Here is a 144,179-nt window from a genome sequence, read left to right as displayed (position 1 = left end):
TTCCATGGGACAACTAGAGGAATAAAATAGGTGGAAATTGTTACCTCTGCATTTCAAATAGAGAAGTCAAGGCCTGGCCTGAAGAGATCTGCCAAAAATGATAACAGAGATCCAAGGCCAGATGGGAATTAGGAGTTTTCATCTCCTATTTCTGTGTTTATTCTTCTTAACCAAGCTTCTCATCATTATTCATATATTGTCTTTTATTTTTCAGCACTAGTACTCATCCTTGATGGAGAGCTTGACAGAGGCATTTTGCAATCAGCTGGAATCAGTCAGGCACAAATAATTGCCTTGTGAATCTGTGGCATTTTCGTGCCCCATTCAGTTCAGTACTGTGAGTCAGAGCTTCTGCACAGTGACTTGCACTGTATTATTGTGGGCCAGGTCAAAATGCTGCATTGCCAGTGTGGTTTTCTGCAGCTCTGTTTGCTAGTGCACTTTTTCAACTGGCTATGCAAAGAAATTAAAACCTACTTTAGCAAGCAATCATGAAAGATGCACTTTCAATAGAAATGAAATATTTTTTAAATGCAAGTATTTTCCCTTGGCATAAAAGAGAAGGAAAAACCATCTCAGATCAACCCAAAAATGCAAACTTCAGCAGTAATCCAAACATAACTTCCAGGAGAAAATCCCAATTACTTTGAAGTGAAGGGTGTAACTTTGGTTGCATTTGATAGACAGAATTCTACCGCTAATATCTACATTTATGCAAAGAATCTATTGGGAAGCTTGCCTGGAGTAGGGAAAAGGGAACAGCAAATTGTGGCAGGTGAACATGAGAAATTGCTTCAGAACAGTTTGTTTTGTTACAGCTCAAAACACCTTACTTGCTGCAGTGACTGTTGAAGACCCACTTTAACTTTAACATTGCATAAATTCTCATCATGATGAATTATTTAATGATCTTAGGCCAGTCTAACTTATTACAGATGAAGCAGAAAAAATGCATTTCTTTTTTCCTTTCTCTGACCCAACATTGCACTTTTACATCCTCTGAAGGCTGAAGAATCACCGGTTACTTACATTTTACTTGCTTTTGACAGATGTTAGAAGCCAGCTGTACTTTCTAAGCATCCCTGGATCTGCATTATATTTTCTCAGGGAAATTTCCACTTCCCTTTGTTTTTGGTTTGTTTTTTTTTCAATGCTCAGTGAGACACAGCAATCAATAATCTCATGGAAATTGCTCAGGAGATTAAAATGCTAAACAATTTTTCATACACATTCTCCTCCTGGAACAAACATCCTAAACCACAAAATTATCTCTCTGAAGCACCATGCCAGCAGGCTCAGATGGCTTCTCCTAGCATTTACATTTTTTAAAGTCTGCAATACCTCCAGGGAAATCGGAAGAGGCACTTTGTAGTGAGTGGGATTTTACACACTGAAGGTACACAGGAAGTTCTGGTACCCAGATAGACTCTTTGGTAGTGTGCACCCAGACAGGTTCAGCCAGGGGAAGCTCCCACCAGCCAGGTTTTCCATTGGCAATGGCAAGTTTTTCTTTGGAAACCTGTGTCCAGTTCTTCTTGCATTCCCTTGCAGTGAGCGAGCTCAACCAAAAAGTTGTTTGGAGGGAAATTGCAGTGGCACATGTTTGTTAAATATTTTTTTATCACCTTTATGTGTCCCATATGTCTTCTACAACTGAGTCATTTGATTCTGCCATTGCTGGCTAATCAATAATTTTCATATCACTCCTTACCAGTCTCTTAATTCCTGGGAAGAAAAGAGAGACATGGGTATCCATCATCCTGGAAGTGTTAGATTTCCTAAAGAATATTCAAAACAGTTCCTCCAAATAGGCATTGATACCTTGCCAGCAGCAATCACTTCAAAAAAACCACAAACAAACCAGGACCACCCCAAACCCACTGAATCACATGCTTTATTATTTATCAAATCCATTTTTCTCAAACCACAGATCAGAAATCACATGGCAGATTGTGATGTACAAGACCTAATACATGGACAGTAGAGAGGTAATGTCATATTTTCTAAGTTTGAAGGGATGGATCAAGTGTGTTTTTCTCAGTCTTTAGGCCTGGGCCTTTTCACACTTTCTGCTAAAACTTCATTCCTCTAGAGAGAAATTTCCTCTTGTGGCCAATTAATATTTTAAATAACTGGCCAAAAGGAGAGGGTTGTTTTTTCCCAAATGTGGATTTTACAGCTAGCAGGAAACTCTGTGGACTTGTAGGTCCACAGCTCCTTGGCAGGATGCCTGGGAGCCCTGGCATTGCTGGTTATCCTGGTGCCAAAGACCCTGGAAATTCTCTTTCTTTTCCCATAAGGTCCAGCTGTGGGGTACCTGCATAATACGATGACTTTCATTAGTGTTTTCCTAGAAGGAGATCTTTAAAAGTGAGGTCAAATGAATATTCTATGCACAAACACACAAGTGGCTTTTGGTATTGGTAAATTGATCTGTGTAGTAAAGTGACTGCTCAAAGTGATAATAACTAAAATTGTTCCAAACAGATAAAAATCAATTTACATTATGGGTGAGCTTGCAAACCAGAAAAGGTCCAAAACTTTATTTTTTGGCAACTCTCCATCCAATTTTTCAATCTGTATATAGCCTTTTTAGCATAGTGAGCATTTTCCTTTTTTTAATGTACTTATGTAAATATAACCCCAAACCCGTTTAAAATTGTAATATCAATGTCCAAAATGGGGTAGACATCAGTTCAAGAACTTGGAGCAAAATTGCTTACAAATCTTTTTCTCTGTTTTTTGCAAAGAGATATTTGGCTCCAATTCAGACAGTGAGATTCTGTACTGTTTATTCTGTTAATATTGATTAACATTTTTCTAGTAATTGATATTTTCAAGTGAAAAGAATTATGGGAAAGTAATATGATGTGAAAGTATGATGCAAAAGCAAATATTTATTAATAGCATTTTCCTACTTTAATATTTTTAAAAATCCCAGCAGAGTCAAATTATTGTAGGCTTTTAAATCCTTTAAACAGAAAAGTCTGTTACTTTTCAGTCAAACAAAATCTTAGCTCAGAGGACCTCTATGGCACTGTTAAAAGCTGATCCAATCTCCTCTGCAGTCAGTGAAAGAACATCAAATGCCTTCATCCACTCTGGATCAATCTCTGAAAACTTTTACTTGGAAAAATATTGAATGCTAAATTCCTCTCTTGCACCTTGGATCCTTTCTGTCAGTAGGACATTTCAGAATAAACCTTTCTTACTTTCCAATAGGATTTGAAATCCATCATGGCATATACTATAGAGCAGCACCAATGGTAGTATTGAACAAAGCAGAAGCTCAAATGATTAACCAGAAAGTTACTCATCTTCCTTGACTTTAGTTTAAGGATTATGTAAATTCAAGGATTTTATCCTTAAATTACCCTTGTTTAAGGATTACTTTTAAGGATTACTTCATTATAGGTTTCTGAGATTTTTAATTGCGTACTAGACAGTTTGAATCAGCCATATTCTGTGGTAAACATAATTTCTAGAAACACCTCAGCCCCTTGTTTTTGTTTTCCAATTAATGTTAATTAACCAGTAGAATGCGAAGGATGTGGACAATGCAGACAAAACAACATTGGTTGCCAGATAAAATTTAATACAGAAGTCACTGGAAGATTTCTCTGTTTAGTGGTTGTACATATGACAACGAAAAATTTTAAAAGCCAATATTCTTAATATAGATTTTTTAATCAAAACTGGCATGGACTCCTATGTTTATTGATTCTTTAGACTTTTACATTGAAAAGAATATATTCAGATAAACCAAGTTTAATTATGATATGACATTTTATGACTCTGTGATACCTCACAATCAGTTGAGATTGTGACTCAGAAACTAATGCTTTTGTCTCAAAACTCAAAGTCTGGCATTCAAGGATTCAAGAGTTGTGCACATGGAAATTTAGTTCATCAATGGGAGTGCGAATTCCTTTGATTTAGAATTAATTTTTAACGTGCAATGTCTGGAAATGACAAGCCCACTCTGGATTAGAGATATTTTGAACCCTTCATAATTTTAGAACAGAAGCTCCAGAATTATTTATTGAACTAATAGGTCCTGTAATTTCATTACCTGAAATATTTGTAATTATTGAAAACATGAAAACCTGCCATTTTATAAAAACATCATCAAATAAAACAAACTTCAAGTTGTTCTTCTCATAAATAATTCTAGTTTCTTATTATGCACTGCTTATCATGTAATTTATGGCTGGCTAAAGTGGCCCAGATTCTCCAGGCTTGTATATAATCCAAACAGTTTAAACCTTAGCATATCAGGACTATCTGATTTTAAAGCTTATTCTATCTAAGGCATTGCATGGGCTGTTTGTGTAAATGTCTGCATCTTATTGCTAGAAACCTAACAAAAGTTCTGTTCCTGCTTCACTAGAGAAGGCAAGATGCAGGCTGTGAGCACTCCAGGTAAAGACACAAACTTGCCCTTCATGCCTCCATATTTTCAACTTCTAGCAGCACTGTGCAGGGTCAGTCTCATTCATGTCACCTTTTGTACTATGGTGAGGCAAAGGACTATTTCTCTCTGTAGCTAAGATCATAGCATTTCCTTTTAACTTTTGTTTTTGTGAGTCTTTCCTTTAGGGAGGAAAAAAACGTGTGCTAAACCCAGCAATAAAAATTATAAACCATCATTTCTAAAAAGTACCTACCATTATAATGATTATTAGAGTTGTCTAGTTATGCATCACTAGCAGTAAGTCTTTTTGTGGCTTTCCAGGGCCTTTCTCCTCATGCAAGTTTTTCACCATATGTTTGTGCACCATGCTCAATGATATCTGGAACAATGAAGCATAGTGCAGTACAATAATAATGAGAAGTTCTCTTACAGAGTAACCTCACATTAATTTAAAAAGAAACTTTAACCATTTAGGGACTGCAGACTAAATAGACTAACAATATTTAAATAGCTTTGTTCCAAAGTCTATCCTGATATCATCAGCAATTCTGGTTTAGAGCTGAGGATGAAAATAAATAGAAGGCAAATATTTTCCAGAGCTATTAAAAACAGTAGGTAAGAAGAGAAAATATAGCTGTGGGAAAATAAGGTAATTATTTATCAAAGTATATTTTATCAGATTTTCTCAGCTTTTAGGCTACTGCAGTGAGCATGAAGTTATATAAATACCTTACAATGTCTTTTTGAAAGCTGACTTGACTTCAGTAGTACATTGCTTACCATATATTTTCCTTACTATAAGGCACTACATGGGGTTGATTTGCTGCCGTCCATTGTAATGGACATCACTGCTTACGAATAAAAATATATATTGTAAGTAATTTCAGTTCATTGAAACATAAGCATTAGATAAGATATTCTGGAATACTGTAAATATTGAATTAAGTATATAAAATTACTATCCAATAACTTGGTGGACAATCTGAGAAGTGAGGTTGGGTACTTCATTTATAGAAGTACAAACAATGTGCAAGAAATCATCATTATGTTCTCATAATGTATGTGATGCTGACATTTCTGTGGGGGATGCAGAAGGAATGAATCAAATTTTACAACCCAGTCAGGATATGAGTGCTGGATAAATATAGAGCATGGAAGTGGTGGTATGACATCACTGCCAGTGACATCTTGCGTCATGAAAACCGGTCTAAATAGGAACAGCAATTTCTCATCTTACTTTCAGATGCCATCAAAGGTCCATGGGAAATTTGTTTTCATTAACATGTTCTTCACTGATGGCAGTAGGAAAAACATTTTTTTTTTGTCTGGAGAAAACAAATCAACCTTTTTTTAAAATTAGTGAATATCCATAAGTTTTTTTAATTTGAAACTTCTTCAACATATGCTTTGCATTGTGATGCATTAGAGTCTTCAAAACTGTTACATCACATCTTTTCATGTTTTCATTACAGTGCTGTCACACAGCCTTCCCTCCCTGCCCCTTAAGAAGATTTTTCTGGCATCTAACTGCAGCTGAGACCTTGGCTCCAGCACTAAGCATGAGGCAAAGCCTTCACTGGGACTCTCAATGATCATCAAAGAGTGTAAAAGGCTATCACAAGGTTTTCTTGTGTCCTATGTATGTGAAATAGCTCACACAAAACAGAATCTCAGAAGAGCTGAGGTGGGAAGGGACCTCCAGAAACAATCTAGTTCAACCTCCCTGCTCAGACCAGGGTCAGCTGGAGCAGGGAGCCATGACCAGTTGGATTTTGAGTATCCATAAGGGTGAAAATGCCACAACCTCTCTGAACATCTTCCCATGTTATGACAGCCACACAATAAAACCTAAGATTTTCTTGTATTTCAGTGGATTTTTCTGTATTTCAACTTGAGCCAAAAAAGATCACATGATGACACTATTTGCACTATTGGTCTGAACCTAACAAAGTCATTGTGCATCCTGGGAAGTTAGAGGAGATTGTACCTAAAGACATGAATGCACAGGCAGATATGCTTAGTGTTCAATTCTGAAGTAAGGACATTGTCCATATAGAAGAGCAAATCTGGTTTAAAACACAGCCAGGAAAGCAGCCACTTTCACCTACTCTGGATCGTAAGGATGGAAATCTTAGCTGACCTTGGCAAGGTCATATACTGCACATACAGCTCAACAAACTTTTACTCGTGTAGGATTAATGATCAGGGTATGAAGTCACATGGTGGAACAGTTATTTGAGCACTGAACCACTCACACTTTTGCTTTGATGTCTTGGCTGCCCGGAGAGTTGTCTGGATGTGCTCCCTGACAGGGGTAATGGGTCTAGTGAGTGCTCTAGAGAGACCGACTAAATATTCAAATGTCATAGCAGCTCTGAAATGCAAGGTACAACTGAGTGCCTTAAGGTTGCCTTCAGCTACCTCTGAGCACTTTGTAAATCTCCTCTCAGTCATACCACACGAGAAGTGATAGTGCTCCCTGTGTAACAAAATGCACATGGCCTTGAAAAGACAAAAAATATAGATGTTTTATGGGTTGTGGGTAGAGCAGCTCATTTGTGGCCAAAACAATTTTTGTCCACTACTGTGGATCTCTCCTCGGTGAGACTAACCTCCTTTGGTTTTAGCAATGCCATGGTGAGCATCCTCAGGTCCCAAAGCAGTGGGGTGACCCCCTTTTGGCTAGCAAATTAGAAAGGGAGCATAATGCTGCTCAAAGCCTTGGCCCTAGAAATTATGAGCTTTTTATTGAGACATGATGAACTGTGGAGGGGAATTTCACAGTAAGCTTATGAGTGAGATTTGCTGGTTTTCAAAATTCTTGTATCTGACCAATGCTGGTTCCTCTCACTGTACACAGTAAGCAAACCTCACTGAATCCTTTATACATCGGTCTTCAGAAGGTCTGCAGGCTAAATTTTAAATACAAGATGCTCATAAGAATTTGTAAGTGAAAGACTGAATATTGTCTCAGTTCCCGGATAGTTCCCTGATAGTCCTTCCATTCAGCCCTAGACTGAATTGTGAGGTATCAAGGAGAAAAATTTACTATCAAGACACCAAAAGTTTTTTTTATTGCTTAAACTGACCAAGCAATTATTTTCAATGCTTTTATTCCTATTCCCCTCTCACAAATATTTGTTGAAAAGTGGAAGTTTCATTTCACTCAAGAAAATACCGGATTCCTTTGGGGAAAAGATTGGCTCTAGGCAGATGTTCTGCTTAGCCAACTTCATTTCTTTGGAGGGAAAAGAAAAAGATGTCAACACAAACACAAGTCTGTGATTGATGAGATGTTTTAGGGCATGGGGGAATATTTCCAATTTTAATATGTTCCGCCCTTTAATGATGAAGAAAAGAAGTAGATACTGAAAGCTTATTTAACTTACATAAACTTACTTATTTGCTGGCCAGCTGAAGGCTAGACCTTGGCTAAGGATAAAACTAATAAATAAATAATATTTCTTCTGTTAAGTATGGGATATTTTACTTTTAACTTAGTTTTCAAAAGGCATTATTTTCTTTAGTACACAAATGACCTTATAAATATGAAGAAGTGCGTGGGCAATAAGTCCTTGAACATAGTGCATTTGGGGTTTTTTTGACCAGTTAGTTTAGCACAAAACTGACAACTCCTGTGGGCAATGTCAGCTTGGAGACCAAAAATTCAGTGGTGCCAATGACCAACAGCTTGTTTATTTTCTCAAAAAATCTAATCTCAAAACTAATTTTCTAAAAATAACTGAGCACTTTAACCAATTCGGACAGATTGTTTTAAGGACTGGGTCTCTCCTATTAGACTTGCTTCCTTGTGGTTTATAAGACTCATTAGGAAAATGGATTTGAATCTTGACAGCTGTCACTCATGTCAGTTCAGATTTGAATAGACAAATTTATAACATTGTCACAGAAGAAACACATTTTCCCTTAGAACTCACATGGGTACGGAAGGAAAAAATAAAGGATTTTATGTCATCACAGTACTGGTCTTTTTTATCTAGAAAAGCCAGTGAAGTCTTCCTAAGAGGACTTTCCCAATCCTTAATAAACTACCTCCTTTTCCAGGCATTTGACTGATTTATTTGATTTTATTTGGAAGAAGAAGAAAAACACTTTTTCTTTGCTCTGCATGTCTGGTGGATGATCTTGATTCTACCTTCCTCATTTTTATCTCATTTAAAGACCTGTAAGTTTTTTCTGTTTCATGACAGGAAAGAGTGTCATGAAAGGGCACACAAAGGATGCTGTCTTGGCTCACTGCAGTTACAGGAAGGACGAGGAATGATGAGGGACCAGGTTATGGCAGCACCTGTGACAGGTAGCGCTCCTAGTTTGTGCCATAACTCTTTCAACACTTTGGCCAAGTGGTCCTTCAGCTGCTGAGCCTGTGCTTCACACAGTTTCTTTGAAAACAGGCAAGGTTCAGCTCAAGCCTAAGGATCCCAAAGAGGATGGTTTGTCCAAGTCTGAAAGTGCTTGAAAGAGGAGAATAATTTCCTCATAACCATATGTGGTATCATTGGGAATTGGATTTCCTGTTCTACCAGTAACACCTTGCAGTTCCACATTAGAGAGGATTGGTTTTATATTTTAGTGTCTCTTGCAGTAGAGAGTTACCCCTTTTTTTTACAGAGGGGTGTTCACCAAAGGTGTCAGCAAATTGCAGAAGTCCTGTCTGTGGGCATGGTTTCAGTAAGCCCCTTTGTTAAATATGGTGGTCTCCCTGGACATTTCTCTGCAGCCAAAGATTTAAATATTCAAATAAATATATTTAATGACCTGATGGTTCTCTTATTCATTGGTGTGAATTTTCCTTTACATGCCAGAGAGCTAACAGAAGAGCCAAGTGGCTTGAATCATGTTAGCCATGTTGCCAGTAAAAGGCAAGCTCTATATTTTGATTGGAAAAAGCACTGAGGAATGTACCAGCTGTGAATTATTTCTTCTCCCTGAGTAAAGGGGTTTTCAAGGCAATTAAAAATAAAACCAAATTATTGTGGACTGTGAATGATAAGGAAGTTGAGGAAAGTACTGAAAAGAGCTGAGAAAAGTCCAGAATGAGCTTGCCCGTGTTGTTCAAAATTATGCGCATTTGTCATTTATAGTCAGGCTACGGATTGCTCTCCACATCTCTGAGGAAGAGGGAACAGATGAACCTGAATGAGGACAAAGACTCAGGAAAACCTACATCCTTTCTCCTGACATAGTCAATATTAGATTTTCTAAAGAAGTGTGTGCATGTGGGAGAAAGCTGTGAATTAGAGCTCTTAGTAAACTATGGAAAATCTTAGTTAAGACATGGAAGATGGAGCTGGAAAGATCCTGTTAATCCATCTAATTCAGACTTATCACTCCAGGAGGGCTCTCATGATATTTCCAGTGACTCATCTAGCCTCACTTAAATTCATATCTATGAGGTTATTACTTTCTCTTGCTTTTTAGGAATCATAATCATGGAAAGTGGGAATCCAGGCTTAACTGCTAAGAGATGGAAATTTATTGCATCAGAATGCATAGCTCAGCTCCAGCAGAATGGTCCCTTTTCCTTTGCAATTTAAAAATGAATTGTTTTTTCTCCTGCTCCTCCAATGTCTTCATTTTTTATGTCTTGTACCTTAAATACTCCATAAAACATGCCTAAATCATGTTTTTTTCTGATTAGCTGTTGCAAGATTCCTTCAGTACCCAAGTAGCTGTGAGACACCTATGGGGCAGCACCAGCACCAGACCTTGATGGACACAGACTTTGTTGGCATTATAGAAAATGCTGAGGCTGGAGCAGAAGCATGTATAGATTATATATAGATTTTTAGGGGTGTAATGCTTAAGGATTGACACTGTCTGGTGTACTTTGTAGCCACAAACAAAAACCAATTAGAAGGTCATGAAACCGTTTTTCTCCTGATGCCATGAGGCAGCATGGCAGACACTGGGAGGGGTGCAGAGGTGAAGTGCTGCTGTGCATCACTTGTGGCCAGCTTCTGGCTGGGTGAGGCTGTCTGTGTATCAAGGCTCAGCCTGAAGAAAGGGAGGATCGCAGAGAAAGACATGATGCCTTTTCCTTTCATTGGCAGGAGAATGCCTCATGCATAAATGATGAGAAAGAGTTTGTCAAAGCAGAAAACCCCACATATTTTTCAGGTCAGGCAATCATGCAATCAGTAATAAAATTTCTTGCAGGTGTTTTCATTTCAGGCTTTTGGGTTAATAAGGACAAATTTTACAGATCATCAGGACCAGATATTGATGGTGTCATGAATTCCGAAGAATCTCAAACATAAAATTCCTAAACTGTTGCACTTGGGAATAACATATAGTTTAAATCTTCAATAATGCCAAAGAAAGGAAAGCTGATAAAGATAACTTCAGTCACTGAAGAGTGGTCTTGGAATGTGCAGACAAATGGGTCTAATTTTTCAATCTGGAAAATCAGTAAAAAAGCTTCATAAAGAGTAGAACAAACAGATATTGGACAATACATTACAAAAAAGAACAGGGAATATGGATATTATCAAGGCAGTTATGCCTCACAGAGCTGTTAGAGTCCTTAGTAAGTAAGATGTGTGGATCCATGTAGTATATATGGACTTTCTACAAGCTTTCAGCAAGATCATTAGCCAGAGGTCTTAAAAACCCTAAAAACTCTTAAAACCCCTTCCAACTAGGAAAGAAGCCCCTTTGGGGCAAATAAGTGCTAAAAGATAGAGAATGAAAACTTTTAGCAATGGAATGAGGTTACTAATGCAGGCCCATGAGAGACACATTACTGCAGGCTGTACTGTTAAATATACCCATACACAATTTGTGAGCAAAACAGAGAGGTGGTGAAGCCTGAAGGTGATTTGGGATACTCAGGGGAAAGATGACAGTAAGAAACTGGAGTGTGATATCAGAGTATGGGGCAACAGAGGAATAAAGTTATAGATGAAATGTAATGTAGAGTACTGCTTGGGGGGTGTGCAGGGGAGGGAGGATGCCAGCACTCACTTCAGATATGGCTTGTTTTTTATAATTTTTCCCAAAGTACCTGTACATATTTTCTGTTGGCCAGACAACAGATGGATGAATTTTCAGTCTGAACCAATGTGGCATTTTGTTGTGGTTAGAAATTTTAATGGAAAAATTGGGAAGAGAAGCAGAATTCATGAGTCCACTTTAAATGTTTTCTGTTTTCTTAATTTCTCTGTGATGATGACTTTTATCTTAAAATGTTTGAACCATTGCTACTGTAATACTGGCAGACAGACTAACAGGCCAATTTATATGAATTGTGTCATTCTCACTATGCAATTAAAAAGCAGAGGAAACTCAGATATGTTGCAAAGATAATAAGATTTGGAATATAAGCATATATAAATACTTGAATTCTTCTGTTTTATGTAAGACAAAAAATCCTGTCTTAAATGTGAACTGTGAAACATAGGCAAGATATTATGCTTTGGACAAGAAATTAATTTTAATAACAGCATGGATGATTATATTCTATTTATGAAAATACGAAGTTTTAACCTTTTTGCTTTGTCTTTTTTTTTCCTCACAGTACTCTTATGTGTCCCTCTACAGATGCTGTACTGCACTTGCATTTGTTATATTCTCCTGCTGCTTTAAGAAGTTCCTTTCTGTGCTGTTTGAGAAAGAGCAAGGTTCTCTGCAGGGCAAGAGTGAAAACATCATCATCAGTGCCTTGTTCAAGGCCTTTCAGTCTGATGCTCTCAGTTTTTCATACACCAAAACCCATCTGGTGGTGGCCTTTATGCACCAACACGGATAGTGAAAGGAGAAGGGGTGTGGGAGGAACTGGCCATTCCAGGACCGCATTCCTCACTCAGGGCTGTCTTCTAGAAAAGTCCTAGCTTCCCCTTTCCCCCGTTGTAGTCTGAGCACAGTGTTGGTGGAAAGGTGACATCAAAGAGCAATATCTACCCTCAGAGACAGAGAATTTCTAGGTTCTCCCTAAACCACCCTCTGCACATGAAAAGCCACAGTGGAACAGATACTGTTTGGCTGGCAGTACCATGAAGTGAGGGTCACATTTTCTCCTATTTCTTGATTTTTATTTCTCCTCTGTGCTCTTCCACTAAATATCATCAGTTCTATACTGGAATGTGCTGCACAGGTTTGAAAAGCATTATCATAAGCTCAAGGGTTGCCAGCATTTTGTGATCCTTGTGTGGCAGTGAGTGGAACCTGGTCTATTGCTGAAACAGAACCTCTGGAAAGGGATGAAGAATAAACCAGAAAATTGCTTCTGTCTGGTGAACTAGAAAAAAAAATCCATGGAAAGAATTCCCCTTCATAAACTGTAGATTGTACTTGTAGTCTATTGAGCCCAGATATGCATGTTCTTTCTATTACAGCTCATGAACTCACAATTGGAATTTGCTTTTTATAAAATAATAAAAAGAGAAGGAAAAAAAAAAAAGATGCAGTGAACCAGCCCATAAAGCACTTTTGGACTCTAAAATTACATTATAATTGGAATTTTTAAACTTATGTAGAAACATTACTGTGCTAAAATATCTGAAAAAAGGTATTTTCAACACAGAAGTTGAACAAAAAGAAGCACCAGTAGTTTAGGGCAGGAAATTACAAATTGAAACACTCAGTTTAAAAGGGATTATACCTAATGTAAAATAGGCCTTTCACTTAGCACTTCTTTGCTACTTTGGCAACCAGGCACCAAGAGACATTATTTGTGGCTATAAAATGCTATGAGCAAAGTGGTGTTACAGGACTATTAAGCTGAGAATTCAAACCTTGTGAGGAGTTCTCTTACATCACTTAGGCTTGCTCCTACCCCAACAATGGTGATAGAGAAAGGAAAACAAGAATAAGCTCCCTAAAATGGGGGGAAAGTAGAGTGCCAAGCCCACAAAAATCTGTGACTTTTCAATTTATCTTCAGTTCTTCCCGTCTTGGGTCCGGGTTGGTTTGTTTTCTGAGAGAAGAAGGAATAGGTCTGGATTCCAGCTAGAAAAGAGCACACAGAGCCCTCAAAGCCTGTTGAGAATCAGTGGGTCCAAACAGGTAAGCCCCAAAGGGACTGCAGCTTTCCCAGGCTGAGGTCCAGAACTGTCCTTCTCACTGTGACCTCACGAGTGACCCTGAAAAGACAAGGAGCAAGACGGGCAAGACAACCAAAACCAAGGCAGAATCAGCAGACAGGTAGAAATGGATGTGTTTGCACTCCTAGAACTGTGTTGGCTGCCCCATGTAGATGCACATCAGGTCACTGGAGCCTGTGGGGCTAATTCTAACCTAACCTGATGTGTTCTGGCACTGCTGCTGCCCTGCAATCAGCTGTGGTGTGCTGTTGCAAGACTGGAGCGAGACCCTAAGTTAACTGCTTAAGTTTTTGAGAATGTTTACTCAAAGTGGTTGCAGACACTAAGAGAAGACCCTTTGCAGGGACAAACATTGTAGCATGGAGCTGCATCAGTTATGGTTCAAAGCAAAGGGCCCAGGCTGTCCCAGGGAAAACTCTTTGCTTTGCAACAATTCATATCTTAATTCTTCAGAATTCATTACGGGGCTGGGAAAGAAGCAGGATGAAAGATAAATGAAATGGCAAAAAGATGTATGGGAAGAACCTGTGACTATTAGTTGAAACTGTTCAGCATAGACTCTAATTCCATCAGTGTGACTATGCTGATTTGTGCCAGCTGAAGCTGAGATTGTTTGTTTGCTTGTCTTAATTTAATTTAGAAAGTAAAGTATTCATTTCTAATCCTCATGTTTGCAGAGAAGTGCTTGAAAACGTAAGTGCATCTAATTGTTCAAAGAAGCAGAATGCAATTATAAGACAACCTAGTAGCATTATCATTTAATCTTGTGGTACTTAGAGAAAATTATTCCTATTTTTGATCAGACTATTTTGAGAATTTGATTGGAGTTTTGTATAATGATAGTTTCTCCTCATTTTTTTGTGCATCTTTCAAACAGCATCAAAAGGCAGTAAACATTACTTCAGGTAAGCAACCTTTAGCATAAAAATTAGGCAAGTTTGACAGAAGCAGACCTAGTGAATGTAGTAAGCAAATTATGCTCTTTTTCTCTGGAGAAATTGATTGGTTGCATCCTGTACAAATTCCTAGGAATTTTTGACTCCAGAATTTTCAAATATATTTCTCAGGATTTCACACCAAAATATTTGAAAACTCTTTTGACAGAATGACCAGAAAGAAAAGAATTGAAATGCATGACCACATTGAAATGAGTTGCAAACTTTTAATTCTTTTCAGAAGGATGTTTTTCCAAGCAATTTAATATTATAGAATGTGCTGGTTTGGCCATACCAGAGATTGAATTCTCCATTCACCACTCAGTTACAGAGCAAGAAGCAGCATTTACAGTCAAACAAACCTTTTCTTACTTTTATGGCTTGTCTTAAGTGATGTTCTGCCAACATTCAATGAGTTACTGCTTTTGCTGCTGAGTCAGACTATAACAAATGTCTGTTTCCTAGGGATGTTTTTTCTGGGCTCCTCTCCTGCTTTCAGCAAGGGTAGAGTTAATTTCTTCTCAGTAGCTGTTACAGTGCTGTGTTCTGAATTTGGAATGAAAATGGTGTTGATAAACACTGTTATGGAGGAGAAGCAATTATTTTCTCATCTTTTTCAAAGAATGTGAACCCAAAAGAGGGTTAACTCAATGAAGAGCTCAGATGGGATGTGGGGAGGTGAGGAGTATAGCAGCTTTGTTCTGCACCTCTGTGTACCATGCTTTCATGGGAAACCTGTCTTCTTCACAGAGCAGTCTTCTTGGTATGCTTAAAAGCCCCAGAAATCATGCAAATGGAAGAAAAACTTTCACTGAAGTGACAAAAATTGTTGCAGATGAGCAATAGCATCACAAAGATGTCTAAAACTTCTTATTTGCCTAATAGTCTTAGAGAATAAAAAAGAAAAAAGTCCAAAACTGACTCTGAAGTAGCTATAGGTCCCTTCAATTCCCAGCCAGGTGCTTCAGAACTGGGGGACCTTACAGTTGCAGCTAATCAGGCATTTCTGCTGCAGCTGTTTATTATTCGGTTCCTCCACAGGGATTTCTTTTCCCCCTGTTTTTTCTTGAGGATGTTCCAATTTTTCTGATCCCAACAGTTATCCAACAGGAGGTAGTATCTAGAGGGTTAACTCCCCCCCCATCTCAACACCAAAGAATAGTGCTCCAAGGAATGGTCTACAAGTCAAAAGGTGTTTTGGGGTGACAAGTGTGAAGAGTGACTTGCAGGTCACTCTGCTACAAGAGCCAGGCGGCTTCCCTGCACCTCTAGTGCTGTGTGCTAGTTGGATGCAGGCAGTGGTTTTGTAAATGTGTTGGGAATCAAGTTTTGCTTGTCCAACATGTAACTCTGTCGATACTAGGCAAGATGAAATTCATACATGCAAAGAGCCGTATGAAACCCTATGAAATAGATAAGACTGTTCAGGAAGCTGCCAGAGGGGATGGTAGAAGGTAGAGGCAGCTCTGAGACGGACTACTGCAGCCTTACTTGTCCACTCAAAGAGCAGTAAAACTATTTTTAATTCAGCCATACACTCCAGCCTTAAATGCCCTCAGTTGTTGGATCTCTGCACTGGGTGAGTTCAGAAAAAACTTATACTGGTGCCTTGAGTTATTAGATCCTCTGCTGGAAATTCTCATTTCAATGGATTTTCCCTCTATTAAGCAGGAAAAACTTCCAGAATGGGAAAAATGTGTTATCCTCAGCACTGCTTGCAGTCAGGTGGCACTGCTCAGGCACAGAAGGGCTCCTCTGAACTCAGGAAAGCACAGACTTGAAACCCATGTGGAACAAAAAGTGATTTCTGTCAAAAAAGAAAATGTTTTTTTGGCCACTATTTCCCATAGTGGTTTTCTTTTTAGAAACATGAATACATAAAAGAAAAAAATCTGTCAGTGTCTGCAGTTTTTTTGTATATACAGTTTTTGTTTTAAATTGAAAAAAGATGCAGAAGAATTAAAAATATATAATTTGTTAACATATTCCAGTAAAAATTTTTGAGACCTTTCATTCATTTTCTCTTCCTTCTCTTTAATGTCTTTCTTGCCTTATAGCTTATGCATCAATTTATCTGCATCTTTATCCAGATTTGAAGCCAACTGCACCAGAGAGATGTTTAACATTTAGCATATGACAGATTTCCTAGGAAAAGTTTTGGTCATGAATCTGGGTCTCTTTACCGTCATGGGTGAATCTCAGGGACATTTGCCTTTCCCTGCTTTTCCCTTTGATGTGTGTTTTCATGAACGTCTCCATACAGAAGCTGAACTGGGTTTATTGAGCCAAGCGTGCTGCAACCTTTTCACAGAGAGGAAACAAACCAAAGAAAGATAAAACTCCCACATTTTTATTTCTGACACTACAGAAGAACAACAAGCACAGGCACAGCTACAGCTGCAACCAGCAGTGTGGCTTCTGGTGGCAAAGGCTTCCCACACTGCTTATCACTGCTTACTCCATGGCTGCTTATCACTGATTATTCCTCTACAATTCTAGATAGCATTTTATTTCTGACTGTTTCAGTCCCCCGGGCCTGAGTTAGCTTATTTTTAATCACCGGCTCATGCCTGAGCACTGCCAGCTCTCCCGAAGGCCCGGGGCTGCTCGGTGGGATGGATGGATGGAAGTGCTGTGCCACCTTCCCACGTGTGGCTTTGTGCCCACGGCCACACCTGCCACCGGGCTGCTGGCTAAGAATAGTGCCCTGCTCCCAGGGGAGCGCCGAGCTGCTGCTGGAGGAGCACAGATAGTGAGAGATTTGCACTGCTGAGGGTGACAGAGGAGGCCTGGGGCTGAGATAAAGAGCTCGAGGATCTGAGGGTACCAGTGGGGAGCTTGGAAAGCAGTGCCTCCTTTCTGCTTTCTGTCTACCTCCTGGTGCTCTCAGTGCCAGAGTGCTCACCAGGAGATCTATGGGAAGTTTGAGGACAAGATGACAGTCGGAATAATGATCTTGCAGAAACTGAGCTTTGCTTGGCACTGCTGTCAGGAGGAACGTTTTGTTTCAGTGGCATAACAACCGCAAGATGAAAAGGGCCAGGAATGAGAGAGAAAGGGGAGATGGTGTCTCACCCAGTAATGCAGTTTCCTGCTGGGGGAAATCCTGTGGGGCTCTAGAAAGACTCCCACTGAACAGGTTGAACTGGGCTCAGAGGACTCAGGATCTATTTGTGCTCTATTGCCCTGGTAATGCCGTGAGGCGTGTCTCTTGTCGGGCTCCACTTGGTCTCAGTGCAGAGGGCAGCAGCTCTCCCAGATCCCCAGCAAGGATGTACACAGTCTCCACAAGTCAGGCTACATGCTGAATAGCTCCCTTCTCCCTCACTCCCTGTTTTTCAGGAGAAGGGTGGCTCAGAGGAGTGCCCTGGCAAGTCCCTTCCTCAGAGGTCAGGGCATGTGTCGAGCCCCTCACCTATAGAGATTGTCCCAATGATGCAAGGCTGCTCTCTGCCTTGATTTTTCAGTTTTGGTTCATTCCTGGGTATTAACTACAAATTTAAGCTTTCTGAAGTTTATTGCAATTGTTGCATTGATCAGGACAAGTGGAGGTGGTTGATTTACCTTTCAGTAAGTGTACTTGCAGATGTGTTTTTATCCTCTCTGACAAAAACGTGCAAGATGTGCTGTTCATTTGCTCTCATGCAGGAACTGATCAGATGCAATTCCCTTGTCCTTTACTCAGGACTTTGAAATCTGTTTTCAACTAAAACTCCACTGCTATAAACTTGGGAGCAGCATTCTTTCTGCTGATAAAAGTATGAAAAATCCAGTATGATAAAGGATTTCTTATTTTTTTCTCCTACAAAAAGTCCAGATGTTTTTGAACACCACATATGTGTTGTCCAATGGCCTTGTAAGTTGAATGTTTTTCCTTTTAAAAATTAGAATTTAATTTACATTCAGAGATCATTCAGTTAAAATAGCAAATACTATTTCTTATACCACTAGCAAATACTATTTCTTCATTCATCCACTCTGAAATAATTCGTTCTTGTGACCAAAATCATCTGAAAGACAAACAATTCTTTATCGTTTTTTATACAGCTAGTTACACCCAGATTCACAGGCACAAGAAGAAGCCATCAGTAGCATGTCACTCTTGATAAATCAGTGCATTCAGGTCCTGAGCACAATGCTCTGCTACAGCAATTCAGTGTGCATCAACTGAATGAGGACTGGCAGCAGGGAGCTCAATTCTTAACTTGTCACAACTGAAAGGTAAAACGTTGGAGAGAAAAGGAGGTGGATGAAGAACCTTAACCTTGGCAGTCTTCATGACTCAGGAGGATAGTGCAAACTTTTTAAATGGCAATAACTTTGGAGATCACACGTGGTGAAGCATCTACCCATGGCTTTAAACTTCTGCTACTTCTGTGGTGAAAATATATGCCATATAACTACTCAAACTTAAAAGCTACTGCTGTGCAGCTAAATGAGTCCTAAGAAAATGTCAAAAAGTGGATAGTCCATAGGAATTGTTTGTGCATTTTTGTTGTGATAGATGAGCAAGGTCTGGGGATCCACAGCACTAATGCCCCACTGAAAGGACACCCATGTAGAAACTCCCAAAATATATAGGAAGGCTATGCACAGTACTCGATTCTGGCTGTGTCAGTATTTGGGGAAGGTAGGAGGGCTCTGATCAACCTGGGTGAAGCTGATGGTCCTCATCCTCCTTCATACTGTACCTTAAGAAACAAATCACAAGTGTAGGGCAAAAGAGTTAAAGCATACTGATACTGTTTTAGCTGACACAAAAAACTCTATTTCTGTGAGTTTCCTACCTTATATGTGGGTGTTGGTTTAGTGGACCCTATCCATCCCAAACCGGACAAATTAAATTGTGCAAGACCAACAACCTTTGTTTTCTCAACTCAGGCACTTAGTCATCAGTAATTATTTAGAACAGGTAAATGAGCCAAAACACTTCATAAAGTAATATTTTTTTTGTTTCTCAGCTATTGCATCTGCTGCTTTTCCACAACCACCTCAATATTAAAATGCTTCTCTTGGCATTGTGCCAACCATGGGAGAAACAAGCTGGTTGAAAGTAATTACATGCCAATCACAGTCACAGGATTGCTCTACACTCATTGAAATGTCTGGTTTATGCGGAATAAGCCACTGCAACTCCTATCATCGGGCAGCCACATCCATTGTGATTTGTATATGCCAAGACAATTGAAGGTTTGTGTGCATAAAAACCCTATTAGGCAGAGATTGAGACCTAAGGAGGAAGGACTCTCTGGCAAAGGGACGATTTTTTTTCCTGTGGTATGAAAAATAACAAAAATCAAGTAATTTAATTAAATATCTCAATGTGTAGAGCTGGGTTGATACATTTATTTGCAAATATCCTGGAAAACTATCTGTTAGTTTCTGATCCTTGACTTCGGGACAATTGGACCTAGTGTTTTGCTTTTGTGATGGATGGTGTACACAGTGGTTCAGGAAAAAAAAGCAGAGAACAAACACAAGGCCCATTTTTCAGACCTGTCTGGGATATGTGTATGCGCTGTTTGTGCAGTATGTGTTGTTCCTTACATCTTTCCCATCCCACTGCCTGCTGACTACCTGCTGAAATGGCTGCTTAAACAGGGAGCACTGCAGCAGACTCTGTGCCTGCATGCCCAACAGTTTGAGAAGTTGCTATCCCTGGCAAATGTCAAATTTTGAGTCAACTCAACAGTTCAAGTCAAACTTCTTCATGTGAACATTACCCCTGAAGCTTCTTTCTCACCTTCTTTTTTCAGCCTAACCAAAAGAAAACACTGAAATATCTGTTGCAGCATCTCCAGAAATAGATGTATTTCTTTTAACTGGGAAAAAAGGCTTGTTGATTTTCCTGGCAGAGTCAAAGGAGATGCCAGCTGCCACGCTCACACAGGCAACTGCATAAACTCATTGCAAAGGTTAAAAGTCAAACAAATACCTGAAGCCTTGGCACAGATTTAACCTGGTCCTTAAAGGTGCCAGAGAGAAGCCCTGGTTTCTAGCATAAAGATCCCACATAAGCCTATACTGGACATTAATCTGAAAGAAAATGGAACCAGAAATGTTCTCAGGAGGGTGTCTGATTTTCCTCCCTGTTTAAAATATCTGTCAAAATCAATCCTGAGATACATGCACCTAAAACCCTAACTCAGAGGTTTGCCAAACCACCTCTGAAAGGGACCAGTGCTCAGGGGTGACGTGGCAACGGTGCCTGCACCTGCTCCTCCAGCACATGTGCAGGTCACTGCTGCACCACAGCACTGTGCCAGTGCCAGACTGCTCAAGAGCTGGGAGATGTTTCTGTGGTGGCCATCTCTGCTTTATCCTACAGAAGATGTTTCAGTCTGTAAAGGGACAGGGGCTGTTGCTGCAGTGTGGGTAGGCTGGCAACTGGAATGGTAATTGGTAGTGTGGAAGTGTGATGGCTGTGGGGTCCTTGTTTGGGGGGTGAAGCTATTTGGTGGATGAGGTTGTTGTTATGGGCAAAGGGTTTGCAGCTGAAAAATTGAGGGGGAAGAATAAGATAAACCATGGAGAGAGGGTAGTGATGAACTCATTGTGGGAGCACCTTCTTCCTAAAGCACTGTGCTGTGTTAGTAAAAATAGATACATGTAATCAAAGAGGACCATCACAGGACAGGAGGTTGTCTCTGTGTCACCTGATACTGCTGTCAGTGTTGGTGGCACCCTCATGCGTGGGTTTAGGAAGCCCAGGTTCAGCCTGTTCTTAGCCACCTCCAGTGACAGAGGGCCTACTCTCTCTCCTGAAAGTCTTCCGGTGCTTCATTAGGACACATCCTTCACCTGTGCCTTGTTCAGGAGGCAATTTATAGACTATTCTTGCATTAGTCTCCAAGGGATGTCCAATCTCATTGCAATGAGAAGATCTCTTTGTGTGAATGTGGGAAGCTTCCTATATCACGTGGTAGGATAAAATATGATTGGAGGGTTGCCTATTTGCTGAACCAAAGCATGCTTCAGTTTGGGTGAAAGCAACAGGCAAAGTGGAAAAAGACCCATCTTTGAAAGACACTGAAAAATCAATGAAAATAAAAGAGCGGGATGTGTTAAAATTAGCTGGCTCTAACCCAGCAACTGTATCCAACAGTCACACTCTCAGGGACAGGCTGCTTCTGCCTGTGCTGATCTTTTTCTGGTTGATCTTTTCTGCAATGAAATGTGCATTTGGCTTTTCTGTCAGCTCTGCCCAGCCAGCTCAGGAGTACCACGACAGACTCACAGCACCATACCTCCAGCTGAAACTGGTGCAAAGATCTGGAGGATCTAATCTAGTCAAAATAAATATAAGTTCCTCATCTCTGGTAAAAGCTGCCACCTAACCATAGCAAGGAGTGGGTGCTGCTTTGAATGACTATTTTAAGCCCTGGTCTGCCTGAATAAATCCTGCTAACATGCAAGAAATATCAGCCAGACTGCTTCAAATCTTGTTCCACAGTTACCACCATCTCTAGGCTATACCAAAGAAAGGGTGACAAAGATACCCATGGGTTGAAGTCCTGCAAGGCTGCTGGAGCTGCATCCTCTTGATCTGTCTTTCCCACAGAGCTTAGTCTGAGTCTGTGCAAACACAAAACTTCTCTGAGAGTTCTTTTAGTTGCATTCTGCGTGGAAAACCACAGTATGTCAGCCCCTGACACTCAATGCCCCTGCAAAGCTTTGCAAATGCTGTTTTCCCATGCTTTCCCTCCTTTTTGGAGCATCCTCACTGTCCTGCACCATTGGTTGCAGCTGTATGACCCAGGCAGTGTTGCATAATCCCCAGATCACCCCACACCTTGATTAATTCCAGAAAATGATCCTGTCTGAGGAAGGAGATGTTTGCAGCCAAAGTGAAAGGCATGCAGGCATGTCTGCTTTCCTGGAAAGGGGGCATTGGTTGTAGGAAGGACAGAGGAATTTTGGGGAGCTCAAGCTGGCTCCTGCCTGGTGTAGAGCCATGCCGGTGTGAGGACACCACAAAGCAATGTGCCAGTAACACAGCTGTGCTCTGACTCTGAACTTGTGCTACGCCAACACCACGAGTCTTTGGAGAAGTGATGGTGTCATGACATCTGTCATACTAGTCTTGTGCTCTGCATTGTACACCAAATCCTGACTGTTTGTGGGCCTCCCTTCCCACTGCTCCTTCTTCCCACAGCCGCAGCAGCCATGCTCCAAAAAGAGTAAGTGAGGCTAGAGCAGGCCACGTCCTTCCCTGCTTCTCTCAACCCACCTACCCTAGACCACTTTTCTCCCCTTAGCTTGGTGCTGGCGCAGTGTGGATTCAGAGGTACATGACTGTGAGAGTCCAGGGACAAGCCAGAATTGCAGAGGAGCTATTTTAATTTCATTTTCCAATGGAGCAGCTTTCTGCTCAGTCCTGCCCTATGACAGAATGTCCATGGGGCAACTGTACAGCTGAGTCTGTAGCTGATTGGCACCTTTCTTAAGCTGACTGGGTAATATGTGCCATGGGGAGAGTATGTGGAACAGAGGATCCAGCTGACAGCAGATCTCCTCCTATGCCCTTGATGGAAAAAGTGGTAGGGTGGTATGGATCTGAGTGCCTCTGTCAACAGAGAGCTGATGGGGTTTTTTTTCCTCCCTGGACAATGAATTTCTGAGTCACAGGCTGACATCTCTGCAGATCAAATAATTTGCCCAGTGCTGGAACAAGGCAGTGTACAAGCCTGAAATGGTGAGCTGGTCTTGTTTGCTCAGCTGACAGAAGTGTAGCACTTGCTAATTCCATTGCATCCCCTCAGAGCAAAAAAGGAGAAAATGTAACAACCAGCAAGAGGGAATACAGAGAGCGTCTGTATTGCTCTTTCCACTAAATATGCCCAAATGAAGGCAGACAGCTCTCTCCCCTCACTTCCCTGAGTGCAGAGAGTTTGCTTTATCCGGTGATGTAACCGATTGCTAAATAATAGACAAACCTGGTATGAACTCTCCTACTTATTTCTGTGCGGGTGCACATATGGAGGAATCTTTCTGCATTTTTCACTGGATTTTAACAGCTTTACAACTAGAAATATGCCACTGCCCTCTGCTGGAAAAGCAGGAGCCAGACAAGGAGAAAAGAAAACCAGAGTGGAATTTTGTAAATGTGTAATATTATTGCATTTACTGCACTTGGTGCTGGAGACCTGTTAAATGCAGCAGAACTGGTACAGTGGGAGTCCTCTGCCTACTGGACAGAGCAGGATCCACTCTTCTACCATGGCTGCCTTTCCCCCTCACTTTGGAGGGTTCCCAGGTTAGGAAAAACCTGGCAGTGGAAGAAAACATCAGACCAGAGTTATCAGCATTTGCTCTTTCTCCTACACTTCATGTAATGGGATGCAATTCATATTATTGAGAACCCTTTTCAATCTAAAGCTATGTTTTTTGAGAACCCTTACTAGAATAGTCAGGATAAAAAGCACGCCATTTAGACTATCTGCTACATGCTAAAGAATCAAGCTGGCATTTATTTTGTAAGGGAGATCACTCACCACGAGAAAACTGTGTCACTCAGAGTGCTGTCAGATGGTTGTGGTTATACAATCCATATGGGCAGCACCACAATGTGCATTCCTCAGGAGAAGTAAAACTTCTCTCTAATGAGAACAACAGCAGCATTGGCTTTGAGCGAACAGATGCATCTGGGGAATGGTTTTCCTTCCAGAAAAGGTTTACGTGAGATTTCTTTAGCTATTTCTGGTGTGGTGCTTATCAGACTGGTTTCTCATCATGAGAGGCATTAGCTTCTTCCTGATATATTATTGCTAAGTTAGCCTTCAAGCTTGGAAATGCTAGATCTGTTGCCTCAAAGAACCATGGCAGATTTTCAGTTTAAAGCTGGAGAGTCAGAAATATTAGTTTACATTGACAAATGCACAAATAGCCACAGTGGTGTGCTCCACCTACTCCAGTGGCCTTTTCTCCATTGCTGGTTAGGGTGACACAACCTTGGCAAGGGGCAAGAAATCATGTGAAAAGTATAAGAAGATGCAAAGCAGGCCTTGGAAACTACCTTTTCCCTTCTTTTAGTTTCAGTTTCCCTTTCTCTTCTTTATTTTTCCTTTTTCCTGCCTTGAGCACTACAGTGAATGATTGTCCTGAGGATGGAAGTGTCAGGATGGTGCAAGGAGATCTGAAAATTAAATGGACAGAGTAACCAAAGACTGGCTAAGTGGAGGGTGAAGGGGAAAGCCTCCTTGACATAGCAGCAGCTGGAGTGCTGGGCATGAAATGTCTCCTCCACAGACTAGCTTGCATGATTGACTTCCCTGACATTAACTTCAAAGCCCTTTGCCTAATTTGCTGACCCATAGGTGGGTTTACATCTTTATATATAGTAAATGCATAAAACCTTTTTATAATGATTTCATGAATGACACAATGCTGCCCTGTAACTTGGTAGCTGTCCCTGTAGTTACATAGATGTGTCTGATTATAGATCAGCCTTTCAAAAGTAATAAAATGAAGTGGCATTTTATGTAACTCAATGGGTTACAGTAGGAAGCTGTTAACAGTAGAGGATTAAAATAAAATTGTTCTTGGTATTTAAAAAGTGATGAAACGAGGAGAAAAATAAATCCACCCCCAAACGCTGCAAATCACTCCTTACCAGTTTGGCATCTGCCAAGATCCTACTTGGAAAAAAAAACTGGGCTCCTTCCCTCAGAGGATCCTCCCACACTCTTCAAGGCACAAAGCCCAAGGGTAGTGTTCACTGTCCACAGACACACACAGACAGACTGCACACAGGCGCACCCAGGAGCCTCGTTAATAAAAGACATATTTCCCATGGGTTATTTTTTAATGCTTTCTAAAACATATCATTGCTAAATCCTCGTATTCTGTGCATTTTCTGTGATGAGACTAAAATACAGGGAAGTGGATCTGACATATTTCAGCATATTTTCATGTTCTTTGAAGGTAAGCAAGTAAAGGCAGGCCATTAGTGTGTGACATTTATTGTTTATACATTAGTGTGTATTAATCAAGTGATTGGCTGAATCAAATATTTCAGCAGTGATCAGTCAAAATATGATTTCAAGTTGAATGGAATTATTGATGAGGGACAACACTCAGCTGGAGAAAAACATATAGAAAGAAAAAACTCCTGAGTTTTAGATTACTCATTTGTATTACTTTAAAATATCATCCCAGCATATTGTCTGTTGCCTGGATTTTCCTTTCATTTCTATTACATGACTGCTACCATAAATAAATCAGCTTGCATAACTTCCAGATCATTCACTGAATGTGGCATTGAGTAAATCACAAAAGGGAAAGGCATATTCTGCAAGATGTGTTCCTCTGGTGAAATGGAGTTAGTCTTGCACATTTATTTCCAACATTTTGGCTAGGCGTGTACCTGTCTCAAGTATTTAAAAAACCACAAGATTATTTTCCAGAATTCCACTGTGTAATTTTTGCCATTAAACATTAAAAGGAAAAAAATAAAAGTCAACCATTCACTATTAAAAGGCTTTAATTATTTGGAACACTAACATAAAAAATCTTTACTTGAAAAGGTTTCCATTTTAGTCTGTCTTCAAACCTGTTACACTATATTTCATTGACTAATATTACAAATTACACTGACAAGTTTCCTCAAAGTTGCAAAAGATAGAACTACAGTAAATTGTTTCACAAGTTGTTTAGAAAAAACATATAAGAAATTATTCTTTCCCTCTTCTTCTATGATGAAGCAGAAACTTAGCATTAAAGTAACAAGAACAGTCATTATAGTGCTGAGTATATTTGACATATTTAACCTCACAAATAAATAAATATATACAAGGGAGGTTACAGCATGTCAACTACAAAACAGAAGCTTTACATTGTAGAATTGAGAGTATTCAAGAGCAACTAAGTGACACAGACAGTTTAAGATTACTACATGGTAGTAAAAAAAGAGAAAAAATCTTAATTCAGCAAAAATACAGGTAGATGTACATTAAACTGATGGGTTACAGCTCAGCTTCATTCAGGATACTGTGTTTTCTTCTTATTTATATTTTACTGATCTATTATGTTTTATTGATTCCTCATTTTTTCAGGAATGTTTGGTTTTTCTTCTCTTCACTTTTGAACATCTTAATCAGGTAGAAATCTCACAGTAAGCTGCTATGCGAACACTATTATCTACAGTAGTTAAGCAAATGGGATGATAAAATGTAAGTTCAGTAAATGCTTATACATAATCTCTCCCTAAATTATTTCACCAATTAAAGATACCTGACAACACTCATCCCTGTTATTAATTACATTTTGAGTGAATGGGGCTGACTTCCATTCATACACCACAGAAGTGTTTTCAGTTACAACACTGAGGTTTTGTTCAGGTCCGTGTAGGACAGCAGTGCCCCTGGGTGGAATACCATCAGTACATCCTCCTCCCACCAGGTGTTTGCAGCCGGGGAAAATGTGCCATTTGTGCGGTCACAGCATTAAATGATCTCTGCACACAAAAGCATGTGCAAAGAGCAGGGAAAGCACAAATCCACATCCCTAATCACTGAGCATCCACCTGCTTGGCAACTGAAAAACCTCAGTATAACTTTCTGCTCTCTTTCTGAATTCAAATAATTAAATATTTCACTAAAATATTTGGGTTTGAAAGAAAGGATAATTTTAAAAATGAAAACTTCCATTAGGAGACATTCTTCTCCAAAAGCACTACTTGAAAAAAGCATGTTTTAGCACATGCCTTCAGAAACATGTGCAGCTGCAATTTTTATACAACTTGTCATGGGGTGAAACATGGTTCATGAGAAGAGCTGCCCTTTTGGCACTCAAGGTCACATGCTAATATATCACACATTTATAGAGAGTAAAACAAGTAAGCATTTCATGCTCTTGTCTGTTCTCTGCACACACAGCCCCATCCCTCAGTGTCATTATGGACACAGTATAGCAATGCGAAATTCCCTAATATTGCCTGAACACTAGTTAAACCCTGTGCATCCAACAACCTCAATCATGTCATCCAACAGGAAGGCAAGAGTGGGATACTGATACTGATAACATTATGCCCCTGGAAAGACATTATTCATTTATTTACTATTGGTAAACATATTCCAGGCTATCCTGATGGTGCAATGCCACCTGATGGAGGTGTCTATACTACAGCACATCTGAAGTATAGACTGACAAACTCACGGGTTTACAAAGAATTCATCTTGAATTTAAATATTTAAACTTATGTTTTAGCACCGTCCATTGTTTGTAGATTGTCTGTGGTACACATTGTGGGCTCCTCTGTCATATTTACCACGTACATTATTATAAAAATATGCGTAGAGAGAGTTCTAAGTATATATCTATATATAGTTGAATGTCTGTTTGCTATTTTTTTCGTGAAAGAAGAACATTAAACATAGACTTGAGATGGGACACACTGCATTTCATACATACCAGTCAATAAATGCCGAAACATGGCTTTGTGTAAACTGTGTTTCTATGTATATGGATACAAACTGGCCTGCATTTACAGCACATACTGTATTCGTAAGTAGGATTTGCATGATTAGGTCTGTTTAGGCAAAAATGGTTTAAAATAACCCTTTAACTGGTGTTAGGGTTTTACTCACGAATAAAGAACAGATAGCACTAGACATTCAAGAAGCAAGAATCTAACAAGTGTCATAGGGAAAATCCATATTTTTCAAAAGAAAAAGACCATCAGCAAACTGTTCAATAAAAGCTTGTCTGTACTGCATGATATATCTGCTGTTTTCTCCAGGAGTCAAGGCTTGCTTCTGTTTTGATTATATAAGTTAAAGTTAGGCTTGTGGCTCTTCAGTCTTAAAAGATATTTACACAGGACTACAATTAGCTCTCAAGACATCACGTTGGCTGGCACACATTTAAAAACAGCTCAATATCATGGTGGAAAATTGTTTTTTTCCACAACACTAAAAAGGTGGAGAAATCGGTCCTTAAGTGGAAGCTGTTTACAGGAGAACACTACAGAGTTGGAAAAAATAACTGAACAGATCACTTTCTATGACATCCAATATTCTCAATTCCAGGCAGACCTTTTGTATTCCTTTCATTAAAAAAACCAATAAATCAGAAACCCAGTTAGAACTTTGTGCTGCGACTAAATGTGTCAGACATGATGATATTTTTATAGAAGTTGTCAGAGTGAGGATTGCAGTATCCTTTGACTTTGTCAATAACCTGGTGGACAGGGATGATTGATGTCTGTTCTCCATCCTCTTGGGCAAATTTTGAAGATGGCTTGTCAAGAAAAACATTATCTGAGAGGAGGAAAAAGCAACAAAAAGAAGTTAGGGCCTCTTAAGCAAATTCATAGTTTAAGAGACGTGTCACTCCCACATAGATATGCCTTCAATTGCCACTATCGATGAATTAAATTACTGCCCTAAAAGTCAGCAAAGAACTTTTTGGCTTGGCATTGCTTCTTCTAAATTCTTTCTAGATGTCTGGTTTTGTGGGCAGACGTTTCATGTATCTCTCAAAATTATCCCCTTATTATTTTGCTTTAAGTGATACAGACTCTTATGACCTCTTAATATATTAATTTACCACTGATGCTCTGAATCTTACAAACCAAAAATATTTTGATAGGCACTAGATCTCCATAAACAGCATCTCCACATAATAAAGTAGTGTAAAATGGCAGTAAACAGATTTAATTATTTCAACAGCGGATGTTTTGAAGTATGCACAGAAATAACATAATCTGTGCTGAATGTAGCAGGGGATGTCTTGCATCTTAAAGCAGATAACCAGAGCTGAAACTGGCCTAAACTTTGTGCTTGCCTAGCATCACCTTGTTTTTTCCATAATATGGAGGGTACAGACTGAAAAACTCTATGCAACAAATGGGCATCCCTTGAGAGTCCATGAGTTAGAGGTCAAGGGTGAAGCTGAAGAGATAAAGACGTAAGGCAATTCCCAGCCAGACTGGGAAAGTCTGCTTCAGTGGCTTCCATTAGGTGCTGTTCAGAGAATGGTCAGTAGGTAGAGCTCATGTAGCAAGAAATGAGAAGGAGAGAGCTTGTCTCTCATTCTCTCAAGTATGTTGTGCTAATGAGCTTTCTTTATTATCTTTTCCACAGTAGTGAATAAAGCTGCAATTAATTCTCTGAACCTGGTCAAGATCTGGACCGTTGCAAGGTCTGGACATAAGGTGGAGTACCCTGGGAAGCAATGTTTTCTACAAAGTGACATTTTTGTTTATAAGACCTTGGTGAAATCATCTCCAAAAATTCCTTGTTAAAGGGTCATTCAAGAATTAAGCCCACTACTTGAACTATGATTTCAAGTATTTTCTTGGAAATAAACTAACTAAAAATAAACAGAAAAGTTACCCATCCCAGCAGAAGTCATGATATCAAGCCATAAAAGAGCATAAAGTGTTGCAAAGGAGAAATGGATTGCAGGTGGAGAAATCAAAAGAGTTTCACTCATTAAAACAGAAACAAGCATGTTGAGGCACATCAGGATGACTTTTTCAAAGCACGCAAGAATGTTCATGAATTGCAGTGAATAACTCTACGTCCAATGGCAAATTTCTGAGCACTGAGAGCATTTCAAATGTATGCATTTACTAACCAATAGCGTCACACCTAGGTATAGGGTTAAAATCATGTAGCCTTGAAGTAAGTGGGAGTTGTATAACCAAATTGTCTGCAGAGATTTTCCTAACTTCTAATTCATAGAAGTGTTACAGAGGGTATTTAAGTACTATCTACAATTTGTTTGTTTTGGGTTTGGAGACAGCTAGGGCACAAGATGCCGTAGTGAACCCCTTTGTTCACCCATGAGGGTGCATCCAATATTTGTGCTGGTGCATTCTGTATTCATGCAGCAGCTCACAGGATGGCTTTCAGGCATATATATTTCATCATTCAGAGTAATTTTGGGTGCTGGTGGATATAAAACCCCAATGTCTAGAAATAATAGCCATAGACCAAATATAAATACATTAACTTAAATTTTCTGAAATAACTTTGATAAATACTAAACAATCTTCTGGAATTCAATCAGATTGTTTTTGCATTTTAATGTATGCTTTGTATATGGGTGTTCCAGAATAACCTCCTTTCCTCAGACTAATAATGACTGTCCCCTGACATTAGTGCACACAGGCATTAATGTCAGGACATGGTCTGTTTTCTAAAATGGTATCTTCCAAATGCTTCGTGCAGAGTGCAGATACCCAGAGTTTGAAGTGTGCTTGTCCTTTGATTCAGCATCAGTGGCTCAAGGTGTAACAGTGAGAAATAAGCAGAATTTCTGATCAGCAAAATCCTCTGCATCAATGAGGACATCATGCAAGAAGCATCCCTCTGCCCTGTTCCAGCCATGCATTCAACAAAAGCAATTCTCACTTTACCTGTAATGCTCCACCACTGGTGAGGAAAGGGCCTTAGAAGACATTATCTACACCACAAACACATGAATGCTTGTGTCAATTCCAGGGAACACATTATAACCAAATTAACAAGACTTGCCAAGACATGTAGCTATGACATTATTTGTCTGCAATTTAGCTAAGCTGGGAAACTGAGAAGTTCAGCTGTATAAAAATCAGAATCTGAATGTTATTTTTTATTATTTTTATTCTTATTACACATAAGAAGATGTCAGTATTTAAAAACCTAGTGTTATCAAAAATTCTTATGGAGTATCATAATAAAATGTGTATTTTTAGATATCAAAGTAAAATGTATTATAATTTCAAAAAATAAAAAGAAAACTGTTGTATTCCCTTAATGTCCAATAAACCATCACATTACAAAATTTGATTACATTAAGAACTACAATCCCTTTTAGGAATAATTTATGGATGAGATTAAGCTCATCATTTTTGAAGAAAATATATGAGCAATTTTCTTTTAACTTACTGTTCTTATCTGGAACAGTTTCTTTGTTTTCCTTCAAGAACACCTTGCAAAAACTGCAGCACTAAGTCTTCTTAATTGCTAGCCTGATAAAAAGCCCTGAGTCCAACAAAGCATTTAAGCATATTTTTATCACTTATCCCAAGACCAAGAATCTAAAGACTGATCTGCCACGAGTACAAAAGGGAATTCTCTGTCTGCAGCAGAAAGGGCACAATGCTGTCCTCCCCTACTGTTAAATCAACAATAGCACTGTGATCACTGGTTATTAAAGATGCTGTTTGTGGAAGACTGCTGGCAGAAGTGTTCCTACAGGGAAGAGATGAATGAACAGCTTGATCAGGGCAGCTGGGTGCCCTGCACACCAAACCTGACCTGACAGCAGGGGCAGACAGCCTGGGGAGGCAGGTGCCAGCCCTGTGCTCCCAGTGCAGTTGTGAATAGCAGTCCTGAGAGCAAGCTCAGGTGCTATCAGTTATCAGGCATTTCTAAGATACCTCTCATTTTCACTGTATTCAAAGCAGATGTACATCATGTATGTTCTCAATAGCCAAAAAAGTTTTAAACTCTTAAAATACCTGATGCACAATCCCTCATGCTAGTGGATGCACTGAATATTGGTCAGTGAGAAAACAAGAGTGTAATTCTTAAATAAAAGGGTTGTGTGTAATAAAAAAATAGAAAGTATTTCCTGGAAACTATGCCATGCATCAAGAAAGGAGAGTGTGCCATCATAAATGAGACTTTGGGGGCTTAACAAAAATAATTGATACTTAAGAAAACACATAACTTTCTTTCTAGTGAAATCATCTCCTTTATATCTTAATTTTTTTCCTAATAAATATTTTAAAGCAAGTAAACACACCTTTGAGTTAAATATGTGCGCAGATTTTATTTCCACTATATTTATGAAAGAGTAATGTGTAATAATGCTATGTGACTTTACACAGGACAAAAACATGCACTCACAAAAACAGAGTAACAAAAAAATCTGAACTATATAAGTGAAATTCTGAAATATTATCTCAGACACAATCAAACTTGCAAATCATTCCAGCTGCTCTCTTTCCTTGCTCCCTTAAAATCTTCTTAAAACGAGCACATTTTCATGGTATGAGTGGAATACAGATGATGCCTTTTATTACATATACCATTGACATCTAAATAAATAAGCAGTAGATATGGCTATTTGTAGAAGGGCAAGACAATGCGTGCTCTGGGAACACAGTATCCATTTCCGAGTAGGCTCCATTTGTCGTTTTACCCATAAATGTTTTACACTTAGATGAAAGGAGTTTAACCAAGACAACCAGCTGTGGACTTGGACTCTGAAGACTTGATTCCTATTTCCAGCTGTGCTGCCAGCTTTCATGTTACCTTGGGTGAAGAACGTCATCTCTCTGTGCTTTGGCTACCCTGCGTTTACAATAGGATAAGAAGCAAAATTTGCTTTCATCAAGCCTATTTCATTTAGTATGGGAACATATGGTGATCAGATCTATACACTGGATGTACTGAATGTCAAGTAAGGATTCTTATTAAACAGTAACATATATTTTAAAAACACAGACACTATATGAATTGATGATATTTTCCCACATTAACCTTTGGGTAGAAATGCTTACTGTGCCTTTGACACAAACCTGTGTATTCACAGATGCACTGGGTTGCAGTGCAAGAACTCACCTGTATGGCTGTTCCGTTTGCAATATGTATTTGTTGTAGATTTTGATTTGGATGTTAAGTAGGTTGAATTGGAGCCAATGGAACTAGAGGATAAGGATTTTCCAAGATTATCAGAACTCTTCTTTATAATATTGGTTGCTGTTTTGCTCCAATCTGAAAATGATTGAAAAGCTTTATATAAATATCTACCACAGACACTAAATGCCTAATTTATTTAATTATGTTTATTTAAAATATCTCATGCATTTCTTGGTATTGCTTATAAAAAAAAACCTATCCTTTTCCTGTTAGATATCCTCTTTGGTTCTTAAGAACTCTAAAATTATTCCAACTTGATTTGCTCTACCATAGCAGCTGAAACTGGTGGCTCTAACATTCCAACAATAGTTAGTCTGGCAGAACTGCAAGTAAGACCTGGCTTACCAGAATGCTGGAGAGCAGAGAAGCTCTGTGGCAGTATAAGGATGCCAAACTTTCCTGACCTGAAGAGCAAAACCCAAAGGTGATAGGAGAGGGATAGATAGGATCATTTACAATGATCTTATAAATCTGAGGGCTTGATCTTCTGCTGCTGAGGAATTTACTACATACTAACAACTAACTTGTTGTTTACCATATTGGTGCACTATTTATATAATGAAGTTTATTCACTAGTTCACATTTAAAGAATTTTGTCCAAACCATTAATATAATAGGCTCTTATGCTGGAACAACTTCCAAAATTAAATTAAATAGCTAATACCAATCAACTGAGCAAAGAAAACTAACACTGAAAACTGATAACAAGTATTTCATTACCAATAGAACAGAAGTATCTAACTTATTTTATATCATATAATTGAAGGTAAGTGCAGAAGTTTCAAAATTTAGTCATCTTGCTGTTATTTACTGTACTTCAATGAAATTCACAAAATGGAAGAGAAGTCCAAGCCAAAAACAAGTGGGCTGCTTTGGTCTTGATCTAAATCAAGACAAATACTTCATCATAAATTATTGCTACAGGGTTTAGGTATGCAAGTTCACATTTGACTTATATTTCACTGTTCTGCCTGAAAACAGTGTCAGGTTCATGGAGATTAAAACCAGCCCATGGAGATCAACTGGTTCATGTCAGACTTAATGGCATCACATTAACTACACCACTCACATATTCAAATACTTCATGTTTTTATTTCTATCATATTCATACCCAAAGAGCAGCATTAAAAAAAAAAAACCAAACATGGAAATAATTTGATCCATCTTTGTTTTTCAGTTCAGGAGTTATAGCATAAAACCACATGGAAACTGAACATATGAAACAAATTGGACATCTGATCAGAATTAATATGATTTTCCTAATTTGCATTAACTCTTTGAAATAATGAGTCAAGTTTTCTTACTACAAAATGAAAGCTTACCACAGCAAGCAATACAAGCAATAAGCTTATGCCACCTTACACCCACTGTAGATTTGAACAAAGGTCATTGGACATGAACCATGTGAGAAAGAATTATATGGTCCAAATCACCACATCAGACAGCAAAAGAAGTGCCAGTTGCCTGAACACAGCAGTCTCATGCCATCCAAGATGGCCAAAGGTTCAGGAAACTATAATTGCAGTGGCTCAAGCATTGCCCTTTTCATGTGTCCAAAACAATGTCTCGCCTTTCTCTCTGACTGTTGCAGATGAAGACAAACTTCAGTTCTAGAACCTAATCAGGCTTCTGTTAAAGGAATTTTCTATGTTCCCGAGCCTCTAAAAAATAGTTCCTCTGAATTAAATGGCAAAGGACAGAACAGTTTAAAAAGGCAAAGATGAAAGCAAAAGAAGTCAGAGTATTTCTGTGCAAACTTTAAGAATTGCTCCTACATCATCTTAATAGTCCACACAGTTCAAAGTCAACATACTTTAACATAGGAGAAAATGAGTAAGACCGGCTATTGAATGACACAGTTTGAATCTCTGGATCCTTATTCAATTTTTTTTTTACTTTTAGGGTCTGAAGGGCCTTCCAAAACCATGCCTATAGCACTACAAAATTTACCAGCTGCCTTTAATGGAACACTGAAAGATTGAGAATTTTTATGAAGTGAAATCTGAAAAGTCCCTTGGCAATTATTAGTACTGAAGTGACAGACTATGATTAATCTGGTTTTCCACATCTCTAGCCTACCTTGTGTTATATTAAAAATAACATAGCAAACTGTTTACATGGACGTTTACAGACAACTGCAGCACCCAAGGAGGGGAGCTGTGAACTGCTTTTACCTGAATTGTCTGCCAGTCGGAACCTGCCACAACAGAGATGTCTCCTCCACTGTTTCTGCACATTTTCTTTCATAGCACAATGGAATACAAATATAAACAAACCTGTGATGAAAGCAAATAAACATAAAATAAAGCATGTATGTATAAACAAATAAACAGATAAATTAAAGTTTGTTATCGGAAGACTATGAAATACAAAGAAAAAAGTTATCTTAAGATTTTGTTATTGTCATCTATGCATCATTTAAAAGGTATGGAAATCAGCTAAAGTTTTCCCATTCTCTAGTTGCTATGTAAGTGTCTGGGATATCAGAATACAGAGAATAGGCTGCCTTTTATTGGCACTGTTGATTTAGACTCAGCTCAGTGTTCATCTTTTAATTTTTACTTTTCTTTTTTACTTAGAAGAAAATTATTAAAAGGTCTTGTCTTTGAAAGAAATTACTTAAAGGTCTTGTCTTTGAAAGAAATTACTATTTTGCACACAACAGAGTTGCAAGAGAGAGATTGCAAAGTAAATACCAACAGTACTATGTTAGCAAGGAGTTATTCTATCTCCTGGATATTGTTCCATATCTACAGAACTGTGAGGCTGTATTCTTTTAAAACCAGACATCTTGTAAATCGCACTTAAGGGTGTCCAGAAAAAGCACACTCGGATTTATGAGCATCACATGCATGTACTTGAAACGATTATGAAAATGGTAAAAATATGTTCATAAGTACTAATTATGGGTCCAGCTACTTACTTCCAAAGAAAACTAGCATATTTGTGCATGCAATTGTAATAAATGGGTTTAAGAATGTTCTTGTAGAGTTGATTTTTCTCATGCAATTTTAAAGTCTTTATTTTCAAGACAGGAGATAAGCATCTTCCCATGTTATAAGGTAGGTCTTAACAGAGTGTTTGGTATGATTTCATCACCTACAGATGTACTTTGGAGCTAAATTAAGTAACTGAAAATCTCATGTGCTCCTGATTCTTCTCAGGCAGGCACTGGCTGTGGAATCTTTTGTTGTTCTGTGGCTTAGCCTATTCTTGTTTCACTCATACTCTCTGTGAGAGAGCCAGCCTGAGGATGCAGACCTGATGGCAAAATGCTACGGCCAGATCCCTCACGATTTTACCTTAAATGTGAATAAATGCTACATAATGTGGGCAAATGTGGTCAAGTGGCTTCCTCTAAGACTATTTCCTTTATGATCATCATGAATAGTTCTGTGTACTAATGTCTACTATGTTTCAGCTGGCAGAACACAACGGCAGGGTATAGCTTGGATAATAATGTTCTGGAGAATCAAATTATCTTCTCTCCTCCAAATTGCTGATGTCTAATTTTGCACTAATGCATGTCATTGAACTGGACTTGTATTTGCTTACAGCCATCAGGCCAGGCTGAGACCCCTGAAATCAGTTAATTTTAGGTAGGGGTTGGGTCATGAAACACAATTTTTCCAAAAGTTTTCAAGAGCTGATGGGAAAAGTAAAAGGAAAAGCGCATTTTAAAAAGGGCATACATTAATGCATATCAAATTTAACCTCTCTTGGATTATGGATATTGTATTTGCATTTAGGAAAATATTTTTCTATATGATTTATTTAAAGCACAGAGCAAGTCCAATGCAACTGCTAGCAGCTCTTACAGGCTTAGAAATATGAAGCTGTTTGTGGCCCAAAGTTCCTCTCAGGGCTTCTACACAGCTTACAAACTTAGTAAATTGATGTTTAATTAAATTGCAGTGAAAGATTGGAATATTCTGAACAGTTAAAAAGAAAATGCATATTCCACAGTAATGCAAAACAAATGTACTGCATTAAGTACTTTGCCTTTGCCCTGTCTGGGCTTGGTCTCCAGAATTTTTTTCTCTGTATTTCATTATTCATTAAGTTTACAATGTGCTTTTAGTAGTACAGCTTTGGTTTTGTTTCCCAGAGACAAATCAGACCCTAGGCTTGGCTCTGGCTTGGCTCTGACTTGAAAGTGTTTGGCTTGCCCAGGCATATATATAAAATGAACAGCCAAAAAAGAAATGTTCCCCGATCTTTTACTCTGAGCGTCAAGGAGAGAAAAATAATTTCCTATGTAGATGAAACAGCAAAGTACAGTAACACTAGCAGTTGCTGCAATTTGCTTTCTCATTGCCAGTGCACAGAAAACTGCTGATGGAGGCTGCTGGTATAGCTTGAAATACTCGTGCAGCTCTCAAAAACTTGAGAGAGAGCAAATGTATTTACCAACATCTCTGTAATTAAGCTGCTAATACTGATGGAAGGTTTGCCATATTGAACTGCTTTTTGCTGCTAGGAAATGCTTTCTGATACAGATTCGCCCCATTCCATTCCCTTATTGCTACATGAATGCTGTACCAGTTATATGGGATTTTAAACATCATTTTCCTTTTTTGCTTTAGCGTTGCCTAGCTCTTTCTGACACTTTCAAATAGGACATTATCTCCTATCTCCTGTTCCTTGATATGACATGCCTGAGCATGGACTGCATAATCATTGCTACCACAGTCCATGAAAAGCTCATCACTCTTCTTTTTGCATTTATTTCTCATCTTTTTCAGTTTTATCTTCTGACTTAACTGCCTTCATTTTCCATTAAATAGTGCTAGTAGCCCACAGAGAATTAAGCAGTGGTGGTCACCTTCTATGCACTCTGCACATACAAGCTTAATTGATTGTACTGGAAATTCTGGTAAGAGAGAACTTGTTCAATTTGACCCTTGGCAAGCTTTTCAGAATTTAAATATTTTTCATGTTCTTCCCACACTTCTGATCTCTCTAGGCCCTTCTGAATTTCTAACACAGACACAATGCAGTAAATACTTCATTATACTGCTAGGGGAGTATCAGAATCTGTCCTTGGAAAAAACAGTCACTAGTAAGAACACCACGTCCAAGTATTTTTTGCCATTTTGGTTAGCATTTTAGGTTGAAACCGACTCAAACAAAAACCCACACCATTATTCTCTTTCCACGAAAGCTCAATAAATCTTTCAGCACAGTAAATACATCTCAACTGTATCAGATAAAATCCTCACACCATATTTTTTCCACAAAGAAATGATATTTTGCTGACCCTAAAAAATTTAATTTTTATCTCAATATTTGTGTTGCATAACACTAGCTCATTCAATGACATTCTTGAATTTCATTTTTGTATTTTTTTTTTTTTTTAGGCAGATTTATTTTTTATGTCGATATGTATGTGGTGTAACACGTGCCCTTCCAATGACCTTCTTGGGGTTTTCTCTTCATTATGGTTTTAGCTGTTCTTTATTAGTGGGTAGGGCAAGTGTTGGTAAAGAATTTTATTGCAGTTGAAATGCAAATTTTAGCTCTGAGCTGAGGTTTTTTTTTAAAATGTCAGCTATATAATTCTGTCATTTATAACCATTTGATTACAATTTACAGCATTTTTCAGAAAGTCAAACTAAGCTAGAAAAGTAAAATATTGAAAACTCGAGTAAAGGAAAGAAAAATAAGCTGACTATAACAGTCGTTGGATTTTTCTTAGGCAAACAATGTCCCATATGTCTGTGCTATCTCTCCACACTGAGATAGAACTGAATTTTATTTTATGAGTTTCTCATGCCTGAATAAAACAGTTATGAGTTATACAGATTCCCTACAGGAATAAATTAAGGAAAAAGGCTTCCTATATTTGTTATAATCAGTGAAAGGAAATGCTGAAGGTCATACAGCATGCATCCAAACAGAGAACACTGCAGGCTGTTAGCTAGGAAGAGCTCTATTTATAATATAGGTCACTTTACGGAAAAAGACCTTGAAACTGTAATTAATTTATGTAAGATATTCAACTCACATGTAGTTGGAATCATTATTCCACATCGGGGAAGCTAATGATAGTTTAGTATCAAATGAAATCCTAGAGAGATTGGATATGAGTTCCCTAGTCCAATCACTGGACATAGTATGCCCCAGAACAGCAAGAGATCAAATATTGTTCATTCATAGAACAAAAATTCAGCTTACCTTGCAAAGAATTGAAAATTGAGAAGAGGTACAGGAAAGCAAGAGTTAAGGGACCCCAGGCAAAAAAGGCAAAGCCCCATGTCATGCCCAGGAGGAAGGTCAGGCTGACCACGCTACGGAGGTTCCTCAGGATCTCTTCCTTCAGGCTCCGATTAGTTCTTTTCCCATTCCTCCCACAGATTTGCACCATCACCACAATAAACATGGCAACATTCATTAGAAACATGATTCCAAAGTAGCCAGCACAAGTCACATAAAAGACAACTTCATTCTTGATCCAGCAGCTGAAAAAAAATACAAAAAAATAAAATAAATAAAATAAAATATCATTTTTGGTTAACAGAGACTATCCTCCCATTATTCATATGACTAAAGGAAAATGAGCTGAATTCTGATACCACTGATGCAGAGCTACAGTGTAAAATGAAACCTTTGTCCATTTTCTGTTTGGAAACAGGATGAAGCCCAGAGGCATCTTTAGAGACTATGGCCCATAGTATTATCACATGAGAAATCTGTGGGCTGTACCATATTTTCGTCAAAACTAATTAATAGGAAATCTGACCTCAGATACAAGTTGTGGGAACTGCAACCCCATCATGAAAAAAGTTGAAACTCAGTGAAAAAAATGTCACTGCTGTCATCTGTGTGAAGCACTGAATGCTTTAGTAACAGAATGGGCAAACTTGGATCTTCAGTGTCAAAATCTCAAGTTTCTGCCACTGGAGGTAGAGGAGAATTTAAACATGACTGGAGAAGAGTAGGGCTTTTGAGGTAGCCATTTGACAGTCAGCCATATGAGAGACCTAACTAATTCCTCTTGCAGCAAATGGCCTGAATGCTCAGCATGATACTATAATAAATTTTAAAAAATAAATTTTTATTTATCATGTGCCAAGCAAGGAAAAGAGCACTCATATAAAAATTTTGGCATTTGGAGATTATTATCTGGACATCAAGAGAACACAGAGGACTATTGAACTACACTGGCAAAAGGCTGGTTTATTTACAAAAGAAACTATTTTTATACAACTTCTTTCTTTGCTCTTACCTAGAAAATATAGCTTTCATTTAAGACAAACTAAAACAGGTATTTTCATTTTATTTTCATGACAAAGCCTCTAAATTATTCTTTTGCCAGAGGCATGTTTGTACCTGCCATTGGGTAATGCAGATTTCCCTCCATTTTTTCTTACATTACAGCCTTCCTGACATTACAGATTCTAATAATTCTGAAGACAGTTTTGCCCTTTTTGCTTGTTTAATGCATCATTGACTTTTCCAAAGCAATCTGACTGATGCTATTTTTTTCTTTTCCAGACTATAAATGGTATATTTTAAAGGATCCAAAGAAATACTCACAAGTCATCTCCTCCTTGCCCGTTAGCATCTCTGCCATATAACTCTTTGCCATAAACATGACTTGCATTTGTATTAGCACTTGCTAAAACAATGGCTATCACCAGAGCTGGCAAACCTGTAACACAAGAAAACTAGTGAGCTTTCAAATCTCCTAAACTTTCAAATTCACCGTGCTAAGCCGAATTATTGATATCTCCATCCCTACTGCCTTAGTACAGAGCATCCTGAGAAAACTGCACTGGGAAGGTAGAAGGAAACCATTTTTCAAACAGTATAAGGATATAGAACTATCAAAGCAATTAATGGGCATTAATGAATAAGCCTTGCAATGTTCTGTAAGGTAGAAAAAGTTTAGTATGTGATAAGGAAACTAAAGTAAAATATTATCCCTTAATTACCCAAAGTTAAATTTGCAACTGCAGGCAGGCTCTGATAATGCAGCGAGAAGATTAGCAAATTATAGCAAAAATGAGATCTAGCGGAGGTATGGTATTAGGAGTTTTTTGAAGGATTTTTTTCATGCTAATATGAATTCATTAGGTTGTCTAAACATGAGGAATGTGAACTTAAACTTGTAATTTCTCCACTGCTTCTCTCAACTGCATTATATATATATTATATATATCATGTTATATATCTTCTACATCATTGTACCTATTATATATACTTATATGTGTTCCCCTCGCTTCCATAAAGCAAACTAAGTATTTCTTAAATAAAAGGTAGAGGAGTATTTGGGGAAAATAGACAACTATGCGGAAGAGAACTCTGCAGAAAGGTGCTGCTCACACAAAAGAAATGTGCGTTTCCTGATATGCCTTATTTATATGTCTTATCCTTGCTATAACAGAACAGATTCAAAGGGGAAGAGGTTAATTTGCTTTTCCGACCACTCAGTCCTTGTCCTCTGCTGAGGTTGCCAAAGAGGATGCTAGTTGCCAATGGAAAGACATCAATTATCAGCTGTACTGAGGTCAGTGCTCTAGCCGTAAGGTTAATGGCTTTGTATTGTGTTGTATTATTTCAAACACAATATGTGCATTCAGGGAGAAACCACAGATTCCTGATATAGACAAAAACGAAGAATAAAAGTCTTGCTGCCTGAGCCTTGCAGTTATTTTTCAGTATTACTTTTTCCATTTCAGTCCTGCTGTGTACATTGCTTAGGGCAGCCAGGATCTCTTGGTGGTTTAGACGCTGTCCTGAATCTCAGAAAATTTTAGTTGTTTCTGATTCCACAGTAGGCTTTGTATTTTTTGTCAAGAAAATTTAAGCTGGACTTAAAGTTTTTGAAAGTCAATGCAAAGACCTCTGTAGGCTTTGCAGTAACCACAAGAATTTCTGCATTCATTGTGTAACACAATTCTCCATCTCTGACACAACACTCACATTTCCCCTCTCCCATTCTGGCCTCTTTGGAAAACAAGACCAGTTTATCTGGTCTCTCCACTCATTCTGGGGCTGTGAGCTGCTCTGGGTGGAGAATGAGAGTGTATTTACAGAGTTACACAGGGGAACTTGGTGACAGAGAGGGCTGGCTGAGTGCTGGCACTGCTGAGGGGTGGGGGAAGGAAACGACATGCTGATATTAATTCTACTCTGCATTTCTAATAGAGCGCTTCCATACAGCAGCATTTATAGAGAGCATTTTATTCAGCAGCATACATGCTATGTAAATACTGCATCTATTGAACTCACCCCAGCCAATGATGCAAAACTTCAGTATGTATCGCCGTATATACGTGTTGAACACCTTCACTAGAGCAATGTACATGTGAACAGCTTCTAGTCCCATCCATGTGAAGGTGGCCAGAAGAAAAAAGTGCAAAAGTGCAGCTACAGCTATGCAGAGGCCATCAATATCAAAGGATGCAATCCAGCCATCAAGCAAAAAAATCAAGTTAAGAAAGAGCAGGGCTGTGCTCAAATTCATCAGGATTTTGGACGGATAATCCCTTCGCAGCTTCCTAATGAGAGAAATACAGGTGCACACAATTAACTTGCTGCAATCACAAAAGCCACTTATGGCAGCTGGGTTTACCTGTTCCTAAAGTCAATAAAAACACAGGGATCTCCTTCTAGCTGGGATTGTGCAGTAAGATATAGTGGTAAAATATACTCTGTGTGGGATTGCTGAAGGCTTCTGCTGTGTGTGGTGGGGGTAAGCTACCGTTTCTTTGGGCTCTTAATGAGCTAATTAACTGCTGAAATATTTTAGCAACTTCTTTTTATTAAAAAAAAATCAACCCTTTCAAATGAAATATAAACCAGTATTTTTTATTTTAAATGAAAACAGAAGAAAATGAAAACAAAAAAAATACAAGTGATCAGAAGGTCATCTATGATAATTTTATATGTAAATATTAGCTTAATTTGTGGAATATATTGCCCAGTGCATGTGGTTTTCTCTTTGTTTTTAAATAGGATTTTAGGAAGACTGAAGAACAAGTAATTTTTTTTTAAACTGATCCCTATTGAAATGTATATAGTGAGGGGCAGACAACAATTTCTAACAAATTGGACTGGAACACTATACCATAGGTAATATAATAGGAATGCCATCACTGAAGATATTTAAAACTTGAAAACCCCCTTCTCCAGCCCCCCTGACCCTCCTGCCACAAGAAAATTATCCTTCTTTAGCAGCTACTTGGTCCTGCCCTGTTTGTGGCAGAATGGTTTCTTTGTGTTGACATGACTTCATTTTCTCTTTTCACTGTTCACAGAACTGTATCACTTCAAAATTTTTGCCTTCTCTAAAACCACTTTCACATTTCAACAGGACTTCTGTTGCAATTATTGTAACACTTCACAATTTATTTTCATTTATCTCTCTTCCCACTTCTTTCTGAAGGACTATAGAATGTAATTTCTCTAGTTGGAAATTTCTCTTTTTAAACATAGGCAAGTTTTGTCTCACTTTTATAAAAAGTCTGTTAAAAATTTTTAAAATAATACATATCTGTCCAGAATGTAGAGGATTCTGTATTCCCAAAAGGAACATTTTTACACATATTCACCTTATTCCCAGGTCTGAGCAGCATAATATATTTGAAACTGGAGGAAAGACTCTGAACTTATGTCCCCTTGAAAAAAATTCCACTTTACAACATCGTGACCCTGATTTTGCAGGTTTGACTTTTTCAAACATGGGCTTCCCCTCCCAGGCAAATAAACCACAGTAACCACGTAACTAACTTATTCTGCACATACAGGTACTTCTTTGTGATGTTTTTCAGAGCATTAGTACTTACTCAAATGCAATGTATGTCAGAAGAGTTGCAGCTGAAAATATAGCAGATATTCCACAGCCTATGTAGGTGATAAAGGTCAGGACCTTGGTATTCTGTGGATCGATTTGCGTCACGGTTCTCTGAAGGTCCTGTGAGAGAGGAGGAAGAGACATCAGCTGTAGCCAGCATCTTTTCTAGGAGCACAACACTCTTTCTTGGTAATTAGTCAAGTAAAACTGAAAAGCACTTTGGCAATACCACTCTAACCTTGACATTGGGGCTCATTTTTGCTGCGTGTACTTGGTCTGTAGTTGTTACACCTCTCACTTCCTTCCCACAGCTCTTCAAAACATTGTGCTTTAAGTATTATAACTGCTGGGAACAGCAGATAGAGCCTGATTCTGATCCTTATAATTCAGTGCCAGGAATTCAAATGCCCTTCTCTGGAAAAGTCTCCAGTTTCCAAACTTTTTAATTCTGTTGCTTATATACAACTCTTTCAGAAGATGTAAGATTTAGAAAAATGTAACCTAAAAGTATTCATACTGAAATGTGCAACATTGTAGGGAATTTCTGGCCTTTTTGTTGTTAAAAGTTCATAAGAGTCAATGTAACTAATCATCTACAGGTGAAACCAAGGGCATTGCTGTATTGCTTTTTGGATTTAGGGTCCGTTTTGACATAAGAACTGCACTCTTAAATAGCATTGGTCAGAAAAGTAGTGACAAAGACAACAGAAGAAAATATGGAAATGAAACAGGAACATTCTAAGGATTTTCTTTTTTTCTGTCTAACTGTAACTGCCACATATCAACATCTGAGAATATATGCCAGTGTTATTTCCTTTTTTTAAGGACAAGAAATAAGAGAATGATTGTATTTATATCACCATGGAGAAAATGTGAGCAAACACTAACAGATAATGATGTCCATTCTACAGTCATTGTCACTTTTGTCCCTACCAAAACTAGCTAGCAAAAAGAAACATAAAATGCTACAAAACTTTGCATACTTTGTTGGAAAAGGCAGGAGCAGATTTTTTTACAGTCCATTCCAGCCTTATATGAAAGTTTATTTACACATAAGGAGAGTGTTCTTTGGAAATAATTTAGTATCTAAATGAAAGTCAGAAGAGATTATTAAAATTGAAAAGCAATTAGAATGGTCAAAAATGAGTAAAAATCTATTGGAATGCAGCCCAAATTTGAAGACCTTCTGCCTTATTTCCTACTGTCACTGAAACATTCAGGGAAGAGAAGGGACTCATTGAATATATTCTAAAGAAAGCCTTTTCTTCATCACTTTGGAGATGAAAAGTGGAACAAGACCACAATTTAGCTTGCAAGAAGACGCAAAGTTTGTGGTTTTTTCATATCCACATCTCAGCACGATGTGAAGAGAGCAGTTCTATTAAGAAGGGTCTGGAAGGCCAAAGCTGAAAAATTCAGTGTATGTGGCTCCCTTGTGTGATTAAAGTCCTGTGTGACACTGCCACAAGTTACTTCAAACCTCAAATACTTCCACTTAGGAATTATTCCTGCAGTGACCAGGAGCCAACATTTTTTCTGCAGCTATGTTTTACAGGCCAAAGAATGTTAATTTCAGCTGGGAAAAAAATGTATCAGCCCATTATTGAGCATAAACAAATGCCAAAAGTTAAGAAAAGAGAGCAGTTTTCCATTTTTTTCATGTTGGGATTTTTTTCTCTGAAAAACACTTCACAAGTACAAATTGCTGGAGGCAGCTGAAAGCCGGAGGCTATGCTGCTGAGGCTGAAGTGCACCATATGGTTCCCTCTTTCATCTCCTTGATAGGCATTGCTCTGCCAGCCACCCTCTCTGGAGACTTTGCTGAAGGCACTGACAGAGTATGGGCTACATGTCTTATACCAACGCTCTGTGAGCATCTTTCTGAGAGAAGTCCTGTACTATAAGGCATCCCCAAAACTGATTAAAGCCAAGTAAGAAAACAGCCAGTATGGGTTTGCACATGGTGCAAAAGAAGATGTCACTTCATACTTTATGATATTAGATAAATCTTGTCAGATTTGCAAACTGGGTTTGCAAGGGACAACCCAGCCTTTCGATCTAAGGATGAAAGAGAATTATTGTGCTCCCTTGAATTTTCATTCTCATTACTATTTCTGCTGTATATAGGATGTTTTGCTTTCCCTGTTTTTCCTGACAACAAGTCTCTCTTCTCTCTCTTCTGAAAACAGCACTTGTAACTTTTTCTTGTACTTTTTTTTTCCTGCAAGCAGCTTTCCACTTTCTCAATCTGGAAATTTCAGATATACTTAGGCTTCTTTCTTATTCACTTCCCTCTTGTTACAAACCTCCTGCATCAGCTGCAGGTCACTTTTGTCAGATTATAATGTTAAGGGATGTGTCAGAGATGCCCTGCAACTTAGGACTCATTAGGATCACTTTTTTCCCCCTCTCTCTAGTGGAAATGTTAGTACTAGGCCTTGGTTGTATTAAGTTGGAAGTTACAATATGCTATTTGTATTCTGATACCACTCAGAAGTCTTGGTCTTAGGTCTTTTTTGGCACAATGTTTTCAAAATTCAGAAAAATCTCATGAGCACATTTAAATTTTAAAAAAAATAATATTTAGCCACTTGTAAAGAATGTAATAATGAAAATAAAACCAATATTCTTCCATTGCTAACTTTATTAATTATCTCATTCCTGAATCCTTATCACTAGCTACTTTGTTATGAAAAGAGAACTTTACAGTAATAAGGGGGAAAATAATGTGTTACTATTATCAAAAGTTATAAATAATATATATAATAAAAGTAACAAATATGAGAGTTGTCTTGACATAAGACAAAAACTGTGTTGCTGTTCCTAGGAAAGGTAACTCTGTGATCAGTGAGTTTGCCTACCATGAGGACCCCAAAATGTGTGAGGTGGTTGCACAAGCACACTGTTTCATTTTCATTGGATTCTGCATCCACCTGACAGCCCGCAGGGTTCCAGCCACCATTGCCACCTGTGGAAATGAAACATGAGAAACTGCTGTCCAACAAACACATGTCAACCTGTCTTTTAGCAGGTTCCTCACTTCATCTTGCACAAATGCAGAAGTGCTTTCTCAAATTGAACGAGCCAGCATTAAAATCAACCAGGAGAGAAGCAGGTGTCAGATTGCCTAGTTTCTGCAGAGAATCAGCCCAGATGAGTGCCCCAAGAATGGACTACTCTCCAGAAGCAATAGATGGAGATGTATAATAAAGGCAGGGAGCTTTTTTGTTGAGTAAGACCTATTATGTGTATCACGCATTAAGACACACCTTAGTTTTACCCACTAATAAGATGGTTTTAGAACTCCTTTTTCCCCCACTGCTGTGATGTCTAAACCTGCCTGCCTCCCACTCATATATCCTTGGGCGCATGAAAGCTTTTATGGCCCAGGAGTAGAGGGTCCTGCCCTTCCGCTCTGCAGCATGTAATGCAGGTCAGAGTGGATAATCATAATGATCTCTGGTGACCTTACAAAAAAACATGAAGTGAACTACTCCCAACTCACCCCACCTGAAAAGACCATTCTGAAAAATAAGTGGAAAGATTTTAGTTTTGAAAGTCAAATGTTAAAAGAGTAAAATTTGTTTCTTTTTTCATTTTTTTCCCTGCCAAAATATGAGATAGTTTTGTGAAATAGTTCATATTCTCTGACTCGTAGAGACTTTTATTCACAGCTCATGACAAAAAACAGCATAATTTGCTCCGTAACTTCAAGACAATCAAACACTCAAATTCAAGACATTCTCTCAAAATACTGTGAAGATGTTCCAAAACCACTTAAAACTCTTCTCCACTCAAGCAACCACTGGGAATAGTTTCTTCCCTGTGTGTTTCTCCTTTAATGTGATTCTTAAGTTTGGCTTCCTAACTAGTTTCAATGATTTTTTTGGTCATTTTTATCCTCCCGCATTCTCCTCAGTTGCTCTGTCTGTATTTCCTGCTTTGAAGTACAAATTGAATGGTAAATTTTATTTCTTGCAAGACTCTGTGTACTAAACCTCTCCATCCAATATCCCACAGCTCTATCTGTTTCATTTTAAAGAAGAGTAACATCTCAGCAGTGATCTCTAAAGCACAAAGATCTGGAAAGTCATCCCAGAGAACAATTTTGTGCAAAAGATGAAGAGCCTGAGTAGAACATCACTCCCAGGTTTGGCAGTTACAATGATGAATGGTCTAAAATCCTGCCTTATTAATATGCATCTCCATATGCAACAAAAAAAGCTTAAGGTTTTTAACTGTCACAGTCTCACAGTTAAATAACCCTATATTTAAAAAAATGAGCAGTTGAAAGTGTGGCTAAGAATCATTCATGTGTCTGAGTAACATTATAATTTAATTTGTCCATGGAGACAGATCAATGAAAAACTGCAGATGTGGAAAAAAAGTAGAAAAACTTAATTGAAAAATTTAAAATGGTAAAAACATTTACATTAAAAACAAGCTTTAAAAAGGAGCATTTAACATTTGCTGTTACAAGTAATTATACTAACCAGAAGAAATGATACACTTCATTGGATAGACCTCATTCAATTCTGTAAGGATGAATTCAGAAGCAAAATGGCCAATACTGTAGCAGATTTTAAAACTCAGACACCTTCACTCCCCACACAAAAGAAATTACAGTATTTTTAAACTTACCGTTTTTGTTCATATCCCAGAAGACACAGGTAGGTTTTGGATCTTCCTAAGGACAGATGTAAAAGTAGACTTAGTATATCTCTTCAGACATGAATCTCACCAACATTTACAACTGCTGTTGCAATGCATATATTTTCATTTAATGAGCAGAAGAATCCATATAATTTAGATTGTTGAAAAATTGTCTAATGTCAAATTAGAATTTTTTCTCCTAGAAAGACAGGTTTGTCTAAATTGCAAAATCTAGAGCACTGTTTCTATGTACTGTTCCACTGTTCCTTTTGCACATCCTCAGAACAATGAAGTTTTATTGTATCACCAAACTTATCCATGAATATGATGTCTTTATAGAATCTAAATATTTTTTACTGCTCACTTCTTTAGGGCTTCTCCATGAATCCTCTATGTATGGCTTTAAAAATGTGCAAATGCCTGCTGAACCCAAGTGGAGGTTGTTTTGCCTCACCTTAAAATATTAATTGTAATGCAATGCAAGATAAAGCTAATCTAACCGTGAAAATTACAAACCAGGCTCTCATTGCATAAACAATTTACTTAGGTAATGCATTTTAACATTTACTTCAACGTCTCTAGTGCTATTACCTCTTTTCGATTAGATACTGAGAAGAGAATCAAGCTCACACATTTTCTAACTGAAACAGTATGTGTCAAAAGGTTGCATTTGGTCTGCATTTCCCTAAATTCATTGCAATCATCTTTTAATGATGTGTTTCTGTCCATTTCTCTGCTGAAAACCCCATTACAACAAAATAATTCCAGGAACTATTAGCAAAGCGATTAATGTTTGCTCAAAGAATTTAAGTAATTCTGAAGTTCCAGTGTAATAAATCATGTCCCTGGTCATGAACATGGTCATGAACAAATGTTTCACCTACAGTTATTGGCCCAGAAATTGCCTCTGAGGGGAAGAATAAATGGTCTTTCAGAGAAATGAATGGAGTACGAATGCGTGAGGTTAGGAGAGATTATTTGTATTTACTTTTTGCTTACCTGCTTTTGTTCTAGACTTCTGAATTTCCATTTGAGTTTATGTTCTTACTCAAAATCCATCCCAATAAATCAAGCTGTATGCTTAGCCTTTACCATACACAATCTGCATTCCTGTGTCTCTGAACAATCATTCTTGTTTTACCTGAATTTTAGTATGCTTGATTGTAACCTTCACATAATCCTGAAGATCCTGAATGCTTAAGTTTCCAATACTGCATGCCACCACAAAACTGGTCAAATTGGCAGGATTTTCTGCATCCTTCAAAAGATTAATAAAAATATAATAAATACTTACACAGCATATAACATAAAAAACTGGAGTACACAGTTTCATTTCTGCAGTGTGCCATTGTAAGTAAGTTGTCAGCATTTCTGTACTTTCGACCACACAATATAAGAATATTATGTTTGTAAAATCAAATTAAGGGTTAGCCTCATGAAAGCTTCCCTATTTTCCTTGTAGTCATAAACATACATAGAGAGAGGTTAGAAGGCAAACAAAATTATAACTCAAACAATGTAGCAGATAACAACCCATGATATGATTAGCTCATTTCCCTAAACAAGAATGAACGAGGTCTCTTATCTTATTCTTGACACTGTCATTTAGTAAATGCAAAGTTTTCAGAAAATTACCTGTTTTCTGCACATAGTTGTTAAATCATCCTCCATCTTAAAATGAATGACTATGAGGCAGTAAACAAACTCAAAGCAATGTTACATGTTGAAGGAGATAGCATTTTCTGCAAGGTCCAATTTGATAGGGATTTAAATAGAATTCTGACATTATTACTGAGCAATAGGATTTTTAACCTGCAGCTGATAATTTTCCAGAAGAGAAGTTTTCCTTGGAAACTAATTATTTATTAAAGTAGAAGTGCATTGGAAATGCTATTTTCTTTCTATGAGCTTCTATTGAAACCAGAATATATACATGCCTGTAGGGAGGCTTGGTCACTGCCTGTGGCAGATCTTAGGTCAAATGAAGCCTATTGCCACTCACTTCCCCTCACAAAATCTGGTCTGCCAAACTCCTGAGCCCTTGATTCCTTTCATCTAGGAGTTTTGTTAACCTAACAAGATGTCAGGTTTCAGCTCAGCAATGGGCTTGTGAGACCCCACTGCTCACGAGAGACACAATGGCTTCAGTTATTAAGTGCACATTATCTTGACAAGAATATTTTGTTTTTCAAAACCACACCCAAGAATTTTCAGACACAGTATTTGAGATTATACTGGAGTTTTGTGGCCAAATTTCTTAAAGCCTTGAAAACTGAAGAGGGTAGAAAATGCAAATTTCTAGGCAGTTCTTGAGTATTCAACCAAGAAAAAAATCTCTTTTCTACCACCTAAATTTCAACATCTGACAAAGTCTATGGTAGTCCTTGGACATATTTCTACAGGTTTCAGTGGATTCTGTCTGTAGCACATAAGAAAAACTAGACACAGTTGGTCTCTTTAGGGAAGGCAACTTACTATATTATTATCCTTACAAAGTGATAGAAAAATGTTTTATGCATTAAAGTAAAATACAGATAACCACTTATTTAGCCATAGGCTGTGTTCAGCTAAAGTTCAACAGTTCAGGCATAGATGTGTACACTGAACACAACTGCCTTTGGTGAAGTGAATCCTACCCTGAATAACTTTTATATAGTCCTCTAAGTAATGTAACAATCTATAATCAATTATAAGATAAAACTTACTACAGTTCTCTTAGTTGCAGTAAAACACCTCACCTCCAGTGCAGCAAAGTAGGATGTTTCACTGTTATGCTGAATACTTTTAAGGAATACAGCTCATAGCATTCAGATTTTTGTAATTGCAGGTGGAATAAATATGAAATTAAATAAAAATGAGATACTCTTACACTAATGGATAAAGTTATTTGGTTTGAGATGGCATGTGGATGAGTTTATTAGTAGGCCTTATTTTAATCCCCTTTATCTTCTTTTATTTTTAGACTAACTAAAAATGTGAGGATTGCATGTTTTTAATTCGTTGTGTTAAACCCATCACCCATGAAGAGTTTGAAAAACACACAAAAAATGAAAGGTATTTTAGTTGCAAATTCAGGGGCAATTTTTATGGTTTTTGTTTTTCAATGGCTTATTAAGTACCACTTAGAAACACACTCTAGCACCATTAAGGGACACATTCTGACTTCATATGATTTAACGCCATTATGACCAGTCTCCATCTGTATTCTTCTGGGTTTTTTTTATTAAAGATATCCATGCTGTTTTTCTCAAAAGCAGGCTTAAAATGAATACAATTTGAAATAAAGATACTTTGGGGTGTATTTCAGAAGGCAACTGTGGGTCATGGGTATTTTCTTGCCTCGATTATCTGAAGAATCTGGATACACTGCCAATAGAAACGATAATATAGGGACAATACAATACTACGGAATTCTGCGGATGCACAAGGGCCAAAGGTCATTTGAAATACTGATGTGAAAACAAACTCAAGTCTTCTGAGACACATTCTATGGTTCACCATGAAACAATGTTTCCTTCTTAATTAACTCTTTTTTTTTCTCTCCAAATAAGTGTGGTTTTGGTTTTCTTTTCCAAGCTGCAAACTCTTCCTAATATTTTTGGTATCTAACATACAGGCACTATTTACAGTTACTATTTGATAAGACCCAAAACATAAAACATCAAATCTACCAGAACACATTCAGGTTTCGGGTATAAGTATTGTTATCCTTACTCCTATCAAAATTTGGCGTATTTATGAGAACACAGATATGAAAAGAATAGTGTATATATATAAACAAAAGTTTTCTGGCTGCTAAGCATCAGCCCAGGGTTTCCAACTGGATATATAGTAGTCAGCTAGATATAACTGGTACCCAACTCTTATAAGCAAAAGAGAGTACTTGGCAGTGTTGTATGGCAAACTCCCTCCTGATAGAAAAGAACCTGGCCCCACTGAACATCAAGGACTTATATTAATGCATTTTAACAGAAGTTATGCCCTTTAAGAGGCCTTGCTGCTTTACTCTGATTTTAAGGAGTTGGGTTACCGATTTCCACAGATTACCCTGCGAAAAGGTTTATTTCACATATGACAGGAATTTGCAGTTAAATCCCTGACTTTAATGCAACTTGGGCACTTCAACTGTTTTGCTACTCTGAACATAGGGCTGTCCTTAGTGTCTACATTTGCTGTCATCTGTTAATTCCTGTAACTCATGAAATGCTGTGAATTGATTACACTACAGGAAACTTTTAGCATCTGGCTTTGATTCACCCTATCCAAAAAGACTTCAAGCACACTAATGTTTACCTGGAAAAGACCATTTTTATTGAAGAAAGTAAACTGAGCCCTGGATATAACTTCAAACTCATCTTGACTTAAATTCTTTAGTAAACTCGGTGGCAGAACAACAGAAGCGAAGGCACTTGTCTGATCCTTGTCAAAATCTATCTGTTAAATAAAAAGAACAGAAGAACATGTTCAAACAAAACCCAAACCATCTGTTGTCCCCAGCTCGGTTCACATTCTTACACAGAAGTACATAAATATGGGATTAGAACCAATCAATAGTAATATGAGTTGTGTCTGTGTAAGAGGTGATGTAATAAATAAATTTTGCAAAGGCTGGGGAGGTTTGACAGCTTTCCAGCACGAGATCAGCCTTCTGCTACAAAAAGATATTAGATTAAACCAACAAAGAAACAAACTCCTCCCCTGATACAGTGATGACTTGGAAATAATGAGATGGCAATAATGGCAGTAATAATAATTTCCAATAACATTCAAAATAGTTTTCCTCACAGCAAACAATGTCAAGAACTAAAAATATGCTCTGAATCTTTCTTTCTTACATTGCATTAGTTGGCTTGATCTGCACATCTGAAATAATTCTCTTATGAGGTTTCATAGTTTCTCTATTACAGAAAGGAGATTTAAAAATTATTAGCATAACTTCTCTATACTTATTGTGCCGTGTAGCACAAAAAAAGACACTTCCTGACATCGCACAGATTTAATCTATACTGGCAATGTATCAGACGTATAAAAGCCCTCTGTGGCCCACGGACGTAACAAGTGAGTAGGAAATAAAAGATGATGGAGCCCTGGATGTTATTAGCAATTCTGTGACTGCCCACTTTCCTACCATGGCCTGCTCAAGATGTGCCACCATATCCATTGAAGGCAGGAGAGCAAGCCAGCTCACAGTGGCTCTATAGCAAAGGCATTTAACAATTTTACTGTGGGATATGGGAACTCCCACTACTGACTTCCCCAGAGGCATCCTGGTCATGTATTTACTGTCATGGGCAGATGTAGAATTCTAAAAGCACCATTAGCTAATAGAAATTTAAAAGTCATAGGCTACTGACAGATTATTCACCCCTGGAAATCAGTAAGAAGTACCTTGTAGATATCTCCTGACAGGGATAAATGTAGTTCAAAAACAAGTTTTCAGAAGATAATTTTGCCACAGTAAACAGAAAGTGTGTATATGATAAAGATGTCCCATTAGGCATTGTCCGCAAATAGAGTGGAAGAGGCTTCTCCAAAGAAGCATGGATATATTACAGGAACAATTTAATAATATGAATCACCGAAACCTAACTTAGTCAAAGGTTTGGCAAGAAATATAAAGACACAGGGGACTGAAATAGAATCTTTCCAGATTGCCATGGATAGATTTGCTTGGTATCCGCTTTAAGAAAAATATACAAAAAATAAAACCAAAACTGGAAACATTCTGACATACAGCTTGAAGAGTTTAATGTTCCCCTATGAGCCTAGGATAGATCATCACATCACTGGTGAAAAACCTCTGCTTTCACAAGGGAATCTCCCTTCAACAAGGATAACAAGTATCTCTCTGAGAGGCATGGAAAATATAGACAGTGACCACAGCAGCTGCAACTTTTCTGGTAGGAAGGATGCTAAGAATTCTCAATCAGCTGTTGGAAATGTGGAAGTCTGAGAAAAAACTCCTGTTCCAATAGGAACATTATAAGTAATTTGACGGAGTTTGGATTTTATGATTATTTAGACAGTGCTGTAATAAATGATTCCAGGACGAGAAAATTCCTGGATGTCCTCAAGCCACAGATGGTAATTCTTGTTATACGTGCGATCATCCAAAACCTGGCTTTAGAAATTTTCCTTTCCTCTTTCCATAAATAAAGGATGAAAACTGCAGAAGAAACATTCCTTTGATAACAAAGAACTATTCATCTTCAAAAACAGTATTGAGCTTCATTATAATGAGGGCAAAAATTTCTGATAAAATTGAAGAAATTTTAGTTAAATTATCTAGGAATATAAGTATGTGAAAGCTCAAGTACATTAAATCTATTTTCATCTATTTAAACAAGCATTTGAGTTTTGATCCAAAGTCTATATACATGCAAAAGTCCCTACTACTACTTTTTCTAGAAAATAGACTGTTATTTGTCTTCATTATTGGTTTGATTTTTACAGTATATAGTATCTTATAAAATGATCAGACATTTAGTAGGATTGTTGTGTTGCCAATTTGCAGCAGGAATTAATTTGTTTCCATACAGTACTTATACTCTACTGATTAGTATTTAACTCTTTTTATAATGCCATGTTTTGTTGAATTCAGTTTTAGTTCCTCTGGCCCAAATAATAGCAGATTTTTTTTTTCTTTTTCTGTGTAATATTTTCTTTGTGTTTCTTCAAGTAAGGCTCACTGTACATGAATGGTTAAACACCCAGGAAACTCAGATTACATCGTCTCTGCCATAGACTTCCTATTTAATTGAAAAAAAAAATACATTGCGCTGCATTTTAAAAAGCATTTAGGTGCCAAAAGATGTAGTCAGGCATGAAGTGAAATTTAAAACTTCTTGGCACCTCGTCACTACTGATTTCAAGAGAACCCTAGGAAAATCCTACAGGTGCTCATGTGCATCTCATAAAATATTTCAAACTTTTAAATGTCTGGGTTTTTGTATTTGTGGGAAAAAAGGAAGAATGAATATTTTTGAGGTGATGATAAATATCTTAACTATAGTATCCTGTCTAGATACTGTAGCAGTGGAGACCTTCCTAAATTTTGTGTCATCTCTGCTCATTTTATTTTTAATGTCTAGGCTGGTCAAGCTCCACATAAATGACTCAAACTGCCTCAGATATCCTAAATGGTACAGGCCAATCAACCTACATGTGGACAACTGGATAAGACTTAGGTCTCTTTTAGCAGTAAATGTTTAAACTGTGCTGGAAAGCTGAAGAAATATTGTATCTGCGCAAACATATATGTAGATACCTCTATCTAGGTATCTTATTCTAAAGCTGAAAGACATCAATGGAGTTTTTAGATATTCTACAATGGTAAGTACAGCAGGTTGTTAAAGGTTAATTTCCTTTTTCACTCATAAAAAACCCCACAAAACTAAAAAAGGGTCAAGTGTGTTCTGGATTTATAAGCAAATTACTTTTTATCTGCATGGAATGTGAGTTTATCTGTGTTTCCTGTCACTCAAGGAAATACTACATTAATCTGTTATCTGTTTGGATGATTGTAGGGAAAAGGAAACAGAAAGCAGGGGGGAGAATTGGGAGTTTTAAGTGGATTTATAGGAACCACAGTAAACACACTTGGAACAACAGGCACATTTAATGTTCAAATACAACTGCTTGTTCTGTACCTGGAAATCAGACGCATTATTCTGTGGACTGACACTGAAAGAACCACCTTTGAATGAGGTTGAATTTATAGAAGACACTCCAAGTGCAAGATTTCGTGTTGAAATGCTCATGGATGGTCCAGAAAAATGGATCTTTAAAGCCAAGGCATCAATAGTTTTTAAAGCTCTAAAAACAGAAATAAAAATTATTCTGAAAATTGAATACTGAAAAAACCCCCACCTATGCTCTGTATGCTCCCCACATCACAATAAGATCCTCTTGTTATTGACTGTTTCTATTACCCATCTGGGTATTCATAAGCGGACTGTTAGACTGTAAATTTATTCATCTCTCTTCAAACAAAACTTTTTGATTGACAAAAACAGTCTGACTACGTATCACTGGTCCTGAAATGATTTTCCAGCAATACTTAGATCTATGCTGTGTCATGTATAAGAAGACTTCCATCCAGATACTTTGTCATGCACACTAAAAGAAGAAATATCTGTGTGTCTAATTCTGAAAATTCTTTTTGATGGACATCAGAAAAGTTTGATTTTCTGGTTTGTCTATAGATGGAAGGATGAATCCTTACAGCCTTGCAGGTTGCTCTCAAAAGCTTTTCTCAAATGCAGAAATACTTACTCTGAAGATGAGGCTGCCAATACACTGTCTGAACTGGTTAGAATATTAGAAAAAATTGTCACCACGGTAGAACCCAGAGATTCATCAATTTCTTCATCGTTCACAATTTTTTTGAGCTTCTGCACAACATCATTTACTTTGTCTGAAGTCAGCTGCTGCCCCTCACCAGTGAGATTCAGAAGCTGATTGGCAATATCTGCTGCATTTTCTGTGAGCATACAATCAAGCAAAAAGATAAAGTAATACATTGCAGTCCTGAAGTAATCCAGAAATACAAATTTTTATCATCGCTGTTAAAAGCTAGAGTATGTTCAATGGCACTTGTAATGAACATAGGATTTTATCATTTCGTCAAATTTATAACTTTTTTTAAAGGTATATAGAACCTGCTGATAATATACTGTTCTCATCGGCTGTGTCTTTCTTTTCTTTGTTTTGAGTTTGTAAGTCAGAACTATTATTGAAAGGGATGATTGAATGAAAAAGAGGAATAAAATGAATATTATCTTTTCCTCTCCTAATTCTATCCTTTCTTCACTGGGAAAAAGTTTCACTCTTGAAGTGAAACAAATGCGTCCAAAGTCTCTTCCACTGAAAAAGTATTTACTCTTTTAAGCACTCTGAAGAAAGTCTGACCCCCTGGCAAATGTTTCAGTTTTTTCAGAGGATGGTACTCCAACTCATCAGAGGGCTGGCAAGCACAACACACAAGCACATTTCATTAGAAGAATCTTCCTGGTAAGGAAATTTTGATAGTGTGTCCAGCAGCAAAACATGTTAAACTGTAATTTCAATGTCACCTGGACAGAAAACTAATATAAACACTAGCCTTTTATAACATCAAAATATTTCAGATTTATTGGAATTTCCAAATAAGATTTTGAAAGCCTTCTTTAGTCTGCAGCTGGCTGTGGGTTTTTTTATAATACAGTTTACTGTCTACAGTCTAACACTGTAGGATGTTCATTTTACATGACATGATGTTTTCATATAATCTGACTGCAAGTACTCAGTCGACTGAGTTAGGTAGCCAGGCTCTCTAGGACACCTCTATCAACAAAGAAAATAAAAGAGGCTTCTCCAAAAAAGCAATTCAGAACAAGAGCTTACTGCAGGTGCTCTGAAATACAAATGAGTGTATAATTCTTTTCACTTGCCTGAAGAGCTTGATTTAATTCAGTAATTGCTATCCAGAGCTTTTAATGGGTGAGCTGGATTGAACTTGGGTGCACTTCCCCAGAGTTTAATTATTTACTTTGCACCAACTTTTTAGACAGATTTTTTAACAACTTAGCATGAAGAGAAAAGATATCCTTCCAAAGGCCAACATCAATATACCCACCTGTGCAATTTCTAAGATCAGGCTGACCCCAGTATGACGTATAATTCTGCAGGCCCAAATAGCTAAAGAGGAAAAATGACAAAATTCACATGAAATATAGTAAAAAAATTACATAAATATTTCATAATTCTTATGTAGGCATCACAGTGATGCACTCATCTTAATTCCTAATATTCCAGAAACATAGCCTCTAGCAAAACACAGTATGTATATTGACAGTGAGAGTATATGATTGATTAAATGACAGTGTTGAGAGAAACCCCAGCTCTTCAGTGGAAAATATGGCCTTACATTTCAGGAAAGACTCAAATATTGACACAAACTATTGGGTCTCTATTATGGCTAGTCAAATGCTGTTTCTATAATTTCTTCTTGATATAAATGGCTTTGATCAAGTCAATTGCAAGCCATAAGACCTCTCAGAAGAACACGCACAGGAGCTCTGTGAAGGTATAAACTTATGCCATTAATAAAAACTAGGGTAGGTCACTATCTGATTAAGCTCCAAAGTGGGGGGGCAGATACAAAGATTCCTTTTATTTTTTTAATTTTTAAAGCCCTACTGGAGCAAAATACAGAATCACAGAAAGGGTCAGGTTAGAAGGGACCACAGTGGGTCATCTGGTCCAACCTCGCTGCTCAAGCAGGGTCATCCTAGAGCACATGGCACAGGACTGAGCCCAGACAGTTCTTGAATATCTCCAGTGGGGAAAACTCTACAGCCTCTCTGGGCAATCTGTTCCAGTGCAGTCACCCACACAGTAAAGAAATTCTTCCTCATGTTCAGGTGGAACTTCTTGTGCACCAGTTTCTGTCTGTTGCCTCTTGTCCTATTGGTCAGCAGCTATGAGCAGAGCCAGGATCCAACCCCTTGACACCCTCCCTTAAGATACTCAAAGACATTGATGAGCTTCCCTCCCAGGTGTCTCCTCCCGAGGTTGAACAGGTCCAACTCCCTGAGCCTTTCCTCATGAGATGCTCCAACCCCTTAATCATATTTGTCACCCTGTAACAGTGGCTCCAAAATTAAACACACTTTTTCATCAGTTTTCTCTAAAGACAATCATATTGTCATAGCATGGAAAAAGGCAGGATGGTGAATGGGAAAATGTATCACCTTACTCAGCCCATGATAAAATAACATTATTGCTCAACTGATCATATTAATTATAACAGCACAGGTAATCACACACTGTGGGATGCAGATGACTAGAAGAGACTGTTAGAAGAGCTTCCTCTTCTCTCAAAACACATCCCACAGGTGCCCCATATTGACAAAAGCTAGTGGTGCCAGAGGCAGGGAAGGCAAAGCACAGGGCAGAACACAGTAATTTTTTTTTTTTAATGGGAAGTGCTCTACACAGGCAATGGTATAGTGTAGACCACAAATGAACAATAAAGAGAAGCAATACTGGGACAGCAAAGGCCAGAAACTTTAATTTCCAATGATTCTGAGGCTCTGACATTAAAACAACTTGATTTCTGTACTACTCACAGTACAACAAAAGTTGGTCAGTCAGAATCAGTTTTTGTACAGGATTAGGAGGCTGAGGAAGTGAGTTATTTAAATATAATGCGGGTTCCTTTCCTGTCTGGCACAGAACCTCAAAGCTGATTCATATCCATGTTGCCATTCTGTTTTCAAAAGTAGAAGATCTGGTCTTCTCAGAACATGTTCCAGATGCAATGTGGGTGGATAAGACTAATATATTGCATTTAATGGTAATTATCCTAAATACTGAAGGAATTAATTACTATTGCATCATCATAACCATGTTTAAGGCACTCAAAGGGGATCAAAGCCATCATGTTTTGGTAATATATAAACAGAAATAATAATATTCCCATTTTACAAATGGGAAATAGAACTGCAGAGTCAAAGTCTTTTGTAGATGTTTACAAGAAAAGCCTCCGTTAGGGAAAATTCATTCTAAACCTGAAAAACATAAGCTCAAATCTTTAAGCATAAGATTATCCTCACCTTCAATTATGACTAACTAACTGGCAAAATATTTGCTTCACAATTTCTTTTACTTTCCCCTGATGAGATGAGGTGTTTTGGATTAAACCAAATACACATCTCATCTCCACAGAATTTTATTGTTTCTTACACAAGTCAGATAGTCGTGGCGGAGTGGCAGCAAATCCAGTACTTTGGGCTCAGTAACATAAAGGTCATGGCCAAGTGTGAGGTCCTGCATGTGGGAGGGGGGTTTGGAACTAGATGATCTTTTGGGTCCTTTACAACCCAAACCATTCTGTGATTCCATCACTTGAAAAAACAGCTTCATCCTGTGATGAGGTGGTGGACAAGTCTTTTTTTCCTACCAAAGAAGTACATACTCTTACTGCACCCTCATAACTGCTCACAGTACAGAAATAATCTTCCTGAAATACAATACCAACCAATGGCAACTTATATATAACTATATAACAAGAAATCTGCATCTGAAGCAACCCAGCTTCTCACATATTTGAACACCTACCAGGTTCTTGATGCAGTCTGAACTGAGCTCCCGTGGCAAAATGTGAAGTTGGTCACAGTAGGCCTGGTATCTGGCCAAAAATAGTTTGGAGGGTTTTCTTCAGCTAAACATTTTTCTGTAAAAATGGGTATATCAGTGTTAATAGTAAATTTCTTCACCTAATCATCTTCCCTTTCTTGTCCTCAGCTCATCAGCCAGTCTACAGAACAAATTGTCTTCAAATGAAAGGTCTGGTTGTTTGCTATAGAGTGGCAATAGAGGGGTGCACAACAAGGGATCACATATACTGCTGCTGCTCACGGGAAAGAGTTGAATGTGCATGCTGCATCCATCTGCACTCCAGCAGCCTCCACCTTCTCCCTCCTAAAGGAAGGGCAATCTTTGGTAGAAGTTAAACGGGAAAAGATGAGAGCTAAAAGAAGAATGATTAAGGGCAGCAGCTGTCAGGAACACAAACAACATTGAGAAGTGGGGATGAGGGGCTTTGGAGGTCCAAAACATCTCATTTTAGCTCTGGCTGTAAAACATACTTCTTTATCCTCAAACCACCAGAGGATTTGTCAGGAACTGTCCCAGCCTCTTTGAACCAGACATCAAGACATTGACTAAAGCAATCTGGACAGCTTTGTGTTAAAAGTGGTATTTTGAGCATGGCTCTCTGAGATTAGTGAAACAATGAGGCTTATAGGGACAATTTAAAATCTGAAACATTCATACTGTTTGGAAATATGTGATTATTTTAACACAGAATATGCTTATATATGAACAAGCAAAACAAAATTGTTTGCGTAACAAAGCTGAACACTACTTACCCACTGGATCAACATCCACAGTCTGAAGCTGATATCCTTCTTCCATGGTTCGATTATTACTTATGAGCTTCTGTCGGATGTCTTCCTCTTCTAAATTGATGTTGTTGGTAGAATTATAAACCAGAAGAGCCAAAGCATTAAAACTGCAAGGAAAATTATCCAAGTGTTTCGGTCAGAAGTGCAGAGGCCAAATATGAGTAAATAAAAATATCTGACAAACTCTGGTTTTCTGAGTATGGAACAACATCACCAAAACAGGGACGCTCATTATCTGTAAATTACTGTTTTTGTATATGTAGGGCCTTGACAAGAAAAATGTTTGGGAAATTTAATATTCTAGTTACCATTAAAGAAGCATCTCATCAAAAGAGCTAAGAAATGTTTTCAAAAAAGTTCAGAAGAGGAAACCATTGTGTTGTGAGCTCTAAATGGGCCCTAATTAATTTTAAAAATCTGGTTGCTGATGGCTTAGGAACTTAAGAGCTGATTCATCCCACCTCACAAAACTTGTCAGGGTGGGACAAATCCTCCAGAGGATCCACCTCTACACTGACCACAGAGAAAGACTAGAAGATTAACAAAGAACAGATGCCTAACATTTAATCTCTTAAGTTTTTTATGGAGTGAAAAACACCCTGACATATTTCTGAAGCTTTTAGTCATAATTAGGAAAGTCGAGTTGCTCAGATGAGTAATTGACGTTTGAGCACTAATAGCTGTGCTGTACTGTAACCCACTGCTACTTTCTTGAGCATAAGAAGTAGTTCAAAGTGCCTAAGCCTCTCTCCTGTGAACAAAATAAAACAGTCCCCACCCTTGTCCAAAAACATAGCTTTTCTGGAAGGGAAATCATGAACAGCAAACCAGTTCTAGCAGGACACAGGAAACAAGCCCAGAGTGGAAAGCCCAGAAATTTTCTCCTGGGAAAAAAGAAACGCATATTGGAGATGAGAATATGTCGGTACCCAAGAAAGAGCATTGCTTGGCTCTGGCTAGAAGGAAGTAAGCCACTAAAGCATGGAACATTGGATTACCATGGTAGCCAAAATGTGGAAAAAAGGAAAAAGCAACCCTACTTTGGGCTGTCTTCTTCTTAGCCTTGCCCTTGGATACCCATCAGCCTGAATAAAGACAGACCTTTGTCAAGTGTGAGCTGTTCCTGGCAGCCTGGGGAGCGGCGGCACTGCCAGCACAGATTCAGTGAGTAGGGCACACACCCATCAGAGGTGCTTTCACCTGTGGCCCTCTGTGCAAGAAAGCAATGGTGAGCTAAAGGGACGTGTGGTCTGTAGGAAGAAGAGTAGCAGAAAAAATCTGTAGGGATACTAAAGAGGGCTAGTAGGGTTTCAGGTACTCCTTCCTAGACAGACCAGGACTTCAATTTAAAAAAATCTTTCAGAAAGACATCCCCATGATGACAGCTCAGAACTGCATTTTCCAGACATTCCTAATTTTCTTGACATATTCACTCTCTTACTGGTAACATGTTGCTGGAGAAAAAAGATAAAAATGTGACCACCTGCAAGCTTGGCTTTCTTTTTTCCCAGTGGATGTATTTTAGCAGAGTAATTCCAGCTATCCCTGGCCAGGTTGCTCCTTCCCTGCTCCCAGAGATACTGAGCTCCTCCTAACATTCCTTTGATCCCTGTGGAGTGTTCAACATGTATATGGCAAATAGGCTCGGTAGGGTGGATATGCATTAGCCAGCTTTTGCTATATACCTCAGATACATTACAAGCACAAGTTTATTATGGCACTTATTTTTAGCAGAAGCATGGAAATTGCCTACGGGATTGCCAAGTCCTTCAGCCCTCCAGGACTTCAGCCCCAGAGCCTTCTGGCACTTAACCATCTTTCCTAAAAGATTCTGGCTTCACTCATCTATTCCCTTTACTTCAGAAGAGGAAAGCTTAATATCCCAATGCCACTCCCTACCTCAGCACTCTGGCTGCAGAACAGACATTCTGAACAGTCACCACTACAACTTAGCTGCCTGTTTCAGGATTCCCAACTAACCAAAATGATATTTAGTATCCGTAACTGTGAGGAAGGATAACGCCAACAAAATAGAAGGGATAATGATAGATGAGGTAGAACTGGTTGCAGTTATCTTGAAAAATTATAGAGAAAAGTATTGATTATGAAGCACTGACAAAAATAACCCCTTAAACCAATCTGTTGTTTTCTGAGAAACTCTCAGAGCACAAGTCATGTATACTGTATAATAAGAGCCTACTCCATATTACAATGAAAACAATTTCTACAAACTTTTCACAATGACTCATGCTAGCTTCCCAGAGTAAATAAATACCTTTTAACTTGACAGCTGACGCAATATGAAGTTGAGTGCTTCCTTCCACTTTTGTCACACTCAGATCCCAGAAAGAAAACATTATAATGGTGAAGAGCAAATTCTCAGTTTGGGAAAAAGTAGGCCTGCACTGAAATAAATGGCAACGCTGCCATGCTCTGCTGGTGTCACCGGATTTGCTACACCCAACTTTAAATCTTTTATTGTGTGCCATATAAAGGCAGATAGATTCTCACAGCAGTAATCAATCACAAATTACACATCACCTACAGTAACCTGTACTGCCAGCATTACTGCCATTGATAAAAAAAGAAATGGACTGCGGTATAGGTAAACACAACAGGGATCAGTATGTTTCTCTTTTCTTTGACTGAGATGGTGACAGCTGGAGCAAGCAGAAAAGCATGGGAAGACTGGTGTCTATCCCACTTTGTCCTGGTCTGTTGGGCTAAGCTGGCTCAGGGAGAGGCATTTAGGAAGCTGCATCCTCATCAGAGGCACAGGAGGCGGTGGTGGAGCCTGCGCTGCTGTGGCACAGACCACAAAGCCAGCTTTCTTCTCCGGCAGCGTGACTCAGAGCTATTCCAGGACACTGTGCCTACACACGGGCTGCGGTCTCGCCGCTGCGCCCTGCGAGCAGCCCCAAGGAAGGATTAACAAACCACGCAAACCCTGTGGCACAGGCTGGCCAGCACCTGAAGAGATGGGGCTGATAATTAGCAACGCACATTTCTCCTCTCTGTTCTACCAGACAGGCTGCACTAATACTGAATTACTGTTGTTGTCAAACTGTTTCACAAATCACTATTAATTTCTTTCATAGTTAATATCATTTGATTTAAAGAATACAAGCAACCATTTTAAAAGAATTTAAATACACAGGGAATCTAAATTTCCACTAAAAGTAAATGGGAATTTCATTGCTAACTACCCTGGCATATTTTAAATAGTTTTAAAATGTCCACATTAAATTCTTTACTAATCTTACTGTTATGTTGTCTCTGAAGATCAGCAGTGATGGGTAGCTATAACTGAAGACTGACAGCACAGGTAGGCCCACAGAGTCACCTGTGAACAGTATTAACTACTTCACATTAACTGGACAGACAAAAAAAGAGCTGACTGTTCCATAAGTCACTCAGTGAAGATGCAATACAAAGAGCAGGCAAAATGCTAGAAAACAGAAAGAATAAGACATAAAGAAGTATGAAAGTAGAGGGAAACTAAAAGCATTCAAAAAAAAATCTGAATTGTGATTAATCTTCTACTTGAGGTGATCCTGCCTGCAACACATTAAAATGTTCAGACCAGAGAGAAAAAAATATGACTTGACATAGTAGACACATTCAAAGAAATGCCAAGGATGAAGAGTTTACTTTCTCTGAAGAAGGTGATGTTATAAAAGATAAAATCTGAGATTTCATGACACAAAACTAAAGATTGCAGCTACTTTTTGGACTACTAAAAATAAAAGCATCCTAAGCCTTCCTTTTAAGGCTTAGTAGCAGAACAATTTTGCAAGCAGCATGGTCACACCTCTTGCCTGTTCTTGTGTCTCTGGGTCTTGCTCCTCCTTGCACATCTTGTGTGAGAATACAATCAACTATGGCTTTTCAACAGAAAGCATTTATAATATGTGCTAATTTGGTGTGAAGGCTATTTATTACTAGAAAACATTGCAAAGAGCCAAAACAGAAAGGACTGGAATCCCTCACATTGAACAGCTGGTCTTTGCTGAAATGAGTTTTTGGTTACAATTGCACTGTGTTCTGAAACAACAAGAAAAACCCCATTCCCCAGTACACTGCTTTTCTAAAAATGGCATCTAACAATGTCAGACCTACACTAAATCTAGTTAAAGTCAGTGGAAAGTCAAAAGAAGTCATTGGAAATTGGAAAAGGGCTGGAAGCTTCAGCAGCTGACTAAGAGATCATTCTTCAGTCATTCAAAAGGAAATCCCAAATTCTTCCACCTGTGATGAAGGCTTTCCTTCATCAGATCATGGACACAAGATGCCAGCAGGGCACTGTGGAGGAACCTGAGGATTTTCACTTGGTGCTTTTTTGGTTGATTTTCCAAACAGAAATATTACACATAATGTACACATTATGTGGCATTTTAAAATATTTCTCAGCCCTGGGAAAGGCTGTCCCTTACTGCCTTCAGTAACACTGAAGTTGAAGTTGTGGGGAGTAGAGGTGGGCCAGGACCAAGCCCTTCCTAAAACCTCACCAGTAGAAACCCAGAAAATTTTTGAAATAGCAATAGACATCACAGATATGTTAATTCATAACAAGAATAGCGTAATTATTTCACATCAAATAATTTGAAGTAAACTACAAAGAATGTAAAAAGCCTAATACTTAGGACTAGAAAAGCAAAATTATGCTTCTCTGGTGTTGCTAACTCTTGTCTAAAACTATTACACAATCCAGCTAACATAAGTTTTACCCAAGTGCATTAAACTTTCCATTAAGCAAAACAACACCCAAGAACACAGCATGCAGGAGCCTGAATATGCCTCACTGACACTGGCGGCAAAACTCCCACAGACTTCAAAAAAGCAGGACTAGGCATGGGTAGTTCTGATTTCCTGTTTTCCTCTCTACTTTCGTTCCCAAGACAAGGGATTTCTGTTTATGTTTAGTAGTTTTTGTACAGATGGCTACCACAGTGGCTCTTAATTTGGACGAGATATTTAATAGTACTAACATTAACATTGTTTCCCATAGTAGGAGCAATTGAACACTGGAAATTGGCCAAAATTATGACAGTCAAGCAGTGGAAGTTGGAACAAGCATAAACTTATTGCATGTTAAGTGGAGAAAAAAATCATAAATTAATTGGGGCCTGAATTCTCAAAACTGCTTGCAAAATAAGAGAAGAAAGAAGAAGCAAAGGAGCTGAACTCTTTTTTAAAGACCAATTCCCCTACTGTGAGAAAGCCCTATGTAGTCATCTGACAAAAACTAGGATCAGTAGGACCTAACTGAGAAAAGCAGCAGCAGCAGTCACAGAAAGTTTTGACAAAGCTGCAGTCATAAAAGACAAAGAATTAATGAAACAAACAAACACATTTATAGTTTATCCACAAAATTGGTTCACTTGAATAAAATCCACAAATTGGTTTCACTCTCAAAGGTTTGTGCAAAAATAATGAGGGATAAAAAAGAGCTATATCCATATGCCATGCTGAACTTCTGTCTATTTTGAACAGCTGCCCTCTCATTAAGAGACGGAAACAGCACAACCAGAGGAAAAATTGAACACAGACATAAAATCAAATATAGCTGTGATAAAATTCTGTCTATTAAAGTAGTTAATAATCTACCAAAGTATTAGCTTGATATATACTGCTGTCATCCAGAGATGTCACAGTATTAAAGGTGCTGATAATAATATGCACTTTTGGACTTGGCACTGTGTCTCTCATCACTGGGTACATAAACTCCTAATAAGCAGAGCGTACTTTGGATTTCTGCAGCTCACTGAACACAGAAATGAAAGAGCAACAATCCACTTCAATAATTTTGTTTTGTTTTGCTCTTCTTCAGAACGCAGTACTGTTTAAAATATTTTTTTGGAAAACACCTATTTTTAATGCGACAAAAAAAGCCAGTTTCCTACCTCCCACTTCCAGCTTCTATTTCTTCTCTGAATCATTCTCTCTAACGATTCTTTCTCTTTCACAGGCAAGGAAACTAGGTGGGGAGAGTGACAGCTGAAGTTCCTTGATGAGGTAGCAGTGTGGTAAATAAGGGGGAAGCAAAGCAAAATGCACAGAACAGGCTGGGGAATGTTGTTTTGGTTTTTTTGTTTGGTTTTTTTTTAACTGCTCTGTAAAATACTAATCCAAAAGGAAAGAAAAAAAAAAGTGATCTGAATTATAAGAATATGAATTCATGCAAAGAGAGGAAAAAAACCTTCTCAAAGAGCAATTTTAAGAATTATTATACTGCCTTGGAAATAGGAAAGCTATGATCTTTTGGAAAATTCAGAAAAGAGGAAAAAAGCTTAGTGAGTTAACTGTTAAGACTAATATGTTCACTTCATGTAAAAGATAACATTAGGGCAAATAAACTTCTGTGTAAGGTCTTAAATTTTAACTGTGGAGTGAGTTTCTTTTCAGATGAACATGAAAGTAAATAGAGCAAGAAGCACTTAAAAACTAAGGGTAATGTCTAAGACTGCAACAGATTTATTCCTGACTATCCAAAATGAAGAAGCAAGAAAATATTTGGACAACTGCTCACAGAAAAAAATTTACAGGAACATTTAATTAATAGTAATTGCATGAAATCACACTGTGAACAAGTTACATACAAGAACTCAGCCATAATATTTCAGTGGCTCACCTGGGCAGTAAGGAATTACCACTGCTTCCATCAGGTATTTAGAACTTCTAACATCTAACCTGCTAATTTTTTATATTCTCAAGTGTTACCCTAGCGTCTTGTAGGATTTCCTAGGAATCCTATCCAGGAAAAATCCAAGTAAAGTCCAACAAAGAATCTTGACAGCAATAATTGGGAAACAGTAGGGAAAAAAGCTTGCTTTATGGATCTTCAGAAATTCAACAGAATTCTTCCCCACAAAGTCCAGAAGCAGATGTGTGAACTTCAAAGAACTGGTGACTAAACCCAGGAACACTGAAGGCTACTGGGAAGCTGATCCGGTTTTGGTTTCTGAAGGAAGGGATGTTCAAGCATAGACATACATGCAGAAAACCTAGGACCTAAAGCTGCTTCAACCAATTTTTCTCAAATGTTTTTTCTCTATGAGGTAAATGATGCATGAAAATATATTCAAGACATGAAAGCTATATGAAAAAAAGGCAGAAAATCCTGTGTATATTTATTTCTATACATGTGTATGTACATATACAATGTATAATACGTATATTTTTGTTAGTCACATATCATGTAGCTCACTTACAGTTTTAATTTTCTTTGCATTATCCCATCTGGGTTTCTAGATTGGGCAGAATCTTGACTTGTCTTTCTTTTTGTTATTGTTTCCTTTTCTAAGAGAACATTCACAGCATAATTCTCCTGATTATTTGGAGAACACCAAAATTTTGTGTGACATGATTAGCATTTGTACTAAATTATTCAGAATGATGAAAAAATGTCATTTGATATTGACACGAAGTGCACTAGAGCCCATGAGACTAGCTTCTCATTAGACCAGGCCTCCCTTGAAAAACTTAACATATTATGAACATGTAATTCCACTGACTCTGAAATTACATATAATGAGCAAATGAAATAGAAATGGGATTACTTCCCCATAAGAGTAATACATTATGAGAAGTAATTTAGTGGCATATTCACTGTATATCAAAACGGGATGGAAAGGAAAGGGAAATTACTAGAATAGTTTCTCCCTCTTGGCCTTTTTTCTTTTAATAGACCAGGGGGAAGAAAAAAAATCCAGAGGCCAGGATGGTGGGAAGGTGAGAGGAGAAGAAATCAGGTGTACAGCTCGGTCTCTAGCCTCATAAAAGGTACAGGAATAAGGATGGGGGAAGCTTTACATTCCTCTGCCGTCTTGGATTGTTGGGAAGACCTGAGGCATGGTCTCCACTTGAAAGGCCTTGCTGGCATAACCATAGCATTTAGAAGTGTGAAAAAAAATCCTACCCACATCACTACACCCTACTGTAAATGTAGGTCAAGCAGCAAAATAGCCCATTCAGAGACTGGGCTTAGAGAGTACCAGTTAAATGGTTTTGCCAATAAAAGCTGTCTTTCTGCTGTGGCTATGTGGGAAGGAGATACTACCTTTTTACAGATCTTTTCATGTCTAGGCAAACTCTGCTGAAAACTGGAAGCACCACTAACTACTTCCTGATGGTAAGTTGGAAATATTAGGCTATCCCTGATCTTAAAAAGCCCAAGTTTTACTGTCATTATCATGGCAGTTCTCGAGAGTCAGCAGTCAAAATCTTCTCCTACAGGACTTTTGCCTACATTGCAAACAGATATATCCCATACCCACTTATTGCCCCATCCTCAAGACTAATTATGTTTTGGTTTCCTCTCCTTAATTTGGTCCTAAAATTCCCTCCCTCCCCATACATCCCTCAGAAATCAGCCTGCTGCTTTCAAAGAAGCCTCTGGAGGCCAATTTTTTTTTTTTTTTAGGGGTGTGGGGGGTGATCCATCTAACTTTCTTTGGCTGCCTTTGAGGTCGTTCCAACTCCAGCGCCTCCAAGCCCAGCAGAAGTCAGGAAATGAGAGCATATGGTAAATAGTTTAACTCACACTAGTTTAGCTTTCAATTCTAGCACTATTTTTCACTCTTTTCCATCTAGTAAGATGTCTATTAACTCAAAAGGCTCTGGTTCAAGAGAACAAATGCAGTGACATGGACAGATAGCAGTGTACCAAAGCTTGTGGCTAAAGAAAGCTGGGTGTGTCGTACAACTCAAATATCCTGTATCTATTCAGTTTTGTGACAGATTAAACCTGAGCTCCGAAAAAATCAACTGTTAAAGTTTAAAGCTCAACAGGTTTAAACCAAAACAAACATGATAACCAGTATTAGGTTTCTAAGCACATTCAGAACAATGAGCTTGCCAAGAGTCATATATTTACAGACTTGCAGCATATGCCAAATAATAGACAATGAATCCAATAATAGACAATAAAGCCTGTTGTAACACCACTTGCAATAGTAGCTGTTGCCTCCATTGAGAAAACCTCTTCCAAAGTATTACCTTTGAATACTTCTTTTTTGTCTTGCTCCCTCTCTTACAGAGCCAGGGTGGATGCTATGAAAGAAATAGACATTAATTAGGGTGGACTAATTCTCCAAAGGAATACAGCATAAACATCTTCCTCCTTAATTTACCTGATATTGACCACATACACAGTGTAATTCCAGTTCTGGAAAGTACGGTTCAGCTGAAAAACAGGAAGACATTGATCACATTAGATGTTAAAGGGGCTCTTTGTTGCTTAAGGCAGTGTTAGAATTTCACCCTTCTGCCCTTTCAGAAATCCCCTTCAGTTTTGCAAAGCAAAGAGAACACTCACTTTTCAGTGATGTGATTGTTGTACAACTGGTAGTGAGAGATGTGGCTTTTTTGTGGACAGAGGGAAATCTGTATAAGGTCATGACACAGTGAATAGGTGAGTGCACAGGATGCTGACCTTTTCCTTTTCTCCCTCTCTTCACCATCTTAAATTCTCAGACACACTTTGATTAGGATAGATTTAATGAAAAAGCTACCAGGTAAATTTTCACCTGAAAGTCTTCAAACTTATGATGATCTTCATTTCAGACCTTTGTACCTTTTATTCTGAGTCTTCAACAACTGCTCTGTTTTCCCCCTGAAAAACACTTTTGCATTCTCTGCTAGGGTCAAGTGACACCTTTCCAGATTCTTTGGCTCACACCTTTGCCTGGCTACTGCTGCTAAGGGAACAGCCTTGGCAGGTGTGGATTACCACAGTTCTGGTTTGTAGATTACTATAGATGGTTTCCTTAGCTTATGAGAGCTGAAAGCTCCAGGTTTATTAAAAGGAAAATAAAGAACAGTTGTCGTATTTTATGATGTCATATTTTCACGCAAGTAGTTGGTACAAAGGTTTTACTAACTGTGTGATTGCAACTATGTGAACTGTCAAAAAGGACAGAGAATATCTTTATTCAGACAGGAAGAACTTTCAGAGGCAAGAACTTCAAGAGTCCCTCATCTAGAGGGCTCAGAGAGGAGCTCATGTCTGCTAAAATGGGCTAAAAAGAGGGACCACTAGAAACCACAGCAACTGAACTTTGGCAGAAATCTTCTGAAATAGAGAATGTTAGGATAAATTGGAAAGGTTTATTGCCTCACACGAATCAATACTGCCTGGTTTTTTTTAATCACTTCTATCACACTGTAACTTCAAACCCATATTAGCTTTTGAGGAGAAAAATTCTGTCCTGTATAGAGATGTTGGAACTCAGACATGCACCTCTTTTAGTGGACAATTCTGTTTTCTCCATACTTTCCAAAATCTCATGTACTATCTACATTTCTTAAGAAGCTAACTAGTATAGTGTAGACATTTCAAATTTTTATCTATAGTGCTGAAGAGCCCCAGCTAGACCTGAATTCATTACTGCACAAATCAATAAAAGAAAGATATTTAGAGAATACATGTGAAGTTTTTTGGTAGTCTCTATTTTTTTTTCCTTTTACAACTGATAACAGTGATGGGCCAGATTAATATATGTCATCGCACAGGAAAGAAAACTTAACTTACCCATTCTGCAATGACATCATGTACTTTCGACTCTGAGTTGGGGTTGGAACTAGAGACAGTTATAGATATCCTGTAGAATAGCCCACCTGTCCATTAAAAACAGCATTATAATGTTAGAAATGGAGCAAATTTACCTTTTAAATAATGAGACATTAGCTTCACCATTAATATAAAAATTTTGCTGAATCCCAGATACAAGGCCACCTCAAGCTCTTGTTGGCATTATAAACTCTGAAACGAATAAGCCCTGCAAGTTTGGGCCCATTCTCACTAGTCCTGCTGATTTGGACAGGAACTCCCTCCCCCTCCATATTTTCAGAGACACTTGAAATGTGACATGGAAACTCACAGACAACATACGTAAAAATAGTATTTTGCATACTCCTCTAATATGGTGTGTAAATTCAGGATCATGAAAGTGTAATGAATTTAAAAAATTATTATAATTAATGAAGTCTGTAAACACAGATAAAATCTGCTCCTAGGCACATTGTTATAATCCAGAATTGAACCACTGCAGATTAGACTCTAAACACTGTGAGAGCAGATAAAGCTCATCAATTAAAAGTAATAAGGTAACTGAGGACAGAATTAGGTGTGAGAAGGACTATAGAGCTCTTGTTTCCAAAGCACAGTCTTGCTCTCAGGCCTGGCAACAGCCAGAACGTAGAAGAACCCACATTTGCTTTATAAAACCGGCAGCTGAACAAACCTTCTTTCAGTCACAAAATGTGTAACACTTGACTCGGTGCAATTTTATATTCAGAAAACTGTTTTCAAATGGCACTGGGTAAATATAAATTCTCTTTAAGCTCATGAGTGGGTAGGCAGCATTACAAGATTTCACATCTAATAAATAACATCAAATAATTTCATAGTTATGCTCTGTGTTAAAAGTCTTTACTTTCCACACAAGCCAATTTTTTTTCATTAAGCTACTAAACATTCTGTAAGCTCTAGTTTGGTAAAATTTCCCAGGATGTGGGGGAGGTTTAAGAACTTCTGGATCAATTCACTTGCATGTATGAGTATGTGGGGCACTTCTTGGTTCTGGGCTGTTACCAAGGTTGTGGGTATCTCTATCACATATACATGTATTTATATAATCTTATGTAAATCTTATGGAGACACCGCATAGGACAGAGCAGGACATGACGATAATTATACAGAAATCCCTTTCTATCTCTGACTGGAAAGGAACTGCTCTATCTTTCTGAATCTAAATAAAAGACCTTTTATTCTAAGTGGAGCAAATGTAATAATTTTACAACTTCATAGATAGTTACTGAAATAAAGGCAACTGGAAAAAATTTGAAGTCAGTATTATCCAATTTAAGTGTGCATACGTTGGTTACTATTCATGAAATGGCTGGAGTATTGTTCTTTCTTTTCAATATGGAATTAATTATATGAACATTTAGATTGGTATGAAAACTCTCTATGGTAAAACACTGAAGAAGATGGTTTAATAGTTACCTTTTTTGGTAAGATATGATTAAATTTTAGGTACAAACAGAATGAACTTCTTTTTGATTTACTGTCTTTTTTCCTCTCTTAACTCAGGAGGCATACAAACTTTGTGCATAGTTTCATCTGAAAACGTACTTCAGTTTATTATTACTGTGACAGTTTCAAATTAAAAAAAAAAATAAAACATTAAGTTTTTGGAAGTAGAAATTTGGACTTTGGGCAAATAGAAAATACTTGCAAGACCTGGATCTTCTTTATATGGATGTATCTCTGTATATACCTTCTTTATATGGATGTATCTCTGTATATACACATATTTAATTTTAAATCTATAATGTAACTTTTATATGTGCCATACAGATACACACATACAAAAAGTGTGCATCATATATATTCTCACAAATTAATATTTAATTATATATATAATTATAACCTTGTTTAGATAATTATGCATAGTGAAAAATCACCTTAATATAGGAATATGCAAATCATTTTTAAAATTATACACAGTAACTACAAACTAGGCAATACCTTTAAGATCTTCCCCAGATGGTGACCCAAAGCATATTTTAATGTGTCAAAAAAAAAAGAACAAGAACTAATCTACATTTTAAAATACTCTCAGGAGACTCCAGTGGCAGATAGTAAAAACTACAAATTATTCATCCCTCTTCAAACCAAACAGTGGAAATTCCACCTCAAAATGCTGAATGGAAATTAAAAAAAAAAAAAAAAAAAGAGTATAAAACTGGTGAAAACTAGCCAAAGACAATTTGAAAAAAAAAGAGGAAAAAATAGCCTGGAAAACAATTCTCCCTACACCTACCACCAACTACAAAAATATAATAATCAATGAAATATAGCTATTTTTTAAAATTATATTAGGAAAATTATCCAAACAGTTTTGAAAAATCTTTTCTTTTTAAAAGTGAAATCCTCAAAAACATGTAAGTGAAAAACATTCATACACTTCCAAACAACAAAATGGCATTGAATTATATAAAATACATGGCAACCAGTATATTATCCACACAGTCTCATGAGAGCTGTCGTAGAGAAGTACACAATTATTAGAAATTGCACATTAATGATGTTTTCTACCACTAAGATGTCACACATTCCCTTCTACTGTAATTATATTATTCCAAAACATCTTAATATGCTAAAGGGTCCTATATCTAAAGGATGAAAGACAGCTACTTCTATATTCAGTCTACAAACTGAATATCTAACAGATAATATGATCTGGGGTTTTTTCTACATCTAACTTAATGGCTTGACATACTGTAGTGGACCTCAGGTCGGCACAGGCAGCCCAGCTCAGTGAAGGAGTCACATAAACAAGACAAAAGGACTGCAGCAGAGCTAAAAAGTTGATTCAGCGGTGGGTAAGAGGTGCTATTTTGGCTTGTCCCAGATGGTAAATTGGCCAAGGAATCAACATGGGCTGAAACTGATGACTCGTGGTATGTCACAGAAGAAACTGGTGTTTGGGTCTGCATGAGAGAATGATGGATGGCTGCTGCAGTTGTTGTCAGAGTGCCTGTCAAGATGGTCTCTTTGTGCTGAATAAAAACTCTGCTATACGAAGATGGCAAAGGTTCCATATCATTCACTACTGCAGTTTTCAATGACTCCAAAATAGAAGAGTGATTTGCAAAAGGTCCATAATCAGCATTTTCAAAATCCAAGGCATTAGTAGTAGTGACAGACATTCCTTCTCTGTTCCTGCTAAAGGATCCATACACCTCCCCTTCTGAATTCCACTCAGAAAGCCTCGGTATGTTTGTTGATGTCAGAACAGCAAAATCCCTCATGTCTTCATTATTGGCAATGACTTCTTGTTCTACTGCCCAGAGAGAGTATCTCGGAGTGTCCATTTGATTTTCAATGGAGTTTTGTCCTAAAACAGTTTGGTAAATTCTCAGTGTTTCTGTTGTTGGCAACTTTAACTCTTCTACATCCCACTGAGGGAGCAGGCTTGGAGAAATTGTATCAAGATGGTTCTGAAAACTTTGCGGGAGTGGAGGCGTGGAATAGCTATTAGGAGGTACACTGATTCTCAATTTCGAGTCTGATTGAAGAAGCTGCCTTAATTCCAAGGACATTGGAAAAACGTTAGAACTCATTGAACTGACATTTTTTAAAATAACACCTGCATATTTCTGAATTTTGCCTCTTGCTTTATCAATGGTATTTGTTACAGCATCATTCTCTGGAAGACTTTGAGACTGTGGCGTTCTGTGTGTTCCTGCACTGCTTATCAAACCCTTACCTATCCAAGTAGCCTGAGTCCCAGGTGTATTGATCAAGAAAGGATCTTGGCTATCCCTTGAACAAGAAGTCTGGGTTCCTGAATGTGTTGGAAAGACAGAAACAGGCTGATGCCTATTGTTTAGGAAAGTCATGTCAGTTTGATCACTTACTGTGTCAGTTTGAATTTGTATGTGCAAATGATCTGTGTTGTTTTCAAGTATCTGATCAAAAGGACTTATCTGCACCCATGCAGAGGATCGAGTGAGAGGTGTTTGCAGGGAAGGGAAAGGAAAATCAAAATAAAATTCAGTGTTGGAAGTCACAGTTAGGTTTGCAACGTTCATTGTGGACTGCAATTCTGATATTGTCCTGCCATTACTTCCTGAAATTCTCTTTGAAATGCCTGGAAAAAGTGAACTAAAGATTTGTGTTTCCGAAGTTGATGCATGACTTAAAAAAATAATTTCTTCAGCTCTGTGACCTAATAATCTAATGCCAGATATTTTTTCAGAGATATTGTCAGACTTAGCATATGAACTAATGGACAGCAACCTCTCTGTTGGGGGAGAAAGCAGTTTATTAAATGAGACCCAGAAATTTTCTGATGGCTCCCCAGAAAACACTTGAGATGCTTCTTTCAAATGATGAGAAACAGTCCAGAAACTTGCTCTTAAAGAGGGGAAAATATCTACATATTTTGGTGGAAAATCCAAGTAATCTGAGTCCCAGGAGTCACCAACTGGATTAATGTTCTCTGGCTCTAATGTAGAAAAAGCTGACTCTTCATTTTCATTACTAACATGAAATGCATCTAAATTGTTCTCCAGTGCTCCATTTCTGAGGGTCTCACTTGGCTTTTGAAAGTATAATGAATGCTGTAAATAACGAGACCAGTAATTACCACTAGATATAAATATGCTGTCACTTTTCAAATATGTGTCAGTCAACAGCTGTTGATAAACAGGCAGGGCTGTTATAACAGTCTTAAATGCTGAGCTTGTCCAGCCTGGTCCTACCAGAAATGCTGAAAATGTTAATAGCTCTCTACTGTGTCCTTGGACTGAATTTGTCAGTTGGATGTCAGGCATAAATTCTGTGTACGTTTGTTTCATATTTGGAAGAAAACTTGTTGGGTTTGCATGTGGAATCTCCACAGAGGTTAAATTTGTAATGCCTCCTGAGTGATGTTCCTTAAAGTGCATAGATTTTCTAAATTGAAATGCGCCTTTTGCTGCTAGTGTAGATGAAATTTTCCTATCAGCATTGCCTTCTATTGTTTCCAGGTAAAAATTTTCAGGTGCCAAATCTGGGAAATGTAACCTACTTGTTTGGAATGGTGATTTCTCATCTGTAGATGATATAGACAAGCTAGAAAGAGAATGATATCTGTCTTCTTGAATGTCAGAGGTGATATAATGATGAAACACAGTCTCATTCCACCAGTTTACAGGTTCCAAGACATTGCTTGTATGCATGAAATTGTCTGTGTCGCTGTTGGAGGATGAAATCCACAGAGTTTCTTTTTTGTGTTCGTAAGCTGTGCTGCTGCTGCTAACGGGAGAGAGGAACGCTGGCTCAGGGTCAGAATGACCAAGCCTACTTGCCAAAGTCCATGCTAGCTCTGCACTAGGATTGCTCCTGTGAAGAAGAGGAAATTCTGCATTCACAGGCGGCTCTGTAACTGCATCTGCTGCATCAGAAGTACCACGGAATGGACTTCTAGAATAATTCAAAATATTTTCATTTGGGAACTGATCCATCACAGTATTATTTCGGTTGATGTTTTCTGTAAAAGCAGACAAGCTGTCGCTGCGGGTCTCCTCAGAAGAAGCTGATGTGGACAAGGTTGGAAGGAACAAGCTGTATGGGTTTTTTCTCTCTGGGTTTTCATCTGCTGAATTTTTACTGAAATGCAGAGGCCTTTGTTTCACTGGCCAAATAATTGGAGTTGAGATAATTCCTATAGTTTTGATCCCTTCTATCTTAGATTCTTGCTGCCTTTGCGGTCGTGAATTGGAAAATTGAGGTGAATTTCTCTTCATTCTGAAGATAACTGTAGCAGGAAGTCTGAATTCCTGCAGGTCTGTGTGTAGCAAGCCACATAGTTAATGGATTAAAGAAAATATATGTAACTTAACTCTCTGCTCTTGCCTGTCTGTTCCTGGTCTAAAAATCAACCTACCAAGAGTGGAAAATGATGCCCATTAGCTGAGTGAAAGTTTAATTTGCTTCTACCATAAGCAAATTTGGCTTATTTTCATAGCCTTTCTACTTTTTCTTGTGAGTTTCAAAGCTAGAAAAAGGACTTCATTGTCCAATTTTTATTCGTACTAATATTAATAACATTTCATTCCTTCTGTCATTAAAAAAAACCGAGTTAACTGCTCATGGTGAACATAGAGAGAGTGGCTCCACAAAAAGGAAGCAAACACTTGGAAGAAATCTTTTCTTCTTGCTTCTACAGCTTATTAAAACCAAACAGTCTGGATTCAGATAAATTCTTTCACATTGTGTACTGTACTGCCTGATTGCCAGTGTACAACAAATGATCTGCCAAGAGAAAAAATACTCCAAGAGTTTTAAATCCTACAGTAACAACTGATGGATTGGGGGAAAAAAACACCCATTAAAAATACCGACCTAAAAACCAAGCCACAAACCCCACCCAGATTCTACTTTATTTCTGTGGAGTACACTGAAAAAAATAAATCTTTAAAAAAATATATATTTAAGCCTCAAATGAAATTTGCCAAATCTATCTGTGTGTTTAACAACCATCTTTAACAAACTAATAAATATTTTAGCAGCACTTCACAAAATGATGCTCAGTCTTTAGGAGACAGTGATATCACAGAATTTGAGAAAGCCTCAAAAGAAATCCTGGCTTTATTCCTGCACTAATAATAGGTTCATTTACTACCTAATTTTTTCCCTTAATCTTTCTAAATGAAAAGTAAACGATATCTGATACTGTCAACATTTTCCCTAGTAAAGTCTGATCCAGCTCTTCTTTAAGTCAGTGGAAAGATTTCTGTTGACTCAGTGGAAGTGGCTTTGCTCCATAGGAATGGTTCCACTTGGCTCCTGCGCCTGAGGAATGGTGAGGAACTAGTGAGGAACAGACAATCCAGGCATACTACCACCGTGGCTGCACAAGCAGGAGCTAGACAGTGTCTGACAATCTGCAGCCTTGAAACACTTCGACAGCATGGTAGTTTTAAGTCCCTCTTCAAAAATCCCTCTCCCTTCCCTTGTTCTCTGCATTGTTAAATGCAATGGGTAACACACAAAGTTAGTCCCTTTCATAGGAGAGCCAGGTAAACACGATACAAATAAACACTGGGTTTGGTTCTGTTCTCATTTGCACCATTCTGACATGGTCCAGAGATTTAGTCCTGATTTATCCCGTGTAAATGAGATCAGAACGGAGACATGACCCTTGACATTACGATGGTAGGAAAAACACACCTTAAAATACAACAAATTTTCTTTAGACACAGTACAAGGAAAAATGTAACACAGGATTTCTTACCATTGTTTGGCTTATCGTTTCTATTAGTATCGGGCATGTTAGTGGTGACAGTGGGTGGTGTAGGAGTAGTAGCATTTACAGTAGCTGGTAATAAAGATGAGAAAGAGGTGAACTTGAATGAAATATGAATGTTAATAAGGTAAGACAAAATGGGAACAATGCATGACAATGTAAAATGAAACCATCTACACACAATGCTGCAAATGTTAAATAAACACATTATTTCTTCTGTACAAAGTGATGAATAGATACGAATTGAGGCCCCAATCCTGCAGTCCTCAGTTGCACTGACTTCAGTGGGAATTTTGCCAGTGTAAATTTTGCAGGATCTCTACTGCACTCCTTTCATAAACTCCAAATCCTCTTATGAGAGCCAGAGCTGTGCAAAATTCAGAAAACATATAAGTTCTAAGATACATACACTTAGAATGCTGCTTGTGAAAAGAATCATTGTACCTAGTCAAAGACTGAATATGACAAATAAATGAGAAACTAAAACAGCCGTGTAAGGATCCAATTAACTCCACTGAACTTCAAATAATACAGAAAATTGAAATCAGGCTTGGAACAGGTGAAGTAGAATATCTATTTTGAAAGCTTTATGTAGGAACTCAGCTGTAATGTTTCCACTGACACCAACAGGAGTCACTCCACAAAACCCCGGAGAACCAGCTGAACACTTTTCAGAATTAGAAGGATGAGCCAAAATTGCAAATTTTCCCCATGATGGACTGGGAGGGTATATGTGCTGGAGGAATTCAAAGATCATGCCACTAAATTTTCAGATAAAAATATTGCTTTGGAAAATAATTTAGTTTTGCTCAGTAACTCCTGGGGAATACAGTCACTGATAGATTTTTTTTTTTTTCCCTGAAAACCCTTATTTAAAATCTGAAGGTTGGTATGGTAAAATTTCACGGTGTTACATGGCTTTGGAAGATTTTGACCAAGTATCAGCCTAGCAAGGTTAAGCAGTTGTATTTTGGGCAAGAAATCACATTTTTTATGTTTTGCTAGGTTGGTTTATCTTTTAAGTTCGGAAGTCACAATTTGTCACAGCTTAGGGAGCAAGTTCATGCTCAGTTTTCAGTGAGACAAGAAAATTAGGGAAAGAGAAGGAAAAGTTGAACACGGGAGCAAACACATTCTAACTGGGAAAGTGAGCATATGAAGTGACACCCTGTAATATAAAAAAAGCTCTTTCATGAAACTTCAGAGGTATATTGTCTGAGGAACAAGTTACAAGGCTTCTTAGAGATCGTATCTTCCAGCCAATGCTGTTAAAGGAGGTACCTTCTAAGGAACAAAGATATCTACTGAGCATAATGGAGAAATCAGCTCTTTCATCAGGCATAGCTGACACAACCTGGTATCCACAAACCTTTTTACTGTTGTTATTGCACAACACCCAACAATCAAACAAAGGAATCCTAACTGGCCTCTCATTTTAGACAAAGTCTGTGGTGTTGACAGAAATAGACAGTCAGACATCTTTTTATGATTTTCATTATTATGAAAATAATGATGATGGTGCTGAGCGGGATAAACCTGATCTGGCCTCTTATTCCAAAGTGACAAACTGAACACAAAGAACAGTTTACCAAACACTTTTTAGAGAAGGAAAGAGTATTACCTTTGTGAAAATACTCCTAGTCTTTATTGAGGATGTGATGGTCTAAGAAGTTAAGAATGCAAGTTTAAAAGGCAGCATCTTTTATTAGAGGCAGTATCTACTACTAGACAAGTTAATAAAGCTGGGAAAATGGATGAGGTTTTTAGAAAAGCAGGCTTGTTTTGCTGAAAGTGTGTCAATTTCTGCAGCCATATTAGCTGACGCTATGACAGATATTCTCTCCCTTTCATACCATGCCATTTTAATGGAGGAAAACACTCAAAGATCTTCCAAAAAAATGGAAAATGATATTTATATAGGGTTACCCTTCACATATAAAAATACTAATATTGAATAATTGTGGATGCCTCATTTACCCAAACTGCTAGAGTAGTAGTATTTAGATCATACTGTGCTTTGTGAATATAATGCCTGAAAATTACTGTTTGAAATCTAATTATGGACGTTAATGGCATTTTACTTCCCCTGTGGAGACCAGTACAAGAACCTGAACCAAATTTACCTCAGGAAAATCTGGGAAAAGAACACTGAAAACTGACATAGACCTCTTACTGGCTTTCCAAGCAGAGTGCATTTTCCTTTTTATTTTTAAGCTAAATCTGATTTACTTCTAAATATTGGTTTTGAAAGGGTTCCAAGACTTCTTCTCCTCTTGTTTTATCCTCTCCCATCTCTTTCTTCCATCATTCAGCTGGAAAGGGATTACAAAGCTAGATATTTTTGGTGCAGTTGTTGCTGTAATTAAAGTTTAGTACAGCATGCCAACACATTATAAGGCCTGTGCTCATGAAGGTATTGTGGAAATGGGTTGATGTTGCTCCTGTCAAGCACTTTTTATGGAACTGCAGTATCGAAGCAGAACAGTACAAATAAACTATCCTTGCATGTCCACTGACTCACATGACATGGAAACCTGTAGGGTTCACCCATTCCTTGCATTCAACTGAGCTGACCTTCAAACACACCTAATGAATTTTTATGTGATGATTTTTACACTATTAAACCATCACAAAGTGCTGTAGCATGTGTTTCTTTCTCTAATAGTGGCTCAATTGTGCAGTTTGATGTTAATTAATTTACCTGCCTATCTGAAAGTATCTAGCCTCAAAATACCTTATTGAAAAGAAACCCTGAATAAAAGCAAGCGCGTTTATTTATATCTGCTCATTTTTTTTACAGATTTACCCACTTCATTTACTGGTTAAAATTTTACTGTCAAAATGTGCAGGATGAAAAGAGGTGGAGAAAGAAATGAAAGCAGTCAGTTAATTCAGTTTTGATATAATGGAGACTATTTGGAAAATGTATTATCAAGGGAGTGATCACATTTTTTCCACATATTGTTCGTACAGGACACCCACATACTTGATGAGACTAAAGAATTCCTTTCCTTGCTATTTTTTATTGCCACTCATCCTTTTAGAAACAATAATAAAAAAGAAATGGAATAAAACCCAGAGGAAAATAAAGATTTCCCAAAGATGAAAATTCAAAACGACAGGGGTTTCTTACCTTGGCAAAGGCTTCCTAGGTTTGCACAACTGGTTGGTTCAATTGAAGAAGAGGGAATTAGATATGAGCCTTTAAAAGAAGAAATCAATTAATACAGAAAAGTTTAGCTACTGGGCCTAAATCTATCATGTCTGAAAATATATTATATCATGCAGTGACACATTCCTCTTCCTAACTTCTCTAAGTGGCAAAACTGACACTGCCATTTGCCTATGAGACTCACAAGTTTTCATTTTCTCTTGCAGCTCAGGGATCCTTGAAAACCCTGCTGACTTGCAAGTTAGAATCACTTATGTATCCTCCTGTGGTTTTCTTAGCTTGCACTAAATAACATCACATTAAAGGAATGCAGTCTGTGTGAGCTCTGTGAAATGGGTTTAAGAAAAGGGGTCAGTATGGCCATGGGAATTATGGGATTTATGGGATCTTTGTAACAACGCATGCCTTGGAGGAGCAACTGCACTCTGCCGCTGCAGCACAGGTTACCCGCCACACACTTCTGAGTAATCTGCCTGTGACAGACACCAGCCAGATAAAAGGTGATTAAACTTGTTCCTCTGCCCAGGGCGAGGGTGTGATTAATATTCTGGTATGCATGATTTATAAACAGATAATGTTATAAGTCTGTATCTCTACAGAATTATTCATAACAACAAGCATTACACTTTGATGATCTGGAGACAAAACCAAGGCACATAAGAATGGCTACAGAAAAAGAACTGGTGCAACTGCATTAATTACACTTTGTGTACTCCAGAGGTTCAGCTGCAGATACAGCTGCCTTTGCACACTGTGTTGAAAATAATGGGACCATAGAGCTCTGGTAAAATGTGAACCTACTATGAGTTTTGCCCTTTTGGCTTTTGCTTTACCACTTCAGAATTGTATTTACTCAATGAGGTTCTCTCATGAAACACACTAGCCTTCCATAAAATTAAATAGCCACCACCCACCAGCTTGTAAAGATAGCTAAGAAAATATTTCCTGTGATGCAAGAACAAATGAAGCATGGAGCTTTGACACAGAAACTGTATCATGTCACAGATACCATTACGTTTACTGCTAACAAATATAGGGTGGAATCAAAACAAGTTATCCTCCAGAAATATTAAGTTTCACCGTTCTTTTTAATGGATTAAGAGACAGAGGTAAATTCATTCCTTGGCACACTTCCTGTGAACTCCAGGAAGGATTCTCTACTTGAGTGTGCTATCTCCTGCATGAGGTGGGTTTTTTCCTCCCAGAATAAATTTGCCAATATTAAACAGTCAATATCAAAACCTACTCTAAGTTCCACCCCTGTTCTGTAACATGGAAAGATGACCTGAGAATTGGCTGGAAATACTGTGGATGTTCATATATTCAGTGAGCATTTAAAACAAGATTGTGATTTTATATGGTGAAACTAAAAAAAAATCCAGACCAACTTTACAAAACATTTAAGTCAGAAGACTATTGTGTTGAGTTTGCATGGCAAGGGTTTGACAGCAAGGGGGTTACAGGAACAGGTCTGTGACAAGCTTCGAGAAGCTTTCCTTATGTCCAATGGAGCTAATGCCAGCTGGCTCCAAGACAGATACACTGGACAAGGCTGAGCCCATAAGCAAAAATCCCAGTGCCTCTGGGATAACAGATCTAAAAAAGGGGAAAAGTTACTGCACAGCAGCAATTGCAGCCAGGAGAGGAGTGAGAATGTGTGAGTAAAACTCCCCACACACTAAAGTCAGTGAGGAAGCAGAGGCAGGATGTGCTCCAGGCACCAGAGCAGAGATTCCCCCGCAGCCCCTGGTGCAGACCATGGTGAGACAGCTGTGCCCCTGCAGCCCATGGAGGTCCATGGTGGAGCAGAGATCCACCTGCAGCCCATGGAGGACCCCGTGCCTGAAGGTGGCTGTGACCCCATGGGAAGCTGGCACTGGAGCAGGCTCCTGGCAGGACCTGTGGACCCATGGAGAGAGGAGCCCATGCTGGAGCAGGTTTGCTGGCAGCACCTGTGACCCCATGGACCTGTATTACGGCGACGTTGTGTGATACATCTCACTCCAAATGTCTAAAACTCAGATATCCATATCTGTTTGTTATGCTAGACTTTCCTTTTAGTCAGTGGAGAGGAACAGGCACTCCTACAGCAAAATAATTTTGACTTCACTGAGATCTTCTCCAGCATGAGATGCACTGACCTGTGGAATAGCCTTTTCGATTCAACTATTCATTAACAGCACTGGGGGCAATTAGCTTAGCCTGAAACAGCAGCCAGCTGCCTAAGGCAGACACATCCCACACTGAGTTAAATCTGAGAGTGAAATTAAGAATTCCTTTGGCTTTTGGGAATGAAGGACTCATAAAATGCTCATTAAAAAAAAGCAACTGGAGGCATGGAAAGTTATGCAGCCATGTTACCTTTAAACTGTGTAGTTCATATCCTGCTATAGCTGTAGCCAGTGCAGGCTTTAGAAGCAGAATCAGAAGTTGATTAAATGCTCCTCAGTATGCCTGCACTGAATTCCAAACTGGTGTTCAATAGCAATACACTTCAATCATTACCTAGGCTACTTGTTTTAAAATTAGTCTGTCTACCTAGGCTGTGTATGCATATCTTTAAATGCAATCTGCACAAAGGTATGGCAATAAAAACAGAACTCTGTCAAGTCTTACACAAACACCCCACCATGACTGCACAGCTGTGAAAACATTAGTCTAAGGAATAAACTAATAAAAGGTAAAACTATGAAAAGATTATCTGAAACAATCTGCCAGTCTTTTATGCTCCATAAATCTACTTGTCAAAGCTTTGTCTGAAAAACCGTGAAAATAACACCCCTTGAAAATGTAAGCACTGTTCAGGCAAAGATATGTTGAGATCACTGCTAAATGCTTGGCTTGCTTTTTATAAGTTACATGCCACTTCCTGGTGAACCACTATTGGAGCTGTGTGAAAAACTCTTTTCTGCATAAATCCTTTCACTGATGTTAAATGAAGCCTAATCAGAGTCAGCTCCCCAATGTCAGTGGCTTATTCATGGGTGATAGCCTGACTCATCAACTCTCCTGTTGAAGGCTGGTTTTACAAAGAAGGCTTTTACTTGAGAAGAAGAAGGGAAGACAATTCAAACAATTTCATCTCTGGCATTAGTAATCATCTTTGAAATGGCTCTGCACCCAGAATTTTCTTTTACAAAATACCCTGGCTCAGGGAAGCCTGTATTACAGAGGGTGATTTCACATCAAGGAAAGAAAAAGACTGACTAGTGAGTTAGTTTCTTCAGAGGCTTATTTAGAGGCAACAACAGTGTTTATATGTAAATACATTTTAAGTGACTTGTATAGGTACCTGGGCCTAAAGTACCAGCACTAATATACTTTTTCTAAAATAATGTTGTGCTTCAGGAAAACTACTAATCACTTCCATCCGAAGGAATAAAGCTGTGGAATGAAAACAATTCTATTGTTTGTATGACCACAGCTTTGATATATTTGTGTCATAGGACTGTACAGTCTCTAACAGAAAGAAGAAGAGGGCTCATACTTCAGCCAAAATTAAATGAGACTGCAGTTTTTAGAGAGGTCTTGGTAGGCTGTTTGGTTATGGTAGTCATCACAGTGCAAAAACATAAGAAGAGTAAAATTATCTGCGAAGTTATTCTCTATCAGATCAGCTTGTACTCAGAAAATAGGAACAAATTCCTTTGTATGGTGCACCTTCACTGGTTGTGGTCAGATCAGCCTTTTCTTTGTTCTGGTAGAAGGGGGAAGGCACCTAGTTACTTGTGGTTTTATAGAGTTATTGCTTAATTTCTTTTAGCAGAGGAATGCTGAGATCTCTCTCAGTAGTTCTAGCTGTGAATGCATATCCCATGCTGTGATATGACTGCAATAAAGCAAGCAAGACAACTTTTTTTAGCCACCTTAATCCCTCATGAGCTATTCAATACAGTAACTGGCATACCCCAGTGGTGCCAACTTCTTCTCTAAGCTAAGGATTCTCAGAATGCTGGCAGATGCTCTCTCATATATACAAAAAATACTCCAGGACATTTAAGCAAATCAAGTGTCTGAGCCATGAAATGAGAACAGGTTGGTAAATGGATTGAAATTTATTTTCTGGAGTGATCTACAAGAAAAAGAACCTTCAGTAATTACCAGTTAAAAGGACTAATGTCATCATGAAGAGAAAACCTGATGATTTTGATCTCAACCTCTTCCTTCCTGTCTGCCTCCTCTACTTTAATATTTTGTTCTAGTTTCCTGTCTCATCTGCACTGTTTTTGTCACTGCTTTTGCTGGCTCTGCACACAGAGCCATACACAGCACGAGGCTAGCAAGGGCTCTCCTGTGTAATCAAAGGACCAAAGGGCAGGTAGAACAACATTTACTAATTAATTAGTTAACATACTTTCCTTTCTCCAGAGACCACAGTAATCTTATTTGAGGCTATCAGGTACTTGCCATTATCCCCCTTTCATATGAGCTAATAAAGAGTATTTATGAAAAACTTTGATCAGCAGATCATTTCCAGCAGCAACTCAATACACTTAGGGGACTTGTTCTTTTCCTTTAAGGAAACAAATCTATACCCTTTCAAAGCCTCTGTGTATGGCAAGAGTTAGCTTAAGTCTAAGAAATATAAGAACTAGCTATTTTTCTTTCATGGGAGCGCTCTCATTTTTTTCCATCTTGGTATGTGATATGTTCAGCACAATATAGAAGTGTGGGGGGAAAATAAGCAAAAAAAGTTTTGGCAAGGCATACTCACCACAACTCAAATTGTTTTCTGCTTTCAGTGCTGAAGTTGGAATACTCCAAAATTCATTTTCCCAGTCTACAATGTTTCCTTTCACATCGCAGCTGAGGTTGGCCAGTGTTTGCGCATTCATGGTGAAATTCCAGAGGCGGAAGTTGTAAATGTCCCCATTTAGAGAGCTCACTTCATTGCTGTTAGAGCCCAGCACCAGCCTCCCATTTCCAGGGATTACTTTGTCAAAGACCTCCGGACAGGACACTACATGATAGGTGTTTTTGGCATATACACCTACAGTGCCCGAGAAGCTATCCCATACAAGACACAGCTGTTGAAAGGTTCCTGTGAAAAACTCTGCATTTCGGGGCAATGCATTCTTAAGGATGCACTGTCTGCCTGAGATGGACAGAAAATGGCCTTTTGTGGTCTTCCCGAAGCTGAACAGTTCTGTCAACAATGCATCAGTGTAGGAGAAAACCTTCCAGTCGTCGTTGTCATCGCTGTTGCCCTTGGTTGCTTCAAAGCACAGTGTAAACTGCCTAAGCTCTGGCACTGAGACAGTCTCTGCCACAGACACAGCATCGATGTCAGGAACCTGGGGAATGATGACTTTCTGATTCCTCAGAGACACAGCAACTAGAACCAAGAGCAGACAAGTAAATTAACAAAAAAACCCCCAAAATCAAAACCAAAACCAAACCAAAACCAAACCAAAACCAACACCAATTCATTATATAGAAATAAAGGCACATTGGCTGCAGGGGTATAAGCAACATTCATTAAATCAAACATTCATCAGGTGGTTTTTGTCACTGTAATATAGCAACAGCACACACCAAGGGGAATTTGGGAGTGCACTCAGCTGAAAACACACAAAGATCCTTCCAATGACACAAAGAATGCTGCACGACACCCAGTTAAAAACCCCATAAGTTGCATTAAGAGCAGTATTAGGACATATTACCTACTGACGTCCAACTCTGTTTCAGCTCACTTTATAAAAATTACTACTCATTCATCTAGTAAGGATGCATTAAGCAGTGGAACAAACCAGTTATTTGAAAAACACAGTATAACTTGTTTTTAAGATATATTATTTTAATTACTTGTCTGTATAACTGCACTATACCAATGAAGTTCAGGCCCTCCTTCTTTTAAATATCACAATAGAAGAAAGACCCCATTTAATTCCTTGGCAAACTGAAGCTTTTTGTTTCTGAATTCAGCTAATGGGTATTTCTGCACAGCATTAGGCATCTTCTTATTTTGTCCCCAGCAGCTTTCTGGTCGAATGCTGCAATTGTGCAGCAATTCATAAATTCATAAATATTTATATCCAAGCTGTTCCCTATTTGCTAACAGTTGGGTCAGCAGTCTTGGATTTTGCACAAGTATCAAGAAATTTCTAGTCCTCCTGCAATTTATGTATTGCTGTAAGGGTTTTTAGGCAGAATTGCTCTAATTGTTATTAAGTATTCTCACTTGCATGGGCAAAGTGGCAGCCACCAAATGAGGAAAAAGGTATCACATGGCATATACTTTTTCTCCATTAGAACATTAATGATAATTCTGTGTTTTGAAGAACATTATTTTTCAAAATAAAATGGCAATATGTTCAGTTTTATTAGCACATTTATGGCAGCACAATTCTTCCAGCAAATTTCTCCACAGAAAAGTTTCTGCCTACCAGACATGCAAAGGTGTCTGGTGTAGATTGCAACAGCTCTCAGTTTTACTTTTGGCTCCACAGTTCTGCGAAAGACCCTATCTCCTGCAAATGTCTGCTACCTCTTACACATTTTCACAGTGTCTATGCTGGAAGTGAAACTGCTTCCTGCAGAACCTGAAGAATAACTGCCACAGTAGTTAATTCCGAGTCTCCTCTGGGATTTTTCAGTGATGTCACAACACTCACACTAATTACTACACCTATTCTCTTCTCGGAATGAAATAAAACCCTTTCAAATATGAGAGGGTGGGACATGAGGGAAGGGTGACTGTCACGCCATACTGAGGAAAAGACACAGATATTTGGGGTATAAGGATTCGGTGTTGTCTGTGGTACTGCAAGTTCCCTTTGCCAGCTGCTTGCAAAGACTCTGAGCTCCAAAGTACCATATTTGGATATACACAAGAACACAATTTGACCAATATATTACATAGTAAAATAACATAAAGCATTGCACATTATCCGCCAACCCAGCAACTGCATAATGGGAGGGAAGAGAGAAAAATACTGGGCTTTTATAGTTACTGGATTTACTTCACAGATTTATTTTTCTTCCCAAGGGAAAAAGCATGCTGTAACTATTTTATAGATAGAAAATGCGTTCAACTCTCCATTGAAAACAGGGGCATTTTTAAGCAGGTTAATTATACTGTAAGCTCCTTTATGTAACGTGGAAAGTGTTCCAGAAGAGGCATAAGGATTCAAGACCTGAAAAAGAAGAAAGTTTATTCCTAGGAGCACTATCCAGCCTGTGTTAGGGTGGTCAGGAAAGTTATAGACCACCTGGTCACATTTAAACAGTATAGAAAGAGAAATGAATGTGAAGGACTTTGCTCCCTTACTGAAGAAGTCTGCTCAACTTCACCATATTCATTATACAGATTTAACCATTGGCACCTTCCCACTACACTGAAAGGACAAATCTGACAAGTATTTTGTCCACATGGAGAAAACAAGAACCCTGTCATCAATATTAAGCGCAGATCTCTTTCCTGATTACTGTTGCACAGTTAGTCATCACACTGATGAATTTCAGATGGTAGTATCAGAGAAACTGGTTATGCTTTGAGGAAAAATATACATATACTATTGGAATACTCACCCAGGTGTTTAGACTACTTTCAGAATCATGTTAATTTTCTTTTCTTAGGAAGATCCTGAGATTAGCTCAGCTGGTTAAAGCATGATGCTAATAATGCCAAGGTAGTGGGTTTGATCACTGTATGGGGAATTCACTTCAGAGCTGGATTTGATGATTCTTCTGGGTCCCTTCCAACTCAGACTATTCTATGATAACTGGATTACAATGGGTATGGGTTTTTTGGACACATTTTCTCATAAAAAACGTGCAAGTATCTACCTTTCTTGCACCTCACAGTCCCACATCTCACACACCCCTGCACACATAAGCAAGCCAGGAGTCCCTATTTTACAATCTCTTGCTGGGAACATTGGTGTCCTGCCAGCTGATGGCCTTTTCAGTATAGTTTGGTGCTTAAAGGGTGCTTTCTGCTGTTTCTGTCTCCCCTGCTTTCATCCACCCTGTCACTGATGCTGGAAGGCATATGTCAAATTTTAATGAGGTCTGCAAGTGCCCACCTACCAAGTACCTGTTTGAGAGTGTTTTGTTAGTACCTCAGTGCATTGTGCTTTTAATTTGGGCTACTGCAATCCTGCTTAACTGTATGCTAATTTTACATGACATTGTCTCAAGCATTTCTGTAGTAACACAGGTCTGTTGGCTCTCCTTCCTCCCCTTTTGGTCACTGAGTGACTTCTACTTGCTGGTGGAGTTAACTGCTGGTGGAGTAACTACTTATGCAGTTAAGTGTTACTGGGAAGTTATTTACCATGCCAGCTCTTTAGCTGGTGTAAACTGACATAATTCCCCTAAGACTGTCAAAGTCAGATTGGTTTACTGCAGCTGAGGATATGGACCATATCCATATCCAGCACCATCCATCTGCTGTTGGTGTGTTGCAGAAGGTGACAAGCAGAAAACAAACTTTTGTGTGGGAGGCCAACTTGATACGGACAACAGGACTCTGCAAAACTCAGTCTGAAACTGCTCTTACATAAAACTGAACAGTCACACAAAAGCTGTTCTATTCCCAAACAAATTCCCTCCCAGAACTCATTGTCAAATGTTTGTCTTTCCCAACATGTATTTTGTCTTGTGTACATATTGCCTATTAGAATGTATGTACCATTAATGTCTTTTTAAACAACATTTCTAAACAGCAAATTGTGTGTCATTGAATGACCTTTTACTTTCTAACTTTGCATTACTTTGAGAAATTCAAAGTCAAACAAACTAATGAATTTTACTATTTAAAAAAGATAATTTCTGAGAAATGGAAGAAAATATAGCAGCACTCCCTTGTTCTGGGAGAAATTAATGCTTTTGCTCCAGTTTCACATTTGTAGCAGTTAAAAACAATGTCAGCTTGATGAAGAAGCTTTGAAACTTCATGTGAAGTGAGGGGGTGTGCAATTTTTCACGTGACCTGAAGGGAGGTGGTGTGCAATCTTTCTGACGGGTTTGGGAATGCATTGCAAGGAGAGCAGGGCATAGTACTGACATCTGCCATGTGGATGTGCTGTCATTTCAGCATGTGTGCACATTGATGTCCTACTGTCCACATGCTTTCATTACTTGAAAGAAAAGTAGTAAGTTAGGATCCATTTTCCAAGACCCTTTTCTGTATTCATTTCCAGGTTAAGTGTTACTATGATCTTTGTCGGAACTATTTTCTGAAAGTAACATAATTGCATAGCTGTGGGCAGTAAGTAGAATATAGTTATAATTTTCCCTCGGAGAATGCAGCCAGCTAGCCTGGCATCCACAGTCAAAATCAAGATGTCAGGTGACAGTTACACATTTGGAGTAAAGAAACTGAATGAAGCCAGCCTCAGTATAGGTGCTTAACAGCAAGCCTTAACACAGAGCTTCTGAATGAATATATATGTGAAACATTAAAATATAAGTCACAGTTGAAGGTCTTTGATACCTTTACTCACACTGGGGAATACCCTTCTTTTTCAAAATAAAAGGGTTTCTTCCGAGATTATTTAACTTTGATGAAAGTTTTAACCCATGATGCTACCCTATGAGCATAACGTACAATGCACTTTGGCATGGAGGTAATACTTTTGCTTCCATAAAAATACATTACTGTAGGTATATATACATTAAGGGGTCTCTGCCCATAATTGTAGACCTTTCCTCTCCCTCTCATTAAACACAGCTGAGGTGAACATTGCATCTTTAAATTCCAATTGTAACTCATCCTTTATAGTGATACATAACCGTTAAAATATTAAAGAAGAATAAAGAAATAAACAATTTTGCATAATCTGACTGCATATGATTTTTTATGATCCACTGGATTTTACAACTTCTCACAATACAGCAAGAGTTTTGTTAATTTCAAACAGAAAAGCCTTTCAGAAAATTTGCTTTGACTTTCAGAAGAAAACAGGTGCTCCTAGAATTATTACTACATTCATTTTGTCAGCATGAAAAGACCTCCGTAGAGAGAAGTATTTTTAGCTCCTCTGTGATGTTACCATTTTTCTTTTCAGAACTGCACACAGATTTTGGAGACATAATCATGCCTACTTTTGCCTTATGATTTCTGGGAGTTACTATCTTAATTATTTTAAAATATATGACATGTAATAAATATTTTTGAAATAATCATGAAGACGATGTGCTTGTGACTGAAGAGAGAACTGCCAAACCTCCCTGCTCTGTATTTTACAGCCAACCTGCAGAACTTAACTGTGCTACAATAATACAAATGTCCAATGCAATACTAATGTTCAGTTTAAGGTGTGCAACTTCCACATAAAGAAAGTCTCCTAAGAGCATGCAAATGGAAACTATAACCCTGAAGCAGAGTGAACAGTGAGCCACATATGGGGTCTGTCAATGACCATCCTAATGCCCTTCATTACCTCGCTGCCCTTTACTGTCTAATTAATTCTAATAAACACTCTAAACAAAAACATAGACGCCAATCAGAAGTTATTTGTACGCTTATTTTCTAGGAAGAAAAGCATGAGTGTCTTTTTAAAACCTTTAAAATCATTATTACATGTTTAAGGAAGGGAAAGAAAGGTTAAGGAACTGGAATGAAAGGTAGTCATTTTGCAATCTCAGTTCATCTGTGGGATTTTGTTCCAGAGGCTGGATGAACTCAGAAGTTCTACTTTCTGCACAAACTTCTCCCCACCATTGATAGTTACATTGGGTCAGAGGACCATGCTGATCTTTCTGGCTCAACTAAGTTCCCTCTCATGCTCTCTTTTAGGTTTGTATGTCCCTCTGACCTGAAGGACAGGTATCCTGCTTCCAAATCTTCCAGCATAAATTGGCAGAGAGAGAAATGTTAGGCCTAAAATCTTTGCATGTGAAAAGTTTTTCTGACACACTTCTTGTCATGTCCTAGAACAAAATAATTTTGATCCAAAGAAAAATAAAATTTAAAAAAAAATTAGCTAAAAAAACATACAAGATAACCCTGTAAAGTGTAGCCTCATCCATTCATTCTCTCCTCATGGAGGACTCAATTCCTTTGGGACATCTCATTCTAATCCTTATAGGACATTTCCTTATAACATCCATAAAGGGATTAAATGCTTTGGGCTTACTTACTTCGTACATAGCTGGCATTAAAACCTTTCTTTTGGATACTGAAGTCGCTTTTAAATGACACAATCATTTCATTTCCTGTAGAATTATAGGATAATCCTTTGGCAGTGATGCCACAAAGGTTCATTGGGCTTTCTCCATTGTCTAATGTCAGTGAATCATAAATGCATCCAGGAGCTTCTTCAATGTCGAAATCAATAAATGTTAGCTGTATGATATATCCATGAGGTGCTCGGATGATCCACTTGCACGCTTGGCTGTTGGGATAGTCACTGGGGAAGCATGGAGAAGTGAAAACTCCAGAGGGGTCAGTTAGCACAGTCCTACAGTCATAGCATCCATAAGCTGGCAATAAAAACAGAGAAAAGCTGGAGGTCAGGTGGAGATGTAATTTAAGGGTAAAGTAATTTTCAACACAATAACTGAATGTATCTCTATACAGAAAAATATAAACAGAGATAGGAGGAAGAAAGGGATAGAAAAAGGCCTTGTTTCTAGTGGGAAAAACGTTGGGGAATATTATAGCAAAAGCATATTTTATGTAAGAAATCCTACAGCACAGAAATATTAATCATATTGCTAAATATTAATTGTTGCACATGATATATACATTTGCCATGTATATTGGCCTGATAAAGGCAAAGTGAAAGCAATGTTTTTCAATTCAGAAAGGCAAATTCTAAAACTGCAACTTCAAAAAGATGATTAGTATCATTTACATTTTTTGGCTGCTGGTCTGATGCTGACTGGAGGCTATCCCAGCAGCTTCATGACATGTTATTGTTTCCAGAGAAGTGTCCCTGGAAAGATGCAGCACAAGAGTTGGGCTGAAGAGCAGCAGAAGCAGCAGTCCCCGGAGGTTAGTCATTTGCATTTGCAGCTAAAGCATTCCACATCACCCAGAAGGGTAGCAGTGAGCTACTGGCTTTTGAATCAACAGTAAATTACTGTGCTCTTCCCATGCTGACTCAGCTCCATTGACATATTTGTGGCAGGCAGGCTTTAAGAAATTCTTACCCTATTTGTCATACTCCTTTGCTCACCTGCTGTGCTTACCCACGAGAATTTCAAGCCCAGTAAGTCCCCAGGGTTGCATTTCTTGTTTGGTTTACATTTCCTCATTTATCATATATTTACTTAGTGTATTATATGATATAATTACCATGAACTGCCTGCTGCTAAAATCTGTAACAGTTTGCCAAAGCAGCACTGAGCAAAATAGGTGGGAACTGAATATCACCAAGAAATAACCAAAGAAACTAACTGGCACATTCATGCTGAATTACTTTGCAAACATTTAATCAAGCCACAATGTTGTGTCAAGTACTACAAGGATGAAAAAACATGCATTATTAGTTGTCCAAACTAAAAATAACTTAAAAAGTTGTCAAGTGTAAATTACATGCAGAACAGCTATAAAATAGAAATAAATGCAACTCATTTCTCCGAAGAGCCCTTGATGTTTCTTTCCACTGACAGGGTCCTGATATTTTTCAGTCACATTTAAATGGTGTTTGGCCTAAGCAAATGGATGCCGACCCTGTGAAGCTGCATGCCAAAAAAAGCAGTTTACATCTGCAGTTGGGATTGGGAACTGTATTTTACAGAGTTTTTATAATTTTCATTTGCAAAGCACAAATTCATATGGCCCCAATGATGTAAAGAAACTGTTTGGGCTCTCAGAGCCAAATGCAGGCTGGTTACACTAGGGAAGCTCAGTGGGATGCTTATTTGTTCAAATGAGAAAAAATGATGGTCTGCAATATCTGCAGGTAGCTTTAGTGAAGAAGTGGTGCTCCTGGAATTCGAAAATTTGATCTGTGTAGTAAAAACAAAAGCCTGTCCATTTTTAATTTCCCTGCAAATATTTACAGTCAGAGGACCGTGCCCACCTGAACTGGAACCCTGGTGTTCCATTTATTAACCAGACAAGGAATATTTACTTATTAGTATGGTGACCATAAATCCTGCAGTTGTACAAACAGATGATGGCTTCATGCAGTGGATTTTGCACAGATAGGCACCAGTTTTTAGAGAACCACCCTAGACTGAGAGGAGGACGAACAGGAAAAGCATGCTCTGTGCCACAAGCCACTGCAGGGAGTCTCCTAGTCCAGGGCCAGTGAGCTTCTACAGGGCAGAGCAGCTTTAAGACAGCTCTGTTGGGAGCTGTCTCCAGCTGGAAGGCTCAGGGATCCATGATCCTGCCTTATTGCTAGGATGAGGGCTTACAGGGGCTGAGGATTTGGCAGCACACCTCCCTCACTCTCCTCATTCCTGCCAGAGAAACAAATGACACAGAGCTCTCTGGGCAGCTGAGAGCTTTCCCTGGGCACTCAGATGGACTTGAAGCCAGGGACTAAGGTGTTAAGTGATGTAAATACACTTAGGAACATGAGTGTTAATGTATACTCATTCATCCTGGGACACCTAAAGTAATCCTAAGGACATTATAAGGCATTGCTGAACCAGAGAAAATATGCTACTTGTCAGTAAAAGTGTATCTCTCTAATTGGTAGAATTCAACATGAAACTGGAAAAGTTGAATTTGTCCATCAGAAAGAACACTGATGTTCCTTGTGTTTATTAATTCTATTGACCAGCAACAACCAAAACAGGACTTTGCTTTTCTATTTATCTCTCTCTTGAGTATTAATCATTTCTAGGCTGGGTAAAAAAAAAAAAAAAGGTACATAAAACGAAAATAGTTTTATCCCTGCTGTCACCGTAAATATTAAAACATAAATGTTATTTATGTTTTTTAAAAATAATTTAATCTTTACAGAAATTTATTCCTATTTTATTACATCCATATTGCTTTGTCGATTTTACAGAACTAATGCAAAAAACCAGACACCAAATTTAGGTAGGAAAATAAGTGCTCAAAACTTTGCATACACAGAAGAAACAGATTTGGTAAGCAAAATAGGTTTGTTTTTTTTTTTGAAGTGGGTTGGCTCCATTTTTGTATAGTAGCTATTCTGTCCATGACTGCAATTTGAAGGAGAAATATCCTGTTTTCATGCAAATGTCCACAGTAGTAAGTAAAAAGAAAAGAAAACAAACAACAAAACTATATATAAACAGAATGGTTTTAAATGGAACGTTTTGCACGGCTTCTCATGAGACAGTTATTTTTCTATAAACATCACCTATTTTACTCATTAAAGAGAAAAATTGCTGTGGCAACCTTAGGCTGTCAGCCAAAGCAGACAGATATTTTGCAATCCCATTGGCCCAGAGCAGTTCTGAACTGTGGAGAATGAATACTTGTTGCAATACACACCACAAACATTTCTAGAAGCAATCCAAGATATTTTATTGATTTTAATGGGAACAAATTTAGCTATGATATTCCTGATATTAGGAGCCCCACATAGCCAGAATCTGCCTGTCAAGTAATTTTTACCACCGTAGACCACAGGAAATTCACTCTCTAAGTATATTTTATAAAATAAAGGTTTTTCTCCCCTCTATTCTTTCCCAAGCCAAAAGAAATACCCTCTTCATATAGCGCAATCAAGGATTAATTTCAACATTTCCTAAATTGAAAGCTTCACTGGGCATTAATTTGTTTCCATCATGACAATACACTGGACTATGGTTTTCATTTAATAATCACTTTTTTTCCTGCATCATACTCATACTTTCTATAATAAAGAATATTTAAGTATTTAGTGTGACACTTCCAACACTACACTAAAAAGGGAAATCAATAAATTCCTCTAGAGCAAGTCAGAGCTTTCACCAAAGTTATCTAAGCGATGAAAAAATGTTAATTGACTTCAGAGGCAGAATAGATTGTAGGGGAAATGGCTTTTTCCTATCATAGCACGGAGATAATGGGCAAAAATGCAAAAACTTGCCACAGATTTTGGGTTCTTCATTAAAGAAATGAAACTACCGATTTTCCTTAACTACATAGTATTTGTACAGGGTTTTATACATGCAAAGCACACTACCAATTACTTAAAACTGTAGTTGGCAGAGCACTCTGACAATCTGGCCCATTGTAGAAAATCCAAAAATTAGTGCCGAATGGAAAATTTTGGTCAAAACAATTGGACCACTTTTAATAGGAACTTATCAGTAAAGGCAAGGATAGAATCCCAGTCTCATGGCTGCCAGTCTTTGCCATGAAACCATTCCCTCTCTTCTAGTAGTTTCCTGACTATTTTACATATGTACCTTATAATTTCTGTGAAGCAGAAAGTACCCTATCTTTCCTACACCATGCTGAATCATCTGAAGACTGCGCTAAAACTAAGGGGCAGTAAAATTGAAACAGCCTGGGACTCATTAATGATTGCACCACACAAACAGACATGTGTACATGCAAGTCTCATATGCCACGAAACAAGATTAATTGCCCAGCTTGTTCTGTTCACTGATTTTGTTTCTTTAGAGTCCCAGCACTGAGTTCTACCACTTGAACTTATGAAGACAACTGTTAAGTACTGGAATACACAATTTGAAAGCGACTTTCCTGAGTCATTTGCGGGCAGTTGAAGCCACAGGCAGACACAGAGCTACGATGCCTAACTAGATTTGGGAAGGAAACATTCTTTATATAATCTTATCCCATACATTTGTACTTCTCTTTTTAATTTTTTTTCTTAAATGACTAACACATTCCAGCACTTGCCTCCAAAATCTGTGCTAATATTCATATTTTCCTCTAGTTTCTCACACTTCTGTCCATTGTCATCGTTTACCCCTAAAGCCTGTCTTATTGTCTTATTATACTCTGCATTTCTCTCTCAGGCATGAATTTTGTCTTCTACCTCTCCCCCTGCTTTCATTTCTGCACTTATCCAACCTTGGAGAAGTGCTGGACAACAAATTTTGTTGGGCTAAGAACTTTTATAAGAGCGCAAAAGCAACCCAGATCGGGACACTGTCTATTTCAGCCTTAAAGACGTAAATTTCGGGAAGGTTAGGATAAAAAAAAACAAAACCAAAAAAACAGGGTCTCTGGTGAAAAGAAAGTCCACCCTTGCAGTTGTACATTATCCAGTTTGTTTCCACATTGTTCCACTTTACATTGGATCTTTCTTTTCCCAGCTGTAGCACACAGCATTTCCCACCTGACAGATGTGTAAATGACTACATGTGCTCAGGCAGTGGCACAGGATATCAGTGATAGCTGAGGTGAGTTGAATTAACACTAACAGTATTTTGTTAAAATACAGTAAAATGTTCCCTCATAAAACAGAATGCTGCTGGATTTCATTTTGGCATAAAAATTAAATGTACTTCTCTCTGTGAACAATACAATCTTCACGTGACAATATCCTGAAATAAATCTATGTAGCTCTGGAATTGAATTTTCACAAAACAAACCAAAACATTTTATGTTAACTCCAGTCATATTCAAGTGAACGACAAAATCTCCCCTGCCTGACAGAATTAGGCCAATTCTAAACCACAGAAAATCTTTGCTAGAGTGCCTAGCACTTTAGACATAAAAAAGCAGTACAGAATTAATTATAATTTACTTTCATGTTGACATCTGAGAGCTTTTAGGCACTTTACATATATTTGAAAAGGCAGCACTTACAAGGATGGTCATTTGAACTAAATAAGAGAGCACAGGCAAGTGACACAGCAGAGGCACTTGCAAATTTGTGGTGATATCCAAAATAGAAGAGAAACTTTAAAATCATTTCATCACAGCATGAAAAAAACACCTAGTTTGATGAACATCAGGTGGAAAATGTTTTGCTTTGTAATAAGCAATTAATTGTTCAGGGCTTTTTTTTTTTTCTATTTCGAGCATATCATAACACAAATATGGCCAAACATTAGGTTAGATGTATTTATGACCGCAAATAGATGGGTGAATGAGGTCAGCAATGGGCACACCTGCAGATGAGCACAAGGAAGGGCCAAACCACCAAGATGTGGGTGGGCTGGAATGGCTACAGAACAAACAAACCTGTGTTATTCCTGTGAGACACAAATACCAAACCCAAAACAGCTATCCTATGGCATAGGCTTGGACAGTAGCTTATCTTCACCTTAAAAACCATTTTAAACCTAAATGAAATCTGTAGATCTATAAAAATGTCCATGTGCAAAGTCTGAGCATATTAATTGCAAAGAAAGATCCCACCATTCACTCTGAACATAAAGTAATGCTCTGCACTGCTTAATCACTTGTAAGCTAGTTATAAGACCTCTACAATTTGTTTATGCAAAACAGGAAGCCTCTGCAGACCAAACCATGCACTCTGCTCTCTTTGCAACCCACACTTTGATTGAGCTCAGTCTGGGAAAGTTCAAATGAGGAGATGTGGCAGGATTATTTTTGCTTCTTTATTTTCTTTCCAATTTGTAGAAACTGTATGATCTCTCAAAAAGATCTTCATTCTGCAACAGTATGCTGATAAAAATTACTATACACCATGCATAATTTAATGTTTACAGGTATTGTAATTATCAAATTAAACTGACAGTCCAAATTCTATTAAAACATTCAGATTTAAAATTAAAATAAAGGATTATCTCAGCAATAAATAGAAAGAAACTAAGACTCTCATTCTGATGTGTAGAAAAGTTTGTCCCTTCACATTCAGTGTTACAGGGTTGAGGTCTACTGCTTGGAAATATGACTGTGATTGTGTGTAAATGCAGCTATCCCCTGATTTGTAATCATCATATGGGACAATTTCTACTTTAGCATTTCTACAATCTGCACAGCTCTAAGTTCCCAAAACGCTTGAGGAAATCCCGTAACCTCACAGATATGCTTTGAATTTAGGCATGGACTTAAAATTCAGCAACTGTTTAAAGCCCTGTCCTGCACAATGGTGCCTTTGAGTCCTGCATTTGAAGATTTACAGTCCTGTCTTCAGCCCTGCAGCCCCTCAAGGCTGAATGGGAGAGCAAGACTCCACAACTGGTGCTGTCTGAAAACCACAGGGGTGGCATGGCGCAGACCCCAGCAGTGAGGAAGGCTGTGCCATCCTCTCTAGTTCTGACCATTTTCTTTTCCTTTTAATGAAAGGAGCAATAACTGGGCCAACATAGGCAAACATCCATTCACGGAGAGGGATTCACTCTCTAACACACAGGATACGTATGGAAAGGTGGTTGCCATGTGATTAAGTAATGCTGATTGAATCTGGGGGGAAAAGGAGGTTGATGGTTTACACCAAACTGCAATGAAATAGTTCCTTCCAGGCTTTGAATTTCCTTCCTAAATTATTTTCTGCCTAAAAACCAGGACAGGAGAGGTTTAATTTTAATTCAGCCACAAACTTTCCAAAAATGTCACCATGTCAAAGTCTTTTATTCCCTGCGCTCCCCACTTAAAAATACAAGCATTATTCCTCTGGGTAGGGTTCAACCCCATCCTACCACCCTTTGTTAGTAGGACATTACAGCAACTTCCAGGGTGCAGAGGCATCAATAGCAGGTTTTGATGCTGGACAGTTTGTGTGTGGAGAAATATATTTCAGTTCACCCTTGGGGTTTTCTGAATTTCTCCAAACACAGAACACTCAAACTGTGGGTAATGAAAATTCCTGGCAGTGTAGTGTGTGTCATCAAAAAATGAAACTCAGTAAAATTTAAATAATTTTCTAAAACATACCTGATTTTTTTGTTATTATAGGTGTAAATTGCATAGAATTCCCAAAAGGATAAACACAACAAGTTTTTTCTATGAAATCACCTGCATATACTCATCAGTAATATAACTAGCATATTTTATAAGATAAAATTTTATAAGCTTTATATGAGTGAAACTTCAGATTATTCTTCTGCAACACATTATCATATGTATTTTGAAGAGCCCAAGTACAATAAACTTGTAGTTAGAAAGAATCTTTTGTATCTGTGTTATTCTTCATTTGCAAATGTGACTCTTTTGGTTGATTTGTAAGGAATCACTATTTTAAGCACTACTAAAAACTCAGTCCAGAGTCTCATTCTGCATCATTCCCATTGCCTCATCTTCATAGTACTCCTTGTACCCAGCAAGAATTTAAAGCCTCCATATTCCTGACTGGAAATAGCACATAACCCTGGCAGAGTCTTTTATAATTCAATGAAAGACAAGATTGTGCTCTCGCAAAATAATTCAACAATCGGGTTTTGGCCACTGAAGCCAGGAGACAAAGAGCGTTCTATGCCCTGGCCAGTCCTATCAGCTTGCCTTGCATCATCTTTTGCTGATGCATTATGTCCTGCAACATACACTTTAAATGGATGAACTGGTTGGCTCACCTAAGAATAATAAAATCGTAGGAAAAAATCTCCTCACAGGCTAGTATAGAGACTTATATGAAAGTGTAACTGTTGCCTATGAATTCGCTTATTATTCTTGCTTCCTGTTGCTCTAGCCCTTACTGCTTATCAGTTTATTAACTAATTAAATTTGTCGTCACATGGAATTAGAACTGGTTATTTGTATGACAAGAACAAAGCACTTAATGAAATTATATGTGGCAAATTGAAAACTGATAAAAGACAATATTTTCTCTTATGTTACAATGTTAGCCTGAGGAACTCTGACCTGAAAAGTATCAAAACAGGGAATATATAATTCAGAAAGTTAACAGACATTTTTCCAAGGATCTAATAGAACCTCAATGAATCCCTTCATATATAAAATAATTGAGGAGGCATATCTGTAAGAAATGCAAATGTCATGGCTTATGTTAAAAATTAATATTAACCAACTGTCCAGAAACAGCATTAATAGCTCCATCTTGGTCGTGGACACAATCCTAGTCTGCAGCCCATATGGCTGCAGTTCAAGGCTCTGGCACTACTCAGGCCAGCCCAGACAGCTCTTCTCCAAACTCCTCCTGGGTACGGCTGAGCAGCCAGCACAGGTCACAGGCCATTCCCAACATGCAGCCTGGATACAGCTACCCTAGTTTTTGGAACTGTGTGCACTTGGGGCAGAGCATGAGCTGCTGCCTGGGTCACAGAACAGCCCTGGGCACATCTCACTTACTGGAAAAGAAGTGGCCATTGCATTTAAGGGAAAGCAAAAGAAGCCATGTGAGGCAGAGCACAAGGTTCTGTCTTGTGTATCTTTCACAGGAGCCAACTGAGCAATTCTCATTAGTTTTGATGTTCAAACACTACACAGAAATCTGGGAGAAACAGGTCGTATTACATCCTGTCTCTAACATGATAATCAAAATTATCTTTCAGGATACACTCTAGGTCAGTAACAGTAATAATGTACAAAAAAACTCAGGAAGAGCAAAGCTTAATTTTCAAATCAGGTTAAGATTAGAAAAGCAGACATGAGAATAGTAAATTACTGACTCAGGAAGCATTTACCATGAACATAGGCAGTAACCAGCTACTACTAAATCCAGCAGCAGTCTTTCCATTAAAACCAGGACAGTAGAAGCTGATTTGCACTTCTTGCCACAACTGTGTAACACAGTCCTACACCAAGAGAGAATACATTATTTATTTTTTCATAAATAAATAGATAAAACACAGCTTGATTCTTAATCTTTTCATTAGGGACATAAGTGGACTGGAATTTTACACCAGTTTAGGGTGTACTACTCATATGCAGGCTGTTGATTCTTTGGACAGGACATTTCAGGGAACTGACCACTTCTCAAGACTAGATAGCATCCTATCCAGTCTTCAAAGGCCTCATCCAGATATTGACATTATCAGTATTTGTTACATGCTGGATCTCCAAAACTTTGTGATAGACCCGAAAAGGCAAGAGCTGATGTTCTTGAGTGGGATGGCAGCACAATACAGAGACCATTAGACATTCAGCGTGTTTCCAGATATTTCATACTGCCCCCAGGTCCCACTTTATGCTGGAATTCAGTATTTATTTATTTCTGCAGGGTTATCATTGCCAATAAAAAATGCGTGACCCCTCTTGATCACTCTAGCACAGATATCCTACTCCCTGACAGCAACCAACTTTATCACAGCAGTGACTCCAGCAGGTTTTGATTGATCTGGGAAATTGAGGGAACCAGCTACAATAGAAGAAAATACGTTCAGAGCCAGGGTGGGGGCCCTGCACTGCCTGTTTCCCCTTAGTTGTTTGGTTTTGTGCCAATGAAAATGGAAGTGGAAACAAACACACTGACTGGGTAAATCAGCCCTGACCCATATGAGTGGAGTTCACACTGTAGACAAAGTTATGGATTTCCCCCAGAGGGAGGGGGTAATGTGAAAATCCTGTGTTACACCCATTGTAACTTAAGAATATTTTCATTGGCATTCCTGTGATAATCTTGTAAAAATAACAGAATTGACTTGCTAGTTTTGGCCCGAGTTGGATTTTTTTTTCCACAAAGTAGCAGAGGTTTGGGACAAAGAATGGTATTGACAGTTCATTTAAGATATGCTGGTTAAAAAAGTATTAACTACTCAGTACACAGGTGAGTTTAATAAGCAGATAAACTAGCACAGATGTCAGTAAAAAGAAAATTAAGTCAGGGAATGGATAGGGTGGGAACAGGTGAGGTGGTTTTTTGTGAGGTTGCTGCATGTAACACTATGTTTTTAATCTGGGATCCACACATCACACTCCATCACAAATCCTGCTAAGATTTACAAGAGGAATGGACATCAAGAATGTTGTACTTTTTCTGCTCCAGCAAGAAGCTGGGGCTGCTGGCTCCTGCCTGTTCAGCTGCTGCATTATGATGAGGATCACATCCTCAACTGGAGTACATTGATGGGAGCAGTTAGACTCAACAACAGGCTGCACAAGCTGAAGAGCTGTATGGCTAAACAAATTCTCAGGTATCATTCGTGCAAACAAGTGTCATACTTCTCTGGGAAGCAGTTCAAAAATGAGTGGGGAAAGAGCTAGCAATCTTTTAGTGAGGAAGAGTGTTTTGTAGGAACTTCTCACCAAATTGTGCAGATACAGATTAAAATAATGTTACAGCTAGGCACAGGTGATCTTCGTAAACCTCAGTCATACAGATGCATACATTTCTTCTACACACACAGTGGACACAGACCAAAGAAGTTGTTAGGATTAAATCCTTGGATAACAGAATATTCTATGCAGTGAAAGGAGAAAATAAAGCATTTTCACCAGGTGCTTTACCCAGCAAATCCAACACACCCCCAATATCCCAAAGAAGTTTCCATTTGATGCATGATGCATTCAAAATCTTTTATTGCTTATAAGAGGTTAGTTCAATTGCAGAGTTTTCTATCCCAGGCTCCCATGTTGGAATGTCTTTTCTGGCTGCTACTATCAGTATTCTGGATAGGCACAATTTTTGACTCCTATGAAAACCTCTAGAAAACACAAAGTAGTGGGGTTATTGTACTGCTTATCAGTGATATTCTTCAAGCTTTGTCTGTTTATAGGCCAAATTTTGTGGCTAGGTTTTTTTTTTAGAATTTTTTAGCTATCCCAGAAAATCTGCTAGTAATTACATGTATCTCTTGCAGTAGATGTTGAAACTTCATTTTGCTGTTGTTTAACAAGTTACAGAAACTGTGCAAAATCACTTTACACTGGAATTCACTATTCTAATAAAATACCAAGACATTCTAGACATACTGGGAAACATCACCTCAAAATTGATTTCATACAGGGCCTTTGAAACATTTTAAGCATTTTATTACTTGTCCTCTCTATGAGTTTTCAAAGTATCTATTTCAGTATTATTTGGGCTACTTATATTTTAGTACTTTAGTATTTTCTGGGTCCTTTTATTAAGTTATTAAAAAATAAGCTGTTTGCAATATATTTGTCTCATCTGATCTGCAAGATGTAGCAAGTCAAAAAGTTTGGGATTTTTTAACATCACAAAACAATACAAAGTTTTTCTATTACACACAGAAATATTCTGTTCCCCACATCAGAAAATCAGCCATTCTTTCATCTTCCACTGACAATAACATATTCAGTGTTAGCACTTATTATTCAATGAGTTCCGCTCAGACCAAATTGCAAAAAAAAATGTGCTGAATAAGGATATCAGGTATTTTCTTGTATACTTCTAATGGAGGGATGAGGAGACTGGAAAGGGTTAGAGCCTCTTTGCTAAGCCAAGATTTTACCTTTTCTACTTCATTTAGGGACTTGGTGGAAATAGTGCAGCTACAGAAGTAAAAGTGAGATCAGAAATTACTTCTCAATAGTTTTCATTGCTGAGGACAGAATAATACTATGTACAATATGGCAGACATATCTGTTGTGGTGGAGAAATCTGTGCATTTTAGATAATTAATGTTACTCTGATATCTCTAATGCTGTTTTTGCTCTATATACTCAAACAAGCCATTTATTATAATTCAGAATAATTTTGGTAATACAACATCTAGAACTGCTTTCTTATCACATTGTTTCTATCAGATGTAAAGATGGAAGGGACTGGCATACCTAAGTCAAAACAGTAATTCCTTCACTGATGTATTACTAATTTCCACCCCTGGTATGTTGGTGTATTTCTCCTTAAAAATAGCTGAAGAGAAAACATTGTGAACACAGACTGCAAAGTCTTGTACTGAACAGCCAAGTGTCTCCTTTTTGCTTCCATGAAGCTTCCAATGACTGATCTTTGTGTGACTATACCTGAACCTTTAATTTTTGTCAGTCTGGGCTACGTAATTTATTTTCCTAACCTCCATCCTGTTCTGCAACTGCTCTAGACACCAAACGCCCACTACAATCAATCAAAAATTCTCCCCACACATTCCAGTGCTTTTTCCAACTCTAAAGCCTTTTTCTACCAGTTCCCCAAAGAAAAATATTCCATGGATGAATGCACTTCAAAGTGAAGAATTTTATTCTGATCAAACTACATGCATTAACTCCTTGAGTATGGACACTATGGGCTCCACTTTCCTTTTTGCATCTTGCTTCCTTACTGAAAGAAAAAGCCAAATTTAAAGTGATCAGATCAGAAATAAGTAACTGATTAACTGTGTCCTTTTTTGTCAACTATGACCACTTACCACATAAAACCTGAAAATATCCTCTCCTTAAGCAAGAAAAATTATTATAAGCTTGACTAAGTTTGGCTTTAAAACTTCTCTCTTAGATTCTAAAATGCTTTATGTCTTGTTTTTAGTATTTGTCTACTCTACATCTTAAAGAGCAGGTTTCCAGATATTGGTGTGATGTTTTCAAATGTGTCTGCAACAATGTTAAACTGGTCTCTGTGTTAAAAACCTGTAAAGCATTTAGTTACAAAATACTGGACAGCTTCAATCTCAAATACCAGGAGAAATCAATTCTTAACTGAAAGAGAAATTCTGAAAATAGAATTCATGTTTGTTTGGGGAAACTTCTTGTTTTCCCAATTCAATGTCAGCAAGTTATTCTGCTTCATGTAAGACCAAGAATGCTTTCTTAGTCTTAACACAAGACTTGCTTCATGCGAAGGAATTTATTTTCTGTGATGGTTCTGCAGTCATCAGCATTATTTGGAAACAACATCTAAAGCACTTGCCATTTAATGGAAACTGCAGTTTTACAATTGACTTGCTCTGCAATTTCTGAAACCAAACCAAGCCAATCAAGCAAAGGAAACCTCTTTCATGAATCTGTTATTTACATATAAAGTAGACAGGAAAAAGGTATTTTGTTAGCTCTGGAGACACAGTTTAAGGAGGTTTTAAAAGATTAGGAAGTATAATGACAGGTGCACAGTGTTCCTTAAAATGAGACGGGAAGTGAGTATGAGACAAAACTTTATGGCATCATCCTTCTATAAAACCAAGTGAACAAACTGTTCTCTCTTAATAATGACTATACACTCACATTTACAACCAAGTATTGTGCCTTTACTTGACCTTTAACACATTGTACTGCGTTAATTGCCTTAACTATTCAATTAAAGAAAGCCAAGTCCTGCGCTGCCTCCATATTCTTTCTGTCTGAGGTTATTTTTTTAAAATATTTTCTTGAAACATTAAACTCTGCAGTTGTTTTGTATTCAACAAAGCTGTGAAGTTCAAGCAAGCCAACATGCACCATCACCTCAAAACTTAACATCCTCACTGTGCAACTTTTCAGCTAATCTTTCCAGCCAAACCTACCTCAGCCTACACCAGTGGCCATGGCACTCTCTTTAACATCATTTCCAATACCACTTATTATTACATTTCAACTGTTCTCAAGGAAAGCCTATTTCAAAGCTACTGTGAAAAAGATATCATCCTATTTAGAGCTGGAGTCCATTTATCATTCTTCTCTGTCTTTGTACCTGAAATATGAACTAAGAACAATATGAAAGTAACTTGAGTATCTAGACAGATTATCTAGACACCTCTGAGAATTGAAGCCCAGTTTGACTGCAAATTTTCTATTGTTGAAACTCTCAAACACACAGAGACTGAATCCTTTTGGGATGCTAAGTCCTGGGTCTTCCAGTGATTAAGCCTGAGAGAGATCCAAAATAAATCAGACCTAATAAAAAGAGTAAATATGGAAGAGACACTAACCAAATTCTAATACTGAACACCTGACTCTGAAACTCCAAGAGAGCTTACAATTCCCACTGCTTTCGCATTACTTACCTTTCACTATAGTTTTTAATCACAATGACTCTGATTCTTCAGATATTTAAAATCTTAACATTTGCAACACTGTAATTTTTGAGCTATCACTTGAACAAACAAGGGTGCAAGCCCAAAGACAAACATAACAACATGGAGAATAAAAGCCTATTTCTCTTAAAGAGGGAGGGGACTTTGCCTCTTGAACATAGATTTACTTTGCAATAGCAGAAAACAAAAAAAGTTAGAAACAAATAGTTAATAGTATGTTTTTACCCATGACTACAGTTTTATGATTATGAAGAGTTAACTGCAATGTTTGGAGGGAGAATCAGAAATTTGTCAGTGTTACGGAACAAAGTGATTAACAGAAGAGCAATTTGCTATGTGTGACAATTAATAAAAAAGCAGCAAAATAGAAAGCATACATCCATTGCTATGGCACATGCCATGCTGTTAGCAGTATGACTCTTCAAAATGCACCAAGTAGAGCAGCAAGGTGTTTAATCTCACCTCCTACAACAGCAGAATAAAGCAGTGTTCTTGGGCTTCTCTCTTTTTTTTTTTTTTTTGCCTAACTTGTACACACATGCTGTAAAATATTAAACTGCACACTGTAAACTGGAGTTCATAAATGAACCCATCAATGACTTCTATCTCTGCTCTTTTAGTGTTTATCTCAGTGATCATTTCCCTGCATTGAAAATTTACTTCAGGCACTAATGAAGCGTATCAGTGCAGTGTTCAAAAGCAGTCTGAGGAAACTGGTGGGAATAGAACTAGCTATCTCCCACATCTGCATCCTACCATACTGTCAAGTAGAAAGTTACCATGAACTCTATTCACTTTTGTTCACCCAGATATTTTAGCTATTTTATCAGAAGTCCAGAGGAACACTTAAACATAGGAATTCAGGGTAATAAGTTTAAAGTTTTGAAGAAGTTATGTTTAAACATATTAAATAAGTAACACATAAAATACATCTAATTCTCCTTATTTTAGTTCAACATTTTATGCTTACTAAAAGCTTTTTGCCTTTCATCATCCTTGGCAAGACCATCTAGTTTTAGGCTTCATTCAAAACTCAAAAGAAATGTTTTCACAGCAGGATTTGGATCACAGCCTTTAGACTCAAACATGAAAAACTGTAATTGACAATAACAAAACCTCATCAAGTGACCTGACTGCTGGTCATGTACAGTTTCTGTCACAGAAGGAAATGACCTACCTTACTATCTTCACACACAAAGTTCAACAGAAATATAAAAGTTGCTTAAGGTGAATATCTGAAGCATGGCAAGTTTTTATATGGAAAAACTTATGTCACTTATGATTGACTAAAATATCTGATCAGACAACAGTAGGCAACAGAGTGGAGAAAATTCTCAGTTCTTTTTATTAGGCAATCTGCAGTGTTAGTTTCGAATCATTATTCAAGGTGGTCCCCACCAGGCATACACAATAAAGAAAAGGTCTGCAGAAACAAGAAGTAATCTGAAAAATTGTTCCAACAACACTACCTTATGTCCCTCTAACATATATTTGAATGCAGCAAGTAATAAAAACTGTAAGATAATGAAGCAGGTCACAGCGTTTTTCTGGAGGGAAAAAAAACCCCTATAAGTAAAAGGCCTCATTTGGGCAATATATTACCTTTATAGAGGCAGTGTCAGAAAAAGCAAGAAGTAAAATAAGTTAAGGCACAGCAAAGCACCACTTTACTTGTTAAATCATCGCCTCATTGTACTCACACAAGAGTGGATCAAAAAAAAAGCAGACAAAGCCTAGTGAAAAAAGATCTGACTCTCCCTTTCTCCTAACAGTGACTCCTTCTGAATAAGATATACTATATCCTGAGTGCACAGATATTCCAAAATATCCATCAGGCCATAGTACAGACAGGAATTAGGAAGAGGCATATTAATGCTGCACTGTGTATGTTGGAACCCGCTTTATAGACCTGCTTAAACACAGTTCAGCATACTTAGCAAGTTGGTAAGTGTTCCTTGCCATACCATGAGATTTTTTTAGAGGGCATATTTCACTCATGGAAGCGAGAGAAAAATGAGTCATGAGTGATTTCATAATAGTCTGCAGAAATTAGTCCAACACCATGGCTGTAGCAAAACTAAGCTGGACCGGCTGTCAAAGCACTGAGGAACAAGGAGAAAGAGTCCAAAACCACCAGTAAGAAGCACAGAGTAAAAAGGATAAAGCCTGTGTAAACAGGAAATAAAGGAAGTCTTGCATTTCACCCTGATCATGGTGTCTAATTGCTATGGATAAGAAAAACTGAAAAATTCCTTTCACACTACTTATGTGCATAATCAGTCATTTTACTCTGTATACCATCATGTGAACCTAAATCCACCTTGTTACTGTCCTGTGACAGCATCATTTCTTCCACAAAAGCCAGTGACTAAGCCCAGAGCTATGGTAAACTCCCATGGCAAGAATGGCAGAATTTTTAGGCAGATGAACTGACTTTGGTCAGGAGTTCAGTCAATAAAACTTAGTGGCTTTGTGCTTGCTCTCTTCAGAGCTTTTCTATGAAGGACTCTCAGCTATTAGCTCAATTAAGCTACAGTCAATATAAAGAGCTCCTTAGGGAAAGTATTCCTTCTTATTCTAATTACTCCAGTTGACCCTAGTGCCAAGGTCTGCAAAACAGCTGCTGGCCTAGAGTTAAAGAATGATTGTACCTCCTCCCTCAAGAGACAGGCTATTCCAGATCTCCTAGTTCTTATGAAATCTATTAAATCTATTTTGGTAGCTGTGCGGTTGGCACTAGCATCAATCATTGCAAGTTTTTCAGCAAAAGTTGCTGAGCAGTGCGTGCAAATCAACAGGGAAGTCTTCAGTATGGTCCAGGAGAGCTTCAGTAGAGCCCTCCCTGGAAAAGCTGAGAAACTTTTAAATACCTCCAAGTATTGAACCTAATATGAACCTTGTACCCGATCAGCTGGTCCAGACATTAATTTGGAGTAGCAAAAATTAACTGAAAACTTAAAAAGATGATAGATGTAATCAACCTTCTCAAAATGAGAAGTATAGGAATAATTAGATGGGAAATCTTATTAAAAAAAAAAAAAGGAAAAATAGAAATCTTGTTCAAAAAAATATTCTGTGAAGTAATTTCTGACAAGTATTAAAACATTTGATAGTTATTGCCTTTAAAACTTTTAGAAAACCTTTTTTAAACACTGAAGAAAATTTAAAATAATTACTTAAAACTTTGCTTTGAATTTTCAGAGCAATTATTTTCTCCATCATTAAAACTTTTAAGCTAGAATTTTTATCCTGTCACATCACTTTAAAATTAATACACCTTTAAGTTTCAACAAAACCAATATATTTTGGCAAGAAATATCAATCTTATTTAATAACAACAACTTGGTTACTCATTGAAATAGCTTTCCAGTAACTCAAATATTTTCTTTCTTCTTTGTAGTTTTCTTAAGTGTTATTATGCAGCAAATTCTGTGGTGAGACAGAGTGCTGGAGATCCATCTGTACTATGAAAAGCTTTTGGGTGTGCTAGACAGCTCTACTGTGACTCTCATGACTGCAGGCTTTTCTCCATCCAGGCAGCTCCGATCACCTCGTGTAGTCAGACTCAAAACTATTCAGCCAGAACAGCCAAAACAGGCTCTGACAGTTTGCAGGGCTAACAGCAATTACAACATTTTGTAGCATGTGGTAATTGAGTCATTATGATCAGGCTGCTACAACTACATGAAGGCAAAATTCTTATAATAGCTCTGATGGTAAGTGCTTGCGTATTTTCTTCAGTCTGGATCAGTTATGAAAACTTCAGGGCACTGCTTAATGGTTGGGTGGAATGCATTTTCCTTCTGACTTCTAAAACCATTCAGGTACCGCTTGCATTTATGCAATGCCATATAAACAAAAGGGTGATGTCACCCTGGTCTAAATGGCTCTGGAACTGCGGTAACCTGTGCCACTATTCAAGATACTATGTTGCACTCTGGAGTAGTAATTGTGACAGTCTTAATCTTTTTGGATCATCTGGTAAGTCTGCTCCAGCCTGAACTTTAAACATAACTACAGTGAAGAGCCAGTAGCAGCTTTGAGCAGTTTTTAGTTATGGAAATGGCAGAGGGTTGGTTGTAAGTAATCAGGCAACTCCTAGATTCTTCACCAACTATGACTTGCAAACATTTGCTAGAAGTGTCTTTATTTATAACCAGACAGAGAATTGCACCTTTTCTTTCAAGCTTCCTGACTCTTCACAAGTGCTACCTCTGAGGCTACTGATTAAACAAATGCAAGCTAATAAGAGACAAAAATATGGATACATCAGCCTTAAAGAGCTGATCATACAAACCTTCCAAGTAAGACAAATCAACAAAAATAAATACCACCATGCTTAACTTCAAATCTTGTGAAATGGTATTATTTTGGCTGTCTGTAGAGAAAGGGTTGTGATGAAGCAGCTTCAGCAAAATATAAGGAACAGAGTGGGCTGAATGATACAGGGGTGATGCAGAGTTATGCTAAGTCTGGAAAGCCAGCCTTACAACACCTACTGATTTTATCACTATGAGGTGATAAAAATGTGAGCCACATGTTCACATCCCTTCCCTAATGGCAGTGAGGCCACCCTACACCATATGTAACAGGACTGCAGTTGCTCTGTTACCTACAGCAGATTTCTGCTCAAAGCAACTCTCTGTCCTGGCTGAAGCTAGTCCTTCTCCCAGGACTGTGTCCCCAGCACTAAACAGAGGCCCGGTTTCATTTCAAGAGCCAAAGCAGGAGCTATAATGGCAAATCACCTTATTCTGGTTGTAATCTGTAACTCCTAGCAAATGCAGTGTAAAATGTATTATTTAATGAAAAATTATGATAACAGTAAAACACCCCAGTTCTGGTGTAAAAATATTTAACACTGTTTTGTCACAAAGTTAAATTTCCTTTAAGCCAATTTTGTTTTTCCTTGCACATGAAAACCTTGCTACTCCATTTACAAGAAACAAGATGCCCTGTTCTGACAAAGCAATTACTTTACAGGATGTAATAGTATCAGAAGTTTCTCAGCATTTGGATAACTGAAAAAAACAAAACTAGAACAACAACATTATCTTCCACCTAGAGCTGACATCTGCATGGTCTTTCAAAAAGAAAGGTCTAAAAACCTCTGATGTCTGAACCAACTGATCTCTGAACTGCCCATCAATAACAAATAATCTATTTATGTGACCACATCTTAGTCAACATGCAGAAGTGCTCTGTCCTTTTAGGGCAAGGTAGGACATTAGTGCCATGGCTGCCAGAGCTGTGCTGTGCAGAATAACAGGTTCGTTCCCTCATTTGTGAGAAAGAACTCATAGCATATATGGTGCATTGCAGACTATCTCAGTTCCTTCTGCATCATAGTTTATTTCTGTCTCTTCTGCATTTCAGCAGAAAGCAGAAATTAATCCTTTCTTTTTGCAATGATGGCACTTTTCTCCCCTTCACAGTCTGAGAGAAAACAGTCATTTTACAGTTTCACCGAAGTGTCAGAGGGTGGTCTAGCTATTCATTGCAGCTGAAAAGGTTGTTCTGCTAATGTTCACAGTTGTAAGGAATTACCACTCAAGTAAGCTGCTGGAAGCTTTCATTACATTTTAATAAAGTACCTGAAGTACCACTCAGTCCTTTCCACTGCTTGTCAACGTGATCAAACAAATCCTATTATTTTCAGGCCCATTTTTACCAGATCCAGTCTTAGTCTAGAGCACTGGAATAGGAGTGTAATTACAAGTCATACATCCTGAAGATTTGCTAATAATATTAACACCTGTAAAGTTTGCTGGTAACTGGCAGTCAGGTAAAACCAGTTTACTACAATTTCTCCCTCTGACCAGACCAGTGCCTTGGCTACCACAAAGGATCTGTGGTGTAAGAAATGCTAGAATTAGTGGACACCTGGGTAAATAAAATCTATTTGGGGAGTCAACATGACTTCTGTAAAGTGACATTTTGTCTTAAAAGCTTCTTGGAGCTCTCTGCAGGCTTCAGTTGTGCGATGTGGGTTAACCTGACCCAGCGGACATATTTCACTTGGATATCCAGAATGCCTCTGGCAAAGACTTTCACCATAAGCTTTAAAGGCCACTAAGAAGTCATTGTACAAAAAGGAAAGTTTTGGCATGGACAAGTAACTGGTTAAGAAGTAGGGTATGGGAGCAAATGAGAAGCTCTAAAAACACAAAAAAGTCACCAGCAGAGTTCCACAGGGGTCTTTGCTGGGATCCACACTAATTAGTGTATCCAAAAAGTATCTGGAAAACCAGTAGAAGAGTACAAAGATTGCTTTGTACTTTGATGGAAAGGTGCTCCAGACAGTAGACACCTTGAAGGCAAACTGTAAAGAACAGAAAACTCAGTCTCTTATAAGACAGAGTGACTAGGCAATAAAATGACAAATAAAATTCTACGTAGATAAGTGTGACAGTGTCCTGAGTGCACTAAAAGCCCTTAATTTGCTTTCAGCTCTTGCTGGACATATGCTGTAGGTGTATCTGTCTCTGGCCTTTGTCTCCAGCTGCTCCTAAAATGACTCTCTGGATAGACCCTGGATCTGCTTCTCCACCTCACCCTGTCTGTCCAGCCCAGATACTGTGAGATTGTACCCACTCAGTGAGGACTTTTTCTGCTCTGGGATCAGCCTGGCTTCCAGATCCTCCTCCATCATGGGCAACCCAGTTCCTGCTGCTCCCAGCCAGGTGACAGCCCAGGGCATGTGTAGATATCCCAGCCTGGATTTATTGAAGCTGTTGAGCCACAGGAAGAGGATGCATGGGTGTGGGTCCTGGGTGGGGACAGCCAGGGCAAAAAAGGGTGTAGCCAGGTACTCTTCAAGCTGGGAAAGAGACCATGTAATGGAGATCTGACAAAGGTCTAAGAAAGGTCTGTAGGTGACAGAGGAAAGAGAGATAGGGAGTACTACTCACTGTCATCACTTAGTGGCCCTTTGTTACACAAGCCACGTTCAAAGTAAGGAGAACAAGGTGGTCCTTCATTTAGCAGGAAGTGGACACATGGCACTCCCTGCCTGAGGACAACTGTGGATGTGTGAGTTCAAAGGGAGAGTGGGCAACTAGTTGGCAGAAATCCATTGCAGACTAAACAGGCAAGCCACACCAGCCTCAGTTTGATTTGCATTCCCAAAATGGAAAGGGTTGAAGACTGGGAGAGTTTTGAGGGAAAGTATCAAGTACACAGGCCTTGTTTTAACTCTTCTATTCCAGGTGCCCAAATATGAACACTGGGCAGCTTCTTAAAGAGGTAACAGACAACTTCTGTTCCAAGGGCAGATGGGCATCAAGACTTTGTCCATAGTTAAAGGAAAATTATTATATTATTTGATGTAACCTGTAATCTGAAACCTGATACAGTTATTAAACATGTCATAATTTCTAGAAGACTCATTTGTCTTACCACTAGCTACAAGTCTGGAGAGTAAGAAAAACAACCTGAGATCTAAAGGAAATCCTTTTTCAAATCTGGTGTCTTAAGGATTATGATCCTTGTTTTTTTTGAGGATGTTGGCACCAAAGGCACTAAGGAAACAGAGGGTGCTTGGCACTGCATGCCAGTTCCAGTCTTTCATCTAGCAGATTATCTTGACTTCAAAGATATCCTACCCTTTACTAAATATATTTATTTAATTACTTTATTTATTGCTGAAGAAGTAGGAATCTCTCCACAAAGCTCTGGGCACCCTGCCATTACCTCAGATACACAGGAAGATTGTATGCATTTCAGAGAACTTCACTTCCTAGAAAAACGCCACCTTCCCTCAAATTTCAGTCCACACAGGACTGACTCATCCAGACTCCAACACTCCTGAGGTGCTCCTTCAGAAACTTACACTGCAGAAGTAAAAGCCTTAACATCTTTTTCCTAGATAGATATTTTCTTGACACTCTTTTGTTAAGAGGAACATTGAATCCTCTATTCCTAATGCCCCAACTGTTTTGTTTTCTGTTTCCAACAAGACAACACAAATCAATCATCAATAACTATAAATTATGTTGCCTTAAAAACAAACAAACACACAAAAAATCAAAAAAGCAAGCAAAGCAACCCCCCCAAACCCCAAACCAAACTACACCAATGCATCACCCTGGAGAGAATACCGGAGAAGATGAAGGAATATTTTTCAAATGTGTAACCAGAAATTCCCCTGAAATTATACATAGAATAAAAAATTGAAGTGAAAAAAAAAATCTTTTAATTAATAGGAGCATGCTGGAAGTACGACAACAGAATATCTCTGTTCCTTTTTTCCCTTTTTATTATGAAATACTGTGTTCTGGTGTTACATAGGTTGTACAAACCAGGCTGCTGTTGTACTAACTGCTGGATCATTCAAAGGCTGCAATAAATGATTAAATTAAAAAGGAAGTTCTAGTCCCAACCAGATTGCTTCACAGGGAAGTAGTTTGATTACTCCAATCACTGTCAATTTCAGCTTCCTTAAAATGTCTCAAAAATATAGTGGAGAACATCTTGATTAAGTGGGAAGAAATGAAACAAGGAAAGTAAGGAAATTACATTTTGTTAAGAGGACTTTCTGCTCTGCATATGGGATACATTAAAATTCTAACAAACCATCTCTAACAGTAATTACAGTTTCATCTACACATACACAGACATCTCAACAATATAAACCCCTCCCAGAAACAGTCAGACACCATTAGGTTTGCACAATCAAGGACAACTGAAGTTAGGAAATGCCAGAGTTAACCTTCCTCTGGCCTTTGTGCACAGATAATTGAAAAAAAAATCTTCAATTACATAATCACATACTACTGTTTTTGCAGGATCTCATTCAGTGCACAGGAAGGACAAATCCCGTGAAATAAGCAATTTTGCAGCATCCTGCTTCACTTCTGTTCTTCGATGTGTTACCCTCAGCCTTGAAGAGATTCCAGTCCTCTCCTGAGACATTATCACTGACTTCCTCATGAGCTCTCCTGTGGTGTTCATTAGTGTAACATCTGAACTTTTCTTCAACAGTTATTTTAGTTAAAAGCTTACAATATGAGGAAAGAAGTATTCTTAAACTCATTTTACAGAAGCACAGCTGGGTAATATCGAGATCAGAAGAATCTTCTGATGTTTGATGTCTCCTTTCAGACATGCCAGACCCAACTTACTTGTGATTTGCAGCTTTATGTAGAGGTTAATATAGTCAAACACAGCTCCTATTCACCTCAGCTGCAATCAGAGATGCAAATCATTCTACAGGTTTAAATTAGTGACAGAAACTGAGACACATTAAAGACAGCCATGAAATTTATTTGCTGAGCCATCTGTAACAGAAAATAGTTACAGACAGAATTCAATTTTCTAGCACAGCCTTCAGCTACCCTTGCCACAAGATCTTCTTGCAATCCAGCTCCTCATTCAGCGTACGAATTTTACCTCTGGCCACACTTTAAGCAAAGACCTTAAAAATCATGTTTGTTTTCAGCCTCCTGGCATGTCTGCTTTGTACAAAAGTGGAGGCCAATGACAAAATGCAGGTGGCTTTGTAATAAACCCTGCATCATCACCACGGATGTGAAAATGGAAAAATCCATAGGCAAGCTGAATTCTTCAATTCTGTTATTTCCTAATCACGGGGTTGCCAGCTTTCTAGTCTTAGTACTTTCTTTTATATATTCTCCTACTAAAGTTTTCTTCTATTCTTTAAAATAAATCAAATCTGAAAACCACTCTTGTGTGACAATCAAAGGAAACCTTCCCCACTGGTCTGCTACACAGGTTTGTGACATTTCAACTGAACTAGCAAGTGACGATTCTAGATTATAATTCTCTATTTCACTAGCTGAATCCCAAGCTTTTCCTCGCCTCCACATAAAACAGGAAATTACTGCAAAATAAAAATACGTAAATGTCTTACTCTCTGTCAGAACTGGTGTGATTAAAAGGCTGTGTTACTGTAAAGCAGTAACAGACAAGTAAGAGCCATTTAATAGCATGTGGCATTTCAGAAGTAAACACACTGTGTCATAATTAGAAAAGATAGATTACAAGGATATGGCATTACCCGTACATAACTGGGAGGTTGGATATTCACTCAAATCTCTCTTATTGCAGCTGATAAAGAGGAGCTCACAATGAAAACCATTATTCATTCAAGTCTCATACAGATATATTTTTCCATGACCAAAGCAGCCTATACTTGAGAACATAATTTACTTAAAGTGTGGACAAAGCCTCTGTGCTATGTGGCTGGATTTATAAATCTGTCAGCAAACACAGGCAGACAGGAGATCCACCTGCACAATTCAAATAAACACAATACCGTGTTTCCGTATGCATATTTGTCCTTACACTGTTACAAAATGTTAGTTCAACATTTTCCTCTATTGAAGATTAATTTGTATCATAAACATGTAGTGTTTTAGGTTCGTTTTTATCAGTCATTTTTATAAATTATAATTTATATTAATTGTATTTTTAAAGTAACATGAAAGAACAAGTCAAGTAGCTTTATTTATGGCAGTACACAAGCACAGGGTAATGGTTGATGCTACCTCCAGATCATATATCTCTAGTGAGATATGACAATATTACATAGTACTCATTTACTTATGAAAGTTCATGTTACATGGAGAACAACAACAAAAAACCACCATTATTATTATTTAATATTTATTTTAAGATTTTAAGGGGACAATCCTCTTTGAGTTGCATTATAGCTTTAAAAACATAACAGGTAAATCATTAATCTTACTGAAAGCCTCATATATGCAATACATACCATAGCCCCAAGAAAGGTCCATAAGGAAACATATTCACTAGATCAGTGTTTAGACTGGCCACATTGGTCTTCAGCATTTTTCATAATTGTTGACAAATTGGTAAGTATGGCCCAACACTGGCACCTCATAGTGCAGTATATCTCCCTGCATTCCAAGTAACTGGTTCTTGAATGTATGTAACACTTGGCCACACCAAGTCTACTTGCACAGCATTTGACTGTCACATTTGTTACCATCAGTATTTGTATATACACTTCTAAGTTTACATGCTGACACCAGAATTACTATGAGGAATGACACAAGAGGAATAAATGGGCACTGTTGATGAGAACTATTGTGAGGGCCAGTATAAAAAACTGAACCACAAACATGAAGAGAATTAAATTATGACAAAGTATAAAGAACAAATTGCAAGTACCACAGAAGAGATTGTTGGCAAGAAAAAAAGTTTCATCAACTGCTATTAAGTAATTTACGTTTGTGACTCACAATGGTCACGTTTGGATCAGCAGTTTCTAGTTTAAGACCTTTTTTTTTGTTATTAGAATGTAATACCATTTTTCCATTCTACTGTTGTTGTATCGTTTCTTATATTGAATTGTGCAAAGGAAAACTAATCAAAATCTAATGTGAAGTATCAGAAATTTCTAAGAGACCTGATTTTTTTTAAAGTTTGGCTTGATCTCTGCTAATACAAGACGTTTCTTCAGATTTCCACATATTTCAAGTGAATAAACACAGTAGCTGATTAAGATAAGAAGCATTGTTGACCTCACCCTAAATATGAAAACTCTGAGCTGTCCTCTCACTAGAAACACCCAAACTACAGTAAAATAAGAGGAAAGATCAAAAAATCATGCCACTATGATGAAAAGCAATTCACTCCAAGAGGAAAAAGATAGCTTTCCCCTGTGCATTAGGATTAAAAACCAGAGTGGATGTTTGGATTCTTATGATATTTTAACTGACTCTGACAGTTACTGAACAATCCCCAAACTGATAAAGTAAACCTAGCTAAGAAAGAGAGTGATAGAGCAAAAATGCTATCTTCTCCTCAGCTCAGATTTTGAGAGTGCTGCAAATGCTCATTTCCCACTGAATCTCTGGGAATCTGAGGTGCTCTGACTCCCACAAATGGCACCATGTCCCACAAAAATCAGGAACAGTTCTGGAAGAAAATGTCTTTCAGTATCAGTCCTTCCAAAGAGTTTGTGCATCTGAATTTTTTGCTGGAGCTCAAGTCAATTCTTAAGTACCAAGAAAGGATTCACATGACATGGGGATTACACAGACAAAAAACAGAATACAAAAACCTCTTCCATTTCACTGGGTGAGATCACAGTAATCTGCAGACAAAACCCACAAGTTACAACATATAAGCATTGCCAAGTGTACACAACAACTCTTTCGTTCTTTAAGCCTTTTTCCTTTCTGAACACTGAACAGTGATGCAGCACCATGCAAGTAAAATCTTTTAAAGCCATGGGGCAGAACTTTGGCTTCCTCTGACACAAGAGCACTGCTTGGCCAGGACACAAACTTACAGATAGCTTCTATTTGGATATTTGGGGAGGGATTTTCCAAAGAGCTCCACAGGGATGTACCTCTGCTCTTATTCAAGGATAGTAAAACCTGCACTGACTATGGTGGGACTCAGTAAAATGAATGCTGTGCAATCCAGTTAAAATGTAGGAACCACCAGCACTTACACAGATGAACATTTGCTTAATTTTATTTAACATTTGCTTATATTTTATTCCAGAAGTTGTACAAAACTATTTGACAACTAAAGCAAATTTATCCCAATTTCACCATTCCTAAGCATAAAAAGCATAGCACACACTTTCTATTAAATTATTTTATTATTTTCTCATGTTATTAGTAAGTTACCTTCCTTTACTTTCTTGAAAAGATTACTTAAGAAAATTCTTTTACAAAAACACAGCAAAATTTTAAAATTAATGTTGTAATTTTCTCCTTCAGATTCAGAATATTTATTACACCAGAAAAATGATTAAGACGATAAGGCAAGATAAATGTTTTGAGAACAATAGCGTTAAAAACTGGACTCTTCTCAGCTGCAGTTCTGGCATCTGCTACATTCCATTGTTATGATGTGCTATTCAGAAAGATTTATGCAGCCAAGCATTTTTCTCTTAAGATCTTGAGTTCAGCTATTGATTTTATGATTAAATCGCCACTGATTCAATTTTGCTGCGCTCTAAAAAAAAAAAATAACAACTTCAGATACTTTTGTTGAAGGTAACAGTCAAAGGAGTGAGTAACCACGGGGGCTGTATAAAAGAGAATAGTTGTATCACATACTTCAATATTGCCAATAAAGAAGGGAAGAAGCCCACCCAAAACTAAAGACAACTGACTATTCCAGATATTATTTGCAGGTAACTTCTAAGTTACTAGTGTTTGGCCAAAGATTTAGAAATTTCTCTTTTGGTATTACCCACATGTGAAAAATATGTGCATATTTTATTAGAGGGAGGGAGTGCATACATAGAGAGATGTTCGCCTTTTTAATCCTCAGTACTATCTTATTGCCACGTGCCACCAAAAAGAGAAATTTATAATTCTACGAATGCTACTTCTGCCTTTTTCACCTCAAGACAGACCCTTCCAAGAACGCAGAAGGGTTAAATGCAATTCACTTGTAAAGCAGTGAAATAATCACTTAACAGAAGAGCAATTCCTCATATGCAGAGACAGACAAAGGGAAACCCTTGTCTGATGCACAATGCCCTTGCCAGTTCCAATGGCAAGATTTTAACAGAATCACATTCAATTCACAATAAGATCAAAATACATCACGGAAACTGTATGCTGCCAAAATCTCACAGGTCAAAGTAAAAAGCATAGGCTCACACCTCAAAAAAGAAAAAAGTCACAGAGGACTGGGTCACTTGTACAAATGCCTCTGTGATAGCTTCAATCATGAAGTCTTTTTCTCCACCTAAAATGCAAGTACTGATTAAAAAATGCCTTGAATTTCATAGTATGGATTTGTCACTGCACAGATCTTAAATAAAAGAGCTCTGAGAAGCCAGAGCATGCATCTGAACAAAACAAACTCTGTTCGAGACAGGGAGCTGCAGCTTTCTGTCTGACACCCGTTAAGAAGCATATTCAATGAGTGAAAAAAGCTGGAATTAGGAAAAACTCTGATTACATTGTATCTTTTAAAAAATTAGGTTAGCTGTGTGACAATCTTTTCATGGATCTGCCCTGTGTTCTGCAAGAGCTCTTGCAGATATTTAGCTCTGGAAAAAAAAAGCAGTTGTTTTACAGTACACTGGGAGACAGTTGGACTGCTTTGAGGATATCCAGAGGAAAAATGGTTTCAAGAATAGGAACTAACTTTTTGTCACACTTTAATTGAGTAAAATATTCCCCAATACACACTTTTTCAGTCTACAAGAACTCTCAAAAATCAATTTCTATGAAAATTTGCCATGCTGACACTTCCATTCAATATCAACAGCCTTGCATCTTAATTAATATAGCAGTAGTTTTAGAGGATTATGCAATCTGAGTTACCACTGTGGTGGCCTCTATTGTCAAGTTCGACTATTTGCTACACTGGAATTTGAACAAACCAGTAAATAACTCAAAAGATGTTCAGAAGTTACTGAAGAGGAAATTCACAGAATGGGAATTGCTAAATATGTTTGGGAGCTGAAATCTTCAGGACAATTAGCAAAATTGTTTCCAACTAACAAATTGAAAACAGTTACCATACTGTTCAAGCAGCTATAGTCCTAGACAAAAGGGGAAAAAATAAACCAAAAAACTCCACAAAACCTACAACATGAAAGATGATAAAAGAAGAGCCCAAGTTCATAGTGGTACCAAAAAAATATTACTGGAGTCGGGTTTAGAGTGGAAAGTGGCTTGATCTTTTAAGAGAAGGCAAAAAATTGACTAGCGTGAGATATCTGGAGGCCAGACTGCCTCTAACTCTGAATTATACACTTAACATTCCTTACTGCAGCGAGAGCTAGAGCTTCGTCTGTCATTTACTGGAACTGAGCAGACCAACAAGCACTGAACCCAGACAAAACAAGAGGGTTACTGGAAACCTTCTCTTCCCTTGATATGCATGCTTGTATTATCATATCTGGAGCAGGAAAAGTAGTTTTGGTTCAACGTAACACAGTAATGGGTTTGACTTCTCTGATGTAATTTATCATTATTACCTTAATATTTTTGTTAAATGTGTAGAAAATGTTCACAGTCTATAGCTAAAATACTTTATTTTCCTCCCACAGGAGAGATATTTTTCTCTTCCATGAAGAGAGGAAATAAACTCAGAAACAGCACATGTGAATTATTTAATCAGATGTATTTCACACACAATGTTAACAAGGAATGTAATTTTCTTATGTTGTAGTACCCTACTAGATTATAGCTACAATTTCTTCACTTAATGTTTTTCAAATTCTTGAAAAATAAACATCATATATGCTTTTCTTCATTTCAATATTTTATATCTATCTCAGACATCTCCGTGTTGTGGTTGTGTAAAAATGCAAATTTTAACATTTCATTATCAGAAAGTGATAACTGAGGCCTTGATTAGTAAGCACTGCATGTTATACCTTGTGCAAAACACTTATGCAACCCCACTAAGTAAACAAATACTATGTTCTAGCAAAAATAATCATGGACATAACAATAGGCATCTAAAATTTCCAAGATCAGCCCTTCTGATTAATTGAGAAATGCTGACTTTACCATGGTAATCACTCACTTCTAAAAGGTCTATAGGGATATTAAATCAATCATTTTAATTACTCAGTATTAATTGTGATAAATATTGAAATGCACATCACACGATTGCTAGACTTGTATGTTAGGAACTTATATCTGGAAAACTTCTAGTTCACAGCTTTTCTTCATGATGCAATGCTTCTCACATTAGTAATCCACAGGAGAAATAAAATGGCATTCTCAAAGACTTCAGTTTATTAACAAGACAGAAAAACTTTTTATTCTAAAATGTTCATTCACTTTATTTAGAGCAACTGACAAATACCATAAAAAATTAAGTTTTTCATGTAATAACCTCTATCAGGGCAGCCTTTTGTAAAGCATAGTCCAGCTGGCCACAAGTCATCTTGGGACTATTGTTGGATATATGAATAAGGTAGGTACCTTTATTATGTGTTGTCATAAACAGTATTGACAAACATTCAAACTTTTGTTGGCTATGTTTTTAATTTCTAACAGTGAACAGAGAAAATGAGGCAAAAATAATTTATAAACAGATTCTAAAACTCCATAAAGATTGGCTATAAAGATTGGACCTTCCGTGACAGGCTCTTCTTTCTTTGCAGGTATATTCTTTACAGAGAGGTTCATTATTTAGCTTATGGTCAAATAAAGGAGTGCAGAGACCCTGTACAATGAGGTTGTAGTCAGCTTAGAAATGCTTGAGCACATTCCATCTCAGTTTGGCTGCGAGGGCGTATCAGAGGAGGGGGAAAAATCACTGTGCTTTCAAGGCAATATTGCTGTGGTTAATCCAATGAGGTCAAAACGTTTTAGGGAAAAGAAGTATCAACAACATCAAAAAATTACAGCTAAAGAAAGTAAACAGAGGTAATGAGAGGCAGGTTCCTGTGAAATGCATTTCAACACTAATTTACTTTTATATTAACAAACTGTCAACTAGGGGAAATAAAGAAAGCTGACTAGCAACTTTTCCTCTGCAAGATTTGTATGAATAGAAATTTTAAACACATGCCTCAAGCTGGCAAAAATTTAGATATTAAACAGAGCATAAAGGGGATAGCTATTGATATGTTTTGCTTAAGCGAAATTAAAACATAAAAAAAAAAAAACCTGACAGAGAAAGAGGAAAGAATAAAAAAACCTTAGAGCTATTCATTAAATACACAGATTCCTCCTGACTAATCTCTCAATTACTCATGATGTATGCATGTCTTTGTAAGAAGTCTGCCAGACTGAATATTTTTTCCACTTTTTAGATTTTCTGACTTTTTCCATAACTTTCAGAAATAAGAATTTCCATGCCTGAGTGAGGGATGGCACTGTCAGTCACATTTACCCTGCTCAGCAATAACTTCATGCTGTTCCCACCCCTGGGATGCCATGAGAGAAGTTTGACAAAGCACCAGTAATAACTTTATAAAAATCACCCCCCGCTGTACGTGAGGATTGTGCTGACTGACTGGGTTAATGTCTTGGCACTTTGGTTCTTGCTCTGCACATGGTAAGAAAGAGGAAGATAAGGGAATGTGCTGACAACCATTTCATCATTTGCTCAGTGATAGGATCTTTGGCCCCTGTTTGGGGTAGGCAGCTTGAGATCTGTGGTGAAAAAAAACACACTTCCTGACTTGGCTGTGCCAGATAAAGCCCAATCCATTTTCACTATGTCACTAACTCTTGTTGCTAGCGCTGGTGGCATGAGCAATACTTCCCACCATACTGACTTCCCATCTCTTATTGGGCTCCTGAACCCACAGATTCACTCAGAATTCTCCCACAAACACGGAACGACTTCAATGTCTCCCTTATCTACACAGACACAATTAAGGACCATAACAGACAAAGATGATCTTATATTGTGGATCATCACCAGCCATGTGGGTGAAGGACCTGCCTTCAGATTTTTTTTTCTTGATGAATTACATACAGCACAAAATTTTGCTTTGAATCACCACTAAAATTAAAACTCCAGAAGCTGTAATAGAATCGAAATTTATGCTTTGGTGAGCTCCTGGGATTTGATTAAACCACTCTGAGGACATGAAAATGCAGCTACAGACACCAGTGCACTCTACTGATGGATGACCAAAAGGACAAATGTTAACTCTGGCATTAGTTACAGTCAGAGTAATTTTGTGATAACATCAGTATGGAGCATAATGCAGAAATAGTGTAGTAAGAATTACAGATGCCCTCATGGCTTTGCTAAAATAAATATTTTCCACATTCTGAATAAAACTAAATATGGCTGTGCAGCAGACAAAACTTAAAATATTTATTGACTCTTATGTAATTATAAGTCTATTAATGACATAGGAAGGTAAAAAAAATCTTATGAGAATGTTGCTATCTCCTCAAATGTCCAAGTGTTCAAAATTCTGAAACTCCAGTGCTGACAAGACATTTGAAAACTAGATTGGAAAACCATTATGCAAACTGGAATCTGCATTTAAGGTCACTGAGAAAACTCCAGTTCTGCTCCTGGGTTATCATAGAGAGCGCAGAAAACTCCAAAAGACAGCACAATATTGAAGCACTAGACATTTTGTTAGGACAGCAGAAAAACAAAAAAAGCAAGGGGGGACTGAACTGAACATTTTTGTGAGGTTACACACACCTGAAGGAACTGATTTTCACTTTCCATACTGAACTACTGCTGTTTCTTTGTGTCAGATAAAAATGAAGCCATTGCGACAGGACAAACACCAATTTTTTAGGACGAACACCAATTTTTTAGGACAAACACCAATTTTTTAGGACAAACACCAATTTTTTAGGACAAACACCAATTTTTTAGACACAGCAAAAGCACTGTCATATTCTGAGAAGTGCAATTTACAAAGGATTTCCTCATTTCCCAGATTTTTAACCAAAAGAGATTATACAGGATAATGATTAAGAAAGAACTGTAGATATTAGGGAAGTTTGGAAATTATATAATGTATTTCTCAGCCCCAGGGAAAATTGACTGAAGATTTAAACCATCTGTGGTAGACACATTCCCTCCCAAGGACTGGGATTTCCCAGTCTTTCCTGACATCTATTTTACTGCTATCTAAACCTTTTGATGAGATGTCCTCCCCTCATTTATCTCGCTGTTATTTAAGCCCATTTTTTTTGCCCTTTCAACTGCCTAGAAAGATCAGTCTATCTCTTCCCACTGCACCTATCTCCTTCAATATTCTCAGTTCTTATGCGTTCCCTCCTCTGCCTACTCTAGACCAAAAACTCTTAGTTCTTTCTGTCTGCTTTCATTAGTTATGTTTTCCAGAACTCAGTTCCCTGCATTTGCTCTCTTTTGGGCTCTCTGAATCCAATGAAATTTTCATGCAGACAAAAAGTCAGGTATATCTGAATCTCACACAAAAGCGGATTTAACAAATTCTGTTTAAAACACCCCCATTCTAACACCTCAGCTCCCGTGCAGTCCTTTCACTGCAAGATAGGCAAGCCCTTTACAAGGGAGGAGGGACACACTCATCACAGGGAAACTGAGGCTCAGATAAATGACTCACACAAGGCCATCAGGGACATCTACCCCAGACAGGAATGGAACCCAGACAAGTTACAAACTGAGCCAACTTCTCCCTGACTCACAACACATGACCTGAAGCCAGTATGCCCAGCTAGTTACTGCTGCTGAGATTTTTACTAAAGTACGTGTTATATTTTTATCAGTTTTTTTCCTGTTAATAATTTCTTTCTGTCTTCCTGTTTCAATTGTCACAATTCATCCATTGATTCCTTTGAGGTATCAGACCTTTATTTTTGGATTGCACTCTACTGGTGCACCTGCCTGTCAGTACCTTACTTACCAGTTTGTGGCTAAACATTCTTTCCACAGACCATCCTGCTCTCGTTTTAAGTTTTTTGCTGTGCAATCTCTCTCCTAAGCTTTGTTTCTGAAAGCAGGCCAAGTACTGTAGTTTTCCTCAGACTAAACTATAAAATTATTACTTTTGCATTTTTCTGTGTTACAGCATGACTGATATCTTTATCCTTATGAATAGCCCCTTAAATAATCCATAAAACCTGGACCTGATGATCTTAATCCCTCTCTTGTATGTAACCTCCTCTGGGCAAAGCTTAATAAGCACCAATAGCTTTCTAAGCTTACAGCTCACTAGAGAACCTGGATGAATGTCAGGCTTTTATGATATTTCTACTGTAAATTCAGTAAAGCTTAAGCTGCCAGAGAGATTATGAATACCATATGAATTCACAGCCAAAGTGACCAATACCTTTTAAGAACACGAAATAAAAAATGCAGGAGCAGCAGTGTTTCTCATTTTGTCTGTCTTACTCTATTAGAAAAAGCAGATGAAAAGTCTCAATTTTGCAGCATAACCTATGCTTTTACATCAGCATAAAAAGAAATATGAACCCTGAGGGTCTACAGGCAAGTACTGCCAAATGACAGGTTCCTGTAAAGGTAAATGTCTCATTTTCATTTCAGTCGAATATTAACAGCAGACTACCTATCATCTCTTTCACTGTTGAACAGAGAACATCTGTCTATTGACCCTGGGCATTTCCAGTGCACCTTATTTATTTACTTATCATTCAGGCAGACAGGGAAATATCTTTTCCATTTATTGAAAGTTTTGAAGGTTTCAAATCTATTCCTGTGCAGGGCAGAAAGGAAAAAGCCCCATAGGGATGCACTTGAGACTGGAACACTTTGGCTGCTTTTACCAATCCAATGGCACCAATCATTTTATTGCTGAAGAGGTTAGCCAGGGGCATATACGATTTCATAGAAGTGTATCTTGGAGTTTGGCACAGGGCTTTTGACTCTACTTGTTCAGCACCAGCACAGCTAGCCATGGTAAGCTGCAATTAGCTGAATGCATGGATGACTCTGTCCTCACAGCACACTGGCTGTGACCTTCTGGCTCACAGGGCTTAGGCTTGCTGTGTCACCTGCTCTTCCCATTATCAGCTATCTGTTAGCAAGAGGAATTAGCAAAGGATAATAATTGATAATAATTCTGGGGTCTTAATGTTCTAGTCAACAGGTAACAGCACACATCAGATGTAAATTAGAGGAGGTTTTGCTGGTTTATTTTATGCTAAGAATGGCAGCTGCATGGCCCAAGATCAAGTACGGACCAGGAACATGGGGACACAAAATCCATCAGCCAATGGAGCCAAAGGTAAGAGCAGATCATAAATTCATTTCTGGGTACATGGTTTAATGGAAATGGAAAGCACCTATTAAAGTGACATGAATCTGGAAAGTGCTACTGCACAGCGACATTTTTTTCTCCAAAAAAAAAAGTGTATGTTTTAAAAAATAAAAGAGCACTTTTTTTAGAAAGAAAAACATTACCAAAGAAGGTAGAAGCCCTTTCTATATATAAACAATCTTTTTTTTCCAATGGGAAGCCTGTCAAAGCAAAACTACCCATCTGATACAGAATTAGCTGAGCACTGCAAGCTGCTCCAAAACGTTCATATGCTCCAGAATAAACTCCAGATGTTTTTTTCCAGCAAAGCAGCTGGATGGCCTAAAATACTTTGCACTCTAGTGGTTAGGACAGGACATTTAGTAAATTAAATCTCTCATTCATATATTTAAAGAAAACAGTCAGAATATTACCTTATGCTGTGCTGAAGTGTCACCACAGATCAAGATGATGTCAAGTTTAAACTTATTGTTCTTTATAGTACACAATTATCTTACATATAACTTTCCCATAATTTTCTGAGGAATGTTTATATTATTTGAATCATAAAAGCTTTTAAAAATAATAAACACACTCCAATTATTTTACAACTTTGAACTACAGTGAAGGGTTATTGACTACACAGTCTACAGGCACAAACAGTACTGTGGGAAATGGAAGAACTACATAATTACTCATATATACTTTCCAACAACCAGAAGAAATTCAAAAGAGGTAGGCATGAACATAATAAACTCAAAGAAAGAACACAATAAAAGAACTCAAAGAAGAAATCCAAAGAAAAAATTAGTAACAATTAATAACAGTAAAATGATAAAAACCAGCAAAAAGAAAATTGAGCACTAGCAGAACACAGGACCCAAGCTATTCAAATCACAAATAATGGTTATAATGCATCCCTGTTATCAGTGTTACATTGTACTTAATTCAGTCATACATAAGCATAATCCTCAGTCATTAAAACTTTGGCTCCTAGATCATTTATTTATGCAAGAAGATAAATTACTGACTTACCTGCTTGCTGCATGCATATAATATATGTGGTAAACAAGCAGAGACAGTGCTGCAGCTTCCATTTCCAGTGATAGCACCACATTTCACTTACATGAGACATCCTATGGGGAAAAAAAAGGCAAGCAAGAATTCAGGGATTTTTACAAGGTAAGAAAATGAAGATACTGTTGTTAGTTAAACTAGTAACTAGCAGTAAATAAAGTAGCACTTGAAAATTGTGGATGCCCCTAGTATTGTTTTAATGGAGACCAAAGTCTGCTAAAAAAGGTCAGAAATGATATTGTCTGGTTCTTTGCAGACAGAGAAGTGGAAGACTGGTCAGCATTGGGTTTCTATGCAGATAGATGTGGGTGGCATTTCAGTAAAAGAAACAAGAAGCACCATCTGAAAGTTGTAGGGTTTTTTTTTTTTTAATAGGAAATTTTACACATATAAATTTACACTTAAAAACGTATTTATTCTATTTAATTATACATAATATATACATATTTGTTATTAACTATATAAAGATGGTAGATGATAATTTGCCTCTGCCCTTAACAGGGCTTTCCATTTTTCAGTTCTAATATTTTGACAGCTCCAACATTTTCTGCTGACAACTTTTATGAAGATCCTGAAACCTTCCTTGCCAAAATCTAGGAGCTTATATGTGCTGCAAGAGAAGTCAGGGACATCTTGATTATTAAATAAAACAAACGCAACTACAGAAAAGTGTCTATCAGTTACAGCTTGAAGTTAAAATTTCCTTTCCCTTAAAGCCTAGACGATATTTAACGGCTAAACCAAAATGTTTCCTCCACTGTGGGCAGAACAGGAAGCAAGACCCTTAAAAATTTATTCACACCTCTAACCATGCATCCAAAATGAGTGGTGCTCCACTACATTGCCATCTCTTTTATTCAACAAATTAGCAGCAAGCAAAAGGAAGTAAATAATGAAACACAACACGCATTATTTTGACCAACTCCTTCCTCTCCCATTTGGTCATGATAACTGGCTTTTGCTCAGTAAGTTATTATCTACCTATACTGAGGTAGATAAGAAGAAAACTCTTCATTCTGTTCCACAGACATTGCTGTGAACCCACCAACAAAAGCAGGGGGCAAACATAAAACCTTTTCCAGTGTCAGCTTCTGTTTCTTCCCAAAGTGGACGCCAATGCAGGAAGATAAACCATTGTAAAGGAACAACTGATGTTTCAGCTTTAAAAATAGTAATTCATCAAAGCACTCCTGTGGGCTAGGTGCCAATGGACCCAGGTAAATGGCACTTCAGCAGACGGCTGAGATCAGTTAGGCTTCCCTTGAGTGCAGCGTTACACAGCATAGGTATCTGATTACAAAAGAAGTTCAGTTCTTTATGGGTAGTTGTATCAAACTAGGAATTTGAAGCAGATCTGTTTTTTCTGAGATATCGTAAAGTCAAACTTAACAAGTGTTGAAGACAAGCACAGAAAACACTGAGCTCTGAAATACAAGAATCTCTTTGATGAAGCCAGGCATACAAAATAACTGGATTATCAAACAATAGAATTATTGTCCTTCAACTTAGTGATCCAAAAATCCCTATTAAAATCTCAGACAACAGAAAGCTGAAGTTTTGGAACTGTTACTTTTCAATCTATATAATTCATAAATCCACTTCATTAAATACCTTTAATATTAATTTAGAAAATTGAATTTGAATAGAAGTCCTTTGAAGACATGAAAAGCGTTACATGCACATGCAAGCATATATGACATGCATATATACTCACAGAGTGGGGAAATGGAAATGTTGCGGCTAACAGCACAACATACCAGAGATACAAAAGAATTTTGCTGTTCTTAAAGAAGAAAGAGTTTGCAGGTACTGATGAACTACATGCCATCCTGCGGCATAACCTACCAATGCAAACCTGCAGAAGTGGAAGCATTACTGTTTTTTGTTGTTGATTTGTTTTGAGCAAGCACAGTTACAGTTATCAGACTAGGAAACAAATATTCACTAATTCATAATAAATCTGTGTTGATTTTCACCAAACTGATAACTTGTCCATATCGCCACATTTGATATCTCTGTGAGCTCAGACAAAATTTTTGCTCCTTTAATAAAACTGGAGAATCCAAGACACCACATTTGAGACACTCAAGGGAAAAATAACATGACAAGCTTCTGCTGCCTAGGTCTGGTGTGAATCTACCCAGTCACATTGCTTCTAGTGCCTTTTTAAAAGACATGAAATTCTACATTAGTCTGAAAGAGGTATTTAATTTGGCCAATTTCAGTTTGTTAATGTTCACTTGCATTGCGGCAGTGCTTACGAGCCAGTACTCCGCAGTACTCCAGGGTGATACTTTACGGTCTGTTTCCTCATCCTCACTCATGTAAAAAGTGCTACTAATGAAATATTTTAAGAACATGGACAATCAACAGAGCAGAGCATAAATAAGTGCAAACAATAAGGCAGAAAGGAGTGGCTATAAAGATTTTTCCCCAGAGAAAAAAACCTAGATAATTACATAACTGCTATTAAAAGACACACAATTCTCCACCAAAATAAATAAACAAAACAAATATATAAAATATAGCAAATGGTCTTCTCCACTTATGTTCTCTACTGTTGAAGGACAAAACAATTCTCTTTACACCACATTGCCTCAGTTGACAAGAAAGAAAGGTTTATCAAACTCAGACAAGAACGAACTCAGAAGCGCACGCTACCAAAGCACTCCACTAATGTGGGCACCATGACTCAGATCTGTTTCTTTTGGAGAGGACTGTTAAAGAACGATTTTGAAAAGCATAACCCCTAGCTGAGTGCTATAAATTAGGGAGGAAATCAGTTATTTCTGTGTTCTTAGGATCTTGCAGAGACAAAAAGACAAAAATCAGAAAACTGACTGCTCACAGCCTTACACTGTGATGTGTAATGCTCCTGTCCACACAAGAAGTTGTCAGGGATGGAAGTCAGATAACACATTGCCAACAAAAAGGCTTCTTCCACAACATAATCCACCCCTGATATTTTTACAATTTGACATTTCAGACAATTATGATAAGGTGTTGTAATAACTGATAAATACTTTACAGGCTTTAAAAAAACACAACTGAGTTGCAGATATTATTCACCTCTCAATACCCCCTATATTTATTTTTCTTGATTACTAGTGTTAATTAGCATACAGAAGTGAATCCAAACAGCATATGAATAATCCAAAAGAAAAACTAGCATATGGTTCTGGGCTAGTTTATAGCTTATCAAGGGATGATATGGTCCCCTGACAGCACTGACTTGATGGCCCAAGAGACCCCTTTGGTCCTGGGTTCTTATATTAAGTAGTATTAAAAAGATGTGTTCTGTCATTTAGTATTCATTAACAGAACAGGGAATAGATATCAGAACAGCAATGCACCAAAACACACCACGAGTTTAGGTAAGAAAAGAGACAGACCTTTGTCCATAACAAAGCTCTCAGAACATATATGGATTATTTCAGTCTTTGTCTTTGGTTACATAAAAATTGCTGAACGCTGTTCATAGTGAGTTTTCTTCCCTATTTTGTATCAATTTAAATGAAAAAGCCCTATTCTGTCCCCAGCAGTTAACACACTAGCAGCTCTGAAGAAATCATTCTAGAGTGTCAAACACAGAATCAGAATATTTTACCCAATATATCTGGAAACTATTAGGACACCTATGGAAGGAGTAGATCCACTAAAGTTGGATAGTCTCAAAATAGCAAGCCCTCTTAACTTTTTTTTTCTTTTTTTTAATGGGTTTTGGCTTTCTGTGTAGTCTGATAGAAGAAGTACTAATTTTTCTGTGGACTTGCATTTCCCAGCGTAGACACTGTGTGACATGACCAGCCATGCACTCTAGCTACCAATTCACTCCAGTCCACAGCTACTTTCATTTCCTATAACATAGGGACACAATGAGCTTATTCACAATTCATTCCAGAAGAGCAAAATAGACATGTAAAGTATCTAAACCATAAATGGATGGTAACTTGACACAGTTCAAAATGGAATTACTGGGAGTTTTGCTACATCCAACTACTAAATCTTTTACTCTACATGCCAGCAGCCAGCTAGCAGGCAAAACAGCATGGCCTTTTAGGGAATATACAGCTCTGCAAGACAACATACACAAAATATGAATGATGCTGGAGCATTTGACTTGTATACTGTACCATCCCAAAACATGCAATACAAACTTTATTACACCATCTTCCTTGTTCAAAACTTTGTCAAAAGTTCCCTGGAATAGGATGTGAAATCTGCCTCAGGCACACTGACATGACTTTCTTTGGTCTTTGACATGTCTAAAGCTATTAAGGAAAAATCTTGCTGACAGTATAAAATTAAAAGAAAGATAACATCAATGTCACAATTTTTTTCTCACACAGACTGTAAACAAAAATATTTTAAGCTTAATCACTCTCAAGTGGAACTGCAAGTGAAAGATGATTGCAACTCAGTTTAGTTCCCTAAGGTTAACTCCTAGAAGAGTTGATTTTAACTTTCAAATCCTTGCTTTAAACTGTAGTGAATTAATGTCTTGAACGATTAATTACACAATATGCCTTAAAACTTTCATTTTGGTAAGCACTACTTGTTCCTAATTATTCTTACAGCCAACCTTGAAAACACCTTCATGCTCATCAAAAGAGATGAAAAAAAAATAAGACACTGCCTTTTAATTTAAACAGTATCAGCCCTATCAGATCCATCTAAGTCCCTTGGCTTTCCTTTCAAAAGGAACTTTTCCCACTTGCAGGCAAAAGATCTGCTGGCTGCTTCCAACCCGGTAGCACTGCAAAACTAGGTCTTCAGGAGCTCCTTCTCATTCCTGCCTTAACTTCACGGCGCCCTGTGAGAAGCCCCTGCCCTTTTCCGCTTGCACTGATTCCCTCGGGTGCACCCACAGCTCCTCGCTCCCGGCTGTGAAGGTACCGGCGGAACGCCTAACCCCAAACCTCAGCACCTCGCCTTACCTTCGGCGAGGGACAGGCAGTAAAGGAGAAATATCCCGGGGAAGGCGCCCGGAGGCCACGGCACTGTCCCGCCCGGGGCCGGGCGGAGTTGGGCGGGAGGGGAGCCCCGACCCGTGCGCGGATCGCCGCCTGCCCTCGGCCCCTCGGGGAACGGAGCGCCGCGCTGCCCCCGCTCCGTGCGCTGCGGAGAGTGGCGGTGGGGCTGCGAACGCTTTGAGAAGCCCGCCCTGCCCTCCGTCGCCTTTGCCTACTTTTTCCCTACTTATGCTGGCACCTCACCTGGAAGGCTGCCTGCGGTGCGAGGGCTGCTCGACGTGAGCGGCCGCGGCCCCGAGCCGAGAGGCCGGGCGGATGCGGGGGCACCGCCGCTCAGGGCGGGCGGCCAGCGGGGCCAAGCGTTTCGCTGCTTGCTCGCAAGCACGGCGAAATTCACCAGAGCCGTCCTAAGGACGGGGTTAGGGTGCCCTGCGAAAGGCAGCGGCCGCCCGGGAGCCGGCGGGGCAGCCGCCGACGGACACTGAGCCCGGACGGGGCAGAGCCCGGCCAGCCCTGCCTTCTGAGCTCCCGACGCGAAACTTCGCCGTTTCCCCATTCCTTCAGCCCTACCTACCTGCACGGCTCAGCTCGACATTACTCACCACCTGCTGCGGGTGCTGGGGAAGCCCTGCCGATCCGCCCGGGGTTCCTCGCCCCGCGATGGAGCCCGCGGGCGATCCGCGCTGCCCCAGCGCCCCGGGCGGCAGCCGCAGCCCTCGCCCCAGAGCGCGGAGAAGAGACTTACATGGTGACATTACGGGGCGGCTCTCCTCCGGGACTCAGCAACCATCCTCCCGCGCTGCCGCTCGCTCTGCCTCTGCCCCGTTCCCTCGCAGGCTCCTCGCAAAGGTCATCACTCCTTGCCCACCTCTCTTCCACGCCCGCGCCGATCCGCTCCTCCTACGCCGCGATGCTTCTCCCACCCCGCGCCGCGGCGGGACCTGCCTCTCTCTTTGCACAAGTCGGGGAAACTTCGGCGCGGAGGGAAGCCGCCCCCGCCGAGGGCAGGAGCCGCCCCGCCCGCTCCCCGCTGCGCCCCGCAGTCAGGTGGCAGCCCCGGCGCGGCCCCGCGGGCTGGCCCGGCCCACCGCCGCTCGGGGGGCAGGACGGGCCCGGCAGCCGGCCCGGGGGCCCCGCGCACTCCTGCGAGAGCCTGATCCGCGCCGTTCTGGGGCACGGTGGTACCGGGACCCCGCCGCCTGCCACCCCCGGCAAGGCGCTCCCCGGGCGGCACCACACGGCGCCTTGCAGGCTGTCGCGACCGTGCAGCGAGCCGGCTCACTGGTTAGGGGCTGGGCATGGAGAGTGCAGTCCCCAGGCACCGCTGAGGAGATGATAGCCACAGGCCTAAAGTCACCCGCAGAGAACACGGGCCACCTCCGAGAAGATTCCATGCCCTTGCTGGTCACAGCATCCCAGTGGGAGCAACCTGGGGGATTTGCACAAAAGGACATATGCAGGGCGCTGGGGACAAGCACACCCTGCACACCCACCGCACTGCGCACGGCAGAGGGAAGCGCACCTAAGCCCACCTGCTCACCCCAAGAAAACAAACTGTTCCACTGTGTCCCAGAGCTGCTGGCACAGACTCCGAGGCACTCAAAGTGTGTCAGTTTCCTCTGAAGCACACAACGCGCCAGGGACACGAGATGGGTAGGTGGAGGTGATGCAGCTCTGACCCACTTTCTGAAGCGTGCAAGGCGGAGTGCTGCTCCCACAGGGTGCTGGCCCACACCTCGCTCCTGGGTAGCGTTCTTGGAGGGTGGTAGTTTGCACCATTTGCTAATGATCCCGAGCTGCTTTGCTCAATTAAAATCTGTAGGACATGGTACTGCACTACAGGTAGGTAGGAAAGCATTGAAGTGATAGAAAGGGAAAAACAAAAGATCCTCAGAGAAATCCAAAATTTTCAGAGTACTCCATGGATTAGAGCTGGTAGGATTAGGAAGCAGTACTCCATGGATCCAAGCTGGCAGGATTAGGAAGGATGGGGTAAGAAAAGACCTGGCACAGTGAATCATTCGATGAAGTTATCAGCATGCAATGACAGTTAAAAGCAAACAGTTCCTATTTTAAAAAATAAAGAAAACATCGCTAAATTTTTCATGAACTTTAAACTGAACATTAATATTCACTTATTCTGGTAAATTTTTTTTCTCTGTCCTTTAATAAAGCTATAGGCTTGCTTTCACCGTAAATTCCTGGCACTGAGCATGGGCGCAGGAGCCACTGGGGCTGGGTTAGCCAAATCTACATGGCCAATGGTGCAGGCTTGGGCAAAATCAACCTACAAGTTCTCGCTGCTGGATTTATTGTACTCCCACAGATTGTGTTTACCTCATGTGCACAGCAAAGTCTGTGCTTCTAGAGTGCACTGGACTCGCTGTACATGAGCTCAGTATCTCCTGGGCATATTGGATCCACCATGTGTGAGATGTACACAGTAAATCAAGAGCATCTGGAAGAAATCAATCTGCCATTCATGCCCAGATTAGTGATACATGTGTATATAACTGCTGGCTGTGTTGGAGACTTACATCTTCCTTCCCTACTTGGAAAGCATTAGAGGTGACTGCAATTCCAGAACCTGGCAGTCAAGCTAAAAAAAAAGGGAAAAAAAAAGGAAATAATGGGATTTTTCCCCTGTCATGTTTCTGTCGAGCTGTTTTTTAGTTAATTGTCCTGATCTGAATTTGCTGTCATACACTTTTGCAATCATCAATCTGCTTACCCCTCCACAGCAAGAGCACTGCTGCTTCTGGACCTCAAACTGAACACTGCCCAGTGAGAAATGCCTGTGATGTCCAGCGGGGATAGTGATCAGTGCAGATTTTATGGACAAAGAAGTAGCATGTTTCTGAAGACAGTCTCAGAGCTGCAGGGCAGTGAAGAGAACCCATTCACTCATGAGAAACTGCGGATCATTATCTGGCAGCAGCTCACTGTGCCACATCTGCCTTTAATCAATAGTGAAACAACTTGGCATGGGGTGGGTAGTCAGAGAGGGCTACATTTATGGCTGCTGCTCAGCGAGAATGAGAGTTTCTATGCAGACCACAGTGAGTTTAAGATTTCCGTGTCAGAGTGAGAAACTGCAGACTACATTACAACACCCAACTCAGGTTAACATTGCAGGCTGTCTTTTGCACAATGTGATTAAGAGGAAAAAAATTACAGGAGTGTGGGAAGCAGTGCTATAACCAGAAAGGTTCTGTATATTGACATCTAATGAGCGACACTCACAGAAAGTCAAGCAGCTATTTTTATTCTTTTCTTACTGCATCTGTAGTCACAATGTTGCTTTACATTTATTTTTATTACACTACAAGCAGTGGTGTCTGAATACTGTTAGGTACAGGGCTAGCATATTCTTCACATATTACAGAGTGTTCCATGAATATTCTGAGAGGCTCATTGAAATATTTTGCATTAATTTATAGGCCCTGATTTTCATGGCTTTGTTCACGTATTTCTTTAAATTTACGGCTAGGGTGGTTTCCTTATATTGTGTGCAACTTTGCATGGACCACTTTAAATATCTTAAAAGAATGTTAAAGAATGCTTCATGAAATAATAATATGAAATACCATCTTTTATGTCTGGATACTTCAGTCTGATATTTGAGACACGTGATTTTTCTCTGAACGTTTTTGAAAATCTCTTCTATATTTTATCAATTGTATTTAGGAAAATCTGTGTTTATTTTCTAGAGAAGTGCAAATGCTGAAACTTCATTGCCTGTAACAGTGTAAAAGAGAAAACACTAAATCTGAAATAATAAAAAGGAAGCTGAAAATAAATAGTGAATTGATACCAGCTCATGAAGAAAATTCAAGATCATATGCATTCTCAAAAATTCAAGGGGAAAAAAATTGGTTATGCATTCTACAACAATTCTTATCTTTCTGTCTGGTCATTCTCATATCATGAAGAAAACATGATAAACCCACACAGAGTCTGAAAGTTCAAAGGTGACCTCCCAAATGCTGGTTTTGTGGATAGAATTTGGGTGTTGATGGAAAAGGTAAAGTAACAGAATTGATGTAAATTGTTGGGAGCATTAGTTCACATCAGTTAAAGGATTCCAGAATTTCCATCTATTCAAGAATTACTTCAGACTTTTGACATATAGCAGACAAGGACTCTGTTTTACTATGCTTTTACATAAAGTAGTCTGTTAAATTACATAAATTACATAAAGTAATCTCTCTTGCAACTTTTTCTTTTTTAGACTGTTCTATCCCTCTGAAGATTGCTTGACTAGGTCCCACATTTCCCAGCACCAATCAGCCTTGTTTGCCCCTACCAGGGTCACAGCTGAACCCATTTTTCATAGTCTGGAGGACAATCTGACCAAACTTCCTGGCTTTCCTACTTCCAAAAGGTCTCTTAGCAGCTCCTCTTTCCTTATTTTCCCTTATCTGAGAGATTAGGATCCTTACCTTTCTGTTTCAGGTGTAAATGCAGCACAAACAGGATCAGGAGGGTCTTTTTCTTTATTTAGTTCTCTTTTGCTCTGGAGACATGTTTTCCCTTCAGATTTGAAGTGCCATCCAGACAGGGCTGGTTCCCATTAGTAAGATACTGAAGAGGTGTCAAGTCTGTTTTCACTGTAGCTCAATGCAGTGGTTTCACCTAAGTGCTGGGCAGGGATGGCTGAATTCTGGGTAAGTGAGTGTGTTTGAGAGGCTGCTGATGCAGTGGATGGGGGAAATGGCATACAGTTTTTATGCAAAACCAACTACCAAAAGCCAGCATGGTCTTCCAAGAAGTTGGGAGGCAAGGGAATTGAAAGGTATCAACTAAAGTTCATAGTTGGTGAAACTGCACATAAATGATTGCACTGGCATATATGTTCTTGAATTTAAGTTTTTGTCTCCTGAAAGCAAGCATGGAGTGAATTGTAGCTCTGATGTATTTCTACAATGCATGTGCAGAATTTCAGGGGCTAACATACACTCATATGTTTTCCTCATTTGGTACTTTCTCTATGTGCTTTCATGTGTGTAAAACTTTGGCTATGAAATATTTCCTGTCAGGGAGGTCACCACCAGCTAAAATGCTGTGCTTTGTGCCAGATAAGATGTCTTTGATGAAGTGCTGAGAGCATGGCATATACAGTGCCTGCACGCACTGCACTCCATAAAATTCTGTATTGTCTGTGACCTCAAGCAAAGCAAGGGACAGATCAGGCAGCACATTAATTTGGATGGTTTTCACAAAACATTTCATGTCTTTGATCATTGTCTTGTTTTTTGGGCCATTTCAACTCCTTACTGTTGATCAAGCACTCCAGGGGTCCTGAACCTTAGCCTGCTGTGGTATGCTGCCACTGGTGTTTTTGTACATATTTCTGATCTGTGGGGTTGGGAGGATGCTGGAGGTCTGTGCTTCCTGAACTTTCATTACTTTAAGGGGAAGAGGAGCCTCATAACATTTTTCTAGCTTCAGATGAATGAACTTGGGAGTGGTGTTCACTTTTCATGGTGATGCACTCTTACTATAAAGAACCCTGTAAGATGATGTTGTTGTCAGTAAAGAAAAATAATCACCAGCCTGATCTGAGCTGGTGTCTGTTGTTTGAACAAGAAGATAAATGTGGTAAGAAAGAGCTTGTAAAATCAGAGGATATGCAGAGAAAATTAGTCATTTGTGATGTGATACAAAGCACAGGGGGGAAAGCTCAGTAGTGAAAAGAGGAGCTTCATCATGAGATAATTCATTTCTGCCAAGTATACTTTGAACTTATTAGATACCAACCAAGGGGATAAAATAATTTATTTATCCAATTATTTTGTCTAAAATTATGCCCCTGCGGCTACAAATCAATCCAATGCTCAGTTCATCACTGCCTAAACTGCCCCATCTCCTCAACAGATTAACCCTGAAATTAGAGCTGTTTTGAGAAGGTAGCACTGATAGCTAGGGTCCCTCACAGAGTGTTGGTACTGAGAAGAAACACACCACTACAAGACCAAGAAAATCTTTTCCAAGCAAGACCTGTGTGCAACCTACTGATGAATGAACAAATACTTGACTGGGATAAATACTCATCCCAGAAAGATTCTGAAATGGCACCAAATTTAAATTTTGGTCTACATAATGTCACTTCACAAATAACCAAATTCTAAGGAGCAACAGGTTTCAGCTGAATAGCCTGTATTTTTACGGTGCCAGTTGACTTGATTAATCTCTAATTCTGGATTCTTGATCTTTTTTTCAGTCATGCATTGGCCAGATTGGAGGAGTTAGAAAAACAGTCATTCTTTACCTATTTTTAGAACCCAACTTTTCCTTTAATACAACTTCTGGGCAGGATTTCTCACTTCCGTTTTCTGTCCAGATGTTAAATATTTGGAACAACTGGAAGAAAAGCTGACCTCATGGTATTTCCATCAGGTTCCACTAGTGGAACAACTGGAAACCTCATGAGGAAAGCCCTGCTCTGTGTTCAGACTAGTTTTGCAGACTCAAGAGCTTAGGAAACTTTGGATAAGTTTTGATTAAGTATCAAAATATTTGGATTCTTATCAGAACTGAAACCAGAGCGAACTGCATGAAGTTCATTCATCACTCTTTGTAATTATAGCACAAGCGACAACAAAATCATAGGATCCCATAGAAATGGAAATAATTGCACGTTAATCATAATCAATTAACTATTTCCCATGTCGTAAAAAAATAATATACTTCCACACAGAATGGAAATCAGATGCTAAACACAAGCACAACATTAAATTAAAAGCAGAGTTCAAAGAGCTGAGTTGTAGGGTGAAAGCAGAAACCATGCAAATATATAAACCCTTTCTAACTTTTAAGAAAAAGAAAGAAAAAAAGAGCTAGTACCTTTTGTGATTAACTAGCTATCCACAGCTCTTTTGAAACTTTTCACTGTGTTCAGGCTGAAACCGCAGGGGTTTCCCACCAATGTTTTAAAACATTACTGCAAAGTGGGGGTTTTTTGAGATGTGAGAAAAAGTCCTTGAAATTCCACTTTTTGATAAATTATACAAAAAACCCAACCAAACAAAAAGGCCCAAGATTGTGTCAAAACTATGTGAAAATTTGACCTGCCTTCAGAACTTAAATTCAATTTCCTGTGCCATGTGCATTATTATAAATAACGGAAGCATATACTATCTGTACCACAAGACAAGTAAGAAGTGAGACGATTTCTTGAGCCTGAAGAGCATGATGGAATGATACAGGTAACACTTTGTCTGACAGACTTCATCTCCCCAAACTGAATATTTAGGAATGCTTTAAAAGGTGAACTAAGAAGGACAGACTCTGGTGTGAATGTGGAGTAGCAAATCCATGCTTTGGACTTGCAGGCCCAATCAGAGAACTGTTAGTTAAAATAAAAAAAGTGCTTTCCATTAAGAGAGTGATCTGAGAAAAACCATCTGATCCCTGAAGTTTTCAAGTTTTGATTTTTTTCACATTTTGAATTACCCTAACTATGATATCTGAGTGGTTGATTACACAGTGTTCTTGAGAGAATATGTGGATTTACAGTAATATTCCAAAATGGGAGCTGACAGAGAGATTAGGGGCAAAATTACAGAAAAGTACCCCTGTAATAAGTGTCCAGCCTAAAAATCATAGGATATTATTTTCCCTTGAGAATTTTGTGCTATATTTATAACATTTCTGAATTTTTAAAATATATTCCTGTAGAGCTCAGTCTTTCTCATAGTACAAATAATAGGGAAGTGGAAATACATCAGTAATGATTTTTTTTTTCAATCTAAAACACTATGGTAGCAGTAGGAACAAGTTCTTCATAGCTTCCTTAAAATAGTTTCTGTCTGCCTTCTTCTCCTTTCCCATGTGTTGGCCCCCTTTTCTCACTGGTTGCAGATACTGCACACAAGAGGCATCTCAAATTCTAAAAATAATTGTGATTCTTGCAGGTGTGTGTATAGACTCCTATAGAGAACAGAGCTGGAACCTTGAGGAAGGTGTGATGAGAACTGAAAAGTTATGGCACAACATATATTGTTTTATGGTTACTTAACCACGCCCAGCTCACTGAGCTCCACTTGAAACTGGATCACCCACATCCAGAACCTCAAGTGAAGCCACCATATTTCACTCCAAGTTGACCTGACACAAATACAACATCCTGCAAATGAGGGAAAGCAGCTAATCTGAAACAGGTTACAATTTACTCAAAGGAATACCTTTGAGCCGAAATGAGCTCAGAATCACCAGGTTAATGTGTATGTGCCCCACCCAAACCTGAACTTTTCCATAAAATGATGTAGGAATATAGACCTCCTGGCTATTTTTCCTTTGTGTCTTCTCTTTTCCTTTCACAGGCGGAATATAATTCAAAACAAAGGTAAAAAACAGTGAAAACAACCTGAAGAGCAAAGACAGAACCTCATGAAGAGAATGCTACTCAATAAGGAGTGTTTTTGTGATTGTGTGACTATGGGGGATGAGGAGAGCTATCAGCAGTTCCACAGACCAGCTGCAAATCAGGCAAAGGAAGTCAGCAGTTGAAAAACAGACACCAAAGCTTTATGGACAGCTTTAATACAGAATTGTCATAGAAGACCTAGCCCAGCATCTGAACATGTTCAATTCATTGTGAAAGCTGAGCTAGATGCATGGTTTTGATTTATTTCTTTTGAAACACTGCCGTAAGTCTATTACTGCTGTAATAGAAACAAGATTTCATCTATTTGTACTGCAATGCCAATGTGTAGTCCCCTGAATTTTCCATGTAGTGAGAGGTAATTAAGACTATGTTTGTAGGATGTGCTTTTAATTTGTCATAGCCCAAGTCACACTTTTTAAAAAAAATATTTTAAATCCTTTGTGAAAGTTTATGCATTTTCTTCAGTTTTTACTGTATAGTAAGACATACTGAAACATCATAAAATACAGTGTCAAAATTTGAATTAATGTAGTATTATCGTGTTACTTCTATGGGGCATGTGTTGGATGATTATATCTATACCTTTTTCCTTAATTTAAGAGAGAGTGCATGAGAGAAACAGTTGAGGTTGTATTTCTTCATGAGGAATAAAGAAAACCTGGAAAATTTTGTGGGGAAGGGGAAAGAAACAAAGAATGTCTACTTCCCTAACTCAAAATTAGGTCTTGACAAGCCACAGGAAAATATGCAAGGAGAAAAGAACATATTTTCCATTTAAGCCTGTGTGAAATTTTGGTGTTTTATTCCTACTATTATAAATTTTTTTCAAGCCTTCTTACCCCCTTCTTTGTTTTCTGCCCTGCTTCTCCTCCCTTCTCTGCCCCTTCTCCCTGCACCTTTCCCTACAAATAGTTGATCTTCAATTAGAGATCCCAAATTAAATGGTATTCAACTTCCTTCTATATTAAGACCTACTTAAATGAAAAAAAATATGATATAGCTTTAAAATCTGTATTTTGCATGCATTTTGAAAAATAATGAGAATAATATAAG

The 144,179-nt window shown here is 38.3% G+C and overlaps 1 protein-coding gene across 7 annotated transcripts; it reads right to left on the bottom strand.

The window, feature by feature from the left end:
• Positions 1-25,878: 25,878 nt before the first annotated feature.
• Positions 25,879-135,796, bottom strand: ADGRG6 (adhesion G protein-coupled receptor G6). Of its 7 annotated transcripts, XM_085055718.1 has the most exons (26): positions 135,483-135,763; positions 129,723-129,823; positions 93,515-93,856; positions 87,141-87,761; positions 82,388-82,456; positions 79,243-79,326; positions 71,985-72,070; positions 70,585-70,637; positions 70,451-70,504; positions 61,418-61,560; positions 60,606-60,720; positions 58,120-58,181; positions 56,778-56,985; positions 56,153-56,318; positions 52,797-52,937; positions 49,645-49,761; positions 48,492-48,537; positions 46,712-46,818; positions 43,843-43,970; positions 42,287-42,555; positions 40,589-40,703; positions 39,227-39,510; positions 35,224-35,325; positions 32,972-33,124; positions 30,778-30,824; positions 28,546-28,672 (listed from the first exon to the last, which is right to left on the bottom strand). In XM_085055718.1, coding segments are annotated over exons 1-25 (3,582 nt in total). In that variant the 5' UTR covers positions 135,485-135,763; the 3' UTR covers positions 28,546-28,672; positions 30,778-30,810. The 7 variants fall into 7 exon arrangements, with proteins under 7 accessions (XP_084911842.1, XP_084911843.1, XP_084911844.1 ...); XM_085055716.1 differs by lacking the exon at positions 30,778-30,824 and having other exon boundaries at positions 25,879-28,672; positions 135,483-135,764; XM_085055719.1 differs by lacking the exons at positions 28,546-28,672; positions 30,778-30,824 and adding an exon at positions 32,152-32,701.
• Between the last annotated feature and the right edge of the window lie 8,383 nt (positions 135,797-144,179).

This window comes from Lichenostomus cassidix, chromosome 3 (genome assembly GCF_008360975.1).
Source record: "Lichenostomus cassidix isolate B80296 chromosome 3, HeHo_3.0, whole genome shotgun sequence".
NCBI lineage: Eukaryota > Metazoa > Chordata > Aves > Passeriformes > Meliphagidae > Lichenostomus > Lichenostomus cassidix.
Note: the sequence above shows the minus strand (reverse complement) of the source record. Positions and strands in the feature narration are given on the sequence as shown.

What these genes read in the sequence shown, in the direction of transcription:
- ADGRG6 (XM_085055713.1), bottom strand. An exon ending in TAATGCCAGCTATGTACGAA is followed by an intron (nt 87,762 to 93,514) that starts GTAAGTAAGCCC and finishes TCTTGGTTCTAG; the next exon opens with TTGCTGTGTCTCTGAGGAAT. An exon ending in CCTAGGAAGCCTTTGCCAAG is followed by an intron (nt 79,327 to 82,387) that starts GTAAGAAACCCC and finishes CTTTATTACCAG; the next exon opens with CTACTGTAAATGCTACTACT.